This window comes from Tachypleus tridentatus, chromosome 13 (genome assembly GCF_004210375.1).
Source record: "Tachypleus tridentatus isolate NWPU-2018 chromosome 13, ASM421037v1, whole genome shotgun sequence".
Lineage (NCBI taxonomy): Eukaryota > Metazoa > Arthropoda > Merostomata > Xiphosura > Limulidae > Tachypleus > Tachypleus tridentatus.
The window spans coordinates 226,650,541-226,794,719 of NC_134837.1; the positions used below are offsets into that span (position 1 = coordinate 226,650,541).

The 144,179-nt window shown below is 33.6% G+C and overlaps 3 protein-coding genes and 2 long non-coding RNA genes across 9 annotated transcripts; 3 read left to right on the plus strand and 2 right to left on the minus strand.

Annotated features, from left to right (window-relative positions):
• Nucleotides 1–2,824: 2,824 nt before the first annotated feature.
• On the minus strand, nucleotides 2,825–12,984 carry LOC143241001 (calcipressin-2-like). The gene is made up of 4 exons (XM_076484396.1): nucleotides 12,571–12,984; nucleotides 5,816–5,989; nucleotides 4,992–5,166; nucleotides 2,825–4,507 (listed from the first exon to the last, which is right to left on the minus strand). The coding sequence occupies exons 1-4, from the start codon at nucleotides 12,814–12,816 to the stop codon at nucleotides 4,329–4,331; spliced, it is 774 nt and encodes a 257-aa protein (XP_076340511.1). The 5' UTR covers nucleotides 12,817–12,984; the 3' UTR covers nucleotides 2,825–4,328.
• A 7,914-nt stretch (nucleotides 12,985–20,898) lies between these two features.
• On the plus strand, nucleotides 20,899–74,343 carry Rsph3 (Radial spoke head protein 3). Of its 3 annotated transcripts, none has more exons than XM_076479960.1 (9): nucleotides 20,899–21,052; nucleotides 21,870–22,017; nucleotides 22,505–22,592; nucleotides 45,018–45,293; nucleotides 59,715–59,918; nucleotides 60,308–60,470; nucleotides 60,769–60,855; nucleotides 68,673–68,737; nucleotides 73,133–74,343. In XM_076479960.1, the coding sequence occupies exons 2-9, from the start codon at nucleotides 21,899–21,901 to the stop codon at nucleotides 73,295–73,297; spliced, it is 1,167 nt and encodes a 388-aa protein (XP_076336075.1). In that variant the 5' UTR covers nucleotides 20,899–21,052; nucleotides 21,870–21,898; the 3' UTR covers nucleotides 73,298–74,343. The 3 variants fall into 3 exon arrangements, with proteins under 3 accessions (XP_076336075.1, XP_076336076.1, XP_076336077.1); XM_076479961.1 differs by lacking the exon at nucleotides 20,899–21,052 and adding an exon at nucleotides 21,438–21,570 and having other exon boundaries at nucleotides 73,133–74,186; XM_076479962.1 differs by lacking the exon at nucleotides 20,899–21,052 and adding an exon at nucleotides 21,523–21,659 and having other exon boundaries at nucleotides 73,133–74,186.
• Nucleotides 74,344–85,464: 11,121 nt separating this feature from the next.
• Nucleotides 85,465–124,054, minus strand: LOC143237688 (uncharacterized). Of its 2 annotated transcripts, none has more exons than XR_013020194.1 (2): nucleotides 123,895–124,054; nucleotides 85,465–85,601 (listed from the first exon to the last, which is right to left on the minus strand). It is a non-coding gene; the product is annotated as an uncharacterized LOC143237688 (long non-coding RNA). The 2 variants fall into 2 exon arrangements; XR_013020193.1 differs by lacking the exon at nucleotides 123,895–124,054 and adding an exon at nucleotides 98,392–98,598.
• Nucleotides 86,560–104,527, plus strand: LOC143237686 (uncharacterized). Of its 2 annotated transcripts, XM_076477208.1 has the most exons (3): nucleotides 86,560–86,704; nucleotides 100,944–101,149; nucleotides 102,937–104,527. In XM_076477208.1, the coding sequence occupies exons 2-3, from the start codon at nucleotides 101,123–101,125 to the stop codon at nucleotides 104,308–104,310; spliced, it is 1,401 nt and encodes a 466-aa protein (XP_076333323.1). In that variant the 5' UTR covers nucleotides 86,560–86,704; nucleotides 100,944–101,122; the 3' UTR covers nucleotides 104,311–104,527. The 2 variants fall into 2 exon arrangements, with proteins under 2 accessions (XP_076333323.1, XP_076333324.1); XM_076477209.1 differs by lacking the exon at nucleotides 86,560–86,704 and having other exon boundaries at nucleotides 100,859–101,149.
• On the plus strand, nucleotides 119,903–126,474 carry LOC143237689 (uncharacterized). The gene is made up of 3 exons (XR_013020195.1): nucleotides 119,903–120,088; nucleotides 120,480–120,637; nucleotides 125,073–126,474. It is a non-coding gene; the product is annotated as an uncharacterized LOC143237689 (long non-coding RNA).
• The last annotated feature ends 17,705 nt before the right edge of the window (nucleotides 126,475–144,179 follow it).

Below are 144,179 nucleotides of genomic sequence, written 5' to 3' on the forward strand. Positions count from 1 at the left end.
TCCACATTTAATGCTGCCTAGAAATATAAATATTATATTATATTTCAAAACAAAACATCGAACGAACAAACTTTATCAACAGCATTCGCAATGGATAAAGAGGTCCTAATGTAGCTGACTCGCCCTGGTGTAAAAAAACCGAAATCTCAATAACGTAAAGAAGAAGCATTCACAAAATTACTTAAATTACGTAGAAACCTTACCAGAATATATCTTGTTGATAGCAATTCATCAGCTAACTCTTTAGTTTTAACATATGATTCAAAACCAACTTGGAGACGAAATAATTAAAAACAGAATTTTGGCACTGAGCAAACCATCTCAGAAAATTATCACTCAAAAACACAGGAACACCCACAGAAAACACTATTAACATTTATAAACAACATAGCCGACCAGTAATAGAATATACAATGCCCAGCATAACTAAATGTAGAGAAAATAAATCTCATGAAATTACAACACAAAATTCAATACCAATTACAGGTTTCACAATGCCAAAATCAATAAACTTAACATTTTTACATAATTACACAAACTTCCTTCCACTAAAAACTAAGAAGACTGATACATTGCTCGTTCCGTTACTTTAATAAAAATGATTTGCAACCGAAATAGATCGCTATACATACATGATGTTGGTATGCCTAAGTGGCTCTCTCCGTTAAATTTCTAGGTTAGAAATAAAACCATGTGTGCCATATGTTAAAATTACCATCAACATTTTGATACTATTGAAGTTTTTAAAAAGTATATAAATATGCGTTGATTTGTTTTTGTTTGTTTGTTTTGGAATTTCGCACAAAGCTACTCGAGAGCTATCTGTGCTAGCCGTCCCTAATTTAGCAGTGTAAGACTAGAGGGAAGGCAGCTAGTCATCACCACCCACCACCAACTCTCGGGCTACTCTTTTACCAACGAATAGTGGGATTGACCGTTACATTAAAGCTCCCACGGCTGGGAGGGCGATCATGTTTGGCGCACCGCGGGCGCGAACCCGCGACCCTCGGATTACGAGTCGCACGCTTTACGCGCTAGGCATATGCGTTGATAACAGGTGATTTAATATCGAAATTGTTTATGATTAAACGTGACCGAATGAAACGAAATACTATGGTACGAACGTTTGTTAGCGCGTGTGACCAAATTAAGAGAATAAATTAAAATTATAGAAAATGCTCCTAGCGTTCTATTCGAGGGCACAACCCTGAAAAGGTGAAGAAGATAAATTAGTGTTTTGTGTTACGGAATGTTATCAATAGCATTTGACAATTTTTTATCAATAGTTAAAGAGGATGAATGAGTTCGAAAATGTATTTGAAACCCAAGTCCTCAACAACCTAAAACCCGGAGCCGAACATACAGACGGCATAATGTAAACAAAATACTTTCTGTTAAGGTATTTGAAATTCGATTCATAGAAAACTGTGAAATTTGCTTGCTTGTTTGTTTAGAATTAAGCACAAAGCTATACAATGGGCTATTTGTGCCCTGCCCACAACTGGCATCAAAACTCGGATTTTAGCAGTATGAATCCGCAAACATACCGCTGTTCCAGTGGGGGTAACTTTGCCAAAAAAATCTTTAAAAATGCCTTGTTGTCTTGCTTTGTGCTGCAGCAATCGAACATAAAATGATGCTCACTTGTTTGGCTGTGCAAGATCTTGTAACAGATAAAAAAAATACTAAGTTTCACTCATTTTGTAGTGGAATAAAACGCAACAGCATCACGGAAAAATCCAGACTGGGGTGCTTCAATATCACCTAACTTGAATCGGAGGCTGACACAAGACACTTAACTTAGCCTAACGTCATGCTATGTCTATGATCATTAACGTCAACTTCAGACTACGATGTTCCATCTTGCTAATATTTAAAGCGAACATAATGTGATTAGAATACCATTATTACTCTTCTAATTTTTGAAAATCCTCAAAGGACAAGAATAACAATGTAGCGTTTAAATATATAATAAACCTAACACAATGGTATCACATTTATTTATATTGAACTATATGAGCTATTACCAAACAATATTAACTTTCAAACATAAATTTCACAAAATTTTGAAGGGACAAAAAGGATCTTATTAGCCCATCAGGGATGTTCTTTCCAGCTCCTGGATATAACCATTTCTTACTATTTATGTATTTATCCAATCTATTTTTGGACTCGGTTAAATTTTCTGCCTCCACCACCCAGGATGGCAGATTATTCCAAAAGACAACCACTCTCTTTTAAAAGCAATGTCTAAACTGTCAAATGACTCCTATGCAGCTAAAATTTGAATTCATGTTCCCTTGTCCTATTAAAACGTTTTCACTAATAAACACAAATGTTTGATGGATCTATATTATCAATACTATTAATAAACCTAATCACCTAAATCAAATCCCATCTAACCCTTCTCCTCTACAGATTAAACGAGAATTAGTCTCTCCTCAAAGAACAATCTCACCATCCCAGATGTCATTCTAATGGCTCTTCTCTGAACCTTCTCCAACAATTCAATGTCCTTGTTGAGGAAAGGAGCCCAAAACTGTACACAGCATTTTAAATGTGGTCTTACAAGTGATCTATACAGTGAAACATTTCAATGTATCAATATCTCTAAAGATGCCACTCAGAATCCTCTTAATGTCATCTGCAAACTTTAAAATTTCATTAGTCATTCCACGGTGTGAGTTAATGTACTACTTTATTGTTGTATATCAAGTAAGTAATTGAAATACTTTAAAATTCCCAATTTTGAAACATTTCAATTGTGATGCTTACCGTTTATTACCTATATCAGAAAATTTGATATAAAGAAGCAAACACAAAATAATATAACACAACACTTTATTAACATTCATACTTGTATAACATTTACATTTATTAAAATCTTCTCATATATTTATACACAGAACAAAAATACAGACTTGTAACCACTGCTTTTTCAGATGCTTACACTTTACCAACAATTCTTCCAAGCACTGTAGTTTAGTCACTCTATAATAAAAATCAAAATAAATGAGTGAGACATGCTGAGTAAACTTTTAACATTCCAAGATGGCAACAATACATAACTTGTATTACAGTAAACAACTCATCAACAAATAACAGATAAAACACATATATGGAGAAAAATAATTCATATCAATTCCCCTCCTTTTAGAATAACTTCATTCACTGACTTAAAGCAGCAATAAGCTTCAGTAGTCTAAAAATGAAACATATTTTGCTTTGTTTATGCATAACAATGATAATTAAAATTTATCTTTACTTACAAAATACAATTAAAGTTCAACTTTCATGATAAATCCATATTTCTGAAAAACTGGAACACATTTTAATCTTCTCTCTTGAAAATGAAGCATGAATGAAGGAATGAAACATTCCTCCTAATATCCAGATACGTTCTGATACTTGAAATCAATTTGATTTTAAGAGGTGTCAACTTATTAAACACACACACATATATATATACAGTTCTTGAAACAACTTTTAGTAGGAATGTTATATTTATTTAATTACAAGATGTCATCTGTACTGTATATGATTGTGTCTCACTTTCAGAGATGAAATGTTGTACTCAAAATGTATAATATACACACCAAGAGCTGTTTCAAGTGCCTTGTATATTTTCAAACATTCCATTTTGCATTTTCTTCTACATATAACAGAAGACACAACTTATTTCCTAACACAAATAAAACATCTTCAAAAGAAGTTGCAATAGATCTAATCACACTATACAATATATAAAGTGATATTTTACCAGAAACACTTTATAATACTACATGTTAAAAAAAAAGAACAACACATTTACCACTGTAAATTTCTTAGTAAATGTTAAATCTCTGTAAAAACAATGTGTCAAAGATAAACATCAGTTGTGATACCTTTTCAACATTTTCACATTATGCAGAAATACAGGTGTAATGCAAACTGTAGAAATATGGATGTATATATAATAAACAAACTGAAGAAATATTGCAATAACTGAAGGTTAGTAACAGTTCACTCAAGCTTTACATCTAAGGACTAATATCTCTACTTTAATAAATTCTCATATTTATAGTTGTGATTGTTTGGAATCTCAAATTACATGATATTAACACTTCATAAAATTTGAAAATTAAGCTTTAGGTAATTATTTACTTTAGTTTTCTTTTCCAAATAAGTACACTACTGCTTAATGATTATATTTATTCATTACACAAACTTTATCCAAGTAATATAACACATTTTGAAGTTTGATTGTATAATTGAGTGTTGGAATCTTGCTAACTTTGAAATAGTCACTGAACTATAATCTGGTCTAACACAAAATGTGTTTAAATTTCTTAATCAGCAGAGTTTGGAGGAGATGGGCTGTCAAACTCCTCAAGAGAAGGAACCCTTTCTGGACATCGTGTCTGAACAATCTTTAATTTGGGTTGGGTCTGGTCTTCCCTCTTTTCACAGACATGGACAACTATTCCTGGTTGAGAGCTAGATGGAGGATGGAGTTCATGAACACCTCCTGAAAGTATTGTGCAATTAAACAAGTTATTTAATTCAGACACTTCGAACAATCAAAACATAATTTGTTGACTTATTTGTTGTTTTGTATTACGAACAAAACTGAAAAACTATTAATCATAAAACATTTTTATAACTTGTGCAAATAAAGCCAGTAGGATTTCAAAATTGGTACACAAATGAGATTGAACTCATTATAATCCACTTCTACTGTATATCCAATGCTAAAATATTTAATTTCAAATTTTTTTATGACTTTAGAACCAATTTTAAATATAAATTTGTTCTTTGTACTGTTCTTGTGGTATTTTTATGAGTCACTTTACTTATATAAAGGTAAATATAACAATGTTTAAAAATTTATGTATATTATGTATTTCAAGTAATTTTTAATTCAGATTGTATCTGGTTTCAAGTTGAGCCTTGGGTTTCATATAAAAATACATTTGTAAAGAATTGAAGAGTTGAACTGGAGCTATTTATACCAGGTGTCAGATCAGCAATGGCAGAGAGTATATCATAGTTAATGGCAGGATGAGCTTCATCAACTGGTGCCCAACCAACAGGAGGTGATGCAGGTGGTGAAATAAGAAACTGTTTCTCTGGAGTTGGAGGTTGTAAATGTATATCTGATGGGTCAGTTTCCTTACTGCTACTTTGCTGGTGTAAAAAATTTAAATATTTATTAAATTGAAATGACAACAACACAGAAGACCTACAATAATAACACAAATGCAATGTGTATTGTAACATTTAAAATAAAGTTTTGTAGAAATTTGAATAAAACTAATACTTAGAGTAAGCTATGTCTGTATCATTTCAAAATAACCTTTATAAGTAGAGTATATATTTTTGGTTATTTACAATTATATAATTACAGCACATACTATTGGTTATTTATAGCTTACTAATTACAGCACAGTGTTGGTTGTTTACAACTTCATAATTACAGCACATAATATTGGCTTCTTTACAGCTGAAAGTAACAGAAGCAGTAAGGCTTAGTTATTATACCCTCTTCTTTAAGAAGTAATTTGAAAATGTAAATCAACTAACATTCATTTATGAGCTAATTTTACAATTTTATTTTCCAATTTCATTGGATATAGAAGTTCAGATACATAAAGATTTAATATATATATATATATATATATTTTTGAAATTATTTATTTGAGCACAATTTGTGATTGTATGTGGATCTTTACCAAGAATAAAAGTTCAAATTCTCTCTTACACGTTTGGATAAATTTGCATGTATTCACAAATAAAACATTAATATTCCTATACTAAGATTAGTATGGACAAATACCTGAGCAAAGTAGCAGTTAATACAGTTTTCTCCAATTTGATACTGATGACAGTGAATTCTTGCCTGTGCAGCCGATGCTGGGCTCTGAAAGTTAACTCTAGCTCTTTTAAAGCTCTTGAAATACTGGAATGTTGCATCCTCTTCATAATTTTTAAACAAATCTTCAAAATTTGCCTAAAATAGAAAATACAAATTGATCTAATTATGTTATGTTTTTTGTTGTTGTTTCAGAACTAAAACAAGGTACTTTTCACAATGATTACAGCTTTTTTGGGGGATTGCACACTTAAGAACTATTCTTAAGAACAGACAATAGCAAGATCAAGTTTTGAGAGCAGTAAAAGAGAGCTAGTTGGTTTGGTCCAACTTCAACCAGGGCACGCTGGACAAGTGGCATCGATTACAACCAGTCTCTCTCAAAATTACAGGAAAATGATCACTGCCCTGTGGATTACTGTCAACCCTTCATGAAATGTGAGAGAAAAGTGAAGGGGAGCAGACTGAGAGTTCAATAACAGTAAAAGTCTGACTAAGTACATGAAAATAAGTAAAAACACCAGTATTGAAGAGGGAAAGGTTGTTATCCGAGGGCATACGCTCTAAGGAGCAACCCCTCCTATCAATATTGGCATCTCCCAGAGGAGATTGTGTCCATTAAAGTCTCCCATGATTAAAAATGGAAATGGAGTTCCACATAATTTTTAAGTCTTGTGATTGCCAAAGAAGCCCCAAACCACTGCAGCAAAGCTGCCCCAAGCTTTTTTTTCCTTCTTACTGAGTTTTTTGGGGGTTCTGTGTACTATAGGATCTTTTCTATTTGTGGTCCAATAAAGACACCAGCTTTGACCTTTGCCTCAGACAGCTTATGGAAGAAGTCTTGAAGGCTGCAGACTCCTTTTCAAGAGCAGTGGCAAATTGTTTCATTACACCGATGTTTCTGTGCATTGGTGGATACAACACCTTCTGGAGGTCCATTAGTGGCTCATACTTGACATTGTGCCTCTCCACAGAGAACTTGTTCCATTGTGGCCAGTGCTTCCTGTTGTAGTGTGCTGCAGTGTCCCTGCTGTCCCAAAGGCAAAGATAACAGGGAAACTTGGCAAAGCCTCCTTGGAGACCCATCAGGAATGCCATCATTTTGAAGTCCCCAACAACCTCCCAGTCATACTCAATATACTTCAAGGCTTCTAGCAAGGTCTTGATGCTGTTGTATTCCTCTTTGAGGTGCACTGAATGAGCCATGGAAAGAGAAGGATACGTATTCCCATTATAGAACAGCACAGCTTTGAGGCTTCTACAATATTCTGGAAAATTTTTGTAAGATCGAGAAAATTCTCTATCAGCTCCTCAGCACTGAATCTACCTGGAATGCCCTGGAAAATGGGTAAATTTGAAAATTTCATTACCCAGGTCACAAAAGCAAAGTTTGAAGAGAAAAATAGGTCTTTTCCATTTACTTTAGGCATAAGCAATTGGGAAATAACATTTTCTGCCCAGGAACAAGAAAAAGTAAAAAAATTGTTACATAGTGTTATGGGTGAAATTCACCCAGATCAACCACAGAAGTATCATTGATTGTAACTATAGTATGATGTTTGGTGCTGTACACATGTTTACAAAATTTTGCAAGTTGTTGATAAACATTAGAAGACTTTCAAAAACAAAGTATGAGGTTTTTGAATTCAGAATTAAGATGTTTTAATTCAAAATGTTCTTATAAAACTTTTTCATTCACAATGTTGATTATCCAACATGCATAGCAGTTTTCATTTTAAAATGAGAATACTTCTATCCTTCATAAAATTTTTAAATTTTACATGTGAAATCTTTATAACCTGCAGATAATTACAAAATATTTTAAAGAAAAATCTTTATATTTTATCTGTTACTTTCACTACTGAATCAGAATCTCTGTATATGTATCTTACAACCTTGCAATTGTCAAAATACTGGGAAATATAAATTATTCTTTATTTCTAGAATTACTACAAATTATAACTTGAAAGCATATGTTTAGTCCAAACAATTTAAATATAACATTATACATTTATATATATTTATTATTTTTATTATGTTGACTTTTCAATCATTACTGACTAGCAAAAGATACAATGCTGCACTGCCCGTGCACTTGTGTTACCATATCTAAGAATATAAACGGACTTTTTCAAAGATACATCATGGCTGTATTTCAGTCAACTAATATTTTGTAAAGTGCAGTCATATTTCAGTTATGACACACTATACACGTATATACATCATTACTATTTACAAATAAGGTTTCAAATTTATTTTTCTTAGAATAGTAATTACAGAAGTAATGCAAACAACTACCTCTTCTAGTCTACTCAGTTTCTAAGCCCAAGAAATTTTGCTCTTAGAAGATGTGAAACAAAATAAACATATTTGAATAAACAAAAAATTCTAAATTACTACATAAATACCATAGAATTCCATAATACTTTAAAGTTTAGTAAAAAGGTTGTATTTGAGTCTGAAAAAGATTAAATTTTCAAAGAAACTAAAAACAACTTACCAACACAGAGATTTGTCTCAAAAGAATGGGATGATGTTATATTTCAAAATGACTCAAAAAATGACTAGAAAGACATTCATTTATTTGTTATTTATATGTCATATATAGAAGTGTATATAATGGACTGTTTCCAAAAACTGAAAGAGGTGAGTGGAGACACTGTTTGATTCAGTACATGAGCAATACCTCAGAAAATAGAAAAGATGGGAGAATCTTATTTTATTATAGCTTTTCAATATTGGTAATTCGAATTTCTAATTTGCACAAAACTATATACAAACAACTAATACAAACCTGTGCTGTATTCAACATATAATGTGATGCACAAAAATCAATGTTTAGGTTTTTTTTATATTTATTTTTGAATAAAGTAAATAACATATATGAAAATCTGAATCATAATCTACAGTTTTATATCAAAATTAATGGCATAAGTTCAATAAAATTTTAGATGTGAGACAACAAATGAGAAGATGTGGTCTATGACTTCTGACCCATCTGGAAAGAGTTAAGTCACCAGGTAAAATTCACATGAAGGAAGGCAATTAGAAGAAATCAAGGGAGATTCCTTTGGCTGTGCAACATCCACTGAAGGTAACACACAATAACCCCCTAGGTGTAAATATTTCTATGAAAGCCTAGGTGCCAAAAATACATAAAACCTCATATACAGGAAGAAAAGCAAAGAATTGGGCTTTGGAATCCACAAACTCCTTTGACCTTAAATGAAGAGATGAAGGTAAACCCAACTGAAAAAAAAATGCTGAAAACACCCCTAAAGGTATCAGATACCATGCTGGGATGATAAAGAACTTCTCTAACTTGTTCAGCCAAACCACTTGAGCAGCATCCTATAAAATGAAATGTGTGAGAGTGACACACTATTGTAGGGATGAAGCCAAAAGTAGCCAGTCGTTTATATACTGATGGATCTACAAACTGTGGTAGTGAATATGGTTGGCAGTGACTAACCACACATTAGAGTGCACGATTGGAAAATTTGACAGAAGACCAGAGAGATGGGGATGAGAAGATAAGTACACAAGATGTCTACCTTTATCATTCAAAGACCTGGAGTAAATGCCCACTAAAAAGTGAGAAAGATTCCATAGTGGAATAAGTTAGATTAATAAAATGTTGAGGTTAAAGAGATTTATGACAGGATGTTAATACTCATTCTTCTTGGAAACACTAAACAAGAATAAAAACTCTTTCCAACTATACAATGAAATTATAATCTCTTTAGACTTGCATTCAATATTTCTGTAGATACGGCCTAAAATCCTATTTGCCCTACCACTAGCAACAGCACACTTCTTGAATGGCTTGACCCTTTTGCAACAGGCTATGGGTCAAAGGCCATGTCATCATGTTTGTTCACTTGCATTCAAAATTTTATTGCACTGCTATTTTATAATTTATGTCAATAAGTGTGGAATCAAATTGTAGATTATAATTCAAATTTTAATACAATATACAAGTTAAATTCTTAAATTGAAAGTAAATATGAAAAGAACACATTTAAATATAAATTTAAGATGTTTGTGATGTCAAAATACTAAGTCTATAGTTTTGTACAAATCAGGAACTCAAATTAACAATATTAACAAGCTAAAATATAAAATAAGAACCTCATATCATATTTTAAGATATGGCTTATGTATTAAACTGAATAAAGTTGTCATGTTCACCTCTTTCCACTTTTAGAAATGGTCCCTTATATACACTTACATCAATATATGATATGAATAACCAGCCAACAGCTTTGAATGTCCCCAGAATGGTTTTCTGAGTTACTTTAATCTGTGAAAAGTCTAACATGTTCTTTTGATCCAAGATGTCAAGGAGGTAGGTTGTGTCTTTAGTCTGATCAAAGTTTCATTTAATTTAAATACATCTTAGCAACTAAGCTTAATATATTAGTGGAATTCTATAGTATCAGTGTAGTTATTTATGATTTTTCAGTTATGCAACTGTATGTATAAGTTCTAAAAACAATCTTTGATATCCTCTGTGTGCAAAGTTTAAAAGCCTTAGCAACCTATGTTCAGCAGCAACCGAGTACAAAGGTTGTAGTAAGAAGAGATAATTGTTTGCTTTACCTCTTGATTTATTGGTCTATATTTTAAGAATAAGTAATAATTTATTTCTAAAGAATAATAATTTATATACCTATATATGTAATGTATATTAATTGAAATGTGACTGTATATTACACAATATTAGTCCACTAAAATGCAGCTAACACAAAGACTAAAGATCAGTTTTATATTACTGGATACATAACATGAATGCATGTGCATCACATCAATGCAAGTTATGTAATGTTAGCTAGGCATGACTGGAAGGTCAATATAATAAAAAATAATAAATATATAATGTTATGAAACTTAAGCTACTTCGGCTAAACATTTGTATTTTCATATTATAATATGTAGTCATTATAGTATGAAAAAAAGCATAATTTATATTTATTTCCTAACTTTTCCATGATGGTTAAAATGTTAGTCAAGTAGCAGACTCCATATAGTTAAAGTATAAAAAATAAATATAAAGCCTTATAGAAAACAAACATTTGAAAGGTATTTATGAGGCTTTATAAATTGCCCAAATAACATTTCAACTTTTGGGATGAAGAAGTTTTTTAATAATAAAAAAATCACTTTGCACTTAGACTAGTAATGAAAGACTATTTTCACATACAAAAATGTCATAAAAAACTGATTTTTTAATACAAAATATTTGTAATATTTACTAAAAGTGTACCAAATATTGTAAAGATACACATGTTGTATCAAAAGTTATAGTGCAAATACTTAATGTGTAGATGAACTCGGGTATATTATACTGAACCCACACTGAAAAGATTGAGACTAATCCATCATTACATCAAGTTCCTTTTCTTTCATGATACTGTTAAAATTATTCCCAATTATGATAACTAACATGCATTATCCAGCATTTATCATAATGAAAATCCATCTGCCATTTATTTGTCCAACTCACTGAATGATCTAAATTCCTTTGTAAATCAGCAGTAGCCTCTTCACAGGCATACAACACCCATGTCTTATAACATCATCAGCAAATTTATGTAGTTTATTGACCATTCCTTCATTGATGCCATAGATGTAAATAAAAAAAGGTAAAGATTCTAAAACAGAGCCCTGAGGTACCCCACTTGTAACATTAATCCAGTTTAATTGATCTCCATTTATAATAAATCTCTGCTTTCTTCCATCTAGCCATTCTTCTATCCAAATGGCTAAATTATCCCCATACTCACAAATATATTTTTAGAAGCCTTTGTGTAATGTCTCATCAAATTCTTTCTGAAAATCCAGATACATCAAATATATACACTCATCTATATATAAGCAGTAACCTTTTCAATGAATGTTAAAAATGTGTAAGGCACAGTTTTCCCTGGTAAAACTATGTTGACTAGCCAACAAAATTATAAACTTTCTTAAATGGCTTGGCAAAGTATCTTTTATCTTATTTTCCAAACCTTTTGCCACAACTGATGTAAAATAAATAATTCCTATAAAACTGGGGCAAATATGACTACCTCCATCAAAAACAAGTGGCATTAGTTAACTTCCAATTCTCTTGTACCTGCCCACAATTCAAAGACTTGCAAAAAAAAAAAAAAAAGAGAGAGAAAGAGAGAGTAGCAAGTGGCTCACATATCCAATTCTTACTTTTCTTCAAAATGCTTGAAGAAATATTATCTGGGCCATGAGCCTTATCAGTCCTTAAAGTTCCCAATTTTCTTTGCATGGGTGCACATAAAAATTATATATATATACATCATCCAATATTCTAAATACTACACCAAAATTAAAATTCTTAAAGCCAGCCATTATCATTCAAAAATTTATCAAGCCTACCCAGGCTTAAACTAACTGCATCTCCTATATCTGAAAACAACCCATTCAAAAACCCAACCCACCTTGTTGGAAAAATAAAGCTGCCTTAACCAAAAATGACTCTTACACTGCTAAACTTTATATTAATGCCTTCTTTTCTTACCATTCTCACAACCAAGTACGAAAATCAACAATATCATGTTGTTACATTGTAATTATGCTAACCTGTTCTTAAGATGCAAGTTATCAAGCATCAAATTTATTATTCTGAATATTTAACGTTATAAGTTTTGATATAGAAATTATAATTGTGATTTAATTATGTATGTTTATTAAAATTATTATACCTTTAATTGTTGATCTGAGAACACCCTTTGATCAATATTAGTTATAATTAGTGATGTTGGTAAATCGGAAGTATCTTCTAAGCATAAACCTTCATCGTCTAAAAAATGTCCATTATCCTCGGTAGCACAATCTAGATCTCGTTCCATTGTCAATGCTTGGGTTGTATTTAAAATCGAAAGCGACGAAGAACAATTCTTAATAATAATGTCTTTGTCCCCCATCCATTTAAACTTAGATTTTACCATTCTTACCGAATTTTACATTGAAAATATTTATTTTCATTAAAAATCAATTTTTAATTTATATAAGCGCAAACAAAATAACTAAGAATAATTTTTCACTCAATGTTGATGCGATAACTTCCATATCTAAATTGCATTACCTCATCAGATACGTTATGTTGCCATCTACCAGAATTATCAAAATAACACTTAAATTTGAAATTAGATTTGCAGAAATAAATTATTATTATAGGTTAATAACGTTATAGAAATATATTTCGACAAATAAAGTTTTAATGATCATTTCATTGTATTATCTTTCACAGTGAAAATATACTGATTTGATTTCGAATAGTTGTAACTGGTCTAAGATATTCATGAACCCATTAACAAATAAAGAAAGATACAACAACTTTGAAACCAGAGTATTTTAAAACAGTAGACTTTCTTCCCGAAATTAAAATGAAGAATGAAATAGTAGAGTTATTGCGCGTCAAATATAAAAATAAACTGAAAAATAGCAGAAAAATATTTCACTCATCACTGAAAACATCTCACAGTTCAAATAATGGCCAATGTCACTTGGGTGATGCATCAATACCACACAAATACATCCGAGAGACTGTTGAAGTTACTGGTTCAAATGCTGTACGATAATCATTTACTTGCATTTCATTTACTGATTACAAGGCCCGGCATCGCCAAGCGTGTTAAGGCGTTTGACTCGTAATTCGAGGGTCGCGGGTTCGAATCCCGGTCACACCAAACATGCTCGCCCTTTCAGCCGTGGGGGCGTTATAATGTTACGATTAATCCCACTATTCGTTGGTAAAAGAGTAGCCCAAGAGTTGGCGGTGGGTGGTGATGACTAGCTGCCTTCCATCTAGTGTTACACTGCTAAATTAGGAACGGCTAGCGCAGATAGTCCTCGAGTAGCTTTGCGCGAAATTCAAAACAAACAAACTGATTACAAAAAATGCTAATGAGTTAAGACGTTTTGTGGTAAACAGTTGCATTTTTGATAAGAGAGTGGGGAGTAGATACGAATTTCCTAGTTCTAATGTAATGTGGAACGAAGAATAGGTGAATATGAAGAAGAGTAAAAGCATTAAAGAAGCTTTGTTATAAACGAACTATTTTACTACCCCAAAGCATTGTATGATGTTCGGTGTCTAGAAACTTCAGACTCTTTGAGGTACAAATGAAATCAACATGTGAAAAATATAAATAAAATCGATGTTCTGGGGATTTATGAATGTGTGTATGTATATATATTGGAATGGGTCAGTTCAAAATTGACAATATAATATATAACTAATTTTTAAGAGATACTGTAGATCCAACAATGCATTAACTGCACTGATTTCATTAATTATTTAAATCACTAAAACGTTCATCAGTAATGCAATACAGTGTTATGTTGAAGGACAAATCGTACAGCTTTTCAACAGTAGTTCGTCATCTTTACAATTGTTATTCAGAAAGAGAGAAGATGTACTAGGTTCTGTGGTAATTTTACACAAGTGGTTGTGGTAATGTGTGATCATACATTTCTTTCACCAGAAAGCGGTGAATGTCTGCACGCGTTAAAATTTTTCTCTGAGTTTAATGCTTTGTATCTGGTTTCTAGTAAAAGGCAAGTCAAACAGGAATAATTAATAATTAGCCTAAGATTTTGTTTAGCATTAAAGATGCAATTAGATGGAGTGAGAAATGTGAAATCATTTCGATTTTTAAATTTTGCTTTAACTGATAATCCAATTCAAATCAATTTATGACAATGTAGAGAGTTCTTGTTCAACACAAAAGTCGGTGACAAAGTATCAGAACAGTGTTATTACAACTGAATGAAAGAGCATAACACATAATCATATACACTAGTTAGATGCTCACACATAGTTCCTGAATGCAGGTACTGTATGATGGGAATAGTCTTTATAAAACAAAGACAGATTATGAAAGTGAATACGTTATTCAACAACATAATATTATGATTAAACAGCAAAATAATAGATGTTCTGGTGGTGATTGTGTCTGATTATAGCATGTGCAAGCAGCTTAAAAGCAACTTAGAGCAACATAGACTGTTCCATACCTCATTTTCTGACATATGAATTACAGTATATGCAAAGCAGTGAAAGAACGCTAAGAAACTGCATTTCAACATCACAAATGAATTTTTGATGCCATGTTTTAACCATGAGTTTGAAGATAACTCTGAGAACAAGGATCGTACATCAACTTATCCCAATTCATGCTATGAAGGAGAAAGAGCTGGAAAGACTTTTCTGTAGATCCATGAAAAATCAGATGACAAAATACTGATACCGGTTTCCTGATCGATATAGGTGAAACTGACTGACAATTAATAGTTAGATCAGTCTCTGAAATGCATGATTACTGACTAAAAGATTTGGTATACCTTGCTATCTGAGCTATCACATAGTATTTCATTTGTGATGTGAGCTCTACATTTTTGTGCTTAATACTCAATTGACTTATTAACATAGGATTATCATGTAATTGAAAAATCAACCATTAAAAAGACAATGTAACTCTTACTTTCTGAGCAACATGGAAAAGTTTCTGATGTACTAAATCACATGATAACTTGATTGTTTGTTTGTTTTGAATTTCGCCCAAAACTACATGAGTGCTGTCTCCGATATCCATCCCTAATTTAGCGGTGTAAGACAAGAGAAAAAGCAGCTATTCATCACCACCCACCGCCAACTCTTGGGCTACTCTCTTCCCAACGAATAGTGGGATTGACCGTAACATTATAACGCCTCTACGGCTGAAAGTGCGAGCATCTTTGGTGTGATCGGGATTCGAACCCGCGACCCTCAGATTACGAGTGAAACGCCTTAGCACGCTTGGCCATGCCGGGCTACAAGGGAAAACGTGTTTTCTCTGAGTGCTTCTTGAGATTCAGTTGTAAAAGAATGAATTTTAATCTTAAATATACTTTCAGTTAAGAAGTTTTAATTCATTGATATTTTACTAGTCAATACTTATTTCACGAAACATTTCTAGTACAACAAAAACTTCAATAGTTTCAATTGACTTTACTCTCTTTTTACTTTTGTTTTGTCTTACTTTTAAGAGTTAAGACTCCGTATACAATTAGTTTTGTCTTTCTGTATGCTTGCTATGTTAAATTTACGAAAATAGTGGTATTTCTCTTTCCTTTTCATTATGATTTGTAAGTAGTATATTAAATTCGCAAACACTGGCTTAGATATAGTAACAAGTACATACATTTTGCGAACCCAATGTTTTATGCAGTTGTGGTAGAAATGTTTTCAGGCCTGCTTACTGAAATTTTCTAATAAGCAAATAGCTTTACAGAATATTTTTAATACTGTTTCATTGCAAGATATAGTATTCAAGAATGAAGATTACAGGCTGTGTTTGTTAGAGTATGCAGAAAGTAACACTCAAGTGGTAAAACTTTGTAATACATAGCTTGTAAATAGACGAAAGTCTTTAAAGGTAAACAATGAAAGTGCTTGTACAAGCTAATACTAAATGGTGTTGATCAATATAAATCGACCTGGGTCAGCTTAGGAGTGCACCAGCATATTACAATCTTGACCCCTTTCCTTCCTTCTGCAACTGGACACTATCTATGTAAAAACCGCTTGATAAAATTACAATAAGGTAGGTTTGAAGAGTATGCATTTTGTTTTATTTTTCGGCAAGGATAACAGAGGGTAGGAAGACCACAGATATTCTATTAATTGGAGAACTTGCAGAAGACTGTGAATCAGTAAATTTTCGGGTTTTTATGATATATGTTTTATGGGCAAAAAGATGCATGAGTCAAAACAAAGCCCACAGAAATGTCATCTGAGCAACACCTGGAGGCAATATTGTAACTATATTTTATGACCTTCCTCTTAATCTCCAAATTTGGCTAAACTTTGAACCAGTTAAAACTTATCCAACTTTACATTTGAACCTGAAAGTTTATTTTAAATTAAAGTTTTGGCCATGGCTAGTCTATTTTTTTGACTAGCCAGTGGTTCTCTTGTATTTTACAGTGCTAATTAAAACTTTAACTTTTTAATTAATTAAGATGCCCAAGTTTATCAAGTTATTAAGCTACTGAATTCCTGACCTTACTTTCACCACTACTTTGATTTTGAATGAAGGTGCATTGTTCCATGGTTGTTAGCAGCACTCTTTACTATGACTGGTGCTTTGTGGATAAATCTAATTTCAAATGGGGATGTTCATTCTTGTGAGACTCCTCATCCAATACAAAAAGATTCAGTATTTTGATGCATAATCCAGAAATACAACTTCATTCATGGGTTGTACTGAACTGTAAGTCAAGCCAGTCTTAGAAACCTTTGGTCGATGCTGATCTACTGTTTCTTACCAAACAGAAAATACAGAGGGCAGTGTTGACCATCGTAGATACTTCTTTAGATGACAGTTTATACTGAAATGGCAACCAGAATACTTTAATAACAAGACAGTCAGAATGGTTTGAAGAGTATGCATTTTGGTCTAAAATCACAAAAGTTCAGATTTAAAACGTATAGACATGAATTCCACTTGGTCAGAAAGTCAGTCAGGTGTGTGGTTTGTAAGAAAAGTCATTACCATATCGTTACAGCTGTTCTATTCTTTAAAACTACCCTTAGAAACAGAACAGTTAATGGATTATCTTGGTCAAGCAACCTTTTTATAGACTTCATGTGTGCTCACATTATATTTAACTTTGGAAGATGTACCCGAAGCAAAATCCTGCCGGTTTTTTATCCTCAGGTTTCATTAGAATTCCACTTAACCAATACTAAAATTGTGCTGTTTTCTTTTCCCATTCCAGTGAAAATGGCGAACACAGCTTACTGTTCAATCCAGAAAAATTATCTTCACAACCACCTGGTTGCTAGACAAACATTTTCGGTTCTACTGGGAATGAAATGAGAATCAGACTGCTCTACTGGTTTCTACTCACTTGAGTGACATGAAATTTAATGGACACAAACGTATATCTTTGACCATTAGAATCTACTTATGTTTTTTCCATTTTTTTACAATAATTTTTCCAGATGTAAATTTAGTAATATCTAGGTCCGGTTTTAAAGTTTCAATACGATAATGTTGCTTTTCACACTCATTACAACCATCCATATACGCTCAGAGCTTGTGTTTTCATTTTTTAAATGAACCTTCTACATGGATAAGGTTAATAAAATATTTAGTTAGTTAGTTAGTTATCACCATTAGATTCCATCTAGGAACATAGGGCCGCAATCGCTTGCGGATTCTTCAACAAGTATTTAAGTGAGTAGGTTGTTAGCCCTAAGTAAGTAAGTAGTTTTTCTCATAACTTAAAATTATCATGATTAGGATAATGAAAGTATAGTATATTATAAATATTATACTAACACACATTTACATAAATTTTTATGTAAATTGAACAACAAATAAGCTGTTTATAAACAAATAACCAAACATAGGTGGGGCAGAAAGTGTTCGTGCTTCTAATTTAATAGCCAGTTGTGTAGCCTTTCAGGTGAATTACTTGGCGCAATCTCTCCTGATAGCCCTCCATAATCGTTTGACAGTACACGACTGGTATTTTCTTCCATTATTCTTTACAGAAGGCCTCCAACTCTTGCAAGATTTTCGGATGACGCTGATAAACCCTAGTCTTCAACTCATGCCAAACGTTGCCAATTGGGTTGAGACCGGGTGACTGCAATGGCCACACCAGAACGCTTATATGGTTCCTCTCCAACCAGGATTGCACATATTTCGATGTGTGCTTAGGATCATTGTTGTGCTGGAAGATCCAACGACATCCAAGTCGCAAGTTCCGAGCATCATTCTTGATATAAGTGCCTAATATATCAACATATTTCTTCTTTTTTCATGATTCTGTTGAGACGGTGAAGGCTGTCTGCACTAGAAGAGCTGAAGGAACCCCATAGCATGATCGAGCCACCACCGTGTTTAACTGTAAGGACGGTGTTCTTTGGAAGATTTCGTTCCCCCTTCTTACGGAAAATATAGTGAACATCATTGTGGCCGAAAGCTCGATTTTAGTGTCGTCTGACCAAAGAATACTTTTCAAATAGGTAAAGAGTTTATCTACATGCTTTCTTGAATACCTCAATAGTGCTTCTAAATGAATAGGCTTTGAATATGGAATTGTACAAGAACGGCATGCTTTGAACCCAGAAGAGTGTAACATGTTCGTAACTGTAGAGGTGCTCACTTTAACCCCAGTTTACCTTACCTGTTTCTATATGTCATTACGTGTTAAACGAGGGTTCCTACTAACTTCTCTGAGAACCTTCCTTTTGGTTCTCTCTGGATTTTTGGTGGGGTGTCCGAAACAAGGGAGGTTAGCAGTTGATCCTGTAAGCTTATACTTGGCAGTTATGCTTTGAACAGTAGATTTCGGCACATTAAGTTGTGTAGCAATACCAGAAAGAGACACACGAAATTTGTATTTTATAATAATTCAGTGTTTTAAATCACTGGGCAGTTGCTTCCTGTTCGCCATGATGACCAAGCAGATAATGACGGAGACGGCACTAAATTGTCGGAAGTACATTTTTTGTTGGCTAAATTCCAATAATTATGAACCCAGTGTCTAGTTCTGGAATGGTATAATGTAGTTTATTCGCCAAACCAAACAAAATATTTCCGGGAATATCAGTTTTTTCATACGTTCTGAAATGTACGAACACTTACTGTTCCTCCTATTTTTGGTTATTTATTTGTAAACAGTTTATTTGTCGTTTAATTTACATAAAAATATGTACTTATGTATTAGTATAATATTTATAATATATCGTACTTCTATTAGTCTAATCGTGATACTTTTTAAGTTATGAGCAAATAACCACTCGAGACGAGGGGTACGAACACTTTCTGTTGTAACTGTAGGTAGGAGCTAGAGGGAACTCAGCCCCAAAGCTTATTTTCTGAATAGGGGCCCATTGATAATTTTAGTATTTGTAAAATTGCATGGAATATAGGGCTTACAAAAAGTATTAGCCCCTGGTCCCACACAACCTAAAATCCGCTACTGGTCTGAGATGGGAATCAGTAGGAATATTTCAGTTCCTACACAAAAGTAACAAGAAAGAAGCCATTATTGAGAAATAATAATTTTAAATCCTCTCTAAATTTCCAAAGAAAGCATGAAAATAACGCTGGAGACATGGCAGAAGGTTTGATGGTCAGACGAGACAAAAATTGAGTCTTTTGGTCTAAATTAAAAGCGTTACATTTTGTGAAAGCCCAATACAGCAGGATCTTAAATGTTAAGCATTGTGGTAGCAACATCATGTTATGCAGATGTTTCTCATTCCCAGGGACTGGAAAGCTTGTCAGGATTAAGGGAAAAATGGATGGTGCAAACATATCATATAGTAATACACTTCCCGATCATGGTCATAGGGTGGCTGGTATCATCAAATCGAAGTGCCTTAAAATTAGTTGTAAGGAGGGGGAAAGGGAAGTAGTCAAATATGCTTTTAGCAAATACTGACTTAGAGAGTTGAATACATTTACAAGAGACTATATATGCAGTAGTCGCTGTTTTGTTTCGAAATATAATATAATATTGTATAATATTTATATTTCTAGGCAGCGTTAAATGTGGAAGTTGCAACACTAGGAATAAAATATATTTTATAACTAATTGGTCGAAACTATTTAAAATGTGTAGAAAAATAAAGTTTGTTTATTTGTTTTGAATTTCGTGTAAAGCTACTTGAGGGCTATCACCATCCACCGTCAACTGTTGGACTACTCTTTTACCAACGAATAGTGTGATTGACCATAACTTTATAACGCCCCCACGGCTGAAAGGGCGAGCATATTCGGTGCGACTAGGATTCGAACCCGCGACCCTCAGATTATGAGTCGAACGCCTTAACTCCCCTGGCCATGTTAGGCCAACAATAAAGTGATGTATATGGTTGATCGACATTATTTAAAATTTGTACCAAAATAGCAAACATAATATATCTTGCAACTGGTTACTAGGAATCGTTTGTAATTTTATCACCACTGCTTTATAAGTATTTTTTAATAATTTATATTTAATCTTTTGAGCGGCAAAAGGTGTTCACATGGTGTACGTTGCCCTAACAACCGTTTGTAAGCAATGATGCGTTCTCTTAAATCTAGAAGTTTCTATTTTGTGAGACTCGTTTGAAGAGTTGATATACTTAAAAACTAATAAAAGATCAACGCTGAATTTTTTATCTGCCTGGGCTGAACAGTAATAACATTTCCTTAAGTTATTTAAAACTACCAGTTATAAATTTCAAATGAAATTTGTTTTGTAAATAACTTTGTGTTAAATTATGACATTGTAATTGTAAATGGTAGGGAATGAAATATTACATTTATCATCATAATAAGGCCATTTTCGATGAAATCTGGTCTTTAAGGTTAAATATATTTGCCAAACTTTAGCTGCAGTAAAAGAGTGAATAGTTTTAGGAAAGTTCTATTTATAGAATTCTAGGAACTTGATTGACGAATATGTTTAAAGTCGCACAATTAGTATTGTACCTTTAGTATGGCATAATTTTCAGTTACAGTCAGTACACTACTACAAAAAGAGTATTTAAATACTGGAAAATTGAAGAACTAGAATAATACCTGGTTTAAATCATTTAAGCAATAAATATAACAGTTTGGAGCTGTTTATTTTATTCTCCAGGAGCTGAGAGGAATAAGAGGAGTTTTATTTTGATATGCAATATCTTTAGAGTTTTAGAAAGTCTTCTGTTGGTTTGTACATTTGAGTATTGAAATGAGAAGGCTGGAAATATAAAGTTAATTATTAACTTAAGGACTCATTTTAACTCTGGGAAGAACAGGTGCATATTTTGTAGATGAGGGATAACCTTAAATAGGCTGAAGAGCCTTAGTTTAGATTTGTTTACCATGTTTGTTCTGTTGTGAACCAAGGTTGAAACTGATGTGTATTTGAAACATGTTTTTGAGGGATACATTTTTTTCTATGTGTGTGTTTACTTCATTATTAATGTTCTTTCTCACTGTCTCTGTTTTATATTGTCACTTTGCAGAATTTCTATTTACCTACATCGAATTCAGTATGGAAACAATCATACCATCAACATTTGGTGGTACATACCAATTCTCAAGCCCACCCAGACCCATTTACAAGCCCTTTTACTCCCCTAAAAAACCTTATAAGGAAAAAAAACATGAAAAGTAAGTTTTGTAATATTTTACTTTGAATTGTTCTAAACAAACAAATTAAGTTATACTCTAATGGTTTTAAATGATTTTTTTTTTAAGTAATTATTTTCAATTTGAGGTTATTATGAGTATCATGATAAAAAGTAGAGATAAAATAAAAACACTATAATCTGAGTGCTTTTGAAAGGTGGACCTTTCTTTTTCAATTGAAGTTTAACCCTGATGAAGAAAAGTCCACTTCCAAAAGTACTTGGGTTACAGGGCTTTTATTTCATGTCTGTCATTCTTGAACCTACATGTTTTGTTCAACATCATGAACTGTAAAAAAGTGTAAAGTTACAATGTTATATAATCAAATAACTCATTTATTTCTAAACAGTTAATATTTATAAATATTGGCTATAGAGTGTTTTTCAATTTTATGCCTTAAAAGCTGTCTGTTGTGATTAATTTTGAACTGCAAAAGTATATTTCAAAGAACTTTTTAATTTTCTCACAGTGAAGATGGAAAAATTCAATATGGAAATCTTATGTTTGATAGACGAGTGGTGCGTGGAAATACCTATGCACTTCAAAGATTGGCAAAGGTAAGAGACTTTCTATCAAAATGTAATTGTAAAAGTTGCCTAATTTTATGTTAAAGATATCTTAAGCATCTAATTGTGTTTATTACTATGTAGAAAATTATAGAAAAAAATTTGTATGATGTAGTTGGTAAGGTGATAAATGCAGTATGATTAATCGCTACTCATACAGTCAAAACATTTTTACTCTCAAACTCAATTTAAATTTAGTTGCTCTTGGTGTGTTAGAACATTATACTTATTTAATGATGACAACTCTATGTTGCCATCAATTACGTAACTTTTCTGGAAAGTATATCCAAAGTTTGTTCTAAATACTAACAGTTATTAGGAAAATATCAACTGATATTTAGCAGGAAATAAAAGAAACACTAATATTCACATATTACACATTCCTATGACATGATTATCATAATGTATTAGCTTTCTATCAGTAGGAGGGCAACACAACTTTTGTGCACAGTAATCCTTGTAGCACTAGCATATGATCATAAATTCTTTCTTTCCCTGGCACTTTTCATGTGCAGATGTTTTTGTTTTTTCCTTTGTTTTTTTGTTACTCTGATGCACTACTTTTCACTATTAAATGCTACTTTACTTTTGTCTTAATTGCTCTTTGGTTCTATTCACCTGATTTTTGATTTTTCTAACTGCAACATTTCTTTGTGTTACTTCAAACAATGATTAAAAATAAAATATAAACAAATAAATAATATCAAAATATAATCAGAGTTCCAGTCATTCCTCTTAAGGTATTTTTTCCAATTATATCAAAAGCAACCAGAGGCATATTATCTGTTTATGGAGCAGATGTTCAGTAGTTATCTCTGTAGTTCATTTATTAGAGCAATACATAGCATGTGACAGGTCTCGGACTTCATTCTGTGTTTGGATGTTCAGATTATGGTGGACTTTATAAAATTACCATTATCCTGTAGGGTTGTGTTGAGCCATGGTTTGACAACATATTTACTTGTTATGTTTTCAAACATGATATTACCATTATCATGCATCAGGTGGTTGGAACCTTTATGCCTACTTCTTCCCCAGTTCAAATCCCCATGTCATTCTATTTCATTGCCTTCTGTAGAGTCTACCTCACCTATGGATGACTTTGGCCAGCTCTTTTACATCAAACCTTTATGTTTGGCTCTTCTTTATCAGGTGAAGAAAATGTACGTTATCCTTTTCTGTTTGCTCATTGCTCAATTATGTAATTTTCTGTCTGTTTTACCTGATATTGTAATGTCTGTTGGATTGCATTACTTTGTGTACCTTCTTCTGTCCTACTTTCACATTGGTTATCATCCTTCTTGCCCTCTTTCTCATTGTTATTCCTTTGCTATATCTTTTGGTATTTCACTTTTTCTGTTCTTTGAATCTGTTTGAGGCTTTCCTCTTTCTCTTTATTGTTTCTTTCTTTCCTGCAATCTTCTGATTTTTATGTTATTTTTTTTACTCTTTTGCTATATCTATACCCTTCACCTATTCACTGAGGTTTTTCAACATGACCCCAATTGTTTTGATGAGTCTACCCGTACTTATATTTTTGCTTTGCTGGTGATCCTTGGATCCTGCAAGTTCTTTCTTCCGATCTGTTCCCCTCGATGTGGATTCCTGTACATGGTGAGGGGACCTCCTAGAGAAGGTTCTGTTTTTACAGTTTACCTCCTCTGGGATCTAAACATTCACCTGTGTGTTTGCCGTGTGTGGTAACCCATGAAGGGGAGGAGAGAATCCTGCTGGTTGAGGGGTCCAACTCCAACACACCACTGAATTGCTGTAAATGGGCAGTCTTGGGGTGGCCCCCCAGGATCACTCGGCTAGTCCATTTGGGCAAGGGTCAACTGAGTATCAGCATAGGACGTCCACAATGGATGTTGTGGACATTGTGTCTGACACTGGTGTTCGGGTAGTGCTCATGAAACCCTGGCGTCGCTGCATTGCCCTTCAGGCACTGTAGTACATCCCCTTGTAGGGCTCCATGGTGGATGGGGTCAGTGGGCACCAAAAAAATTTTCTATTCATTATGGATACTCCTAAAACGAAAAAAATAACACAACATGAAACCATTGAGAAAAATCCGGCTACTGGAAAATGACCACGCACTGATGAATCTGTACAGCCTAACTCACCACTTGAATCTGTCCCGCAATTCCTAATTTTGCATTCCTTAAGTGACAAACCTCTAGGGCAGATCTCCCCATTTTTTATTCAGAAGGGCTTAGAAGGGCTTGCTGGCTCCCCTAAATTGGTAAAAAAGCTACATTTGGGAGAGATCTTAGTGGAAACATCTTCATCACAGCATTCCAAACTCCTCCTGGCATCAAAGGCCTTGGGGGACATACCCATTGAAGTTACTCTTCATTCCACTTTGAATACTTCCAGAGGAGTCATAGTTGAAAGAGATTTAAGGACTGTCCCAGAATTGGAGATTTTCGCAGGCCTCACCATTCAAGGTGTCACAGCAATACGCCAAATCTTCACTCAATAAGATGGAATTCTGGAACCAACAGATGTTCTAATACTGACATTTACGTCCTCCCACCACAATAAAAGCAGGATATCTGAATTGTAAGGTGCGACCTTACATTCCAAATTCTGTACGATGTTTCCATTGTCAACGATTTGGTCATTCAAAACAATCTTGCCATGGTTCCTTGACCTGTGCCTGTTGTGGTGGTAAAGACCATAATGCTATCGAATGCCAACTTGAACCGCATTGTATAAACTGTAATGGTCTGCATCCTTCTTATTTTACCCTTTGCCCTAAATAGGTAGAAGAAAAAGAAGTACAACGTCTCAAGACAGTTAACAATCTCACGTACACAGAGGCTTGAAAATTATTACCTATTTCATCCAGAATTTATGCTGCTGTAACCCATTCTACTACTACAGTAGGAGTTCAAACAGACCTTACCCTATCCTCTACACAATCTTCACCAGCAAACCTTAATGAAACACTTCCCAAAATCAACACAGTTCATGAATCAGTGTCTCCTTCCATCTCATTCCTGACCACACCTTTCAGTCATTGCCGAACTTCACCGTCTTCAAGTTAAGATATTTCCATGAGGTCTCCCTCTCTTGATACCCCAAAAATTAAACAAACAACTCATCTGCACCCTCAATCATTTGTACATGTACCGATAAATTCAGTCCTGACCATTAGAGCTAGAGCAGGATCCATAGAGGGCGATAGACCCACATCCAATAAAGATAAAAAACGTGGTCGTAAGCAGAAGGACTCTCTACCATCTTACCCTCTGAAATAATTATATGTGGCCACACTAATCCAATGGAACTGTCGAGGTTTCCAATCAAATGTGACTGACATCAAAGATCTGATTCACTTTTATCATCCCATGTGTCTTTCTTTGCAGGAAACATTTTTACAGCCAACAAATACAGATACTATCTGCCACTATTCATTATACGGGAATGACAGGCTATGTGTAGGATAGGGACATGGGGGAGTTGCATTGCTGGTTGATCAGCATATGCCCACCTGGTCCCTGTCATTGACCACACCCTTGGAGGCTGTAGCCATCCGTGTTTCCTTGGGTTGTACCATCACTATTTGCTCTCCATATCTTACACCTGAAATACATTATAATCAATCAGACCTCAATACCCTCATTGAGCAACTGCCTACCCCCTTTTTAATCTTGGGAGATTTCAATGGGCATAATTCCCTCTGGGGTGGCTCCCGTATTGATATGTGAAGGCGCGCCATAGAGCATATGCTCCTGAACCACAACCTGGCTTTATTCAATACTATATATGCAAAAGCGGCTTGTTTGGGTTGAGAAAATATTATACGTAGAAGAGTGAACAACGTTTCGACCTTTTTCAGTCAATGTCAGGTTCACAAAGAAAGAAAGAGGTAACTGACCAGAAGCTGACTACATGTTTGGAAGGGGTTGTGCAACTGAGTGTTGGAATATAGAGGGAGGTATTAGATGTTTGAATATATAATTTTATTTTATTATATTTAATATAGGTATAAAGGCATTCCTTTATATTGGTTTATTTTGGGTTTAAGTTGTTGTATAAGTAAGGCTTCTTTAATTTTGCATTTATGTTTGTTTCTTTATTTAGTATTTGAGTATTTTCTATGGTTATGTTGTGTTTATTTGACTTGCAGTGTTTGAAAACGTGTGAAGGTGACTTTTTATGTTCTTTGAATCTGGTTTCCATTTTTCTACTTGTTTCTCCAATATAGAAGTCGTGGCAGTTATCACATTATATTTTATAAATAATGTTGGTGTGGTGTTTGTCAGTGTAGTTTTTACATAGTATAGACCTCAGTTTTGTGCCTGATTTTTGAATAAATTTGGTATTAACTGGAATGTCATATTTTGTTACTAGTTTTTGCCAAATGTTGGTTATTTGTCTGCTGATGTCGGGAATATATGGTATGCAGCAGTATATGGTTTCCTGATTTTTTGATTCGTGAGATATATTTACTTTTGTTGTTTGATTTTGCTTTCTGTCTAGGTGTGTGCGTATAATGTTTTCTACGGTTTGTGGAGGAAACTTATTGATGCTGGTGAAGTATTGTTTTATTTTGTCTAATTCGTCGTTAATTTTATCTGATGAGCATAGTTTTATGGCTGTGTTTATTTGGTTTCTTAGTATGTTGAGTTTTTGTTTTGTTTCATGTGCTGAGTCCCAAGGAATGTATAGTCCAGTATGGGTGATTTTTCGGTGGATTTCTGTTTTGAATTGTGTGTCGGCTCTTGTAATTTTGAAGTTAAGAAATGATATTTGATTGCTTTCTTCCTGTTCACATGTGAAGCTAATGTTATGATGTATAGAGTTAATGTGATTGAAAAAATTAAGTGTCTGTTCTGTGGATTTGAATCCTGCTACTGTGGCATCTACATATCTGTACCAGTATAGTAGTGGATGTAATGCTGTGTTAATTGCTTGTGTTTCAACTTGTGTCATAAAAATATTGGCTAGAACTGGTGATACTGGGTTGCCCATGCTCAGGCCATTTGTAGTTGTAGTTGTTGAACATTATCGTGGTGAATTCTATGAGGGTTGCTAATTGGTTGCTGGGAATGTCTATAGTTGGGTTAGGGTCTCAGATATAGAGTTTGTAGGCTATCTTGCAGGCTTCAGTGGTTGGAACTTCTGTAAAGAGGGATATAACATCGAAACTGGCCATTAAGGCTTTATGATTAAGTTGATTTAGATTAGACTTGAAATTAAAAGAATCTTTGATGAATGAGCTGGCTGATGTTACATATTTGGAGAATGCCCATGCTATGTATTTACCATGATTGTAATTAAACGATTCATATGTGGACATTATTGGTCGTAATGGACAATCTGGTTTATGAGGTTTGGGGATGCCGTATATTTGTGGTGTGTGTGAGTCGGTTTTACGTAGGTAGGAATAAAGTGTTTGTGAAATTGTGTTGGTTTTTTTCATTTTTAGTAGTAATTTGTTTAGTTGCATCTCGTGTGTCTTTGTTGGATTTGTGTGTATTTAAATTTGTTCGTGTCTGATAGGATGTTCTTTAATTTTTGGATGTATTCATTTGTGTTCATTATGACTATAGCGTTACCTTTATTTGCTTTTAGAATTTTTATGTTTTTGTCTTGTTTTAGGTTTTTAATGGAATTTTTGTAAGATTGTTTTTTAGCTTTCTGTTTTGTGAAATTATGTTGATGGTTTTGTGAAAAAATTCTTTGAAAAAATCGTTTAAGATGTTGTTTTTAGGTGTTTCTGGAAAATATAAATTTTTAATTTTACCTGGGAAGTTTGGCTGTTGGATGTCAATAAAATTATCTAAGTTGTCTTTTTTCTGTTGATTGTTTTTTGGTTGTTTTCTTGTTTTTGTTTTCTGTAGAAAGTATCACAAGTCTCCTGGCTAGATCTTCTAAACATGTTTTGATTTCTATGGCTGGAATGTACCTAGGTGCTATTGCGAAGTTGAGTCCTTTGTTAAGTAGATGTATCTCATCTGTGTTTAATTGTCGGTTGGATATGTTAATTATGAGGTTATTCAACGGTTTGTCATGTTGGTGCCGTTTCTGTTGTTTGCATCTTAGTTTTTCTAGTTTTTTGTTGTGGCAGATCTACTTGTCTCTGTCGTTCTTAGTATCGATTTGGTTTATGTTTCGTTGTATAAGTCCGTAAATCTCTGGTTTAATGCAGCATGCCAGTTGATTGTCCAGGTTCATTTTTTGTTTTTGTAAGTCATGTAGTTCTTTGTATTTTGTGTTCAACATGGCTTTAAGTAGTTTTTCCTGTAAATTTTGGATAATGTTTGTGTATTTATTAGAATTTTTTGAAAGTTTTACCTTTACAACTAACCTCTTTCTTTCTTTCTGAACTTGATGATGACTGAAGAAGGTCGAAACGTTGTTCGCTCTTCTACGTAAAATATTTTCTCAACCAAAACAAGCCGTGTTTGCAGACATATTTCTCTACAAGTGGGTTTTCTCAACATCACTGATTATTTATTCAATACTGGCTCTTACACATATTTTCATGCATCTAGTCAGTCATTTACAGATATAGATCTTTCTGTCTGTCCCCCTTTGCTACTCACTCACTTTTCCTGGGAGGTTGACATTAATCCACAAGGTAGTAATAATTTTCCCATCATCTTACGAGAGATTGGCCATGATCAGTACCACCCAACCCATGTACTTTGGTGGAAGTTGGTCCAGGCCAACTGGCCGTCTTTCACTACTCTCTTGGAACTTGATCCTGCCATCTTATGTAAATCATCCATAGATGGTGGTATAGCAACAGTAACCAACAGTATTATACAAGCTGCTACTCGATGCATCCCTGAAACCTCGACATGTTCCCTACGCCATCCCTGCCCTTGGTGGAATTCTACCTGTTCTATAACACGGAAAACTCAGAAGCATGCTTGCGATAAATTTCAAAGATACTCCATGCTCTCAAACTGCATTGCATTTCAGCAAGCCCTTGTACACGCTCAGCAAGTTTGACGTCAAAGTCAGAAGGAATCTTGGATTAAATACACCTCCAGCATTTCTTCAATCACCAGCACAAAAGTTATATGGGATAAGGTGCAGAGGGTGAGTGGAAGATATATTTCTGCCCCCCCTCTCTATCTTAATATCTGATGGCCATGAAGTTGCAGATGCACAGAGCATTGCCAATAGTCTTGGGGACTTCTTCTCTTGTGTATCTAGCTCTTCAAACTTATCCCCTTCCTTTTTGGCCATTAAAACACAGGTGGAGCATCTGCCTTTTTCCTTTTCAACTGACCATTCCTATGACTACAATCACCCTCTTACACTGATGGAACTTAAACTTGCACTTCATCGGTCTGGCAATAAATCAGTTGGACCTGATGATATACATTATGAAATGCTACGCCTCCTTTCTCCTAGCTGTCTTTTATCGGATATGGCAGGAAAATGTCTATCCAGATGCTTGGCGACAAGCTATCATACTCCCTATTCTGATACCTGGGAAGGATTCAATGATTCCTTTGAATTACCATCCCATTGCTTTGACAAGTTGTCTCAGTAAGATCGTGGAGAGGATAATCAATGCCCACCTCGTTTGGTTTCTTGAATCAAACCTCCTCTCACCTACTAATTGTGGGTTCAGTGGACAACACTCTACGATGGACCACTTAATTTGCCTTGAAACATCAATCAGATAAGCCTTTTTAAGGCGACAACATCTTGTTAGTTCTTTTTTTATTTAGTAAAAGCTTATGATACAACATGGAGATATGGCATCTTATGAGACCTTCACTTGTATGGATTGCATGGAAACTTGCCCCTTTTCATCCAGCAATACTTAATGAAGAACTGATTCCAAGTCCGTGTGGGCTCAACACTTTCTCATTTTTTCCCACAGGATCTTGGAGTCCCCATGGCTGTATTCTGAGTGTCACACTTTTCATTATAAAGATTAATGCCATCACTGAACAGCTACCCCCTACAGTTGCAAACTGTCTTTTTGTTGATGACTTTCACATCACATGTCAGTCATCAAACATGAGGTTTATTGAACGGCAGCTACAATCTGCAATCAATCAAATACTGAAGTGGACCACGGTAAATGGTTTTAAACTTTTACTCTCTAAAACTGTTTTTATACATTTCTGCTGCAAACGGGGAATTCACCCAGATCCAGAACTTCGTCTTGATGATATTGTACTTCCTGTTGTCCCTGAGGCAAAGTTCTTAGGTCTCATATTTGATTGTAAATTAAATTTTATATTGCACATCAGGCAACTGCATATCAAATGTCTAAAAGCAGATTGATTGGGGAGCAGATTTATACTCCATGCTCAAAATTTATCGTGCCCTCGTCTGATCCAAACTTGACTATGGGTTTGTGGTCTATGGTTCTTCCAGAACCTCAGCACTGGAAATGTTGGATTATGTCCATCATCAGAGGCTTCGGCTTTGCATTGAAGCTTTTCGTACTTCTCCCATGCAAAGTCTGTATGTGGAATCTCATGAACCCCCTCAATATATTCACCGTTTGCAACTGTCTCTAATGTATGCTTCTAGACTTCAATCCTTACCACAGCATCCTACCCAGAGTTGTGTTTTCCAACCACAATGGACCACACTTTTTAATAACAGAAAATCTGCCATTGCTCCTTTTAGTCTCCATATCCAGGTGCAATTAGAAGATTTGGATTTATCCTTGAATAACATTGCAGTTTCTTCAAATCAGCCTATTCCACCATGGCAAATCACTGTCCCTAATTGTAACCTATCTTTGAGTCATCTGAGGAAAGCAGTTACACCCGATTGGAAATATCTCTCTTTCTTTGCTGAACATCTTTCATATGATCCATCCATTCCCATATATACAGATGGTTCCAAATCGGGTGACTCAGTGGGCTCAGCCATGGTTTGTGACAGTTTGATTGTGGCACACAGACTTCCCCCTATAGTTTCTGTTTTCACTGCTGAATTGTATGCCATCTCTCTTGCCCTAATTCATATTGAAGTAATGCAGTATACAAATTGTACAATATATACAGACTCACTCAGCTGTCTATTGGCCCTGGAATCATTCCATAATAATCACCACCCTCTTCTCATCAATATTGAAAACAAACTGGCCCATTTTTCTCTCTCATCTGCCTTCGTCCAATTCTTTTGGATACCAGGTCGTGTTGGTATTTGTGGGAATGAGCTGGCCAACAGAGCAGCAAAGTCTGTCTGTTCTAGATCTGTCATCCCAGTACCCATTCCATACATGGACTATGGTCCAGTTATCAAATCCAGACTGTACACCAGATGGCAGGCAACCTGGAATGAGCAACACAATAACAAGCTTTTTCAAATCAAACCTCCTCTAGGTTTTTGGCCCTCTTTCTTCTGTAAGGATCAAAGAAAGGAGGTTGTTTTGGCAAGGCTACACATTGGTCACAGTTTTTTAACCCACCACTTCCTTTTATCTGGAACTGCTGCACCAATGTGTTGTCTATGTGGCATTCAGATCACAATCATCCACATTTTATTATCATGGCATCGTTACAACCTAGAACGACGACACCATTTTAAAGATATTTGTAAGGCGGATTTGTCCTTTACTTTGGCCTATGTTATAGGTGATACTGCCCATCTCACTCATGTTTTTACATTTTTAAGAGGCATTGGTCTTTTACACTTAATTTAAGGTTTTTTTATTGGACTATATAGTGTTTTAGCATGATTTCTTTTACACATTTTAATGTTTTAACACAATTTTTTTTACACATTTCAATTTTTATTTTGACTTAAACCCAGGACTGGAAAGGCCAACTTTAGGTGACTGTCAGCAAGGGTGACAGATAGTCTTGTAGCTTTGTGCCAATAAACATTGAATACCTACCTACCTTTTGATCTGTTTCTAGTTTTTGTAGTCCACCTCTTTTTTTTTCTCCTCATCCTCTCACCTATCCTCTTCCTTCCAATCTTCTGCATCTTCAACATCTTTCTAATATTTTTTTAATTTGACTGTACAGGATGGGCTCAACTATCTCCTTTGCATCTCTATGCCATCTAGATAGTGGTATTGAAGGCTATTAACAGTCCTTCTCTTCCTCTATGTGTATTCAACCCTTCTCTCTCCTGTCCTTCTATTATCTTCTATACTCATTGGGAACTGAACAGACTTTTCTGCTGGTTTGTACTATGCATTACTACTTTGCTGTTACTTCTCACTTTTGGGGTTTCAATCTCCTACTTTACATTCCCTAGGATTTCCTTTTCTTCTGGAAAAACATTCCTTTGGATTTCATTAGTATGGTTTATTACATTCTTGATTTGGTCTTCTTTTTGTTGCTCACTGATGACCCATACTTCATTCCATCAGATTTATCTCCTCTTATATTCTTTTGCTGCTTGTTTCCATTTGCCACTGAACAAAACCATCTCAGCTGGCATGTGGACTACCTTGCATAACTTCATTTCTCACTATTTATAATGCAATTGTGTAGACTCCATGGGGTCAGTGCCTATTTCTGTTCAATATCTACACTCTCTTCACTGTCTTTAGATGGGTGTATATATTTTTCTTTGTTTCTGATATTTGCTTCTCATAACCTATCATGAAAAAACCAGCAGTAGGGATCCTCTGCCTGCTTTCTTGGCTTTTCAAAATAAGTTTAGGTAGTTACCCATTGCACTGTCTCAAATAAAATACCTATCTTGCAAGGGACTCACAGGGTCCAAATGTACCTCTGTGTCTTCATACTGTGAATTATCTTTCTTTGAGTGAAGCATGAAAGTCCTTTACTACTTGGCAGTTCCAAGCTGCTGGGGTGTTTTATGATGGAGAACCCTTACTAATTGGGACAGGATAGCTGGAGGCTGAACAGAAGGTGCCAATTCAGTGGGAAGTGGTTACACTTTCATTTAGCACAGGTTACCCCACATATACTTCTACTAATAACATGCCAGTGTTCTCATCTTACTACTGCTTAGATTTCAGTTCCCAAGTAATCTGGTGTTGGATAGGTGTAGTCATAGGAAAAATAGGATTATGGGTTGTATGTACAGAAGTAATAAATATAAATATAAAGAGGTTATAATTTCATTGTATAAATCACTGGTTAGATCACATTTAGAATATTGTGTTTAGACTTGGGCTCCTTTCCTTAGGAAGAACATTACATTGTTGAAAAGGGTTTAGAGAAGGGTTACTAGAATGTTGCTTGGGATGGAGAGGTCATTATATTAGGAGAGTTTGAAATCTTTCAAATTCTTTTCTCTTGAGGAAAGAAAAGTTAGATGAGATATGATTGGGTTATTTAAGGTTGTCAGAGAATTGATAGTGTTGAAGCATATTTTTCCATATTTAAGAGTGAAAATAGTAGTACTAAGGGATACAAATTTAAATTTTGGCAAAGAAGGAGTTGCCTACAGCTAAGACAATTTTATTTTTGTTACAAGGTGGTTGACTTCTGATGTTGTGAAGGCAATAAATTTAAGTGAGTTCAAGGGAGAGCTTGATAAGTATATTATTAATAAGATTTTTTGTAAATAGTTTTTTTTTTTAGTTTAGAGGATAGAAAGCTAAGATGGACAGTACATTTCATCTTGTTCTAAAACATTGTTATGGTATGTTTGTTATGTTAACTTAAACCCTCCCCCCTCTTATCACCACCCATTTGTTGGTTTGGTGTTGCATCAAAGTAGGATCTGCCAACAGAAGTCCTATGTCGTATTGCTACTTGGATATTGGTTCCCAGGTGGTCTGGTTTTAGATTGGTGTAGAACCAGCCAGCATAAGCCAACAATCCTACTACCACTTGGATGTAAGCTGCCAGGTGGTCTGGTGTTGGATCTGCATCAACCAACCTCTATAAGTTCTCACATGTGTGGTTGGTAGAGATGTTTTTTCTACCATGGACTAGATAACAAATTCTCGACACCACTTGATTTAGGACTGGAGAAAATCCAACACATTTCATTCCCCCTTCGTACTGTTGCCCAGATGTCTGGTTCCCAGGTGGCCTGTTGTTGGTTTAGTATTTGGTCTGCACATATGTTATGACTGGGCTGTGGGAACAGAAGTTACTTTCCCTTCTAGTTTTTAGTCATGAGGTGAAAATGGTTGGGATCCTCCTCCTACTGCAAACAAGAAGATACATTTCTGATGTTAAGAGGTTTAGGATTGGAATTGACCTATTGTTTACCTGTAGTTGCATACAGATTGTGCCTTCTTCATACAGCTGGTGTTGATTCAAGAGTCTGACAGTAGAGTTGTGGTAAGGCATATCAATAGTATGTATTCTGTGCAATTCTCCCACAGCTGGTGTTGGTTTAAGAAGGTAATGGTAGAGTTGAGATAAACATGTACTAACTGTGCTCTCCTTCTGTAGCCAGCATCAGTGAAGTAAGTCTAATGTTAGAATTGAGGTGAGCACTAGATATGGTCTGAACATATCCCAACAATGCTACACATTTGGCTCTCTGATATGTTGCGTGCGAGTTCTTGTGGGGTTCTAGTTTTCTGTGTTAAGAGGTGTGTATTGCTTTACAAATGAATATTTTCCATACCTGGTAGACTCGTACCTCTTCACACACACTCCCACCCTTTCTCCCCACTTCTGGTGCAATGTACCATTTCTTTCCTGATCATAGAATGAAGATCATGAGAGCATAAACATAGAGTGAGCCAGTGTGCAGGGAAGTTTTGTTGCCCTCATATTGATGGAGGACTTATGTCATTATGCAGTAGTGCAAGTCACAAGAAATAGCATGAGCTTGGTTAGAATTTGCCTAAAGGCTGGAGGCATACAATTCTCCAAGCAGACGTATGGGAAAGATAGCTATTTGTGTGAGAGGTGAGTATCTATCAGAGATGTATTTTCAGGTATGGAAAATATTAACACCAGACAGTTCCAGTTAGTTTCGTCAGCCAGATGGGTCTTGTCTTTGCCTTGAGATGCAGATATGAAATTATTCCTTTCTGCACCTACTTATTGTAGTAAGTACTTTTCACATACTGTTTGGCCTAATGCATTACCTTAGTGACAATATACATTCATGCATTTTTACTGCCCAAGGCTAAGCGATTTTTATATTTACTCACCTATGTGACACAATTCTTCACCACACTGGAGAAATGTTTCAGGTAGTACCTTTTGTATTGGCACTGTCTTCTACTGGACAAAGAGTGTTCCCTGCATGAGATGGATGCAATTTCCCACCTAGTGATGCCCCACTAGGTCCTCCCTATGTAAATGTTTGACATGCTCAATGATTGTTTTGTATTTGATGGTATATCATCAAATAGGAGCTCATATTTCATAATTTCTATACCTGCACTTGTTTTTCAGTTATCTTTTCAGTGTGGTGTTTTAGCTATCAGTTCTGTGAATAGATGAATAAAATTTCTGAAGTTATCATTTTTGTTACTTTAGAATGTATTTCAGATAAATACTTACCTATCCACAGAACCTACTCAATTTGATATGTTTTTTGTGCTTTGTCAAGAATGAGCTTTTGTTAAGGTGTAAGTATGTATGTGGCTTTCTGTTGGTGGAGAGCTAGTCTAATGTTGATTGCATCATAGACTATAGACTGGTGCAGTACATGCTAGTACATGCAGGGATGGGTGTTTCTATCAAGGACGACATATGTGTAAACATTTTTGGCAGTGGTGCAGGGTAATAGTTGTTAGTTTTATGGCAAAGTGCATATTTTATGTGAAATACATTTTCAAGTAAACAAAATGTTAACTTTAGATACTAGGATATACACTGATTAGCATATACTATTTGTGCCACTCTGTTGAATATTTTAAATACACTTGCATGCATACATACATACATACATATATATGGTACCAAATAATCTAATAACTCTAATGCAACCAGGAAAATTATTAAATAGCATTATTTAAGGTCTTGACCAAAAAATATATTTACCTAAAAACTTATGTAACTGAAATAGTATTTTTCTTTTTCTCTCAGTTATGCTGAATTCAGATTAGCAAGTGAAGCTAGTCTATAAAGAAAAGGGATATTAAATAATTATGTATAAAAACTGGTAAGTGTATTTGCATGACAAAATGATTTTAATTTTAGTTTGGGTCTGGATCCCCTCACTGTCTTCATCTTCAAAATATGTTTGCTTTCCAATTATATACACATATACTTACACACACACGTATGCACTGCAGTGTAAATATCATAGTTGAGTTAATGAAAAATTCCAATAGCAGAGTTTCAAGAGTTTTCTTCTTACTTCACTACATTGAAACATACCTCTTACATAAAAGGAAATTTTTTTAGTTTATATTTTTATAGGAGAAAAATGTTGCTGTTTGTGTTTATCCCTTAAACTGTTAAAATTAAGTAATTGAAGCAAAGGAAGTTAAAATTCCAAAATTTAGAAACTTACTATAAATACCAAAGTGTTGTGTTTTGTATGTAATTTTGATTAAATTGTGAAATATTATTCAATACTAATTGGTAATTCATATAAACAAGATTATTTTACTAACTAAATTTCACTTATGACATTAATAATCATTTTTTTATTCTACTAAGCTTTCATACTGTGCTTGTACAAAGGGGTTTTGATAGGAGTTCTACCTTAGCAGTTCAGGTATTGATCAGAAAACACAGTCCAGTACCCTGTGGCCCAGGGTTCAAAATTTTCATGTTGCATCCACAAATAATCAAACTAATACAGACATAAAATGATGAGAAACAAAATTATTGAAACTTGGTTACAGCCTGGACTTGTGAGTGCAACCAGAATAATGCATCTGGTCATGTCCAATGGAGCAGTGCTTATTACTTCTACTCTGCTTCTTGGCCAATGTACTCTTTTTTTGAATTTTTGCCACTGTCTTAGCCATTCCTAAATGAACAGTTAATAAATGATTAATAAAGTGAGTCAGAATGGTAGCCTTGAATTTTCCTAGGATATACAGTTCTTAATTTTCACCAACATTGTAAAATATACTGTTATTCTGCATAATGAACAATAGATTGTTTTTTGCTTTGCTTTAATTTTAACAGAAGTTTCTTTCCCTTATAAAGACCAATTTGCTGTACTTTTTAATATGGGATCTAAAACAGGATCTGCAGACTGGAAAGATCTCACATGGGCTGATTCATCTAACACTAAAGCAGACTGTGTTGGAATATTCTTTTATCAAGAACTACTTGAGAAGGAACATCTTTAACAAATACTCCAATTCCTGGTACTAAATCTTTTGTAACAAGGAATCTGGAACTGCATTAATTTTACTTGCTCAATGAATGATTTGAAAATCAAAATTATAGTCTTAATATTCTCAGCATTATTTATCTAGTTGCATTTATATAGAGAAGTAACCAAGTTAAAGGACTATGGTTTACAGTTACGACAGAAAGTGTTTGTACCCTTGCATCATGAATAGTTTTTTTCTCATAACTTAAAAATTATCATGATTAGGATAATGAAAGTATAGTATGTTATAAATATTATAACAACGCACATTTACATAAATTTTTATGTAAATTGAACAACAAATAAACTGTTTGTAAACAAATAACCAAACGTAGGAGGAGCAGAAAGTGTTCGTGCATCTACTTTAATGGTCAGTTGTGCAGCCTTTCAGGTGAATTACTTGTTGCAGTCTCTCCTCATAGCCCTCCATGATCGTTTGACAGTACTCGACTGGTATTTTCTTCCATTCTTCTTTACAGAAGGCCTCTAAATTTTGCAAGTTTTTCAGATGATGCTGATGAACCCTGGTTTTCAACTCATGGCAAATGTTGTCAATTGGGTTGAGATTGGGTGACTGTGTTGGCCACTCCAGAACACTTTATGGTTCCTCTCCAACCAGGATTGCACATATTTCAATGTGTGCTTAGGGTCATTGTTGTGCTGGAAGATCCAACGACACCCAAGCCACAAGTTCCGAGCATCATTCTTGATATAAGTGCCTAATATATAAACATACTCTTCTTTTTTCATGATTCTGTTGAGGCGGTGAAGGCTGCCTGCACCAGAAGAGCTGAAGGAACTCCATAGCATGATTGAGCCACCTCCATGTTTAACTGTAAGGACGGTGTTCTTTGGAAGATTTTGTTCCCCCTTCTTATGGAAAATATAGTGAACATCATTGTGGCCGAAAGCTCGATTTTAGTGTTGTCTGACTAAAGAATACTCTTCAAATAGGTGAAGGGTTTATCTACATGCTTTCTTGCACATCTCAATCGTGCTTCTAAATGAACAGGCTTTAAATATGGAATTGTACGAGGATGGCATGCTTTGAACCCAGAAGAGTGTAACATGTTCGTAACTGTAGAGGTGCTTACTTCAATCCCAGTTTCCCTTACCAGTTTCTGTATGTCATTATGTGTTAAATGGGGGTTCCTTCTAACTTCTCTGAGAACCTTCTTATTGGTTCTTTCTGGAATTTTGGTGGGGCATCTGGAACAAGGGAGGTTAGCAGTTGATTTTGTAAGCTTAAACTTGGCAATTATGCTTTGAACAGTAGATTTCGGCACATTAGGTTGTTTAGCAATAAGGGAAAGAGACACATAAGACTTGTATTTTACAATAATTCAGTTTTTTAAATCACTGGACAGTTGTTTCCTGTTTGCCATTATGACCAAGCAGATAATGACGGAGATGGCACTAAATTGCCGGAAGTAAATTTTTTGCTGGCTAAATTCCAATAATTATGAACCTAGTGTCTAGTTCTGGGATGGTATAATGTAGTTTATTCACCAAACTAAACAAAATTTTATGGGAATGTTAGTTTTTCACACGTTCTGAAATGTACAAACACTTTCTGTTCCTCCTATTTTTGGTTATTGTTTATAAACAGTTTATTTGTCGTTTAATTTAGATAAAAATTTATGTAGATGTGTGTCAGTGTAATATTTATAATATACCCTACTTCTATTAGCCTAATCGTGATACTTTTTAAGTTATGAGCAAAAAACCACTTGGGACGCATGGGTATGAACACTTTCTGTCGTAACTGTATATACATAGCAAAAGGATAACCATTACCAAAATCAAAACATTACATTATCTGCATAGTATCTAAATTATTGCCAGACATTCTTTCTTTAAGGCAGACTATTCTAAAACATACTTACCAACTTCTGACTTTATAGCTATTTTAAATTTACATGGTTTCCACTCTTTATGTATCTAAGCAATGAGAATGCTTGCTCCAGTCTTTTATACCTTAATCAAACCCCTTACACAAACTCTAATTTATACATTTCTCCACCAACTTCAATTTGTCCCACTAGGTACTGTATATTAAGCACCTATATCCAATAATGTTATGGTTTTTAATGTCAAAGCATTCAAAATGGGTTTCTATCAATAGGAGTGTTCTAATTACATACTATTTACATTGTGTATTTGAATGCTGTTGGCATTTCTATGGTTGTCTTTTCATTTATATTTATACATTACATAACCAAAACAAAATGAACAAAGTTACTTAAGTGTTTAAATTCCCAAGTTAATGTTTTTACAACAGAAATCAATGAGGTCATTTATCAGTGGAAATGGAATATTTATCATAAGTTGTGTATTAAGAGTAATTTAAGTCTTCATTCAAAAGAAATCTGTCAGATCCTATTTTTTAACCTGGGTATTTGATGGTCTTGCTATTTTTATGATGGCTTTATATAAGGAATCTTTATCCACTATTTTTGGGTATTCTAGATATCAGAAGGTTTTTAAACCCACAGTTCTGTCAGGTCTACTAAAATTATTTTATGTACTTTGGCCCAACTGACCTTTCCAATTACCAAATTGGGATTTTGCTGTTGTTTTACACGTGTTGTATCATCTTCGTTTTGAGCCCTTAGACCCTTCTTTGTTTCATCTTTCATTTAAATTATATTTTTTATTGATGTTAGCGTTATTTAAAACCTTGACCAAAAAATATATTAACCTAAAAACTGAAGCAACTGAAATAGTATTTTTCTTTTTCTCTCAGTTACACTGGAAATATATTTTTAGTTTAGGAAAATGTTAAATTTTGGTCCTGGACAGTTATTTTATTTAAAATTTGACATTCATAAAAAAAAAAACAAGTGTGTTTTTGTGTTGTTTTCATTTAAAATGAACAATACGGGGTTTACTGAAGGTTTTGTGCCATTTTATATCAACTATTGTGAAACTGTATTTTGCACACTTTATTCAGACAGTATGTAAAGAGAAAAAGAAATTGGCTTATTTGTAAATATCTTTATATTATTGTAAATTACAAGTTTTGTTGGTTTTATCAGCAGAGATTTTAATACCTTAGTGACAGTTGAGGGGCAGGATTACAAAATCTCATGACAACTGCACGAGCTGGTGAAATGTTGTATATAGGATTTTAAATAAATCTAAATTTATTCACTTAAAGCTTTTCAGTCTTCAATCACTTATTTACATATGTGTAATCCCCTGTTAAAAGTAACATTTATCCGACCTTTGATATTTCTATAAAATTCAGTACAATATATCATCATCATTTCTGGTCCCAAATTGGCTTAAGAAAATTTTTATGCATATTATTTCTCTGTAAAAATACTGCATTTCATATAGCTAAACCATAGAAAAGCCTTTTCAAGTAAATCATCTGGAATTTGTATTAACAAATCACATAATGAAAATCTATGTTTTTTTGTTATTACATCTATCTAATCACTGTCTTGAAATGGTATCACTACCATGAGAAATTTAAGGTTCATATTTATTGTTAACACATTTTTGAAATAATATTCCTGTGGTTCATTAGAAGAAAATAACTTTTTAAGACAATACTGAGAATTTAAGTTACATCTACATTGTCTACAGTAAAAGTGTCTTGCAGTCACACAGCTTACATTTTGGAATAATTTTTGCCTCATGTTTAAATAATTCATTTTGTTCACTTTATTTTCAAATATGACATGCTACAAGAGAATTTAATATCAAAAGATGAACTAACCAATAAATTGGTTGGCAGTTGTGATATTCCACAAGTTGTTCATGACCAGCTTACACCAGACTTACAACAGTAGACCACTCAGACAACTACAACCTTGACAATGAAATTACACTCATTGTTATACCTTACTGAAGTGTTAATACATAACTTCTCACCCTCAAGTTACATCACAGGCTTAACTTATTCCCACCTTCTAAGATATATTGGTTTAGAAACAAAATCTTGTGTACCTCCCATTCTTTTTAAAACCACTGCCTTACTCTCTAGTACATTAGGCTTGTGCCATACTAGAGAATGTGTGATAAGCTGATGAGTGTTATAGATAACTAACTCATGTAATTGATGGTGAAAGGTGTGTAAAATGTCAAATAATGTAAATAAATGAATAATGATGATGTTTGAGCATCCAAAGGAAACCAAAACTGTACATGATATTTGAAGTAAAGCCTGATTAGTTATTTGGATAGTTACCTCTTTGGATTTCTGTTGAATACTCCTAAAAATACATATTATAATTATAGTAACTTTAATACTAGCAAATAATTACTGCTTTAATGGCTTGAGGTATTTATATTCCATTATGCCAAGATTACCTTCTTCAGTCATGCCAATGAGTGGATTCCTACCTATATTAAACATGGGATCCAAATTATGATAACTCATGTGCAAGGTACTGCATCTGAGTTATCATAATTTGGATTCTGTGATTACACAAAATAAAAGGAAGACACAATTCTCAGGTGGATATTCAACTTCTTTACAGATTGAACATCAAGCATTAAAGTAAACAGCATCATTTCACAATCTTTCAGTGTCACAGCAGGAGTCCCACAAGGCTCCATCTTCTACACACTTCTACGTACTCTCTTTGTTAGTAACATCTCCTTCCTGAACTTAACATACACATTCTTCTCTGAATATGTAGATGATATATCTGTTTGGAGTACTTTGCAAAACCCCCTTATAGCTGCCAGTAGAGTTTAAAAATTTCTAGATTTTATTATTAGTTGGTGTTGTGATTGGATAGTAATTCTAAACTGAATTAAACAACAGGAATTATTTTTCAGTGTGGTCTCAACAAACAGTTAAAAAAGTCTCAAAAAATAAAAATCAAGTAAAGCAATAAAGAAATAAAAATATGCCCCTCAGCCAAGTTTCTGGGTATAACCTTTGACAGCTATCTTGTGTGGGCTGATCAGTAAATAAGTTGCACGTTTAAGTGTTATTACAGGAAGAAATAAAAGTTGCAAACCAAAAACACGTATACAGATCTATTCATCCTTTAATAGAATACGAGTGTCAAATAACCTTCAACATGTCAAGCAGAATTAAAAATAAGTTATAGTTACAACAGAACAGAGTTCTCCAATTAGCACTAATTCTTCCAAAATTTACCCTAACAAACTATTCACATAAAATGTGTAACATTGAAACAATAACTTAAATACTAACCTCCCTCACACTTAAATATTATAAGAAAGCAGAAAAAAGAAGTCTCATAACTGCCACTCTCCACACAATGATGAGTGCATCATACAAAACGCTATCCCTGTACAATGAATGACTTACCATGAAAGAAATCTGAATGTACTTAACAAACATTACTAACCCATTTATGTGTTTTCATTTTAAGCTCTGAGCATAGGACAGGTAGACTACTTGGCACTTTTCCTGTGAAAGTTGGTTTTTGGGGTGCACTCTAATTTTCTGGCACTCTTGGATCCTTTCATCCCAGCCAGGGCATTGGACTTATAAATCTCAGCTTCCAGGTGGCCCTGTTAAAAGGTCATTTGATGGGATATATTTTGTTCAAATACTATCATCTTGCTTCTTCTCATCTTCTCGTCAATGCCTCAACATTAAAGCCATCATCATCACCATTGACTCCACTAACCTTTGTGTTCTCTCTGCCTCTACATCCACTGGACATTTGTGAAATTCCTTGATTAACACACATTAACAATCACTGAAACTGTAATCACTAAATTCCTTGACCTTCTCACAACATCTACACATGTGGGGAGAATGAGGATAATATTATCCTCATACACCCCACTTTTGGAAAGTGAAAAACCGTTCCTCCAGAAACTAAGTACCTGCCATGAAATTTTGTTTTTGTTTTGTTCTTTTATAGTTAAAAGTCATTTGCAAAAAATATCTCCAACTCACTAACTGATCTGTGTAATTCTGAAATATCTTCATGTTCTGAATACAGCTAAAATACTTAGAAGTTTAATGTCATGATTAAACTTTAACTTTACTAATTTAATTATTATGCCCCTATAAATGTCACTAATGTAAATAAGATAAAGCAAAGACCCAAGGACTGACCCCTGAGATACTCCAGTAATGACAAGGATCCAGACTGACTGGACTCTAATAAAAACAATTGCTTTCTTTCATCCAATGATAACATTAACTAGCCTTTACTTTATTTCATTCTTATGTGATTTACTTATCTTTCATGTGATACGTTATCAAAATCTTTTTGAAAATTTAATTATGCTACATCCACACCATTTCTGTTGTCCAGGTAGCAATTAAAAATCCATAAAAAAAACAACTTTTTGGTGGGATGTTCACTTGGATTTGTGATGTCACAGCACATTAAATGTTTTTGTAAAGTTTCTTTTATGAAGTTCTCTAAAACTGACAGATCTCTTGTTGATCACTAATTTTTTTGTAAAACTTAACACAACCATAGGTAGTTAATATAAAGTTCTCAAACAGTGCAACCAAATTCCTCTTTGGTTAACTGCCTTTTTATGGAAAATAATTCATAATTGGAATGCTTTTCCTGAGTTAGTCTATTTATTTAGTCCATCTGTTAATCACTTTAAGTCACCCCTAAACAACATTTAGAAACCCTTTAATAGTAGTGATATTTTATTATGACTTTGTAACATATACAAAACAGATGGTTAACTTTTACTTGAAGTTCAAAAGAAGCTTACAACATGATTACATGCCTAGGTATGGTTTCAATGAAAATTGTTTTGTGATGTTGAGTCATTAGCATTTTAAAATTAATACAAATTTGTAAAAAATATATATAAGAATATACCTTTAGTTGCTATATACATAATTATGAAAAACACTAAAAAAGGTAAATTTTGAACACTTAAAATGTTCACAGCTTCAGTGCAGTGCAGCTAAAACCTTAGACTATCAAAAAGTGAAGAAAACCTGTTTGACTGATTAACTTATTTAGTATAGTCAGTATTTGCAATGATGAAAAACACAAACCTGGTAATATCTTTTTAATGGGATGATAAATACAGATTTCTTAACTAGTATATTGTGTTCATATATATTACTATTAACTTGTGGTTAGAGCAACTTGCCTACATAGAGGGAAACTAAAAATCAATCTGGTGATGAGTATATTTCATTAAATATACTTGTTTGCATTCTTACTTGTAAAGTTGAGAATAAATTGTTCCATTAGTTGAATATTCAAACTGTTAGTAATGTTTTGGGCCATAATTGGTTCCATGTTCCTCTGATACTTGTAGGCCTGTGAAGATAGTAAACTGGTCATGAAAAGTGAAAAACGATCTGCTAGAAGCCAAAGAGTGAGAAAAGAAAGTGAAGTGAGAACTCCTCCACCTGTGGAAGGACGTGAACATATTCCAGTTCAAACAGAACTCTATCTTGAAGAACTGAGACACTGTGTCGAGGAAAAGAATGTCGAATGCCAAACTGACTCATTGTTAGACAGGCCTACATCTCCTCTCTTTGTTCCTGCCAAGTCTGGTGTAGATGTGGAAACCCAGATATATGAAGGAGAGGTAGTTATTTTATTTATGACTCATCTGTCTAGGAAGGCTTAAATCCATTGATAATTGAAAGTCTTATAATTTTGCTTCTAAGCTGAGAAATCTTAAGTTAGAATGAGTGCTAGCTGTATTGATGATCCATAAAAGTATTTTGACTTATATGAATGTATTGAAAAATTTATATCAACTTGCTTCCTTCACAATTACACACACACACACAAAATTACTACTTTAATAACCAACAGTATGTTTGGCTGCACATTTTTTGTGTTTAAGCTACTGTTGGTTTTTTCTTAAACAGTTTATTCTGTTGCTCTATAAAAATGCCTTGATCAAATTAGTTGATCATTTTTCAAATTTTCCCTTTTACAGAAATATAATATTTAATTATGCATACAAGATTTAGTGTAATATCATGCTATATATATCCCACAATATGTACAGTATCAGAAGTTAACATTCTTCCACACTGCAAATGCATATTCAATAGATGCCTCCTTTTACACTTTATCACCATCCTCCCCCTTTCTGGTGTATCTTTTTTGTTTAATTTCAAAGTGAGTATACAGGGAGTTAACTGCACTAGGAAGATGTGTATAACTTTTACTGTTGGAGGATTTTTGCAAAGCCATTTGCATTTTACAGCTACACCACATGAAATCATGTGAAGGTAGGTGGGAGTATCAAAGTGTAGTGGCAAGGTGTAAATATTTTCAAATAGAGGGCAGCAAAAGTTGAGAAAAACTATTATTTGAGGAAAGGTAAGCATCGATTTGCAACATATTTTCAACATAGAAAAATAATTTTAGAACAATTTACCAATCTTTTTTTATCTTATATGCTTTTTACTATCATTACAAATGTTAAAAGTATCAATTACCTTTATATATGTATGTGTGACATTTACTGATGATTAACATGCACAATTTCATAACCAGATCTGGAGCAGAATTCTAAAATGTTTATCTGATCTGTCAGTTGAAGGACATCAGAATTATTATTTTAATTAGGGGGTTAACTATGGTCTACTATTTTCAAGTTATAGTTTAGTGATACATATTGTAAAACATAGTTGTGCCATATTTTATGCATGCTACAGCAGAAAATATTCACTTTGACTATCTTCTTATTAATTGCAAAGCAATCACTAACATCAGCTTACTTTTTGTAAAATCCCTTCAAGTTTACATAATTTATAAGAACCATTTCCTGACAATCCATGACTTTCTACATTACAACACAATAAGTGTTGTACTTATTGTACTTGTGCACAAGTACTATGCACAAACCAAAACCTCATGCACTTTCTTTATTGAGAATAAGAGAATTTTTAACTTTTATTTCACATTTGATTTGCTGTTTTTTGTAATTTCATTTTTTTAGATTTTAACAAAATAAAAAAAATGTTTTTTGAATTTTTCACATTTCTAAATAATGTATCTACACTTCTGAAACCTCCCAAGTCCCAGACACTTGTAACACGAAGTCAACTGTTGCTTGAATTGCAGTTGGAAGTATTGTGTTTCAAATAGATGCTTTCCTTCTAGCCTTCTTCTAAGGTCCAGAAATCATGGTCTCCTATTTCTGTAGTTTCTGTTAAGCTAGCTATGTTTTTGGTTCATTTTGACCAGCTCTTCCCACTGCTTGCCTTTATTTCTAGCTCTTCTTTCCTTGAGGAAGATCTGGTAACCCCACCTTATTTTTAACTATTGATCCATCAGAAATGTGACATACCATTTTTTACCTTAGTAGTTTTTCTAGTTCACAAACTACTCTATGGCAATAGTGTTATTTTTCAAACTTTCTTTTTATCCCCCTTATCACCTGATATTTACATTCATGTTGATAACCTTTCTGTCTCAACTTCTTATTGACTCCCAGTTACCATGTCCTTCCTAAACAGACTCCTGTTTTATTTCAAACCGTTAACTCCCTTCTAGCATAGGAATCTTCTCTTCTTTTACTTTGTCACTCTTTGTTTTCTTGTATCTGCTTAACTAAATAGCTCATCTATTTAGCTACCTGTTCTCTATTCACTTTCCCAAGGCTCTGCATCATGATCTTGACAGCTAACATTGGGAAGGTCACACTTACCTGTTCTTTCATGCTGAACTAAATTTCTTCTTCAGCTGTTTTTTGGCTAACTTTGCTTTTTGGATTGGCTTAACAGGTATGTCTTACTTTCTGGAATTCAACTCTCTCAGTCTTATCTCAGGGAATTTTGTTTAGCACCCCTTCTTTGAAGTTAGATTTTTAGGAGAATTTCTAAAACTTTAGCTGAAATAGATCATTAGTAATATTCTTTCTTCACTCTGTTTTCTTGTTTATCTCAGGCTGGGGTAACCTAGCAGACTTCTCATCCTAGGGAGCCTCATATGGTTACCTACTATCATACTCCACATCATAAATCTCTTTCCCTAATATCTAACTGCTTAAAGGCTTGGAGGTGTTTTGTTTGGAGGTAACCTTCAGTTCCAGTCTTGTGAGAGCTAGTCTCTTCCACTTATCACCCTCATTTTACAGGACTCTGGAGTTGCACAGATACTCTCAGGGTCTTTCCTTTCTTTCCACTCTTAACCTGCTCATTTTCCTTCTCCAGAGTTCTATCCATTCCACCCCTATCCTCAGATCCCTTGAGTCTTTAGTGCTTAGAGGAGGCTGTGTCTGTACTTCAGGATATAAATGCAATGGAACAGATTTCTTGCCTTCCATTTTTGTAGTTTTATTTCCTTTTTTCCTTGTAGTTTGCCAGAAGACCATGAATTTATGGCCTATTATAAATATATTACCCTGGAACCTATTTTATCTTATTACTTGGTTCACTATGCAAGATCTTGTTGATATGAGGTGGTTTTTTTTCTTCTGAGTTGTAGATGAATAAGTCAAATTTTGTGTGTGTTTTCTTTTTATTATGAATCATCCAACTCTTTGCTGCTTCCTTGGCTTTGTTCAAAATGGTCGTATATTTCTGTTCTCAGACTATCACTTTAGGTGAGCTTTAACCTAAAATGTTTACAGCTAGATTCTGAGGCTTTTCACATGGAGGATGCTGGGTTTGCATTTACCCTACAGTATGGGCAATTGGCTTCTTACCTAATATTTAAATACAAAATTTACTATGATCTCTATTATTCTTTAGGAGTCATCCCATTTGGGTTGGCTGGTCAACCTTTCAAGTCATTATTGACCCCCACTCAGTATATAACTCACTTATGGATTTTTCTTAACTTGTTTGAGGGATGTACTCAGCGTTTTTGTTTTAATAGATGGAATTTTTGATAACCAAAGCTTTCATACCTCTTGTTCTTTTTTCACAAGAGGTTATGTTTCTTCAGTTTCTCATGAGTCTCTTATCCCGCTCAGATGTGCCCATTCAATAGACACTGTCATATCAGAGGAATAGTCCAAAGGTTCACTGACTTCTCTTATATCTCTCCCTCATTCACTTCACTTTTCCTGTTGTGACTTGATCACTTTAAATAACACTGGACATCCTTTCCCTTCACCTCTTTTGGACTTTACCTATTTCCATATTTGAACTCCAGAGGAGCAGCTTTTCCAAATCAACATCTTTATTAAGATTTAACAGTTCAATGGACCTACCAGTTACCATTTTCTGTGACATCTATCTAGTCATCTTGTAATATCCATATATCGATTGTTAGATCATGCATCAATAAACATGGAAGTATAATTTATCTCAGTTCCTTGGTGTTTTTTTTTTTTTGCTTTACAACTTTTCTTTTGGATCCATGGTCATCACGTGGTTATAGGCCTGCTATTTTCTAAGAGTATTGACTTTAGTAGTGGATCAGTTTGATCTGATAAGATTCTTTCCATAGAGTGATTCATTCACACTCTAGTGCTTCTTGTTCCAACTAATGCTAGATGCTCAGAGTCAAGGTTGGTTCAACTTCTTTCTGTATGCCTTTCTTCCATTTTGATTTGCTGTTCCTCATTCTCAGTATCCCTTGTTAATTTTTATCAACTCTTCTCTTAAAGTGGCTAGTTCAGCTATGGTTTCCATTCTTTGCATGTTGGTATTTCTGGGGCTTCTAACTCTTCCATCTTGGAAGTACAACTTTCACCATAACATGTCACATTTTCATTTTCACAGGAACAGATTTTTTTTCTTCCCAGATCACTCTTACATTTCCAAGATTTGAACTACCCAGGGAATAATACACATTTTCTTCACTTATCTTTCCTTTATTTTCTTCTCTGTACAACATTCAGACCCCAATTGTCTCCTTGGTCCTGTGCATTTAGTGTGTTGTTACCTACTAACAAACCTTCTTTTATTTTCTGCCATTGGGTTATTTTTCTTGTAATTTATCTCCTTCCACTTTGAATAGATTAACTCTCACTACAGGTTTAGTTTCAGAGATCAACTTTGCAACAATTTTGTGCTTGTTATAGTTTCATACTATAAAATTTAATACAGTATGCATATCTTCATGAAATTTTACAGATTGTCAGTAAATATTACAAGGTTTTTGTAAAAAGCTATCAGATTTTTTAAGTAATGATTTTCTTGTGCGTTTTTTCCTTTTCAAATGTTGACTATCCAACATGCAGAGTAATTTTGATATTAAGATTAAAATCACTTTTATGCACAAAAGTATTTATATCAAATATAGAATATTTATAAACTCCTGACATCCTCTGGATAATTATTAAACATTTTTGTTAAGATAAAAACTTTATATTTTATCTGTTATTTTCACTATTGTATCTCCTTATGGATTTGGTCAATTTGATCAACTTCCAAACCATCATAAAAAATTTGGAAATAGATGTAAATTATGTTTTTAATTCTGGAATAACTATGAATTATAACAAGAAAATGCAAGTGTTTAGCCTAAATTGCTTAAATATCATAAATTATATATCTCTATATATTTATTTGTTTTATTTTATTGAACTTTCAACTATGGTTGATTAACATTGCAGAAGTTGCAATAATGTGGTTCATGTGCACTCATGTTATCATATTCAGTAGTATAAAACTAGTCTTTATGAAGTGACCTGTCTTGGCTTTGTTCCAGTGGACCAGTATTTTTTGTAAAATACAGTCACATTTCAGTCATAATACATTTAGTGTATGTGTGTGTATATATTATTATTATTTACAAACAAATTCTTAAAGTTCAGTTAATTTTCTTAAAATATAGAAAAGTAAATAAAGAAATATAGGAAACAATTTCTCTACTACTTATGATTGTAAAGAAGTTTGTACTTGTTTGCTATACCTGGCATGCTGTACCTTTCATGCTAAGCCTTGCAGGATTTCACACATGGAGAATGTAAAACAAAATAATAAGTCTGAGAAAATCATGTTGGAGAAATTCAGATCTTTTGACTGGTTACAAATCCATAACAGAGCAAAGCAGGTGTATGGAAGGAAGTATTAAAAAATATAAGAAGTGGGTGGGACCATTGTATTTGATTTACTAAATATAACAATATTTCAGCAAATAGAAGCAATGGGAGGTTTTTATTTTAGATTCTAGTTTGTCAGTATTGGTAATTTGAGTTTTTAATATGTTAGAAACTTTTGAGTTTGTATTTGGATGTCACAAATATTTAATATGAACTAAAGCTGCATTCAGTATACCTTGTGACATGTAAAATTGATATTTAAGAATTTTTTAAATATATATTTTAAAATTAGGAAGTAACTATTGTATAATATTAAGTTCAGTTTATAATTTAAATTTGATACCACATGTATTTACATACACATAAAATAGTAGTTGAAAAAAATTTTGAATATAAGTCGACAAAGATGATGAAATCTCTTTTGACCCCTGACTATAGGAAAACTGGTAGCATCACATTCATCGTCTCATGCTTTCTCTTCTTTGTGGCCAGGCCCAGCATTTTCAGGTGGTTAGAGTGCTTGCCTTGGAATCTGGGAGTGACAAGTTCAAATCCCTGCCCCACCAAAAGAGTAGCCCAAGAGTTTGTAGTTGGTAATGGTCACTAGTTGCCTTCACTCTAGCTTTTCACTGTTAAATTATGAATGGTTAGCTTTGGGAAAAATTAAACCATACTTAGGTCCATTGCTAATCCTTAAACAAAATCTGGTGGATGACTCCAAACACCTTGTCATATTGCATACTTTGCATTATGGTTTAATTAAGATTATAGGTTTTGTTTCCCTCCATTGGCCACTCTACAATATTTTCAGTGTTATAAGGAGATGAAATGTTGAAAAATTCTTTATAGCTTAACTTTTTATCAATAAGAACAAACATACAAACAAAACCAATACAAATACACAAACAGACTAAAAACAATAGAACCCACCAAATGACTAATGCCACTCCACAGAGAATACTTCTCTATCATAAAATCAGTATCAAATATGGAATAATGGAAAGTGTTCCACCCATTTGTCCCTATTAAATACTTACTGTTGAAATTTTTCCAAGACTACTTCAGCTGTGTGTATATTTGTATTACTTTCCAAACATGACTGTCATGTCATAAAGAAACCAAACAAAAACAAATAAACAAAACTGAATGGTTATATAGTCACTTTAGTAGATGGTTGTTGCTGTCTGTCTTCATGGTAATCCATTTTAGTTTCTCAATGAAGGATCTTATGCAGATGAGTAAAATCCTAATAAGTTCATGAATCTTTTATGTGTTCTCCATTACATGAAGTCTTTTTTTCATATCTTTTCAAGCAGAGTGTGAGAACTCTTGCCTCCCCATTATCAAGCTTGTGAGAGGGGCTACTGATATGAAGAGTTCTATTTTGGGTTAGCATAATCCCACCGGTATGAGGTTGATTGGAATTAAGGTGAATATATGTCAACATGGAATAGTTGTGCAGGCCATTCTAATACTAAGATCTGGACCATTTTCAGTGATTGTGACCAACAAGATGGGTCTTGAGTTCTCAGGATGTAGTTCTGGGATGATTCACTCATGTAGCTGAATATACTTTTAAGTATTTCTTACATACTTTGTAGCTAGACCATACTTGACTTATATGGTCTTTTATACCCTTGGAATATAGTGGGGCAATTTATAAGCCTTTACATTCTGGCCATTTTTGCAACTGTTTAGCAATGAGTAGAAGCTCATTCTTTGTTGGAACTGTTTTAAATAACCAGTTGCATTAATCAAAGAGTATTTCCTGCTTGAGATGGAAGCAGTCTCTTAATGAATGATGCTTCCTCTGGGTCTACACCTCTAATAAGAGACTCACTCCATGAGTTTTTTCATATGTTGCTATATTGTCAGAAAAAAGTTCATTTTGATCAATATGCTCTACAATTAATATTTTATTTATTCAAAGAATATTTTAAAGATAGATATTCACATATGCACTGAACCACCCACCCTACCTCCTCATTTCTATTGTATTTATTTTTTCTTATCAAGAATAAGATTGTGTTTATAAATATTCACAAGTTGAGTAACTTGCAGGGTGAAATTTTCACCCTACTATTTAGTCTGATGCTTATTGCCTTAAAAGTTACTGTGGTTTCACATCATTAAGTGCAGGGGAAAGAGCTTGTTCAAAGGCACATGCCCAAAACTTTTAATCTGGAAACAAGGTATTAGCTATTTGATTTGTGGAGAGGTGAATATGTATCTAAAATGCTATTTTTTAAAAGGCTTAGATTGCCCCCCTTAATTTTTTTTCAGTAAAAGTATCCCCTGCTATGGATATTTTTTAAAAATAAATAGAGTTTGCAGTTAAATCAACCTTTAAATACAATGGTCATAATAATAATTTTCTGAAAAGATTTTTTTTGTTGTTGCTGTAATTGTTTGTATTGCTAAAGTAATATGAAACCTAGTCTGTTCAGTTGGTTTGTCAGAGTTTACTGAGTTAGAATTGGTTTGGAGGATTATAAGTCTTGCTGCATATAAAAGATAATGTGTTACATATTATGTTTTAAAATAGCTCGAAATTTTAACTTGAGTTTAGAAGTTAATTGAATATTAATATGTATAAAATTTATGACATTTGTCAACAAGTTTGATTACCACAATTTTCTTTCTCAATACAAATAGATTTGAATGTACAAACAATAACACAATTTGTAATAATGGTTATTACAAATAGTTATTACTACAAAAATGATTTATATAAAAACATTTTACAAACTTACAAACAATACTGAGTCTTCTATCTGGTCTGGAACTGAATATTTTATTGAGGTTTCACAATGAACAAATTAATTCTGAGTTGATATTGTTACACTTTGCTTAATGGCTAGCTTCACGCTGTTAACAAGCTGAGTTTTCTCTGATTTAGATATCTAATGTCCTTGTAAAATTACTGATGTCCAAAGTTAATTCACTGAAGTTAAATGGTTTGTAATATTTGAAATCTATAAATGTTCCTGGTCAACTGTCTGTAATTTTATGACTGATAAGTGTTTATCACAGTTATAGCTTCCAAGATGTATATTAACTGTAGCAAACCAACAACAATATTATATTGTCTTTCCATGTGTTGAAATGGCTACCTTCCATAATTATTAGGTGAGGTTTTTGAAAGCTCAGTTGTTAATAATGTAAAACCTATATTGTTGATTCTTACACTCAAGAATTTTTTGCAAATATTGAGAATAGGCAGGACTTTTGCAACACATTTTACAATGTAAGTTGCATGCATTTCTAAATATATATTAAAGTGAAACAAACATTGATAACAATACATTAAATATAATATGTTCACAAAGAATTATACAACTTCAAAATTCATTGACAGTATATATCACAATCAATACAAATAACCTTATGATCATAAAATTATACTGTATGTGAAAGTGCATCAACACAGATGTTATCAATCATTTTGACATGGACTATCTTCAAATCATATTCTTGTAGTGTTAAACTTCAATTTAACAGCCTTCTGCTTTTGCCCTTCATTTGGTTCAAAAACATCAATGGGTTACGATTAGTTCATATGGCAATAGGTTGTTGTGATGCAGATACATACACATTGAAATGTTCTGAAGCTAACACTAAAGCCAATGTTTCTTTATCCATAGTTGAATAGTTCTTTTGCTGGCAAGTAAACATTTTTAGTAAGATAACAAACAGGATATTTAATATCTTTGTCTATCTGATTGTAGTAGAATAATACTAATGCCAAAATTACTGGCATCAACAGCTAATACTAAAGGCTTATCAAATTGAAGTGTTCTCAATGCAGGGTAAGTGCACAATAAAGATTTGACTTTTTGAAAAGCAGATTGACATGTTTCAGACAAACTGAACTTTTAATTTTTCATCAGTAGTTTTTTTAATGGTATAGTGATGTCAACAAAATTTTTATAAAACTTCCTGTAATAAACAGTTATTCCCAGAAACCTCATCAAACCTTTGTTGTTTGTGGGAGTGGGATAATTTACAATGCAATCAACTTTGGCTTAAATTGGAAAAATTTGACCATGGCCTACTACATGACCCAAGTAAACAACTTTGGCTTTACAAAAGTCACTTTTTGCCAAATTTACAGTAAGATTGGCTCTCTTAAGCCTCTCAGAAACACAAGTAAGTGTTCTTCCCTGATGTTACTATAAATTACAATATCATCAACATAAATTTCAACATCTAACAGATTGTTGAGACATTGATTCAGCATTTACTGAAAAATAGCCTGAGAATTTTTCATCTCGAATGGCATTACATGACATTATAATCCATTAGAAGTAACAAAATTATAACTTTACTTTTACTCTGTCTGTTAGAGGAACAGCCCAGGATCCCTTCAGCAGGTTACATCTTGTAATATATCTGGCTTTTCCAATTTTATTGAAACAGTCCTCCACTCTTGGAATGGGATGGGAATCTGTCTTTGTTAAATCATATATTTTGCAAAAGTCTGTACAGAATCTAACTGCAAACAATCAGATTTAGGAACCAGTACACAAGGCAAAGACCTGTCACTTTTACTAGATTTTATAAGATATTTTTTTACTCGTTTTATCAGCTTTGAGTGGATTCTCATAATAGGAATGTTGTTTCACAGGAGAAACATCACCTATAAGTATGTCATGAAAAGTAATGTTGGTTTGATTAGGAATGTCTGGAAATATACATTCATATTCAGTCAATAAACTACCAAGGTATTTTTCTCTTCAGGAGGCAAGTTATCATGTTTTTAATCAAGATTGACCAGAATATCAGAATTACACAGTTTGATGTTGCATTCATCTCCAATATTTTCAAATTTATGAGTGTCTGAGTCAAATAGACTGTCAACTGTATTAGTAGAACACTTAATAGTTAAAATATTTTCAGATGTATCTCAGATGTGATAATGCCTCAATATATTGATATGACACAGCTGGGTAGCCTTTCAACAGTCAGGTGTTTTTACGACATAATCTGTCTTATTGACTTTCCGAACAACTTTGTAGGGATTGTAGTACTTAGCTTTGAGTGGATGAATCATAGTGGATAACAATACTAAGACTTGAGGCAACTTATAAGCACCTAATAATCTGAAATGAACATGGAAATGTAATTCAGTAGGGCATTTCTTTCAGCTCATCTTCTAACCATTTTTTCTTCAGCAGCTTGAAAGGACCAAACACTGAAGGGCCAAACACCAATTCGAACAAGCTAAATCCCAACAACTCCTGAATTGACTCATGAATGAATACCAAATAATAATAGATTAACTTTTTCATCCTAGTTCTTCTCATTATTGAGACAGTAAGTCTGTATCATATTTTTCAAGGTAGAATGCAATCTTTCAAGAACACGTTGTGATTTGGGAGGGTACTTACTAGATTTGATCTATTCAGCACCAAATAGTAAACAATCTGTTGAAATACACCAGACATAAAATTTAATCCCTGATCAGACTTAATTTTTATGGGCAAGACAACAAAAGTAAAGACTTAATCAACACCTTAGAAATTTTTCAACTGAAATGTTTTATAAGGGGATAGCTTTGGTGAAGTGAGTAGATGAACATGTGATAGTCAACAAATACTGGTTCCCAGATCAAGGTTTTGGTGAAGGCCCAACAAAGTCGATCATAACATGACTGAATGGTTCTTCAAAGGCTGGGATAGGTTTCAAAAGGATTTTCTAGTTAAGTTTTCCAACCAATTGACATCTTTGACAAGTTTTACAAAACTGGAAAAAACATCTTGTCTAATTTTTTGCCAGAAAAAATATCTCATCATTTTGTCTTGTCTTGTTGACTCGTAAAAGACCTCCCATGGAAAGTTCATGGGCAATTTTCAATATTTCAGAACAACATGTTTTTTAAACAACTATTTGATAAACTACAGCCAAATCCTCTGAATCTGATACATCTTGTATTTTCCTTTTCCTCATAAGCTCACCATTTTTGAAAAAGTAACCATTTGGAACTTTTTACAATTCATTCTTTGGGAGTGCATATTTAAAAGGTGAAGAAATCTGTGGATCATTTTCTTGCTCAGTGATCAGTTCATTTCTAGTAAATGAAACTTCACCAGGAGAAGTAGATCACTCACATCCATCACTGTCACTCACCAAGGAATTGACAGTCAGACCCCAAAAAATATCAGAGACAAATCTATAATGTCATTTTCTGAACGTGTGTCTCTTATCTCTTTTTGGCTTAATTTCTTAGCCTGAGCTTGAGCCATAGCACACAATGGAATATGTCTGGGGTCTTCTCAATTGCAACATCATTCTTAGATGAAACAGTGATCATCTTGCTAACCAGTTTGTATTCAGCAATAACTTTTGCCCCAACCATATTGTCTCCTAACAATAGTGATGTATTCTTAATTGGCAGAGTAAGTCTTATTCCATCCACCACTTGTCCTGAAACTAGGTCTGATGCTATATAAATGTTTTGAAGAGTAACATTAACAAAGCCACCATCAATGCCCTCAGCAGTAACAGACTCACTAGTGACAGAACTGAATTCTAAAAACAGTATACCTTCTAATAACAATGATTAAGGCACCCCAGTATCACATAGACAGTCTATTAGTATGGGATTAGCAGTGCCATTTGTCAAAGACACAGATCCAACAGGCACAAAAGGAATAAATTCCTCTGTTGCTGCATCAGCCTTTTTATCAGTGGCCAACTTAACAACATTGGGTGATCTGGTAAAACTTTGTTCATATATGGACATGAACACACTAGATGCTGCCTCCTCCTTTTTTTTCAAACATCAACAATTGAATATAACATGACCAGGTTTTTTACAAAAATGGTATATAGGTCTTGATGGTTTTGATAAAGTTTTATCCAGACAGCCTAAAGATTTTAAACTAAGTGGAGCCTGATTTCTTAGAAGAATTCTGAACTTTAGTGGATTGAACAGTTCCAGGATTTTGCTGAGATGGCAGGAAATTGTTTTATGAATAGTAGTTTATGTGTTAAAGCATAATTATTGTAAAGAGCAATTGTTTCCTGTAGTGTTTCAAATTTCTTTAAAATCTGTAATTAGACATAATCTTACTAAGTGAATATTATTGCTAATACACATAGCATTACACAGTTGATTAAAATAAACCTTTTTCTCGTTGATGAATTTAATGTAAGTTTGACAACCTTGCTTGTGATAACCTCAAAACGTTTGGTGATAATCCTGTAGTACTAACTCATATGCTTTGATAATGGCTGTTATAACATTATTATAATCTGTTCAGTCTTCTAGACAGAGATTGGCATATGCTTTTTTTACTTTACTAGTTAAAACACTTTGTAATTGTAATGACTATTTTTTAATGAACCATTCCATGGTTTGTGCAAGCTTCTCAAAATGTTAGAAATATTTATCAACTTCCTTTTTATTAAACAGTGGTACATTAATAAATCAGTTGAGTTCAAAGTTATCATTTTGCCTTGATTAATATGGGTTGAGTCTAATTTACATTTCTTTTATCCAAATTTCTTTCTCAGCTTCAATATGAACTTGTTTTTTCCCTTTTTCAGTACAAACTTGCTTTTTCGATCTTCAGTACAGATTTGCTCTTTCTAGGCTTCAATACAGGCTTGTTCAAGCTTGATTAGTTTCAGTTTTGGTTTAATTTCTAACATCATTATTACTCAACTCTGACTAGCTGGTGGAGACACTAGAGTATTCTTCTAATGCTTCTTCAGATAACAAATCATCACCAACTAGTATTTTTACAATATAATTTTTAGTTCATTTTTTCTCATTGATTTCCTAACCACTAACCAGTTTCCAGCAATTTACTTTTGTGATATTTTTCTAGTTCTTCAAAGGAAAAGTGATTCAAGAAAACCTTGATAATAAGACATAATGCAATCTTTTAGCACTGATGAATATGAATTGAATGAAGATTTGTATATTAATTTGGATCAAATTTTGTCTGTCATTCAGATTTCAGACATGAACTTCCAATTTATTATTGTTACATATTATAATTAATTTGGATCAAATTTTGTCTGTCATTCAGATCTCAGACATAAGCTTCCAATTTATTATTGTTACATATTATAATTAATTTGGATCAAATTTTGTCTGTCATTCAGATCTCAGACATGAGCCCCAATTTATTATTGTTACATATTATAACTTATCTTACACAAATATCTGATTTATTATGTAATACATTATGATTTCAAATAGCTGGAAATTTTAATTTTAATATTGAACTGACATGAATGTTATGTATCATATTTATGATATTTGCCAACAAGATTGATACAATTCTTTTTTCTCAACACAAATATATTTGAATATACAAGAAATAATACAATTTATAATAACAATTATTAGAAATAATGATTTCTGTATAAAGGTTTTATAAACTTACAAACAATACTGAGTCTTCTGTTTGGTCAGGAACTGAATATTATATTGACTGTCACAATGGACAAATTAATTCTGAGTTGATATTTTTACAATTTGCTTTTTGGCTGGCCTCATGTTGTTTACAAGCTACCTTTTCTCTGATGAAGATATTTAATGTCTTCATAGAAATGCTAATGTCTCAAGTTAAATAGTTTGTAATGTCTGAAATCTATAAATGTACTTGGTCAAATACCTGTAGTTTTCCAATTCATAAGCATTTATAACAGTTATAGCTTTCAGGAATTATAGTAAACTAACTGTAGCAAACCAACAATAATATTATACTCTCTTTCCACATGTTGAGATTGCTACCTTTTATAATCATCAGATGAAGCTCTTGAAAGTTTAGTTGGTGACAATGTCAAGCTTGTAATGTTGATTCTTAATCTCGAGAATTTCTACAAATTTAGAGAACAAGTGGGACTTTACCATACACATTTAACAATAGAAGTTACATGCATTTCTAAATGTATAGTAAATTGAAACAAACATAGATATTAAATAAATATTAAATCCATAAGAACTGGAGAACTATACACACCTTTTTGTTTGTGTTGTCACCTGTTGCACAGAATAATACCAGAAATTTCTCTAATGAAGTGGGATAATTTCAGTTATTTGATTTTGATATGGAAGTACAACCTGTGCTGGAAGTTCTTGTGGGCCAAACAATTCAACAAGCACTGTTAGAGGTACTAGAGGAAGAAGAGTTGGCTCAACTTCAAGATCAACAGCAGAAGTATGAAGAAAATTGTTATGCTGAGCTGGCTAAACAGAAGAGACTTGAAGAACAAGACAGAAGTAAATCGGAAGAACAGGTACTGACAAAATTTTATTATTGTTTTGTTGGTAGTAACTTACCATATGGTTGTTTGTTTGAGGTTAAGCACAAAGCAATACCTTAGGCTGTCTCTACTCTGCCCACCATGGGTATTGAAACCTGGGTTCTAGCATTGTAAGTCTGCAGACATATCACTGTGCTACTATAAAGCTATGTCATATGGAATTCACAAAATGAGATGTTTGATAATATTTTCATTTATTAGTTTTACCTGTGCACATATAAAAAACACTGTTGCTTAGAAATCTAACAAGAAAAGTAATTGGAAAACATGAATATTAAAGTTATTTTTGATTAAACCTCTACTCTCAAAGTATAACATTATAAGCATTTGGTACTAAGCAGATTGTATTTTCATTGTTTTAGAAACATTGTATACAAGAACAGAAAGCAGCTGTAAGACTGGAAAAAGAAACAACTGAAAAAGCTACTGCTTGCCTGTATTCACAAAATTATCTGATAGATCTCGTTCCATCTGTCTGTGCAAAGTTGGAAGATCATGGATATTTTGTTGATTCTACTGAAACAGGTAAAAAAATCTTGTTTTTAGAGGTAGTTACTATCCAATATTGATAAGAAGTTAATCTGCTTGAAATTTTACTTGTTCTTGTTGGATTATAACTTCGAATTATTTTGTGTTTTTTCAGTTGACACAGTCAGTTAAGTGAAGGAATTATCTGTTTACATTTTCACATTATTGTAAAGAAAAACTGTTGTAGCTTAAGAATGAATGTAATGTTATTATAGACTTACAATGCAGAACGATTAAACTTGGTTTAGTTAGGTTGAGTGTGAAATCAAATCCCTGGTTTTTGTTGTTTTATCAGAGGTGGAAGACACTTTTTTACCATGGCTGATGGATGAAATGGAGAAAGAACTGGCTAACATAAAGACAACTTATGCATTGCTTGATGGTAAGTGATAATCAAAAACTTTCCTTTTTATTATTGAATCATTTTTATTGAAATTTTAAGGTAAATAACTTATTCTTAGTTTTGATAAATCTACTTTCTGACCATACTTTTTTCATGAAGAAATGAAGTTTGTGAGCACCAACCAAGAGTAAAATTTTTATGTAGTTATTGTTTATAACATTACTGAAATATTTACACTTATATCTTCTTTTTCTGCAAATGTTTATATTCTCAGTTAAATTTTCCCAATACTATAGTAAAATACTTAATTCTGATTGAATGTATATTGTGAATCTAAATCAGCATTTCATGTAACTGTATATTTATCTTAACCCTTAAACTAAGGTTGGATCCTTTAGAACTTCTTTGGGTTGTTATCAATCCATATGGTATTGATTGAAAGTCAAAGCATGGAGGATGTAAGGAACCTCCCCAAAGAAAATTTTTCTAATTCATTAATTGAAGCCATTTTCTTTATATATTTAAGATAGTAAAAGTGGAAAGTAAAATACAACTTTCGGATCAATAATAAATGCAAAATTCCAGTTTACTTTTATGCTTTATTATAGTTTTGTTTTACATTATGTTGGCCAATGATCGTATGCAAATTCCTTTATTTTTTGTATGTTGTTATTAGGATAGAAATTATCAAAAATACTGTGGTTTATTTAACAAAAAGTTATTGCATACTTTTGTTTTCCCCATACATCTGTCTACACTTACAGGTTTAACATCTTATCAGACTGATATATTACTCTCCATCTCCTTTTAGGAATTTTTTTCAGGTGATGTTGCATCAAATATGGCACCTCACCTACTCTTACTAACATCTCATCTCTGTTGTCCATTGGAGGAAATTATGTGGACAGGCATGTGGATGACACCTCACATGTTCATTTCCCACTTTCTTTGTTGAGTGGATGTTTTTTTCCTCATTGAGGTACTCCCTGTTGCTATGTTTCAAACATTGGTTAAGCTGTGACTTGTTAAATTTACTTTTCATATATGTTGCTTCCATTTACAGAGGCATGTTACTTTTAAGTAATGAATCTCACTCAGTGGCAATTGTTGCCTGTCTTGGTATTCTGCTTATTATCTCTAATCTCATAAATTTCCACACTGTACAGCTGACCTATCGTCATACTTGGGTATGTTATCAGTTGTGTAATGCCTCTGATGCTCCATCTTCATGTACTGTCTCATAGGTTCATGTTACATGATTTGCCCTGTAGGTTGCTTGGGATATCAGCTTATGGGACATGCACTGTAACTTCTGTATGGTCCTGTCCAGGAGACAATTTTACACAGATTGCACATTGCCAATTTAAGCACTCCACCTTGGTGGAGTTGAGCCCAAGAGGATAATGTTGCATGGGGTAATATGGTGAAGGTTGTATCACACCAAAGCTTGCTTCAAATGGAAGCTTATCCCACCAATCTCAGTGTTTTATTATGGTGAATATAACACATTGTTTAGAAGGGGTGTTCCACAAGACTGCTATTAAGTTTTCTGCATGGTATTTTGCTTCAGAAAAATGGCAGTCCCAGACCATACTATCCCATGTAATATCATAAATAAAGCAGTCTCTTTGATTAAATAAATCATGGCAATCAAATTTTCAAAATAGGGATTTTGTGGTCACCTTTTGCTCTGTCTCCTGTGTCTATGTTCCTCTAGACTGTCCATCAAGTTAACTCCTTTTTTGTGGAGAATGGGGGTTTTTGCTACTTACCATTTTTTAGCCCCTGGGGTGATAGTCCATGGAAGTAGCTTTATGGATGTGCACAATTCCATTCAGTAGAGAGTATGTTAGCAGTGTTTTGCAAGTGACAATGGTACAGATATTCTACATGCAACAAAGATGTATCATAAAAATATAAGAGTAGATTCCTACTTTGCATTTCACCCCTCTGATTTGAACCCTAATTCAACCATTGACTTGATGTCAGTTTCTAGTGAGTGGTTTTTGATTAGAGCAGGACCAGCCTAAACAAGTCTTCACGCATGTGTTGAGTTGTGATTCCTCATCCTGCCATGGTTGTGGGTTTTGCCATATGTGCTCATTCTCTGGGCAGTATGTCCTGGAGGTTGATGTTGTGCAGATCCAACTTGATGCTTCCCAAAACTATGGTAGCTTGGTGAGTCAGGCACCACAGCTTCTGTGCAGTCCTATCTAGAAGATGATATTGCACAAGGCACATATTAGTGCTCCACTTTTCTGAGGTTCATGCCTGGAGACTGATATGCTAAGAGGATCCAGCCCAAGTGTTTTTGGTATTAGAATGAATTGCCTCACTAACATGTCTCTTTCTACTATTTCTGGGATGTTGGTTTTAGTTAGAGATTTGCACACATGTGACCCATTTAATTGAATGGCATGGAATTTTCTCCTCCCGTTGTACCTATCTTGAGGTGAAGACAGTATGGACCTTTTGACTACCATGGATTGGAAGTTGTATGCTTGACAATGCCTGAATTTGGACATAAGATGACCTTCCAAGTATGGTTTGTCATGTTCTAGCCATTTGTCATCAAAGGGCACATCCACTTTGGCTTTCCTCACCACTCTTTCTGTTGCATTATTTTCCTGGACTATGATTTCAGAGTTTTCAGTGGGATGTGGGGACAGACCATTCAAATTTTTCATTTCTTAGATGCACTCCTCACAATTTCCACCAGTTTAGCATCACTTACACACAACAGAAAGAGTATACAAAGTACAGAAATGGCATGGTTTTCTATCTCTGTTCCTCTCCTAACAGAGAGTTCAAATACTAAAGGTGTTCTTTGGATAGTTTTGAAGGATGTTTATCTATATTTCTTGTGTCAATCTCTCCACATTTCATTCTAAGATTCTAAATACTATGGGAGAAGAGATAAGGTACTATATCAGGAGTTATTTTTTTCCTACATTGAAAACATATTTCTGATATGTTCTTATTTTCTCACATTCCCTACCCTTCCTTCCCACTACCAGTACTTAATTTCTGTCTGATTTCAAAGTGATAAATGGGATCAAATAAAGGGAGTAATTTGCATTAGGAGGGTGTGCACATTCCTATTGATGGAAGGTTATAGCATGAAAATTTATATCCAAAGACAGTGTGAACTACACTGATCATGGGGTAGATGAAAGTTTATGGCAAATTGCATTTTAAAAAATGGAGTATAGAGGGCAGCAGTGACTGAGAAAAGCTGTAATGGGAGAAGAGGTGAGCACCTATCAGAAATATATTTTCAGTGTAAGAAAAAATAACTTCACCCATATTTCCATGCTTTGTGGATCTTAGTCCTTCTGTAACACTGGTATATCCAATATAGTTACTTGTCTTTTGAACTATACTAGTTTCTTAGTATGTACTCGTGTATGAAGACTGTTTAGGAAACATATGGGCATTGCATAAGTGAATAAATTAATTTTATATATGCATACTTATGGTATTTTAAATAAACCATAACTACTAGTGACAGAAATAGTACAGCTGAATTAATTCTTCATCTTTTCTACAACATTATTAGTGTTATCCTGCTCAACAAATAGGTTCAAACATAAAAAAGATCCTTCTGTGTTGAAAAAGTTTTTAAGAGCCACTACCTAATTTGGAGGATAACTTATGAGAATATAGAAAGATTATCTTGTATTAAAAGTCTTAAATATATATATATATATATATATATATGTATGTTTGTTTTTTAATTTCCTTTTGCTCTAGCTGTCCCTAATTGAGCAGTGTAAGACTAGAGGGAAGGCAACTAGCCATCACAACTTTCCACCAATTCTTGGGCTACTTTTTTACCAATGAATAGTAGGACTGATCATCACATTATAGCACATTCATAGCTGAAAGGGTGAACAAGTTTAGTGTGACCTGCAACTGTCAGATTATGAGTTGTGTGCCCTAACCACCTGGCCATGCTGAGCCATGGGTTTGTAAAATATCTATAAAAACCAGTGTGTGTCACGTCATGTCACTCTTGATTTCTTGAAATAAGAGTCATAAAACCAAAATGCATTTATTCAGATAGAATAGTTTGAGTATTATCTGCCTATTATTATTTTAGTGATGGGAATGCAAGGAGGTTATGAAACTTTATAACCTAGTATTTGTTGGTCATAAGATGAGATCTTCCAGGTAGCCATGTGGATGACTCTCTACACATTTATCTCTTTCTCTATGTCTTCGTATTGTCATATCTCCTGATAGATTTTGGATTCCAATGGGTGTAATTCTTCAATAACTCCACTATCTTTATATGAAATAAAGAATATGCAATTTTTTTTTCAGAGCCTCTTTTTTATTTCATAGAATCCTACCAGATAGCTGGTGTTGCTTCCCTGTACACTTACTACAAATCTGCATCAAGTCAGGTTTCAAGAAAATGCTTATACCATCCACACAGGCTCTACCTGTACCAACTGTGAGATGGGGTGTTCTGCATTGTGGTTTGTGTATGTGCATTTATTCTTTTGTTCAATTCAAACCATGCCATTTCTATTGAATACCATGGAAAATTCCAGCATCAGGGAAGTGTTTTGCCTACTTCATTGCCTTGTGCATGCTTGTTATTAAAAATAGGGTTTTGCAGTCGTCCATTGTACTGTGTTGAGTAGAAGACCTTTCCAGCTGGAGGTCTGATGATCATCCAGGCACTTCTCTCGGTATCCCCAACATGAATTTTCCCATTCCCTTCATTGAGTGGAGAATGGGAGACCATGCTAATTACTGCTTTCTAGTTGTTGTATTGGATGTACCATGAAGAGACATTAACAGTTGGACTCAACCTCTGAGGCTATTCACAGGAGTTCCAGTACAGTTACAAGTGGGGTAATGGTAATATATCTCTAACACATAACTCAAACCACTTGTGCCTTCTTCATATAGCTTATGTGTGTTCAGTAGAGTTGAGGTGAACACATACTATAATATTGTGCCCTCCTACTGCAGTCAGAGTCTGTTAAGTAGAGATGAAGTCAGGACACAATAAATATGACACCATATTGCATAATATAGTGCACTCTTTGCAGCAGGGATTTGTTTTATAAAGTATGTTCAATAGAGTTGAGGTGAGCACTCTCTCTACAATACCATAATATATATTTTATATGCTCTCCTATTGCAGCCTGTGACTGTTCAACAGAATTGAGGTGAACATACTATGAATCCATAATACATAACTATGGTACACTCCTCCTGAAGTTGGAGCATGTCCTGTTGAATCTAACAGTAGAGATGTGGCTAGCACATCCACTATAGGAAACTACACTGAATCACTAACTTTCCTTCTTTCTGCCTCTGAAATCTATGTCATATAGAGTCTGATGGTAGAGTTGAGATGTGCAGATGAATCAATAATATATAACTGGTGTGTCCTCCTACTGCAGCTAGTATCTGTCAGTGGCTACCAAATTGCTTATTTGCAATACTTGGTTGGTTACTTTCACAATCTACATGTCCCTGTAACACATGAAGTGCATTTATCTCTTCCCTCTTCTTTCTGGGCAGAGAGTATGCCCTGGTCAAGACAAGATGCAGTCTCCTACAGGTAAGCCCCAGTGAAATCACTGTTATTAGGTGATACACTCCATGAATTCCCTTTGGACATTTTTTACTAAAGCAATGTCTGAATTTATGGTGTGACTCAGATTTTGAACAGTCTGATTGAAGGGTGATTTTTATTTTAAGATTAATAATATTCTTTAAAGCTTTCTGTTTTCAAGACATCCATAAGCCTGTGGACATACCAGGGTTCAATTCCCTGCAGTAGGTACATCAGATAGCTGATTATAGTTTTATTCTAAAACAAACATCCTGTAGAATTTTATGATTTATCTGTTATTTTTTCTGCCCTAACACTGTATACAGGCTCAGTCCATTTAACAGACTTTGTAACAATCTCTAAAAGCATGAAATATATCTAAATTACCTTCTTTCTAGAATGATTCTATATTATTAAAGATAATTATACTAGTTTGTTGTAACATTAAAACTAGCTGAAACAAAAATAAATTAAAATATAATAAACAAAAAACAGTGCACTAATTGAAAAGATCCCAGGGTACAAGCTCTAATGGGATACAAAATGTACCTTAGGTTTTGGAGGTGACTGTGGAAGTAGAACCCACATTGCAGTGGGGATACATCATTTATCAGTCTTAACATCCATTTGCCAACCTCACATAAAGAAATAAAATAAAACAAAGAAACTAGGAAAGCGAGATGTGGGTGCTCAAGTCTAAAATGTCCCACATCTATATCAGCCTTGAGCACCCATATTTTGCTCTCCTAATTTCTATTTCTGAATATACTGCTACTCCTTTATTTTATTTTTATTTCTTTATGTGAGACTAGCAAATGTATGTTAAGACTAATAGATGATGTATCCCCACCAAAATGTGGGTTCTACTTCCACAGTGATCTCCAAAACCTAGGGTACATTTTATATCCTTCATTATAGCCTGTACCCTGTGGATTTTTGTAATTGTGCAGTGTTTTTGATTTTTAAGCTTGGTTTTGTTTATTAGAAGATATCTATCTACTTACAGATTTTTTCAATTAGTGTAGTGTTTTATGTTTATTATTTATTTTTGTTTCAGCTTGATTACAGGTTATAACATGTAATTAGTCAGTGTTTTGGATTTGTTGTTTTTAATACAGTCCTTCCTTTTGATTTTGTTTAATGAACTTTATTAGCATTAATTTTCTCTAAAATTATTGAAGATAATTATACACCAGTTATTTTTGCTCTCAAAGCTGATTCACATCTCCAATTCATTTAAACTTATTGCTTTATTACAACTTAAATTGGTAGCAAAGCAAATTATCACAGTGTGGAAGCCTTATGTGATACATCTTCGAGTTTCAGCATGCTCAGTCAAATTACAACATGTTGCACATGCAAGATGCACTCGTGCCATCCAGTATTTTATTTTTTCATATAATTTTTATGTCTAATCTAATAAGTTTCTAGTTTTTATGTTTTAGTTACTTTTATAACAATAAGTAAATAATATTTTTAAAGAATTAAGAAATTTAGTACTAACATGTGAGCTTTGTACTTCTTGTGCTGTGAAGTTGTAATGAAAGTTAGCCTATCTTTTTATAGGTGTTTGTTAGTACTCTAATTAATTTTCCTTTACTTTAATATACAATTAAAAATAGAAAATAATAACATGGAACATAAAAATTGACTTTCTAACTAAGATATATGTGTTTAAATATTTTCTTTACCTGGATGATGTGATCTTCAACATAAGAAAAGCAGTGAATCAAAATTTCACTTTCCAGGTGCTTAAAATATTCCAGTAATAAATGTAAGAGAGAATTGTTTAAATTTTTTAAAAACACAATTTATAGGAGGGACACAGCAGGCAAGTTTTAATTTGTGGCAGATAACTGATTTAAGTAAGAAGACTAAACACTAATTTTCATCTTAACTTGAAGATATTTTAATTGTAAGTGTGTAAATCTTCAAGAGTCTAGAAATAATATAGGGGTGAAAAGAAATCCTAAAATGCTCAGTATGGAGTAAACAAGTGTCATATGATAAATAAAAGTGAAAATTATGGATTTATTAAAATATTGTTTTTACAATTAAAGCCTAAAATTTATATAATATTAAAATATGAAGTATAAATTACATTTTGATGACAACTTTGTTGATCTGGATTGATTATAAAGTAGCTTAATTAAATTTTGAACATAACTAAAATTGTTATGAAGTTGACACTGACCTACTTATGTCTAGAAGAATAAAGATCAATAAAATGATATTCTGTACTATTCTGTAGTTTACTATAATAATTCTATAATTTCAGACCTGATTGAAGAGGTTGTTTATTCTAAACATGAAGAATATTCATCTCTGCAAAACCAAATGCTAGTAAGTGTCTGTAATGTGTTTGTCAAACATTATCTATGATCTTAATTAAATTTCTGTGTGTGTAAGAAATTCTTCAGGCAGTGATTGCTCTAGGCATTTGATTTTTTCAACATTTTATTACATTTATGTTTTTGCTAATTTTTCTAAATTGTCTCAACAGTAATGAAATTGGAAGATTGTTTTAATAAATGAGTGAGTGTATGCTTTACTCTGTAATAAGTTAACAAGAAATATAACTTTCATGTTTGTTTTGATAGTGTAGCTGATACTACATTATATTTAAATAATATGCACAAGTTTATAATAAGTCTTTAGCAAAGTGTGTGGAAAAATTCTCAAAATTTCAGGATGTCTTCTGATATAGTGAATAAGTTATTATAGCTCATAGCTGTTTGTGTTCAGTGTTTTGAAACATAATGTACAAATAAAGTCAACAATAGCTTTATAGTATTATGTTTACAACTTCAGGATTTTGTCAAATTTCATAAATCATTATTTTTAGTAAAAATAATTCTGTACTGTGTTATAAAATTATGTTACTTTTAAAATAAATGGAACTGTCAAAGACTTGCATTTTGTGACTAACATCAGTTAGTTGGATGTGTTAACATGTGACATGTTAAGCTAAAGTAAACTGTTTGAAATAGAGCAGTTAACACATTTTTTGTAAGACATAACATATCTTGTGATAATAAATGCAAATAAAATGAACATTTATCTTGGTAAAAACTAAAAATGATAAATAAATACATTTACAAAATAGAAAGTAAATATTTTCATGATTGTGTAAATTGTCTTTTTCAAGCAGCCATTTGTATTATATGATGGTATGTTTAAAAATTTTATGCCAGATGTCTTTTTGTCAATATCCAAATGTTTCTACCAGAAGTAAAAGAAATGTTGGAAACTTTACTTTTGAGGAATTCTTAATTCAAACCAATATTTATGTGCATTCCCTCAAACCAATTACTTATTTGATCCTGTAAGCAACATACATTTTATTCAGACTTTTATATTGTATTTTTTTATATTGTCTGTAGGAAATTTTAAAATAAGAACTTAAATAAATGTTAAAACTATAATTCTCTGAAGGCAAAGGAATAGAAGTTAATATGTTACATCAGAGGTGGTTGGTGTGTTTAATTTTTGTTACATAATCCATAACATTTAATTTTAATGAAAAAATTCTGTTTGCATAATGATAACAATCATAGAATTGTAAAAGAGTTTCATATGCAAAGACTCACTTGGTAACTTTTTTTTAATTTTCAAGTACTAGGTAATTAATTACACAACCTATGTTAGTTTTTAAATTTTATGTGCATGTAAGTATACTTTATTAACAAATATTTGTTTTTTGGTATGTTTTGTTTGAGCTTTTGAAGTAGGATTAGAATATAGATGCTCTTCACAGTATTAATTTAACTAAATATAGGTTTTTCATAATACATTTTTATGTATCATACTTATGAATGTGTAAAAAATAGAAAAAAAATTAATGTTAATTTTATATCAATATCACATTTTGGTAATTTGAATTTTTTTCAGTTTTTGCAAGTCTAAAAATTACATTTTAACTTTATTAATGTAAGACATTTGTCATTTATAAAACTTCTTTTGGGTTAGAAACTGGTAATATAAAAAACAGAAAATTGTGTTAAAAATCAATTTATAAAAAATATTTTTATTGAGGAACTTGCCACCTGGAAAACCTGCTTATTGTTAGGAATTAATTAGATGTAAAATTCTCTTTGATTTATATATTTTTTTTATCTGGAAGAATTATTTGCTGAAATATTGAGAACACTTATCAGCTGTTATAAAAGTTTCCTGTGAATCATGATGAATTTGATAGTGAGGAAAACTTTTTAACTATGTTAACTAAGTTAGAGAATAGAGCTAAAAACTTTTCTCTGAGTCAGTGGTGTAGTGGCCTTTAAGGTTGTTGAGTAATCTTGCCATATTGTTTTAATTATAATAAAACCCAGGGTGTCAGTCACTTGTGTGCCATATGTAATAAAAAATACACACCAAGAAGGCTGTAGATATAGTGCTCAAATAGCTTGATGAACCATCACTTCTGTGTATAAGTGTTTTTTTCTAAAGGTTTAATCGGATATCCTTTTTATGTTACCCAAGTGCATACTACTAGAATTGTTTCGTTGCTTTATATATATTTAATTATAATTAAACTTCCTATTATAGTTCTGAGATAATACTCAATTCTACACAGAGAATAGCTTCATTCTTAGTGTATTTGCATATTAGACTTGCATGCCACTAGCCTTGAGCTAACTCCTATTTACAAATCATGTGTTAAACATGAACTGTGCTAGTGCAGGATGACATCATCATGCAATGATAGCCCTCAACCACTAGGAGGGTGATACAACTTACTTGTGCAGTAACTCCTCTTAAAGCACTTGCACTCAATTTAATTCCAAGTTGAGACAGAAAGAAAATACAACAGAAGTGAGGAGAATAGGTTAGAAGATGTGTAGAGGTGAGTATTTATTGGAATTATATTTTCAGATTAGGAAAATGTTAACTTCTGAGAGGATACCTCTTCACACGGAATAACTAGATTTCCACTTTTAAGTGATGGACGGTCCAGTATAAAAAATTAAGCCTAACTGAGTTCACTTCAGATAGTGCTTGAAGTGAAAGTCTGTGGAGTGTGACACCTGATTGCAGGGGCTTCATAGGGGCCTACCTCTGAAAGACTACATCTCATCTCAACCAGAGTATAATCTTTGCTAGAAGGAAACAGAGGAAAAGACAAATTAACCCAGAGAGTTAAAAGGGTGGATGGAATCAGGTGATGACCAACCAAGCATGTGCACATAAATAGTGAGCTAGCTAAGTAGTGCAGTTTGGTTAGGGTATGGTCATACTATACAATGTCTGCTTACCTTGATAACTGGACAACCTTACTGTAAGAGGATTGCGCTGGATAGATAGCATCTCTACCATAGTACTTTCTAATGATGCTTTGCACAACAATGAGGAACTCTCCAGGATTTACCATTCCAGGAAGTGTACGAGGCAAGGTTCTCCTTTGCTCTGCTTTAAGAAATGGAAGAGAATTCATATTGCGGAGACATACAGATGTACCTGAATTTCCAATAGATGCCTGTCAGGAAGTTATTTTACTGGTGACATTGCAGTGGAGACACACACACATATTAGTGGAAGAGTACTTTGGCTGACACAATAAGAATAAACATTTTAAGATAACACTCCTTAAAAGAAAACATACAGTGTAGAAAAATTCTGTTCAGCAGCATTCTAACCTTTATGTTTAATTGGCAGATAAAGATAGAATATAAAAAACAAAAAGAGAAAATAACTTCTGATGTGAAAATGAATGCCAAGTCCATTTGGGACATGGATTACCAAATTAGGTAAAAGAAACCTAAAGGCAAATGTCAAAGATGTGTCAGAAAACCAGTAATGCTGCAACATTTTTTAAAACTTTCACTAACTCATGTAATGTTCAGTAGTGTATTTTCCAAGAATATGTATAAAAATTACATACACATAACCATGATAAATATGTAGACACATCATAACTTCACATTGCCTTACTAAAGGGACTTTAAATAGTGCATAAGACAAACGTCAGAAAAATGGGTGAAGTTAATGATTTGTTAGTGCTTCAACAAAATAGTATAAAAAACAAATATACATCCACTTAAATTTATAACATGGAAAAATGGTATGTTAGAATAATAACTAAAAGTTATTTAAGTTTCCCATCAGAAGTATCAAAAATTTGCTAAAACTTATGATTTATCAGAAGGTCATCTCAAGTGACAAAGAGAGAGAGAAAGAGATTGTTTGAGTAAATTTTAACCTTCATCTAATCATCTTAATACTGTAAATCACCTATTAACATTGCCTTAAAAAGTTATAGATCTAGGAGTATCTGAACAACCATTACAGGATTTTTATTTTAAGTATTAGTATTATTATCGATCTCAGGTCATGTCAAGAAACTGTTTTACATGACATACAGTAATATTTTTTTATGTGCTTCTAGCAAAATCTATGAACATGTTAACATACTCTTGTCAAAACAAAACTTTTAATAGCACTTGTAATTAGAGTTTTATTTATAGTCTACATAATACACTTGTACTGTTTATTAGAGTTTAAACTTGCTTATTGTGCCTTAGGTTTTTGTGTGGAAAATAAAATAACCAGCCACTTAATGTTGAAAAGTTTTAATGTACAAAGCACCTTACATAAGTCCATAGTCGCAACCAATTGTTTAGAAATTGTATTTTTTGAGATTTTTAGTTTGAAGTTCTGGAGAAAACACAACAATTCTTTCAGGACCACAGTTTCATAAATTATTTTTCTGGTTTCATTCTTACTAGTGTTATTTTACAGGCTGATCAACATACATCCCCTACTACTTATGAAGAACAAAGTCCTGTCTTAGTATCCAATACAGATCATGAAATCTCAGTTAGAGAACAAACAGCCAAGTTGTCAACAGAAGAAGAATCAGAATATGACAATGGGAGAGAAGATGATGAGGAAATTACAGAATAGCTAAGTTTTCATATCAAATATTTCAAAGCAACAAAACTGCTTTTAAGATTTACATTGTAACTAGCTGCAAAAGAAACTGTAACTCCCACACAAAATAGTGGATAATTTTTTTGTAAACTATCATTTCTGACTATTCGTCTAATTTTATATGTTAAATCAAATGAAAAATTGATCTGTGGAATGCTAGTACGTGTATGTTTTCATAATAAGTATGAGTAACTAGAAATAATCTAATGATATTATAATTCATATTTTATTTATTTTTACCTTATTTATAAGGGAAAATTTAAACTATTTTTGTGGCTGTTAATAAATTAAGAATTAATAAAAATGAGTGTGCAGACGTAACTCCTTCTAGCACTAAATGTACAATAAATCACTTGAACAAAATATTATCTAAACATAGCTTGTAACTGCAAGTATGATTGAATTGCATTTATGTCAAACTAAAATAAATCAAATTGTGCTTGATTAGATACATTTCTTTCACAAACTGTGCATTGTACTATACTGGATGTGTGCATTACACCCAAAGATTTTCAGTATTTCTGCTGTCTTTGGTCTTCAAACCCACCAATCACCTGTAAACCACCCAAAAGTAACACCAATCTCAACATAATCTTTCTCAGAAATGACCACCCATCCTTCACCACAGATGAAATTCATAAGTTACACCAACTCAACAATCCATACTGTTCTCTGTATAACATCCAGAAGAAGAATTTTAACCTCTCGCTTCACCAAAGTTGTCATGACCTTTCAACTGACTGCAGACTTCTTCCTCACCCATGGCTGCTCTCTTGACTGCTATCACTTCAAAGCTGAAAAACCATACCAGAAGCCTTTCATACATCCCACCATTACCAATACTCACCTCAAGCTTATTTTTCACAACATTGGATCAATGCCCACTACTTACCATAACTTCAAAACCCACAGTGAAAAACAATCGAATACAAGAGATCAAGAAACCAAAACTATGCCCACACCAGAAAAAGAATTACAAGACCAGACAACTCAAACAACCACAAGAAGAAAAAAAAACCTAGACCCAGCCCCCAACTCAACCTGTAACTGTTGAGACTTCACAAAGATCAGTAACTTCTTTTCACCTCCTCTTCATTGATCTCACCCAGTGCTCTTATTATTGACACCACTGCTGATCATGACGTACATGAAGAATTCTTCTTTTTATGCCCACATACCAAATAAATTCCTGTTAAATACATGAAGAATCAGGGTCTTCACGAAGCCCGAATTAACCCCAATCATGGACATTCACTTCGCTTTTCCTGTTTACTTCTCAATATCTAGGCACTGATAATGGATTGGCAGCTTACCAGTAAAAGTGGATTTTCTTGGTGCACTCTCGTTTCTCCCCTACATCACCTCTTGGCATAGTATTTATAGATCCCCACTGCCTTGAAGAACCTTATGTCCAACATTGGCCATTTATTCATATAAATATCTTCTTCACTAAACTGCTCATTAATATTATCAAGCCACCATCTCATTCAGTTTATCTACATTCTGTCCCATTACAAACCTTCACAAATCAGGCAATCTTTTTTTTACTATAAGCAGGGAGAAAGAGGATTGCGTAATCTTTGAGTGCTCTTGGTGAGTGGTTCTAAAATAACTATCAGAGAGAGAATTTTATCACTTTTTCTCGAGAAAATGTTCACTGATGTGTTTCTCTGTATTACAACTGTTGAAGATACTTTGAGTGTTCTTCATTTTACAGTGTTGAATTTCATGAGAAAAAAATAAGAAAAAATACTTGTTCAGTTTTGCAAGTCAATATATGACATAAATGCACAGATTATTGTTTCTGGAACAGAGACACATAGGTCTCTCCTATTCTCTAATATACAGTTACGACAGAAAGTGTTTGTATGCCTGGGTCATGAGTAGTTTTTTTCTCATAACATACAAATTATCATGATTAGGATAATGAAAGTATAGTATAGTATATTATAAATATTAGACTAACACATATCTACATAAAGTTTTATGTAAATTGAACGACAAATAAACTATTTATAAACAAATAACCAAACATAGGAGGGACAGAAAGTGTTTGTGCACCTATTTTAATGGTCAGTTGTGTTTTTGGTTCTCTCTGGAATTTTGGAGGTTAGCAGTTGATCCTGTAAGCTTAAACAATTATGCTTTGAACAGTAGATTTCGGCACCTTAAGTTGTGTAGCAATACCGGAAAGAGACACACGAGACTTGTATTTTACGATAATTCGGTTTTTTATATCACTGGACAGTTGTTTCCTGTTCGCCACGATGACCAAGCAGATAATGACGGAGATGGCGCTGAATTGTCAGAAGTAAATTTTTTTCTTGCTAAATTCCAATAATTATGAACCCAGTGTCTAGTTCTGGAATGGTATAATGTAGTTTATTCGCCAAACTAAACAAAATTTGTACGGGAATATCAGTTTTTTTACCTGTTCTGAAATGTACAAACACTTTTTGCTTCTTCTATTTTTGGTTATTTGTTTATAAACAGTTTATTTGTCGTTTAATTTACATAAAAATTTATGTCGATGTGTGTTAGTATAATATTTATAATACATTTTTTAAATCACTGGATAGTTGTTTCCTGTTTCCCATGATGACCAAGCAGATAATGACAGAGACCTTGCTAAATTGTCAGAAATAAATTTTTTTCTTGCTAAATTTCAATAACTATGAACCCAGTGTCTAGTTCTGGAATGGTATAATGAACACTTACTGCTTCTCCTATTTTTGGTTATTTGTTTATAAACAGTTTGTCGTTCCATTTACATAAAAAAGTTATGTAGATGTGTGTTAGTATAATAGTTATAATGCAACATACTTCTATTAGCCTAATAGTGATACTTTTTAAGTTATGAGCAAAAAACCACTCGGGATGCAGGGGTATGAACACTTTTTGTCGTAACTGTACAGGGGGGAAGGTATCATAATGTTTTGGTGGGGACATGTGTGTTCTTATTTGTAGTAAGATGGGGACATTCAGTCTGGTAGTGTTTCTCTAGGAGACCCCAGGGCTGCATTTGAGAATGAACCTGGGCATTCTGGAGAGAATTTAGATTCACTTTATTCTGTTGGCTTCTTAGAAGTCCACTTTGGGATCAGTCATCTCCATCTTCTTTTTCTTAAATGGGTCTATTAATTGTGTGATATTTTGGGTCTTACCCCAATAGATTTTGAGCCTGCACCTTTCTTGATTGCTAAAGGGCTTGGAATGAATACATAATTTTCCCACTTTCCACTTACATTGCAGTCTGACAAGGAAGGCCAGGTTGTTAAGGTGTTCGACTTGTAATCTGAGTGTAGCAGGTTTGAATCCCAGTCATGCCAAACATGCTCACCCTTTCAGCCATTGGGGGAATTATAAAGTGATGGTCAATCCTACTATTCATTGGTAGAAGAGTAATCCAAGAGTTGGCGATGGGTTGTGATGACTAGCTGCCTTCCTTCTAGTCTTACACTGCTAAATTTGGGACAACTAGTGCAGTTAGTCCTCGTGTAGCTTTGCTCAAAATTTAGAAATAAACAAACAAATCTTACAAGAAGCTTTACTGCTCAGTTACATGAAAAGCAAGCTATGTCTTGTCTGCCACAGTTGTTGAAACTACGTAATTTGGCCTACTGCCACTAGGTGGATGGATGTGTATTCAAGTTCTAAAAGAATACACTTGCTCCTGGAAATGTTCTTTTCTAGGAGAGTACATTGTCATCATGAATAGATCAAAAACTTTTTTGTATTCGCATCACTCTATATATGGTGCTAAGATACTTATTAATCCTCCAATATTTTGTTGGAAGATTCTCAGGATCACACGTCAGTTTGACAAGTTGGGACTATTTTCACCATGTACAATGGTTCTGTTATCAGCTTCTGCATTAATCCCAGTTGTTATTGATGTCTTTACCTTTCTTGGCTCCTATAGGGAGTCATAGATCCACCACTGTTCAAGGATCTTGATCCCCAGTGTCAGCCCTTTGGTCCATTGGTACTCAGAATGGATTCTGTACATATACGTAAGATTTTTCTATTTGGTAGGAACACCACCAGTGGTGGCAGTGACTATTGTATGCCTTTCCAGTCTGTGGTGACTTGACTCCAAGAATTTCTGGACGTGTTCAAACCTTAAACACAAATTCTTGGGCATTACAGTCATTGAGCCAGAATTAATAATTCATTTTACGTTTTCACCACCATTATACAACCAAAGTATAGGATTTCTGTCTCTTGCAGATACTTGGGTTTGGGAACTTTATTCCAGGGCTATCAGAGTTTCGTTGTTCTAGAAGGGTGATGGAGAAAGGCATTCCAATTCTTCTAGCATTTTATTCCCGTCTGTTTCTTGTGCCCAAGTAAAACAGGAAATTGGCGTCCAGTCATTGAATTTTCTCGTCTATATCGATTCCTAGGTCCTTCAAGGCTTACTATGGAGTTATTCCTTATTCTGTATTGGTATTTTTTAGTAGGACTGTGGATGTCCAAGTTCAATGGCAATGCTTCATGATTCCTGTTGATAACTGAATAAACCAGAGGGAGAATACTTAGCATTCGTTAGAATTTCCATATACTTGTATGGACATGTTATAAGGATTCCACTTGAATTAACACACTAATCAAGTTTAAGGTCTGAAATAACTGTCATAGTACCTCTTAACTGTGTAGAAAAAAGCTAGCATATTGTTCTGGTGTATGCTATAATATATCAATTTAATAGTAATCCACAAATAAACCTTGAGAAAAACAATACTTAATACTATATATTAAGCTTGTTGTCATGCCATGGCGCTAAAGGCGTATAGAGAATTGTCAGTAGAGTAGAGAGTTAGCAAAAACGTTTTAGGTGATACTAGTTGGAGTCTCCAAAAAACTGCTGCAAACTTCAAATTATCCCCATATACTTTCAAGTATATTTTAAGTCTTGAAAACAGGAAAGATGTAGAACACCTAAACTCAATGATATTGATGTACAAAGTACAAAACCTAGTCTGTTGACGATTGGGAAAGGGTGCTATGGACGGATGATTCCAAGTTTGAAATATTTGGTTCAAAGTGTAAGTTGTATGTCCAGCAGAAGAAAGGTGAAAGATACTTTCTTTAATGCATGAAGCATGGGAGAGGCAGTGTGATGGTTGGGATGTTTTATTACTGAGGTGAAAAGAGATTTTTGCCAAATAGGTGGAATAATGGACCAGTGCAAGAATCATCAGATATTGATCCGTCATGGTATACCCAGTGGTTTGCCTATTGTTGGTAGAGGATTCTACAACCAAGAAGATGACCCTAGACACTCATCAAACCTATTAGGAAATTACTTTGCTTAGGATGAAGCTCCTGAAGTCATTCAAATGATGCAGTATTCTCCACAGAGCTCCGACCCCAACCCAGTTGGGCAGATCTGGGATTTGATAGATCAAAAACTTGACAAATCCAAAGATACTTCCAAAAATCTTTATGGGGGAGTATTAGACATAGATAATTCCTCTTTGGTAATAATAAAGACGAGAATAAAGATAAATAAGCAAAAAAACAACAACAAAGAGAATTACAGAAACAGGTAAAAGAGTAAAAAAATAAGTCCATTATTTTAGGAATGATATAAAATGAGAAATTCTGAAATAAGCGTTTTTCTTTTTTATTATGACTCACATGTGTAAACTCTTTAAGACAAAGAAAATTGCACAAAAAGAAAGAGAAAGCTGATAATGTGAAGCCATTAATTATAAAATGATATTAATAATAAGTTAATTATTACCTCAGTTGGTTTATATGGTTTCAATAATTTGGTTAGGCTAATAATCAGTAATACTTTGCAAAAGAAAGAGAAAGTCGATTATTTGAAGCCATTAACTAGAAAACAATATTAATAATAAATTAATTATTAACTCAGTTGGTTTACATGATTTTAACAATTGGCTTAGGCTAATTAATAATATTTTTCAAAATACTTTTGACTTTTTTCCCCGTTTGTATAACTGTCATTACTGTTGTCTTTATTACTAAGAATAATAATTACTATCTATTATCGTATATAGACATTTACCACTTACAAACAGCTTTACCGTTTACAGGTCTTCAACTCATCATGAGGCTTGACAGGGCTAGGTGGGTAGGGCGCTTGACTTGTAATCTGAGAGTCTCGGATTTTAATCTCTGCCACACCAAACTTGCTTCCTTTCAGCCGTGGAGGCGTCATAATGTGCAGTCAGTCTCACTATTCCTTGTATGTTTTGCATGCTACTCCAAAGAGTAGTCCAAGAGTGGGCGATGAGTGGTGATTTTTAACTGCCTTCTCTGTACACTTCTCTTATTCTGCTAAATTAGGGACAGCTAGTTCAAGCTTATTTAGTTAGGTAATTGCCGACTACTAGATTTATTTTTTTGTAGACATTTACACTCTAATGTTGTAGGTAAACAACATATTCAAGATCTTATTATTTATGGATGTAATGACCACATAATAGAATCAGCGTATGTAGGTGATTGCCATGTATGGCAATCGTGAGTTTCTCCTGTTTATGGAGTGATATCTGTGTAGCAATAAACAGCTAGTTATTTTCAAGTGACAATATGTTTTTATATTTGCTTCTAAAGACTGCATTCCTGAACTTATTGATAAAGAAAAAGTGAAGAGCACAACTAAGTTACGGTACTGATTGCAGTGCACAACGTTGAAGTCAACTGTGCTAAGACTGTGTGTTTGGGCTTGAGTTGTTGTATAAGCAAGGCTTCTTTAATTTTGCGTTTTTTATGTTTGTTTCTTTATTTAGTATTTTGGTGTTTTCAAGCCCAAAATAAACCAATACAAAGGAACACCTTTATACCTGTATTAATAAATATAATCCAACATCTAAGCATGCCCTCTACACAATTACACAACAGTCTTTAAACATGTGGCCAGCTATCGGTCAGTTACCTCTTTCTTTCTTTGTGAACCTGACGATATCTGAAGAAGGTCGAAAAGTTGTTCGCTCCTCTACTTAGAGTTTTTTCTACTCATACCAGCCGTTTTTACATAGAATGATATTGTAACAGCTATACGTGTATGTAAAATATGTTTTTAATTAGATATGTGAATTGAGGAAGCTTGATGTTGATTATTTTAACGTCTTATTATAAGTGTTCATTTTATTGCTCATAGATGGTGTCCCAAATTGATAATTACGTCTTCCAACCATTTACCTGCTAATATTTTCTGGTATTGAAACGTTATTCTTAGTTAGATAGTTTATATTATTAAAAAATGTCCACTTCATATAATAAGATGTTTATTGAGCTTATGATTTATTAGTTTTTTTCTTATTACTCAAAATATTTATTCAATAAAAGTTATTTGAACTTACAGTTACGACAGAAAGTGTTCGTACCCCTACGTCGTGAGTCGTTTTTTCCACATAACTTAAAAAGTAACATGATTAGGATAATGAAAGTATGTTATATTATAAATATTATACTAACATACATCTACAGCTGGAGATGACTGATCCCAAAGTGGACTTCTAAGAAGCCAACAGAATAAAGTGAATCTAAATTCTCTCCAGAATGCCCAGGTTCATTCTCAAATGCAGCCCTGGGGTCTCCTAGAGAAACACTACCAGACTGAATGTCCCCATCTTACTACAAGTAAGAACACCCATGTCCCCACCAAGAAATGATTCTACCTTCTCCCCTATATGGGCCTGGCATGGCCTAGCGCGTTAAGGCGTGCGCTTCGTAATCTGAGGGTCGCGGGTTCGCGCCAAACATGCTCGCCCTTTCAGCCGTGGGGGCGTTATAATGTGACGGTCAATCCCACTATTCGTTGGTAAAAGAGTAGCCCAAGAGTTGGCGGTGGGTGGTGATGACTAGCTGCCTTCCCTCTAGTCTTACACTGCTAAATTAGGGACGGCTAGCACAGATAGCCCTCGAGTAGCTTTGTGCGAAATTCCAAAACAAACAAACAAATCCCCCCTATACAGTTACGACAGAAAGTGTTCGTACCCCTGCGTCCCGAGTGGTTTTTACTCATAACTTAAAAATCACGATTAGGCTAATAGAAGTATATTGTATTATAAATATTATTCTAACACACATGTACATAAATTTTTATGTAAATTAAACGACAAATAAACTGTTTATAAACAAATAACCAAACAGAAAGTGTTCGTGAGTCTACATTAATGTTTAGTTGTATAGCCTTTTAGGTAAATCACTTGGCGCAATCTCTTTTCATAGCCATCTATGATCATTTAACAATACTCGACTGGTATTTTCTTCCATTCTTCTTTACAGAAGGCCTCCAACTCTTGCAAGTTTTTTCGGATGGCGCTGATGAATCCTGGTCTTCAACTCATGCCAAACGTTATCAATTGGGTTGAGATCGGGTGACTGCGATGGCCACTTCAGAACGCTTATATGGTTCCTCTGCAACCAGGATTGCACATATTTCGATGTGTGTTTAGGGTCATTGTCGTGCTGAAAGATCCAACGACACCCAAACCGCAATTTCCGAGCATCATTCTTGATATAAGTGCCTAATATATCAACGTACTCTTCTTTTTTCATGATTCCGTTGACGCGGTGAAGGCTGCCTACACCAGAAGAGCTGAAGGAACCCCATAGCATGATCGAGCCACTTCCGTGTTTAACTGTACGGACGATGTTCTTTGGAAGATTTCGTTCCCCCCTTCTTACGGAAAATATTGCGAATATCATTGTGGTCGAAAAGCTCGATTTTAGTCTCGTCTGACCAAAGAATACTCTTCCAATAGGTAAAGAGTTTATCTACATGCTTTCTTGCATACCTCAATCGTGCTTCTAAATGAACAGGCTTTAAATATGGAATTGTACCAGGACGGCATGCTTTGAACCCAGAAGAGCGAAACATGTTCGTAACTGTAGAGGTGCTTACTTCAACCCCAGTTTCCCTTACCAGTTTCTGTATGTCATTACGTGTTAAACGTGGTTTCCTACTATCTTCTCTGAGAACCTTCCTCTTGGTTCTCTCTGGAATTTTGGAGGTTAGCAGTTGATCCTGTAAGCTTAAACAATTATGCTTTGAACAGTAGATTTCGACACATTAAGTTGTGTAGCAATACCGGAAAGAGACACACGAGACTTGTAATTTACGATAATTCGGTTTTGTATATCATTGGACAGTTGTTTCCTGTTCGCCATGATGACCAAGCAGATAATGACGGAGACAGCGTTAAATTGCCGGAAGTAAATTTTCTGCTTGCTAAATTCAAATAATTATGAACACAGTGTTCAGTTCTGGAATGGTATAATGTAGTTTATTCACCAAACTAAGAATTCTCACGGGAATATCAGTTTTTTCACACGTTCTGAAGTGTACGAACACTTTCTGCTTCTCCTATTTTTGGTTATTTGTTTATAAACAGTTTATTATTTGTCGTTTAATTTACATAAAAATTAATGTAGATGTGTGTTAGTATAATATTTATAATATTTTATACGGCTATTAGCCTAATCGTCATACTTTTTAATTTATGAGGAAAAACTACTTGGGACGCAGGGGTACGAACACTTTCTGTCGTGACTCTATGTGATTGGTTTAATGTTAAGTCATTTGTTGTTAGTACAAGAGATTGTTGGTGTATTAATGCATCATTTACCACATGGTGATTATGGTTATCGTAATTAATTATTAGAATAAATACTACATCATTCAGTGTCCACGAATAATGTAAATACCTGGTATTGCATGATGTAATAATTTGCTGTTCTAGTTTGTTTGTTTGTCATCGTACTGTTGTATTTATATATGTATAATATCCTTTCTCTTCCTACCTATTTTAGTGATATAAATATTTTAAACATTTATCGTTTATTTAGTTTCGTGGTGTAATGGTGTCCAGAAAGTTATCAAAATTTCATTTGCATTCAAGAGTGCTTTCTTTCATGAGCTATAGATTTCATGGTAAAAACCTAACTCAAGATAATCGTCTTTTTTGAGATAGAGAAAGCTGTGGCACTTAAAACAGCCTATAACAAGCGACTTCTTTTTTTGTTTTTGTCTCTACAGTTATGTATACCGTGTTTTCTTTTTGTCAGTTTTATAACAAAGATTGTTTTCATTTTTACCAATTTTGTGCAATATCGTTATTTCACACACATTAGGAAGATTCGTTTAAATTATCTGACCACTTATTTCCTGAACGAATCTTTAGCTCTTTGATCTATCTTATTCTTGTCAGTTTTTACCTGAAAATAACACAGTCAGCATATGGTTACTGTATCAATTGTTGCTCCCATTAATTCTGTGATTTTAAATACTAAAAGCTGGTTTTGATATTTGTGATTGGCGTAACTTAAATAGCTCATTTTGGCAGCTTTATGCCAATATCTGGAGCTCGAATATCCATGGTGGATACAGTAAGAGAAAGACATAACAAACAAAAGACAAGCTTTGTGGTAAAACATAAACAGCTTTTTCGTTTTAAAATTCACTAAAAATCTAATATTGATTGTATAAAAGTATGTCGATCAATAATCAAATATTTTTATTAGTAATCTTCAAAACACATTATTTGCAAAGAAGTCTGTTTAATCAGTACGACTCAGTGTGGATGATGATGTAGAATAGTTTTACTTATTTGAAGTCCGGGAAATAGCCTATTTACATTAATTTCATAAAAGTGTTTTAATCAGGGCATGGGCTTTTGTGACTAAAATATTTTAATCAAGACATGAAGATAGAATATGTGTCTAAAGTATCTTAATCATTGCATAAACTTAGGATACGTACCTAAAGTATCTGAAACAGGGCATGAACTTTTTGAGTACAATTTAGAAACTTAATATTTTCAAATTAGTTTAAAAATAATAAATTACGTCTCCACTCTAAATTTTACATGTCTGTTATGAAAATACGTAGTTCAGTATCGCTGAGCTTATGAAATGAATAAAAGGCACAACCAGTTAATACCTATTTCAAGCTACATATTTGAGTTTAGTTTCTTTTATTTGAAGGGGAAATAAATCCTATTCACATTCAGAATGTATTTAGTTTTTATAATGATGGAAAAGATGTCTCTATTGTTTTAAAATTGGATTCCTCCAGGTTTCTAAAATAGACTATTCCGCAAGAAGAACTCAATTAGATGCTACATGTAATAGGCTCATGCATTTCCAATACATATAAGGTTTAAAACATTGATATCTATGTTTGCGATAGTTATATATACTCTGCGTACATTTATCCTGTAAAAAGCAAAACATAAACAATTTTATACCAACCGATTGAAAACGGTACCCATATGAATAGCGACACATCCAGATCCTTAAAAAATACCCTTGCCTTCTCTACTACATAATATAAAAACACTTAACCAAACATAAAAATACAATAATTTCACCATAAGCTGTGGTCAATGGCCAAACAAAATACATTTTGGAGCATGATATTCAAATTATTTTTTATCGTAAGACACAACATTCGTGCAAACTCGTGAATCTTGTGGTTTCAAACCGATTTTTTTGAGCAGTCAGAAGCACCAGTGCATTCTAGATCAGTTTTTGTGCATCTGCAATGACAGTTACGACATTGTTCACCATCTTTCAAACAATTTCACATCCAAGTTGCCTGTTGGCAATGGATATCTGGCAACAACTTTGAAGTATACTGGTTGTTTTTCAGGTTTCAACCACACAGTTGTAAATTTATCATTCCGTCTGTTATATTTGTTCTATTGGTATATCCAGTTAATAGCAGACAGCGATAAAATGATTTATGTTCTGTTAGCCTCTCAAGCCAAGAAACCATTAATCAGGTACCATTATATACTTGTTCTATTCATCATTCTCTAGCTAACATCGTGTATGATCCCTACTTATCTTGATAAACAATATAATTTTGATTGTTTTATAGAAACTGGTAGTTGAATTACGGCAATTAATTTATTTATAGAACTTTTAACGTTTCTTCATCTCATTAAGTTACTGTATTAAGATTGTTTTTTTAAATCTTTGTATGAATTAAAAAATGTAAATTTCTAAGTTATCTATGGAATGTTCTCCATACCCCAATTTATAAATCTTAATACAAGAAATAAATGACCTTATAACACCAAAATGCTATCTTTTATTAAATTAGACCCTTAATGTACATTTAGTTAATAAATAATTGAGACTTTCTACAAAAAAAGGAAAAGAAGAACAAAATTGACTTTATTAATAAATAAGCTCATTACTAGTACAGTGGTAAGTTTCCAGATTTGCAACGCTAAAATCAGCGGTTCGATTCCCCCTCGGTTGACTCAGTAGTTAGCTCGATGTGGCTTTGCTATAAGAAAAACACACACATTAATACATAAATGAATGTAATTTCTTATTTTAATTTATTGACTTCTTTGAAAAGCATGATGATGGATGCAGTGCTTCTTAGTTCTGTATTAATGGGCAAACAAGGTTCCGTTTTTATGTTCTGAGGGAAGCAAAATGTAAGTATTAAGCAATCGTATAAATACGATCTCGAGGTTTGTTTTAATAATCCAAATTTCGATTTATCAGTCAGTATTACAGGGACCCGACATGGCCAGGTGGTTAAGGCATTCGACTCGTAATTCGAAAGGTGCGGGTTCGAATCCCCGTCACACCAAACATGCTCGCCCTTTCAGCCTTGGGGGAGTTATAACGTTACGGTTAATCCCACTACTCATTGGTAAAAAAGTAGCCCAAGAATGGCGGTGGGTGGTGATGTTCAGCTGCCTTCCCTCTAGTCTTACACTGCTAAATTAGGGACGGCTAGCACAGATAGCCCTCGAGTAGCTTTGTGCGAAATTCCAAAAAACAAAAAACAAACAAACTCTAGCCTTACATTGCTAAATTAGGGACGGCTAGCGCACATAGTTTTCGTGTAGCTTTGCGCAAAATTCAAAACAAAGCAAACCAGCACTACAGTATCAAGAAAAGTAATTACTGCTATAATAATACGAATTACTTTAAAAGCAATTTCATATATTGTATTGAATATTTAGCATACAATAATTATATGGTAATATTTGAAACAATGTGTTATTCGATAATTAGTAGTATTTATTTACACTTTGCTATTACAACGAAGGTAATTTTCTTAATGAGCTTGAAATTATTAATAACCGTCTTCCTCTTCCATAAATACGCTCTAGTTTTGCTTGAGTAGAAACTTTTTACTTCATGATAGGCTTTGACTGTTACCGAATGAGATTGTTGTTTCACATGATCGCCTGCTACAGAGAGGTAAATAACAGGGTATGTCTGGTACGTATTCGTGCTACCGTTGATAGTTGGTACCGGTCTAAGTTAGAATATAATATACACAATAAGAAAAGGCAGAGACTTACATTAATCACGAAGGAAAAATATTTTGCAGTCAAAGACTTGTGGAAATGGAGTTGGTGGTTACAGGTATAGTTTAGTCTTAGGCTAAATTAAACATAAAACTTTTTTTAAATTTTGTTTAATGGCGTAAATATGCCCAAATTTGGGACGAAACGTATTAAACAGAATTAGAGCTATCATAAATCGTCGTTCATTGGTTGTTTATTCCATAAGATATGGTTTTAAAGATTGTAGTTTGTTTGTTATAGCTCAAATAAGTACAAGAAGCTATCTGCACTCAATCTACTACGTGGAATCAGACCTTGGAATTTAGTGTTGTAAGTCCGAAAACTGATTGCTGACCAACTGGGGGACAAATATTATAATGAATTTCAGACTTGAGAAGGTGCCTGTTGTGTTAAGTGTTAGATTTACTTAAATGTAAAAAGTCACGAATATGATCTACTGATGACATTGCTGATAAATGGAAAGTGGAGAAAATTTGTTAATTATATGACTATTATACTTTTATAAACTCGTTAACTATTTTAAATAATCTGTAAGCTAAGATTATATTTTAATTTAAGGTGATGACTATTATACTTTTATAAACTCATTAACTATTTTAAATAATCTGTAAGCTGAGATTATATTTTAAGTTAAGGTGAAAACCCTTATTTTAGCATCGAAGAGAAAATTTATTATTATAAGTATAAAAACAGACTTGAATAGCGTAAGCCATCACAACTTTCTGAGTCTAGAAAGCCCTAAAAGTATCGACCTGAGGGCGTTCCTTGGATCAATTTGTAAAATAAATAGCTTACATACAAATAATAAAACTGATTAAAATGTATTTTACTTTAAATGAAATTTCGTTTTACCAAGTAAATGATTTAATCAAACACAAAAACTGTAATGCATTACTCCTGGTGATCTATATAACTTTTTGCAGTGGATGTTTTTCACCTTTTATTTATAGCATGGAACGATTCATATCATACAATCCTTGACAGCGAATAAGGGATTTTATTAAAATATCTCAATAGATGCTTGAATTCCCATTTCTGTCATAGAAAGACTGATCTCACATTGTCCTCGCAGTGAATATATTTGACCTCATGGGGAATCTTAGGGAACGTTCGCATACACACACACACACACATTATAAAATAATGTGTAGGGACAATAAGAGATCTATTGGTCCATATAGGCTATTCCTTCCTCTAAACTAAACAAAGACTATTAGATAAAAACAAAACCTCAAAGCCAGTCCTTCTTATTCATACAGTTATAAAACTCTCTTTTAAACTGTTATAAAAATAAAACACTCTAAGCTGAAGATAACTCCTACCTTGCCTAAATTTATATTTGTATCCTCTGATGCTTCTGTTCTAGCTGTTAAGTATGAAAAAATATAATGCATGAACAGTATCAGTTCCCTGAACAATCTTAAACACCGCGATTAGATTCGCTCTAATTTTTTTTTTTTTTGCTTCAAAAGAAAACAGCTTCAGATACTTTAACCTCTCTTCGTTTGGCAACCACTTCTTCCCAGGAACCATTCTAGTAGCCCTCCTCTGAACCCTTTCCAGCACTTCCGTGCCCTTTCCAAGAACGAACACAGTATTCCAAATGTGGCCTAACCAGTTACATGTACAATGAAATTATAACATCTTTAAATTTGTATTTAGTATTTCTGTAGATACAACCCAAAATTTCTATTTCCCCTATCACTAGCAAAACACACTTCATGGATGGCTTAAGAGAATGATCAATTATTAGAATGAACAAAAGCAAATATCAAAGTAATGTTAATAATTCTGTATACATTTTATCATGTATTATTATTTGAATTCAGTATAAAATGTTCAGGAAAGGGTGTTGTACCCTTATATGGTATAATCAAACGTAGGAAGGTACCTATTTGCAAAGTATACTGAATGTATATGTTTATAATTTACTGCACAAAGTCGTTCATAAGCTGACAAATCTAACCTGTATATATCAGTAAAGTTGAAGTGAAGCATCGTTTAACACGTGTACCACATGCTATTTATCACGTATTCAAACTTACACTTTTAGAGACATTAATTCTGGATGAACAGGACAGCTTTCAATCATGATAAAAAATTTACAACACGTACTACATTATAAAATGTAATACTTCTCACTACAAAGATGCACCTCTTCTAAAATTACGTCACCACTTAGCTTGAGCCAAGGCCGGATTTGGCTCTTTTAGTTTCCCCATGCAATACTGCGATACTGGAGGCCTTTTTCCTAGGATGATACAGAATTGAAACCATCTTCTTTAGGAATTCGAAGCATCTTGATGCTAGAGGTCCCCATGTAATTGTGGGTTGCACTTCCTCTAAATCCGGTACTGCCTTAAGAACATAATGAGGGGAATCTGTAGTGCTAAGTTTAATCCAAATATCACTTTGTTTAGAGTTAGCTTATAATATGTTATATATCAGGTCATCCCACAAGTAATGTCGGAAATGTTAATACAGAAAGTGCATCATCATTTCTGTCTTTGTAGAAGGCTTTAATGACTAAAATATGCAGTAATACATGTATACAAATGTACAGACAAATAAAAGGAACTAACCTAATTACACGTTTTCAGATCATTAATCGGATAAATCCTTACAAAGACGGATGTGTATAATGAGCACATTAGGCATATAATGCTTTATGAGTTTAAAAAAGGCAATAGTGCAGCGGAAACTACATGAAACATTCAAGGTGTTTATAGTATGGAGTCTCTCAATGAAAGAAAATGTCGAAGGTGGTTTCAGAAGTTCAGATCAGGTGACTACAGCTTAAATGATGCGCCACGTTCAGGTTGTCCTGTTGAGTTTAATGATTACTTGCTGCTGGCTGCATTTAATGAAGATTGTGCTGTAACAGTTGAAGAACTAGCACAGAAGCTTAATTCAACCCATTCAACTATTCGCCGTTATCTGCAACAGCTTGGAAAGGTGTCAAAACTTGGAAAATGGGTTATCCCTATGATTTGACAGAACCCAACCTTAGAACAAGAGTGGACATTTGCACTTCTCTGCACTCTCTTGAACGTAACTCAGGTTAGTGATTGGAAAAGAAAAATAGATATTTTATAAAAATGTTAAGGGCTGCAGACAATGGTTCAGTGCAGGTAAACTGGCTAAAGCACAGCCCAAAGTGGACCTCCATCCTTGGAAAGTCTTGTTAAGCGTTTGGTGGCATATTGTTCGTGTGATCCACTTTGAGTTGCTGCCACTCAATGTACCGATTACATCAGACTTCTATTGTTAACAGTTAGAGCGCTTGAATGTTGCACTAAAATAAAAGAGGTTTGCTTTGATCAATCGCAAAGGTGTTGTGTTACACCAGGATAATGCACGGCCTCATACAGCAAGGATCACATCTGCAAAGGTTGAAGAATTAGATTGGGAATAACTTCCACATCCTTCTTATTCTCTAGACCTTACCCCATCTGATTATCATCTATTCCGAAGTTTGTAGAATTATCTTGATGAAAAAGAGCTTGGAACATATGAAGATGTCAAAACTACCCTCTCTACATTTTTTTTTCTCCAAACCACAATAATTTTATAGATTTGGCATTCAGAAGCTTGTGAATCGTTGGCAGGAAGTAGTTAATAATAATGGAACATACATTATTGATTAAATAACATTAAAAGCTTTTGAACTCCTTTCTCTTTTTCTGAACCTAAAATCGGACATTACTTAAGAGATGACCTGATAGTATAAGTTGAAGTAGTAGCCAATGTATTGTTAACCCAAATGTCCATTAGACTAATGTTATGGACAAAGTATAGACAGTATATTGGGAAAGGAGCTGTTTTCACCTGTATTTGGTTGTTTCTAATATGACTTACTGCTATAAACAGACAATGTAACAAATTTAGTGACTGTACATATAAAAATAACAGACGGTGGCGTAAAGTGAAATTAGTCTGAGCTCTGTTTTTTGGTTTTGATAAGCCCCCCGCTAGTACAGCGGTATGTCTCTGGATTTACAACGCTAAAATCAGGGGTTCAATTTCCCTCTGTGGGCTGAGCAGATAGCCCTTTGTGGCTTTGCTGTACGAAAAAACACACACACTGGTTTTGATAAAATACACCAAAAACTCTCACTTTAAGGCTAGGTAAGTATTGATTAAAATCACATTCTTCCTATACGTAGGAAAATTTAGTATGTTTACAAATAAAGTTTCAAAGAGAAAATACATTTTGTGTACAATATTTTCACTCACAGCTTCAATCTTATTGATAATATAGCTTCTAACTCTTCCATATGGTCAGTTATTAGTGAAACATTTAGTGTTAAAATTTGAAGTTTATAAAATTTTCAGTTATGATTTTATGGTTAAGAGAAAAAAGTTGTTGTAATTCTGATTTTGCATCAGCACATCTTGGCTGGTAGTACATGGTACCTTGAAACAAGCAGAGCCACAGAAAACACTGAAACCATATTTTGATTTTATAACATATGTATAAATGTTCAGGAGGGTTTTATATAACAGAAAATTAAGTTAGGCATTTTCCTTAAAGTTGGTCGAATGAATGTTGGAAGATAAAAATATCCTAGATTAAGTTAGTGAAATTTTATTTTTGGTGTTATATTACTTTAAAACGTGATATGATTATCTTGATCCAGGTTATTTGATAGCATGCAGTGATAGAATTAAAATATTTTTCAAAACGATTTTGCAATATTAATATATATATAATTTATGTAATATATATTTATTTATCAGTGTTTATTTTGTCTGTTTTTGTGCCAGTTAGGCATACTTTTTGGCTGTTATATGTTTAACTGATATCTAATACAAATATAATTCTGTTACTAACTACAAAGAATTGTGTTTTTAATTATACCCTTCTACTATAACATTCACTAAAAACAAAAACAAAGACGATGGCTACATTTCATTTAAGCTTAAAAATTGGCACAACTTTCTTTTTTGCTCTCATTGTTTAAGTTCCAGAAACAATTATTCTTTATCACGTGACATCTGTAAGTATGTAAAGGCTCCACCTTTAACGTCACGAATCATATATATGTTAGTAAACAGACACGTACACGAAGAGGCACACATGCAGTATTCGGGTAGAAATCGCGATTAGAAATAGGTGTGGTGTTACTTGTGTTCTGAGTTCCAAGGATAGAAACGCCTATCTAATTCTAACATAACACATTAGACTGAAGTTAGAAAAAACAACACTAAAAACATTTCATTTTATTGTGAAAAACGTGTATAATCTGTGACTATAATATTTTTAAATTTTAACCTATAAACTAAATTGAAAAGTTAAATGATTATCAGAAAATTAAAGAGGCACTGTTTCGTTTCGTATACGTTTGTTTGTTTGTTTTTGAATTTCGCACAAAGCTACTCGAGGGCTATCTGTGCTAGCAGTCCCTAATTTAGCAGTGTAAGACTAGAGGGAAGGCAGCTAGTCATCACCACCCACCGCCAAAGCTACTCGAGGGCTATCTGTGCTAGCCGTCCCTAATTTAGCAGTGTAAGACTAGAGGGAAGGCAGCTAGTCATCACTACCCACCGCCAACTCTTTGGCTACTCTTTTACCAACGAATAGTGGGATTGACCGTCACATTATAACGCCCCCACGGCTGGGAGGGCGAGCATGTTTAGCGCGACGCGGGCGCGAACCCGCGACCCTCGGATTACGAGTCGCACGCCTTACGCGCTAGGCCATGCCGGGCCCATTTTGTATACATTTACACATTATCAGATAGTGAATATGCTTCCTCTAAATGTTTATTAAATCTTTTACAGGTCAAATTATTTCCTTTCCTGGATTATTTTTTTTAATAGAAAGGCAATCCATGCGTTCAGGTTTTTATACCAGTTTTTTTATCAATTAAAATCAAGTCCGAATCCAGACCGTTACTACAATAAGAACAATCTTTTTGAGTAATCAATCAATCAGCATATTAGCAGACGATAAGTAGAATTCAAACTAGTGAGTAATTAGTGTTTAACAGTAAAAATAGTAATTAATTAGTTGAAGTATTAGGTGAACCATTTAGGCAAAAGTGACAAAGAACGATTAACCTGTGTTGTTGTTGTTTTGAATTAAGCACAAAGCTACTCAATGGGCTATCTGTGCTCTGCCCATCACGGGTATAGAAAGCCGGTTTTTAGCTTTGTAAGTCCGCAGACATACCGCTGAGCCACTGGGGGGCTATTAACCTGTGAGCCACTAGTACTGTCTGCACTTTAGCATTTTAAATGTGTACTGAGATTGGTCGAAACTCGACCTGAGACCCAGCTCATTTCAGCTTTTGCGTCTCAAACGCTACTTTTATCAATTTTCAATTTATTGATTAGGAAGACTGAAATTACAACAAATAATTAGGCAGAATTTAGAATAACGTGTTCTACATTTAAACTATCAGTACTTAGTATTTATACTAACTAGTTTTAAATGTAAACCATTGGGTATATTTTTCAAACAATGCAGTCTCGTGTTCTTCTATAGGCGAAAGTTTGATGTAAATTATGAAGTGTGAGAAGCATGAATCATTGGCGTATAATGTATCTTAAGAGTACATCAAAGAAAGTATGAAGTTATTGGCCTTTAAATGTAATTTTATTGTGATATTTTGGAAAGAAAAATTGAAGTTATTTAAGAATAGTATATATTTTATGCTTGAAAAATTATATACAATTGAATTGAAAGGAAGGGCGTATAAAATTTCCACAAAAGCAACAAACTTTAATTGGAGTCGTCCACGTGTCGTTAAATAAGAACTTTTAAAGTACAGTTCATATCCATAAGAATATTCAAAACAAGTGTAAAGTTCAGATAATATCGTTATACGTTACTGTAGTGTTAAAATAATGTTATGGGGTGACATTAGTAACACTAGTATAATTCTATTAATATACAATAGTGTCCATAAAAGGTTGCCATAACGTTATTAACACTGTCTACTGCTACTAAAAGCTTTACAGTAATGGTACTAACAGTCCACTGCAGCAGTGCCACTATCTTATTATTCTGGTATTCAAGGGCATACAGTGATGTGTGATAGTCGTGCACAAATAAAGATAAAATAAATTAGTGGAGGTGAAGTTGAACACATAGAACTAACAGTAATTTAAATAACTTGTAAAAACTGAACTAGATGAATGGTAAAAAGTTAATTCGGAGTTCAAATTGTACTTAAAATTAAAAAAAATAAATCGCATGATCCAGCAGTAGCTCATTCTATACTTTTAAATCTAACATACAAAAGTCAGTGAAATAGCACGTTACTGCTACTCTTAACTTTTCAGAGTTGAAACTAATCCTGAATCCTTCTTAAAAAACTGCTTTCACAATTCACATTCGCTTTGTAGTTGGCTTATGTCTTGACGGAGTTCTAGGAATTTGAGGGAAATACATTTGTGAGAAAATTTCTGGATACTTTCAATAAAAACGACACCAAATGTTGTCGCAAATGTATTTCCTTCAAATTCCTAGAACTCCGTCAATACATAAGCCAAACTACAAAGCGAATGTGAATTGTGAAAGCAGTTTTTTAAGAAGGATTCAGGATTATTTTCAACTGAAAAGTTAAGAGTAGCAGTAACGTGCTATTTCACTGTACATGATAGATCATGATAGCACTGAACGTGAAAACAAACAAACCATTACTGCGTCGTATGTTAACCTTGATTCCTGTAGTGATGGGTGTGCATGCTTATAGATGACAGGATGGAAGGTTGACACTACTTTGCCATATTAGCAAAAAAACACGCTATACATATTTCGATAGATAGTGGACCATGTTGTCCACCAAAACGTGTAAAGCGTGTTTTTTGGCTAGTATGGCAAAATAGTGTCAACCTTCTATCCTGTCATCTATGAGCATGCACATCCATCACTACAGGAATGAAAGTTAACATATGACGCAGTAATGGTTTGTTTGTTTTCACGTTCAATGCTACATTATGAGCTATCACGTACTTTGCCCATCACGCGTATCGAAACTCAATTTTTAATTTTCAAGTTTATAGAATTACGGATAGGCAACTGGCAGGGATCAGTTTTTTCGTGTTGTTTTCCTATAACATAAAGCTACACAATAGACTATTAACATTTCGTCCATATTGAGGAATCAAACCTCAAAATTTAGCATCTTTAAGAGACTTTACTGTCTACGTATAAATTTTGCACATCAACCAACATCTATCTCAGCTGCTCCACAAACTTTTGTAGTTGCTCAGAGATATTCAGAGTATTTGTAAAAATGCCGTTATAATTCCGAGTATTAGGTTTGAGCTCACAAGCGCGGTTAGCATATGCTATAAAGCGAGGACTGCTTTTTCGCTAAAATATTAGATGGACGAAGAGAAAGTGAATTACGAATCTTCACTACACTCAATATATAACAAAACTCGGTAATCATTAGACTGTTAAAGGTCATTCCTTAATCAGTATGAATTTGTGTTGGTACTCCAAAGCAAGATACTCACTGTTAATTGAATTTGTAAATATTTTAATTAATGACCCGACAGGTGGACAAAGTTCAACTGCTTTTGTAAACTAGCCAATTACAACCACGATTTATTGGTTACAATTATTCGTTTCTTGGCGGAATTTGACAGTACGAAGGTTTGTTGTACGCGGCCAGTTCTTAGTCTAAGTTACATATGCAGTGCAGTGTGTGCACCACCTCTCCACACAATTAGAGGAATGTATCCATAAAAAAACATTTCTATAGGTTATCTGTAAGGGAAAGTTATCTTCTCGTAATTCCAATTTTCACACAGAAGAATCTCATTTCTCAGAAACTTCAGAACTATTCTGAATCACTGTTCGAGATCTGCGTTTGTGCATATCGTATTAATGGTAAAGTGAAACCCTCTGTTCCATACTCTACTCACTTATCTCTGAAAGTCATATTTCAGTCTGTTGGACAGCGGGTACTGCTTATCTAAATTTTGAACCTTCAGCTGATCCTTCATCATTGTTATAATCAACATCTAAAAATCGTTGAAAGTATCATTAATTGCAAAGTCTGCCTTCATGAATGTAACTTATATAGCATCTTTAGTTTACACAGAAAGTTTGAGAAACATACAAAAACTCACCTACTGGTGAGGAACCTTATATGCATGGCCACGTTACTGATCCAGTCGATGTTGTGTAATGAAATTATTGTTTTGTAACGTCCTTATCCAATGAGCGATTATTATATTTGGTTCTAGCTAATAAGTAATTTCAACAACGCACGATCTATTCTGACAACACATCTTCTGATATGCAAATATAAGAGAATGGTAGGTACTTTAAGGTAGTTTTTCTATGTTCACTAGTTATTACATTTTGCGGAATATTTTATTGTTTTAAACTTTCTACAAAAAGCTGCACAAGGCTACTTGCTGTTAACTGTTCCTAGTTTTGAAACGAAAGACTAAAACTAGTCAAGAATTTCGTCATCATTTCTCGACAACTTTAGTCTGATTGAATACTGGAATCTGGCCACTACTTTTATAGTATTTTAATGACTCCAAAGTGCGGAATATGTTTTGGAGACATTGGGATGCAAGTTATGAACCCTCAATTTTGCAACTGGGGTACGCTAATCACAAGCTACGTCCAGCCCCAGCAGAAGTTGGTTTAAATTGTATATACTACAATATGCTTATAGTAAATTCAATGAGTTTTCACAGCCTCCGTTCTTCTTATATGTTTCAATTTCAGTAAACACAGAAAAAGTTATGAATATCTTAGAAAATATGGCTACAAAGAATGTAAAGTATGACAAAAATCCAAAATGTTTGTTTTTATTAGTTGTAGGCTGTAGTCAATTAAATATATGTCTTGTAAAGTTTACATGCCTTTACATTAGAGTAGATTTTTTACTGTTGTATGTGCAGTAGCCTAAATTATAGAATAAAGCACGAAGACTAATTGATTTAGGATTAAGCACAAATTTACACAAAAAGGGGACTTTGTAGCTTGCCCACCACAGTTATCGAAACCCAGCTTCTAGCGGTGTGAGTCCGTAGACATCGCATTGTGCAACTTGCAACACAAAGATATCATCTACACACATATACAAAATTTCCATAGCAGGCCTTGTAGTATGGATTCTTTGGGACACTTCAAAGTAGTTGAGGTATTACGTGGGTAAAGTTGCATGGTGCAAAATCCGTGAATGTTTTTTCCAAGTGCTGAGAGGATCCTTGTTTCCTTTTCTTTCATTTTCTAATCCAACTCCTCCCGATCTTGTGTATAAGACCAGTAACTATTTATGTTGAAAACTTGACAGCTGTTGTTTTTCAATGGTTACAAAGCAACTAGTGATGATGCCTAAGAATGTTTGCTGAGGATGACAAAATATTACTTGTGTATTGCACAAAAATGAAATTCATCATCAATATTATATATATTGTCGTATTTTTGTTTGAATTTTTATGATTGGGGATACAGGTTACTTAGCACATAGTAACAGAATATCTAAATATAAAGTTCCAGTGCTAGAGACAAGATGTGCAACTGATGGTAAACAATAGTGACTCAAATTTGATTTTTCTTTCACTGCAGTTCTGCCACTATTGACAAAGATAAAATCCACTTTTAGTTTTCAGATTGGTGTTCTCCTTTATAAATTACTGATATACCACGAGATCTAGTAGTATCTCTAAGAGTAAAAATATTAAATCACAACTCCATTCAACGTCACGTATTTGAACGGCAATGTACTAAATTGTTCAACTAATGACCATCCCTTGAAAGAAAACAGACACGTGCATGCTCTGTTTCAGAGGCCAAACCTGATGTTGGATATAAATAATTAAGCTAATGGACTGAGCAAAGTTTACACTTTCATCTTGCCTTCCTCTATTTGCCTGTTGTTAACCATCCGACTGCTATTAATGGTGTGGTAATATCATAATACAAAACTTGTACTGATATTAATACTGCTAAAATGGAATGTCGATGAATGGCAAGAATTAACACAAGGCTTAACAAAAATGTCAACCTTGTGGTAGGGTGTATCTTTTAAATCCATAACCCATCTTAGCTATTTGCTCTTTTATTTCATTGATATGGCTAGTGTATAGATTCATGTGTATTCACAGGGAAGATAGCCTGCACCACCAGTGACTAGTTTCTCTACAACTGTAAAACCATCTCTTCCTTTTCTCTCTTAGGCCCGGCATGGCCAGGTGGGTTAAGGCGTTCGACTCGTAATCCGTGGGTCGCGGGTTTGAATCTCCGTCGCACCAAACATGCTCGCCCTTTCAGTTGTGGGGGCGTTATAATGTGACGGTCAATCTCACTATTCGTCGGTAAAAGAGTATCCTAAGAGTTGGCGGTGGGTGGTGATGACTAGCTGCCTTCCCTCTAGTCTTACACTGCTAAATTAGGGACGGCTAGCGCAGATAACCCTCGAGTACCTTTGCGCGAAATTCAAACAAACAAACAAACAATAGAAAATATAATAAATAAATGCTTAAATATTTACGGAATAAATGTTGTTATAGAAATTGTAAGGCAAAACTTATAAAATAATGTAAAAGTCTATCTCAGTTTAATGTTATAATTATCAAATATTTGATAATTAACCAGGGGATCTGAATTGTAAATGCATGTTATACACATTCTACTGTATATTTTGGCCTTAATAAATCGTGTTTCAGTTCGTGAATGTAAAATCAATAACAGAGTTCAACGAATCTAAAACTGCCCACGAGTCACACTTAGGCATCCAAAAAGAATCTGGATTTTTTACTCACATGAAGAGCCACCAGATAAATGGAAGCCAACCAATCACAATAGATTTTTGCAAATAGGCTTCGAGTGTCAGAAAAAGTCAAGAGGAATGAGGAAGAGTTTCCGAATTTCCGGTAAGTTGATCAGATATCTGAACAGGGCAGATCGCTGTCCATCACATAAACAGACGACCATTATCCGACAGTTCTGACTCTCCCCAGTCATAGGATACAGTCTCTGAAAATGAATCATATGTTCATAAACAACTTAAACATTGCGTCAGTGCAAAGACAGTTAAAACCAGTCTCAACAAGCCTAACCTGTATTCTAGCTGCCGAAGGAGTAGCATTCCAGTCATAGTAAAGTATATAAAAAATGACCATGAGCGACTGGAAGAAGACATCTATTGTGCAACATGTACAGAAATATTCTTTGTTCATAGGGGCTCCACTTCACACATTTAAACAAAACCTGGAAACATATTTCTCATATTTTCAAAGAGGAATGTGGTAGTAGTAGAAAAGTGCTATGAGCAAGTATAAGAAATGAGAATTGATGACCACGTTGAATTTACAACTATACGTTATAGTGGTCACGTTCTTTTTTGTTACCATATGCAGATATACTTGGTCCTGACTTTAGTCTTATGGGTGATAATAATGTCCATCCAGACAATGTTAAATTGATCAATATATTTCTGAAAGATAAAGAAAATGTTCGAATGAGGTGGCCATCTTGTTTACTGGACTTCAATGCTGTCAAAACATCTGAAGTGGAATGTTCTTGGGAGACGCATCACTTTTCATATCTTGATTTTAAACAGAATGATGCTCTAAAGAGAGCTTTTCTGTAGGAAGAGTAGAAGAGAACTGAAGACTTTATCAACATTTTGATTTGTTCTGTAATATTGGTGCTTGACTGTCTGTGCTTTTTTGTGATTACTATATTCCAGATCTGTAAAGATGTAAAACTAAATTTACTGGTTATTTATTTTTGAGCATAGGCTGAATGACAATAATTTAAAGTTCAGACTGTATGACTGATTGTCAGGTATTTGATTTGCATAAAATTAAACGCAAAAGCGAATGATATTATTTCTAAATACTGGATTTGGCCTATCATAGTTATAATATTACAAATTTTGACGATTTTTAAGTTTTTCGAGCAGCATGTTAGTTTGATTCAGGCATTAGAACATTAAGTCTCTTTTCAGTCTTTAACTCCTTTTTCAGGTATAATCATGAGAAATAAATAGCAAGCATTTGCAGTTAAAGTAATTAATTATGTATATCCATAAGATAAGAAATTAATATATTAATAGAATAAACAATACAATTTTCTATCGGTCTTGCTGTTGAAATTAAATTTCCCCACGAAATAACAATAAAATCTTCTAAATATAAATGATTTATATTAAACTATAAATAATACAAATAATTAGCACAGAATAAAAAATGTATATTCTAGAAGTAATGCATTGAGTTAATTGAAATGTGAAAATGAAATTGTCATTAATACATTTCTCGCTGCTTTAGTGTTACAAGCCCATAACTCTATTTCCACAAATACGCTAATCATTTGGACAATATGAGCATATGCATGTAAATTCATTGTTGAAAATGTCATAAACATGTAAATGCGGTCTGTACTAATTTTGATATAAAAGTATGAACATGTCACTATAATCACTACCAGTGTTGACATAAATTAGAGAATATATGTAGACAGTAATTTATAATGGTAGTACAAACAAGTTGAACACAATATGTAACTATTATTAATGAAGACATAAATACACTCTGCTCTTTCAGTTATAGGACATTATAATTTTGACGGATAATCTAGGCATCAGTGCTGCTTAGTGGGTCTTCTCCTTCGGTTAGCAGTTTTAAATAGGCATGAGTGTACCTGAACCATGGAGATCTCTGCACACTTAACCCATTTGTGAAGTTACGTTTATGTTGTTTGAACACTAAAATCAGGGGTTCGATTTCCCTCGGCGGACTCAGCAGATAGCCCGACGTGGCTTTGCTCTAAGAAAACACACACACGTTTAGGTTCAAATTATCAAATACTAGTTGCTCATTTATAACAACATGAACGATTGAAATAACTAAATATATTTTAACGTTAAAATTGCTTTAATAGTTATAAAGAGATTTATTTTTGAAATATTTTAGTTTATTTATAACTTGCTTGTTTGTTTAGAATTAAGCACAAAGCTACACAGTGGGCTATCTGTGCTCTGCCTACCAAGGGGATCGAAACCTGGTTTTTGCGGTGTGAGTCCGCGTCATACTGTATAACTTGAATAGCATGTTAATACTAGCCTAGAAATTATAAAAATAGTTTGTACGAATTCTTTATGGAAATGGTCACATCCAACTGACTTGAATCAATGATAATACATTAATTTAAAAAAAAATACAGTTCGTATTAGTTTAGTTAGCAATAATACACCCCCAATAACGTGTCACCACAATCCTTTGGTTGCTTAGGGACATGTTAGTAGCGATACCCAGGTGTTTAGGATTGTATGTTGGTAATAGGAACAAACCGTGATTTATCGTTACAGTTAATTCTTGTTGCACTATGCAAGGTCAATAGACGTTCGGCTCTGACGACCAACCGACCTTCAGTTTTTGGTCACAAACTTCAACATTATATAAAGGTGGAGAACGCCTCGATATTCGGTCTTAAAACATACCTGTTCTTTCTCGGTATAACAGAAGGAGTGTTTTATCTGTTAACGAGATGTGGAAACAACAAGTATCAGCTAAAGTAAGTAGTAGCTTTGTCTTGCAAATAATCTTGTTTCTCACAAATCTGTAATGCACATGCACGTGTATTTAGATTGACCAATAACTATACCTTTGAACTTATGACACATTGGTATTCATCAGAGAATCTCATAATTTTTGGCGGATTCATATACATGCATACAAAAAGCTAATAGGTGTTTAAGTATTGTAAAGATTCTTGAATATAGAAGTATACTATGATAACGTAATATTAAAGTGGCAAACGACGATTTATAATCATAATGAAGTGAGTTAATTTTAGGAGAACATAGTACATGTTTGCTAACTTATTATTCAGTTACGATAAGCTAAAAACATTAAAATGGGGGTTGGGACCTTCAAAATATACTGAATGCAAGGTGTTTGTCGAGGACTATCAGGTGACTGAGCTGCTGTTCTTTTCTTCTGCTTTTGTAAAAGAGAATGTTAGCACTATTTTTGAGACAATCATTCTACCTGTAAGAAGTATTGAAATTTACACGAGTCATGTAGGTGTCAACCCTTCAATAATAAGTAAAAAGGCTGAGAGATTAGAAACAAAGTTTCAGAACTAGGCGATATTTTCTCCAAGGTTTTAATGAAGATAAAAAAATATTAAATATGCGGTTGTGTCTCTTTCATTTTTGATAAGTCAGTAGAGAGCAGGCAAGATGCTTTAAGGAACGCAATATTTTTACTATTTTCAAAGGGAGTGATACGAGTTTCCGTAAAATTATAAGTCGGCTATTTTACAGTTGTAGCAGAAAAAAATATAAAATTTGAAAACAGGAGCTTTAGTAGTCACCAAAAGGAAATTTTGTCTTATTAAGTTTGGAAGGATAGGATTTTAGTATTCATGTGGATGATAAAAAAAAAACCCTGCAGGTTTGGTGTCCTCAGATTTTCAAAAGAATATTTGATAAGATGTTACACAAAAAATAAGCTAAGGAAGTGACGTCGGCGAACGTTAGCAAAAAGCAAGTTAATTCTGTTAAAGGGTAGCTGGGATTCCAGCAAAACTGGAAATGTGTGTTTAAGGAAAGAGATCACGTTATTTATGTCAATGACGTTAATAGAGACAATAGTCGAGTTAAGAAAGAATATTTTTTACAAATCAAGCAAATGGTTTAGTTGCAATATTGAGGGTAACACAGAAAAATTTGGTTTCTATAAAATGAAATCAGTTGTACACAGTTTGCTTAAAATTTAAGAGATGCTCATTAAAAAGTGAGAAAAAGTCACATGAATCTCAGAAATGAAGAATAAGGTGCTTTTGTTAAAATTAGATCAACATTCTTGTGGATGGTTATGTGTTCTGGCAAATACGGTTGATTTGATTGTTGTTAAGCTCAAAGCTATGCAATGGGTTATCTGTGCTCTGCACACTATGGGCATCGAAACTGGGATTTTAGCAGTGTCGTAAGCCTGTTTGGGGGTAAATATGACAGTGAGAACATGAATTGTAATTGCGTGAATCCCTTCGTACAATATACCTATTCAATTAAATGACAAAGCAACTCATTTTGCCTTTTTTAATAATTTTTATTTATAAACAGAACTTATGAGTACTTGATTTAAACATGGAATATTGATTTTGATGTGCGTGAAATTTTTATATTAATTCCTGTTAGGCCACTTAACGCTTTTGTTACTTTCTGTTTGGGTGTAGAACCATCAAGCTCTAATAAAAGCAAAATAATATTTTACTTTTATAGATATTAGGTTTCTACTTAAGAATGTGATATTTATAATGTTTCTTACATCTGTATTTGCTTGTGTGTTGTTTAGACTTCTTTTCTCGTCATCGTTTTTCTGGTGTGTGTAAGAGCCGCTGCAACTGAAGATACTATACCTGTCCCCGTCTTTCCACGAAGATTATCTTTACATTCTGGTAAATTGGATATTCTCCAGGCAGAAGAGAGCCAGGCTCCGAGATTACGTTTAGACGTCAATAGTGGAAAAAATCAGGATGGGTCGTTTCGGGAAGAGCGCCGCCAATCAGATGGAGGAACATTAGGGACATACGGGTACTATGATGACAATGGTAAACTTGTGTTACGTCACTATGTGAACGACAAATTTGGATACCGTGTTTTAAGTGAATATAGGCCTTATGAACCTTTAGTGAAAGCACAGCCAACAAATAAACCTGCACAAGAAAGCAGTGTTCATGATGAATTTGAAGAGGAAGAAGATCCCCCTACACCACTGCCACCTCTTGACGATAAAGAGTTCGCCAAAAATCTGGATGTAAAGAAAGATGATAAAGGAAATTTTGAAAGCAACAAAAATAAATTTGGACACGATATTTCTCCTTATAATCCATTTCAACTCTTGTTCAAAAATAAGGTGGATCCATTATACACTTCAGCTACTGAAAACAACAAAACGGAAACTAGTTCCAACACTAAAAATCTAACATTTTCCTCTCCGATCGTCTCAGAATCAAACAATTCTTTTAATACTCCCCCCTTTGTTCATCCTCCCCGCTTTTACTTTCAAGAACATTTAGCCAATAAGGCATATGATTCTGATTTTTACAATCCTTATGAAGGTAAAAATGTGCCCCTGTTTGAGCATGGCCACAATCGTCTATACCTCCATGGTAGAAAACCCTATAGATACAATCCTTATGATTATCACCATAATCATTTCTTTGAGTACCCCTACTCCTTTCATCACCGAAAACCATTACACTTTGAAACACAAATGTCAGATTATGGGTCATTCAATGCTGTAAAACCAGTACATAAAAACAAAATCAAAGGAGTTCGTCTGGTTAAAGGACAGATAGTATTAATCAATGATGATTTTCCATTCCAGGTGGATCAAGGTGATGGTCACTTTAAATCGAAGGAAGAGTCCTCAGTAAATCAGACGAACACCGAATTTTCAAAGACAATCCCTCTTTCCCCCTTACATTCACAGACTAAATCCAGTAACCGTACAGATACTTCCAAACAAAAGAAAAAACAAGCTCTTAAAAGCAAGCAAGAATTTGTTTTTCCAAACTTTTACTCGCCTGAATATTTCGAACCTTTCAGCAGTTCCATTCGTCCTTTTGGCTTCGATAACTTTAGGTATAACCGTCCGTCATTCGGTTTCGCTTCACTTCACCATCCATATCTTACACGATCACGATATGAAAATACTAACAAGTAATCACTTACTTCCCATATGCAGATTTATTTAGCAAATAAGCATCAGCTTTGGGAAAATATATCTTTTCTTCTTTTCTGTTTTATACCTGGAATTATTATTGTTTTCACCATTCTTTCTTCTTATCATTTCAATTACCAAAATGAAATACGGTTTCTTATATTTTTGATTGGTGTAACGTTTATGTTGAATTTATCTATTAAAATAGCATGAAGCTTTATTTCTAGGTTCACGTTTTTACTAATTCACTAATTTCTGTGGAATATTATTATTCATTATAATTTTAATCACGTGTTAATTGATTTAGTAAAAAAATGTTTTAGACAAGTAAATTTAAAATTTGTAAACAATTAAAATGCCTATTTCATATTTTATCTATTTTTAGAAGCCAAAGCAACACAGTAAGAATTAAAAACAATAATAGCACATGTAAAACCTGTATATTTTAAAGAAAATGGTATAATATAGGTTAAATTCAGATTGATAAAGACATTTCTTCCCACATATACAGTAAACATGCTTTAAATTACCAGCCATATTATTCATTGCTTTGTAGTGTCATCTAGCGGAGGCTTTTTAACTGTAACATTTTATACGCCATGACGATTAGTTCATAAGCAGAGTGATACTCACGTTGAGAAAACGTAGTGGAATGAAATTCAAATTCTTTATAATGAGAATATACAAGCTAAATTTTTTTTTATTTTTAATATTTTTTCATGCTTAGTTTGATTTAAAGAAAATCGAACTATCACTTGATATTTTTACTAACATTATTAATACACTTGAAGATTATTTAATATAAAAACGCATTCTTTATGCGACACACCTAAATACGTTTATTTGAAAGTACTTAAATACAAAGATTGTATCAATAGTTCTATACTAATGGCAATGAATGGAAAATAAAGTTGGATTTTGCTGAGGAATAGATAGATAGAATAGTTCATCCAGTAAAACCTCTGACTAATAGGTGGTACTAGTATCGTCGTGAAGTACTGAATTACCCATCTATATTGTTTTGATTTTTGTCTCTCATTACAATGATTATATAGTTATATAAGAGCTGAAAAGTGTGGTATATTGAAGCTACTGCTTTATTTTTGGAAATTATTATGTGGAAAAGATAAATAACTCATACATGGGTGCCCGCAGGAAGATGCAAGCGGTGGCTTTGCTGTCCTTACATTTCACAAAGAAGTTACACGTATTATGATGTAAACTTAAAATCGTAGCTAAAACAATTATTTTTCATAATTTTATTGAAACTGTAAATTTGTGTTTGCGTTTACACAGATATTCTTTTGTCTGTTGACATACACTATAAAAGTTGAGCTCATATGTTTATGGTTTGCCCCACCTCTGAAATATTTATATGGATGTCCATACTTATATTAATATAGAATCACTGTGGTAAGAAAAACATATCTAAACAGTACATCATCCATTGTCATATCAAGCTTAGCCTTATTCTTTCGATGAGATTGGAGTTATTCTGGATTGTCTTTTTCACCTTGCACTATTACTATTGGTACATTATTGAACTTTATTAAATTGTGTTGCATTTATTATTGCTTTAGTTTTATTTCTTGCACTATTCTATATCTTGTGTTACTGGTGTGTTAGATGGATTTCAGTTTACCTATTAGGACGGACCGCTGATACTTGGTTGATCAGTCCTAAGTCTTATTCTCACTCTGGTGATGATTCAAAGAAATCCAAGTTACATGTTTCACATAGGTCTGGCATGGCCAAGCGCGTAAGGCGTGCGACTCGTAATTCGCGGGTTCGCGCCCGCGTCGCGCTAAACATGCTCGCCCTCCCAGCCGTGGGGGCGTTATAATGTGGCGGTTAATCCCACTATTCGTTAATTAAAGAGTAGCCCAAGAGTTGGCGGTGGGTGGTGATGACTAGCTGCCTTCCCTCTAGTCTTACACTGCTAAATTAGGGACGGCTAGCACAGATAGCCCTCGAGTAGCTTTGTGCGAAATTCCAAAACAAACATGTTTCACAGTAATTCTGCTTCATGGACTGGTTTATCATACTCTGTTCATTACCACATCTTCTTCCTACAGCCTACATATACCAATGTTGCATCTACTTATACTCCTGACGACCACGTTCTGTTTTTCCTGTTATAGGCCCTTTCATTGTTGTCCTCATGTCTACTGTCTCGCCATTCCTACAATTTTCTTGTTCTTTCCGATCTATGAATATCAGCTCTTTACTTGCTCCCACTCTTTCAATTTGTCTGTTTGGAATTTCGTGCAAAGCTACACGAGGGTTATCTGTGATAGCCAGTCCCTAATTTAGCAGTGTAAGACTAGACGGAAGGCAGCTAGTCATCACCATCCACCGCCAACTCTTTACCAATGAATACTGGGATTGACCGTACCAGCATAACAACCCCACGGCTGAAAGGGCGAGCATGTTTGGTGTGATTGGGATTCGAAACCGTGATCCTCAGATAACTAGTTAAGATCCGTAACCACCTGGCCATGTTGGTTCTGACTTTCTCGAATGAGTCCTTAATTCTTTTCTTTCAAACCCCTTTCACCAAATCTTTAAATATTGTCTTCAAACTGATATCTAGTAGGTTGCACTCACCTGTAACAACACGACTCTTAACGCCGGTAACCCAAATTTGTTTGGTGTTCTTAATACCAAAATAGATCTATTTAATCTTGGATGTAACACTACTCTTCAGAAACTTGATCCTCCTTATTTATACAGCAGATCTTGCCAAGTTGACAACTTCTTTTCTCCTGTGTTATCCGTTGTGTGGGTCTGATCATCTCGGAGGGAAAAAAGTAATTTCAGAACTGCTTATAGAAGAGGTTTCAACCACACAGGTAATGCTCTTTAAAATGCTAATGGTCACACCTATGTGGTTCGAGTAATAGCAGAGAACAGTAACGTGATCAATTATTTACTTTCTCATGGTGCTTCTATCTATCGGAAGTGTTATCTAATAGAAATCTCCCATTCATCTGCATCTCACACACTATTATGAAAAGTTGTTTGGGCTACAATATTCATCCCACTGCAAAATATCCAAAATCAACCTATTTGTTCACAGTGTCGAAGTTCTGGTCTTCTTTATCAGCACACCCAATTAAATGTATCTCCAATTTACGACATCTGTCAATTATATCTTCCCACCTATTCCTACAGTTGTCATGGAAAGCCTTCCCCAAATTCTAATAATTATTCGTTTGTGGCGCAAGTTCTCTCGACTGATATCATTACGCCTCCTGCTAATTTCATATTTACCATTGACAACATTATTTATTTTTGTTACTGCTGTCCTCCAAGATACTTCTCCATTTTAACGTGTTTTTTGTACTTAATAGTGTAACAAATATTGTAAAAAACTCTCTTTTGCCTCAACATGCAGGCCATTTATTTGGGACTTAACTCTCCTTTTAGTTTTTAATGCCTATGAGAACTAGTGAAGACAACATTTTAAATTTCTCATTTGTTAACATTTCTTCCTTTCTTATCAATCATCCAATTATAGAAATATTGTTGATTCAACGATTTCATTGTTCTTAATGAAACCTTGTTTAGGCCCACAAAAAGTGTAATATTATCTGACTATAATTTAAATCGTGGTTATCACTTGATAGGAGCTTACAGAGAATTTTGATATATTCTTGTTTCAGTCTTCATTTTCTGAGAACAGAATTATCACTATTTATTTCCTTTATCGAATCATAATTTTTTCCTCGAGATATTTTTACCAATTTGGTCAAAAACATTCACAGCTATCTTCAGGTTTGTTATCAACTATCATACAAGAACGTTTTTAGTTCCAGTCTCACTTATGCAGATTTTCGGAGTCACTGTTAACCTTCCCTTCTCATAACCGTCCAGTATTATATTCTTTCCCTGATATCAATTTTGCTTTTGCTAATTTCATCTCTCTCATATTTCTCAGCATGTGTTCTCCAATTGTAAGTGACTATATCGATATTCAGTCAGACACTACAAAAGGACTACCTCTTTTTGTCCTACCAACAAACAGGAATTTCTAGACTATATTGAGATTCCTATATCTTTCACGTTGGTGGTGCTTTAAATTATGCGATCATGCCTCTTTTTTTTTTTCTTACTACCATTTAAAATTTATTTGCTGTCATTCTTGCCAATACCATTTCTTCTGCCAGCTGTCTCCATATATTAACGTTTATATACAGTTCACATAACCCTCATTCTTACAGAACTATGGACGTTTTACGTCATTCTTCATCTCCACTGCACGAATACCAATATTCTCATGATTCACTATAGCAGGGACGTTACAGAAGTTTCCAACAAACTGAACGTAACTACATTAATGTTGTCAAGAGACATAGATAATGTCAAGCTTGCTCCATTCTCAGACCTTCGTCGACTTATATTCTGTCTGAAATCGTTTAAAATTACTCAAATCATGTCTAGCTATGGTAGATGATTCGGTGCTTACTTATCATTAAAAAAACTAATCTTTTGTCTCCTTCCATAAAAATAGTTTCAAAACTGTGGCATCATCGTCTTGATTACACCGGTTCTGACATTGTTGTTTGAATCACTGACTCGCTCTGCTCTCACTCCAAGTTACATTCATTTTTTCGGCAACTAGTATTTGCATGCTCTCACTACTGTAATGTGTGTAACAGATGCTGTAGAACAGATGAAGATCTGCTTATGGTTCAGATGGGATGTCTTAATGCCATCTCTGATATGTTCAGTTACAGTTTATTGCATCATTTTACACTTCTTTTTCTTTCTTCTTGATTTTTTTCTGAGTTTTGGAAGTTTTCTTTTCCTGAAATCTAGAAAGTCTGCATTTGATGTGGGTTCGTATTATTATGTTCCCAGAAAATATCTTGAACATACTAGGGTTTCCAGCCTCCACATCTGTATTGATGACCAATGCTTGTTTTCAAGTGCTGAAGCTGGACTACATCCTCGCCCCATGGATTATCTTCTGAAACTACCTGACTCTATTGCCAATCATTATAACAGCAGTAAGCTCGACTGCGTATTGCTATTTAATTTTCAATGTGCGTTTGATCACCGTAGTTTACTCTACAAGTTTCGTTTGTTAAGTCTTTCAGTTACTTACATTCTTTATCTAATTTTGTACATTTTTTTAATGTTGCCGATTTGCCTCAATTTAAATATAACAAATATATCAGTATGCTGACGATACTGCTTTGTTCGCCTACTGTAAAGATCAAGTCCACACTGAATAAGATATTTCAGTCAGCTGTCAATAGATTTTTAGCTTGGCCACATAGCTGACATCTTACTCTCAATGCATCCAAAACATCTTGTATTCATTTTGGTCCAGAGGCTCGGCATAGCCAGGTGGATTAAGGCGTTGGACTCGTAATTTGAAGGCCGCGGCTGCGAAACGCCGTTTTATTACTGTTTAACTGTAATATACAGACAGTGGCCACTTAGAAGAATTTAGGCATGTTTACATGGAAATGTCTTCTTTTTAGTGTTATCGTTTTGGCCCAGAATGGCCAAGCGTATTAAGGCGTGCGACTCCTAATCTGAGGGTCGCGGGTTCGCATCCCCTTCACGCCAAACATGCTCACCCTTTCAGCCGTGGGAGCGTTATAATGTGACGGTCAATCCCACTATTAGTTGGTAAAAGAGTAGCCCGAGAAGTGGTGGTGGGTGGTGATGACTAGCTGCCTTCCCTCTAGTTTTACACTGCAAAATTAGGGACGGCTAGCGCAGATAGCCCTCGAGTAGCTTTGCGAGAAATTCAAAACAAACAAACATTTTGGTCCGACAGTAATTATGGATTAGTAAATAACAAAATTTTTAATTTTTTATTGATTTATTTCATTTTCTCTGTATACGCACAGAATAAAAACAATATAGTTTAAAGTTTTCAATGATTTGTTCTCAAACGTTTCTTAAGGATATTGACCAGAATGTTTAAAAATTTATATTGTCAAATAACCGTTTGAATGTTTAAGAGAACACAGTTATTTCGTGATATATAATGAATTACGAATCTAAAAAGAAGCTAAATTAATAGTTCTTGGTGTGATATTTAACATAAGCGAATTATCTTTCAAAATTTACAAAATTATAAATGACTACAAACGGAGTTTGACAAGGAGCTTAAAAACAAGTTAAAACATTTCGTGCAGATGAAGAGATAAAACATACCAAGAAAATTTGGGTTGGTGGAAATTCACTGCTGAAAGAAAACATTCTGCACTGCGGAATATAGAATAAAGAAATATTATTGGCAATAAACAAAAATATTATGTTACACAATATTAAACAGTAAAGATATAACTGAAAATTTAAATATTATGTTTACTAGAAAAAGAACACCGTGCTGTAGAAAGCAAAACAAAACTAATGCGAAATGTCAGCTGAAAGGGTATTTTTGCTGAAAGAAAAACTCTTCGTTGCCGAATGTAAGTTGGAGAAACATAACTGCTGAATGGAAAACATTCCTCTGTATAATGTTATGTGGAAGAACTTTAATAAACAAGAGACACTTCACTGCGGATTATGGATTCTAAAGATAAGAAACATTATTGTTGAAGGAATAGATCGTACTACAAAATCTAAACTAAATAAACAAGACCGGTGAAGGAAAACGTTACATTGTAGATTGTAAGCTTGAAGAACGTTATTTCTGAACGGAAAACACTGCATTGTTTAATGTAAAATTGATGTACGTTGATACTGAAAGGAAAACACAACATTGTGGATTGTAAACTTAAAGGAAAGAAGTACATACATGATAATGGGATTACGAACAACTAAGAAGTAATTAAAAACACACAAAGATACAAGGACAGATTGGAAGGGAACAGGTGATTGAAAAAGACGAATGAAATATTGCAAAAAAAAAAACTTATTTAGAAAAGCAGTTAAGTAGATTCAGGACAGGTCATAGTCAGTTTAAAATGTATATGGTGGACATTGTGGTGTAATAAGCAATTGTAGTGCAGCAGTGAAAGAAAGTTTCAACGAAAACCATAAACATCTTTATGTAAAACGGAATTCATTGAGAGTTACCAAATAATTTTCAATTTCCGAAATTTGTGCAGAAATGGCACCCAGAAGAGGGTTCAAGAGCTTCAGCGGGTTTTTAACTTATGTGGTAAGAAAAATAGTATAAAAAATACAAAAATCGGTTTCATCAGTGAATGATTAATATAATTCTAACCTGTTTGAAACTCCACACTGGATTAAAGTAAGAAATCAACTCGTGTTAGGTAATGAAATATGTGAAAAAGTAATTGAATCGACTTGTCAGCTCAAACAAGTTAGACTTCTGAACCAAAGTGTCTACGTAGTGTGGTTGAAAGCTGTCAGATTGGGAAGTATTGAGAAGTGTTAGATTGATTGTTTGCAATTAAGCACAAAGTTACATAATGGTCTATTTGTTATCTTCCCTCCACGGGTGTCGAAACCTTGGTTTTTAGCAGTGCCAATCCGCAGGCATACCCCTGTGTCACTGTGTGGCAAGAAATGTTAGACTAGTGGATTTGACAAAGTATTCTAAATATGTAAATAATGGTTAAAAGTTAGGTAAAATATAGTGTAATTAGAGGGTAATAGAATATTTAATTTTACTGGATTCTCGTTTTGAGCTTGGTACTGGACGAGAGAAATGTGCTGAAAATGTCAGGCAAGCAGCTTGTCACATGGTTGTTCTGCTTGTAGATGGAAAAATTCAAAGGCTAAAGGTTATATAAAGTCTAAATGTTAAGAGTTTATACTAGGAAATTAAACAACTTAATATCTTACACCAGTTTTTAAAATAATTTATATGGAAAAAAGGCAACACATTTTACACTTAGAATTGAAATAGTTGAAGGCTATACTTCCTTAATTAAAATATCTAGAAAACTAGACAAGAGCAAATAAATGTACACTCTAAAATTATTGAACTACTCTAGATATTCAATTCTGACTATGTAGATTCTCGAATCCTAAAAATGAAATCATTATACTGATAACAAACATTTATTACATATTCGCAGGAAAGCACAATAAGACATGTAATCTCCCTCTCTTCACTTGGACCGCCATGGCCACGTGGATAAGGCACTCGATTCGTGATCTGAGGGTCGCGGGTTCGAATCCCTGTCATACCAAACAGCCGTGGGGGGCGTTATAATGTGACGGTCATCTCACTTTTCGTTGAAAATAGAGTAGCCCAAGAGTTAGCGGTGGGTGGTGATAACTAGTTGCCTTCCCTTTAATCTTACACTGCTAAATTAGGGGCGGCTAGCGCAGATAGCCCTGGAGTAGCTTTGCGCGAAATTCAAAACAAACCCTCTTTCAACTAAGTCCCCCGCTAGTACAACAGTAAGTCTACGGATTTATAACGCTAAAATCAGGGATTTGATTCCTCTCGGTGGGCTCAGCAGATAGCCTGATGTGGCTTTGCTATAAGAAAAATACACACTATTTACCAAACATATTTTCTCTAATGAGGAATATCTAATGCTATATGTAAATTTGAAAAGTAATGCCCTTGTATCATAATTTCAGTGGTGGTATGTTTATGATGGCTTAGCTATTTTAGTGAGAGTCACAAAAAATCAACATCCTTCGTGATCTCTTCGAAAACAAACATTTCAATTTTAAGTGGCGATCCTTCAAAGAGTCAAGACTTCACAATAAAGTCACGAGAATGAGCCAAGTATATACATTTGATACAAGATGTTTCTTTATTTTCATTTTGAAAGCGAGCTAGAGCTGGGAATGGTATGTCACGATAATCTTGCGAGAAAGCAAGGTTGATCACGGCAGTTTTATGTCCTGTATTAAACTTTGTCCGTTCGTGTCTTAGATATTTCAAGACACGCAATCTCGTTTAACAGGCAACGTCCTACATGGATCCCATTACGAGGATACATAATAAACTCAGAACACACTAATTTGAGGGAAAATAGTCCATCCCTAAATACTGTTCTAGTATAAAAACAAGTGTACAGTTTGATAATCATGGCTTTCAATAAAATATTTTCATAAATTCGGTGAAAGAAAACGAGATTCAAACATAATCGATAAGAAACTGTTGAAAGAGATTAAGGGTATTTTGTTTGTTCCATTATTACTCAAGTAGGCATTCTTCATCTCCAAAGATCTAAAATTTCTAAAAGCAAGACTGTGTTTATTTCATAATGAACTTACACGACTAAATGAGTTTCCTACGGTAGCAGGCTCGGTGGTTAAGGCACTCGATACATAATCTGAGGGTCGCGGGTTCGAATCCCCGCCACACCAAACATACTTGCCCTTTCAGCTGTGGGGTCGTTATACCGTGACGGTCAATCCCACTATTCGTTGGTAAAAAGTGTAGCCTAAGAGTTGGCGGAGGATAGTGATGACTAGCTGCTTTCCCTCTAGTCTTACATTGCAAAATTAGGGACGGCTAGCGCAAAGAGCCCTCATGTAGCTTTGCGCGAAATACAAAACAAGTCAAACAATCCTAAATCCTATGGTAACATATCCAACTTTCTTTAGAAAAATTAATGACTAATTCTCATTCTCATTCTCATTACTAATTTAGAAAACATCACCAGGTTGGGTTTTCGCATGTTTCGTGTATGGAGTAAATGGAGCGTTTGATTGGCTCTGATGCGAAGCGCAATTTATTTTCTTTGTAACAAAAGTAAAACGAAAGTGAAAATATTAGACTATCATTATTATTTTTCTTTACTTTACTATTTACAGGTCTGCGTGTTATATTTTTCAGATTTAGCTTTTTTAGTTTACTTAATTGACAGTTTTGGTTTTCCGTCCAGTAAACAACAATAATTCAAGACATTACATCATGTGATATTTTACGACCAAAGATATTTTTAAACTTTGCAGTATCTATCAAAGATTTTATTCTATCTACTAGTACATAATTTCTAGCTCTTCACTGTTTCAACTCAATATCACTCATTACTTTTATCACATTTTTAGAAACGTTTTTAGAGGAATACGAGTTTAAAAAAGTTTGTTATAATTTTTTACTAGTGTAGGTTTCGATAGTTCAAAAGATCATTTAGGAACCTCTTGTGTTATATTGTAACTGCCTGTTCTATACTGATGTTGTCAGAAAAACGTTTTAGTAGTGTATACAGTAACGTATAAATACAGGTACAGGTATCTGTGTTGAGCTAAGGTGTCTTCTATAATAGGTGTAAACGTCAACAACCGCTTACTTTCAACTTTCCTAATATAAAAACTGAACAATCATGACGTATTAATTAATTTATTTTGTGACTTAATACATACTAATTCTTTAGTTCCTAAAAATGGCTTGAATACAGAAGCTGAAATGTTTCCTTTTATTTCTATAGGCAATTGCCATTCATTAAAGCTATCAAATCTGTTATGTCTAATCTGCTTAAGGTTCCACTGAAACAGCATCCTTTGCTGTAGTATATTTTTGTTCTAAGACATGCATAGTTTGTAGTAAACTTCCAATATCAGGAAATCCTTTGTCATTATAATTATAATTGGTGTCTCAAGAAACTCCCTTATTTTAGAAAGTGTTCACGGAAATATTTATTGCCCTTTCGTGAAACTCTGGAATTGAGTAGGTACTTCGAAACCCTTATTCATTTTTCAAAGTATAGGGGTGGTATTAAGGTACACACTGATGTCCAAAACAAAGTTATAAGTAAATTCAGGAAATAAAAAGCAGAAAATAATTTTAAACATTGACAGCAAATGTAAAAACAAATCGAAATAATCAAAATATTTGTTCACGCTGATGATACTATACTGAACTATCAGTCTTTATATTCGTTATTGTGAATTTTCCGAGTGTCTGAGTTGAGGAGCAAAAATCTATCTGATGTAAAGACGGGAGTCGCAACAATGATGACGATACCACACTTTATGTGGCACTCAAAAGTTACCTACGTCAATGATTATTTCATTTATGAAAATTAAAAGGAGTTAAAACTACAGCTCATATTATATTGTACAAGTGTTTGAATGAATTATGACTTTACTTCAAACTAAAACAAAAGGTGTATGTGTTCTTTTTATAGCAAAGCCACGTCAGGCTATGTGCTGTGTCCACTGAGGAGAATCGAACCCTTGAGTTAAGAGTTGTAAATCCGTATACTTACTGCTGTCCCAGCTTGGAACGAAAAGAATAGTAAATCACGAAACTAAATACTGAAGAAAATCAGCCTAAACACAAAATTATAATTTACTAAAAATACAATACACATTCCAGCCAGTTATTAAACAAAGTAATAACATGAAATAATCTCTTCAAATTCAAAACAAATGAAAATAATTGGAAAACGCAATTTGCAAAATAACCACGAAGTGTAACTTTGAGATTATAAACAATGTATAATGTATAGAAATAAAACTGTAAAATTGAATAATATTCAAAATAAAACTGAGATACAACAGACGAAATTAGTAAACTTATTAAAAGAAAATAATAAACCAAACAAGAAAAAATAAACTTGAAGGATACGAAATTATACAAAACAAGTAAAAAAACTTTGAAATGATTATAAAAGTAAAAATTTCAAAATAAATAAAATTCAACACGATTAGGTTTAAACTGAAATAATCAGAATTAAATGAGAAAAATAAAATAAACATAAAGGTATATATATATATATATAATGTCCGTTTATGAAATCGGATATGAGAAACAACTTATTTCGAGAGGGCTATAAAGATCCTTCACTGGTTTTTAACTCTCAGAATATATTTTCTAAAAGGCTTGTTTCGCTTTATACAAGTCCATTTGAAGTTTTATAACGCATAAGATTTTGTCTTGACCTGATAATGGTAGTGCCATCATTCAATAGCGAATAGACCCCAAAACACCAAAACCATTCATAGAGCCATTTATGGCACCGCAGTGAAGTTAGGAGTCATGGCAACAGTAATCCGATTCTTCTGCAGCTGATCTGGAGCCATTGTCTTACATCACTATTTTGCAAGTGACTGCAGCTTTGATAAGATTAGCTGGAATAGTGATTTTGTACATTTGTTTGAGATATGAATACACTTTTTTCTTTCTAATTTAATGGTTTTGCACCTCTTTACTAGACAGTAAATTTCAAGTAAATCCAATCTGTGATAGGTCAGAAGTTCAGCCAGTAACCTAAACATCACAGCCTGTCAGGCAATTAGCTGACCTTTCTGGAAAGTGAAAAAATATATACTTACCCAAATTACTAATGAATAGGATAGTTCACGTGCAATTACCTTAGTGAGGCACGTTGGCATAAACTTACTGGTGAGGGTGGACAGCCATCTCACCTACACGTGAATTATTCCATCATTATATGGTCCTGGATTGAGAAATTTGTGGTTTTTGCGAGTTTTTTTTGTATCCGCTAGGTTGATTTTTCTAAAATGGCCCTATAACTTTCAAGCTTGTTTGTGCTTTGTTTATTACCTAAAGGTGTTTCTCAAACACTTTTGAATGTTTATTATTTGGTTTGTAAAGATATTTATGAGTATATATTTTTTGTGTTACATGTATTGTGTACTATAAATACTACCATACTTACGACTTATAATATTTAAATAGCACAAAAACAAAATAACTTATAATTTGATGAAAACCAACTAAATGTATTAGATGATATTGAACTTAGTTGAAAGTGTTGTTTGCAAAAATCATGGTATTTAACTTGCTATTTTGAAAGTTTTTTTCGTTTGTGATAATTATAGTCACAAGACGAGGTTGCTTCAATTGTCAATATAAAGTAGAGAAAGAAATTTTTAGTGAATATCATGAGGGTTGAATCTGGCTATCTTTTCTTTATCTGTATATATATTATATATATAATGAAATTTCTAATGAATTAAAACAACTGAGATTAATATATGTACTTTAACATTTTTAACATGTTGTATTATAAAAAGTGTTAGGGCCCGGCAAGGCGAAGCGTGTTAAGGCGTTCGACTTGTAATCCGAGGGTCGCGGGTTCGAATACCGGTCGCACCAAACATGCTCGTCCTTTCAGCCGTGGGGGCGTTATAATTTGACGGTCAATCCCACTATTCGTTGGTAAAAAGAGTAGCCCAAGAGTTGGCGGTGGGTGGTGATGACTAGCTGCCTTCCTCTAGTCTTACATTGCTAAATTAGGGACTGCTAGCGCAGATAGCCCTTGAGTAGCTTTGCGCGAAATTCAAAACAAACAAACAAACAAACAAACAAAGAATGTTGAAAATGTATATACGTTGTCAGATTTATCATGTAATTTTGTTAAATTTTCTTACATTGAGAAAAGCGATATCACCTCCAGTTCAGAAAGGAGTAAATACCAGCATGTTAACCCTCAACATCACCATTGTAAACAGTGATGTAGAGAGTTACCTATTACTATCAATATTCAAAGCAGACCACCTTTCTCCTCCAACAATCACACACATGCTTGTCCTGATTAATGTTAGGTTCTGTGGTAAAGTTTGGAAAAGAAGTTGGAACATATGGATATAAGTATTGTTATCACACTCACGCAGTTTCATAGTGTTGCTAGTGTGCCTTATATTTTGGGAAGGTTCTTGACTACCTTACAGAACTGCAAGGTTATGATGAAATGCTACTTGCTCCACCTGGAGGCATTGCAGCTTTTCACCATGAATTTTTTTCTACCACACAAATCTTACTTTTTTCTCTTCTGTAACTAATGAATAAAAACACTAAGATCCCATTAAAGCTTCCTTAGAAAGTTTCGGGACTTATTGTTACTGTTATGACTCATCTTCACTTCTGTTTCATCCTGCACGTAAGATGTAATTGTTTTTGGTTGACCCTTACGACTCGGATTTTCTCGTATCTGCCTCTCAGTCTCAAGGATAAATCAGGATCATAGAGGTTACTTGCTCCATGTTTGTTAAAGCTTCTTGGTCCGTTATAAGATATTTCGTAATCTACTCTACTCTCAGACAGTGTTCTCACCACAGCTTTCATTCCTCTCCACCATAACCATATATCTCAGAAAGTGTCTTTACATGGTTCTTATTTAGAGACCTTATAGAACGAGAGAGGTGAAGAAAAATCATGTTTAACATAACTTATACAATAACAAACCTTTTAGTATTGTACCAACATGCGACTTAATAATTAGTCTGTGATATCCAGTACACTGATGTCCAAGATAAAATTATGACTATCAATAATATAAAACAGATTTAAGAAGTGTTAAGTGGAGAATAATTTTGAAAACAGGGAGAAACGGAACAAAAGTAGACAAAAAAGAAAAGAATTAATGAACAAAATCTTTGTTTAGAATGATGTATTATTTAACACTTGAATGGTCTGTCTCTATGCTCCTTATTATGAATTATTTGACTGCTGGTATAGGAGAACAAAATGTCCAGAACAAATTAAAAATATATCTGAATAATATTGAGACCATATGATTAAATCAGACTAAATTAATAGTGTGATACCAGTCTTTCCAGTTTTACAGAATTCACAGTGTGGAATTTTACAATCCCAAATTTTCTGCGACAGTAATTATTCCCATTATACATGTTCAAAGGAAACAAATCTTGACTCTATCATCCTTCTAAAGCAGTGGTTCCCAACCTTTTTTTATGCCCCGCACCCCTAAAAAATTTTAATATGTTCTCGCACCCCTCACAGTAATTATTTATTTAAGAATAAAGGTGAAGGTGGCCAAAACAAATGTTATCTCGCACCCCCTGGAATGCTATCTCGCACCCCTGGCTGGGAACCACTGTTCTAAAGGAACAAGGAAAAGGAGCTTCAACAAAACAACAGTTGCGACATGCAAACTTTATCTAAACCAGAAGATTAGTCCAAGTTCATGACTTTTTTACTTTCTGTTTACAATTTACAATGATATCAACAGAGTACGTGTAAAAAACCTGCACAAAAATTTCGAAATTTGCTCTTAGATATATCATAATAATAATACAATACTTTTAATTGTGGAAAGATAAAGTTAACAGTTACTTAAACAGTTATCGAAACCTTAAACTGTGAAATTGCAGTATTTACTGGAATATCTATTGCTTGTGTAGTAAATCTGCACTATTGAGAAGTATTAAATGGAATACTTAGGAAATTCTCGGTATTAAGAAGTTGTTCAGTGTAATACGTTTGCTCGTGTAGATCGTTCCTGTTATCGAAATGATATTTTTTGTATTATTCAATACTATCTTAGAGTCTTCTGGTGAGACAGTGCTAAGTCTATGAAATTACAACGCTTAGATTCTAAATTTAATTCTGCTCGATAGACGTAGAACATATCCCAATGTGGCTGTGCTCTAACGCAAATAAAAATACCATGTTATAAAACACCTAATAAGACATTAATTGTTATATACAAAATAAAATTATTCATGTAATTTAATCAATACAAGAAAATACGAAGTAATAAAAAATGCTCATTTATGAGCTATGTCACAGGAGGGATCTGAAAGGCCCCTGGGATAAAATTATCTTATAGTGAAAGGGTTTTCAGTCTTTATCACTTCTCCCTCAGTCACATACATAGAATTACTTTCAGTTTTTCTATTCCGTAACTCATCCTGTGTTACCTAATCAACTACCATAAAAATATCCTGTAATCTAGTCTAATTTATTATCATGTCACACTTTCTTTGCATAACTTCTTTGATAGTGACTCGTCTTGTCTATTGTTGTCCGAAGAACAGAGTTCCCATTCCTCTAGTTCCTTAAGTGATCATTACATGAGTGTAATTGTCAAAAGGTGGATTAATAATTGATTCAACATATATTCGCAGCTCGAAAACTCGATGATAACAGTATGTTTTAACATGAGTAAGTGAACTTGATGTTAAACTAGTTGGTCATTTCTTTCTTTCGTCTTGGCAAGTCTTCCGATTTAAATCTATGACATGAGTAAACTAATTATAACCAATAATTATATCTCATTAAGTTTTTATTTTTAACGTCAACGTTTGCTGGGCAGTTTTTCAACTCTCTTTTCAAAATTGACTAATCCCTTATCCTTTATAAGTATGTTACTGGAAGAAGATACGTTTTAAATCTTTATCATTTGGTGATATTGTACAATACGTTTCTGTGTTATAATATTTCTCATGTCTGCGATACAGCGTATTTGAGAACTGTTATTATTCTTGTTTATTGTTATGTTGCTGTTTCTTCATAATTACTTTTCTTTTAATACAAAATTTTGTATTTTTTGAAGGATTGTTGGATGTTAAGAGCATAATGGACCGTATGCATTACGTTCATTACGGGGAATCGATCACCATATTCTGAGATTATAAGGCACAATTTTGAATAATACTAAAGGAAGTGCCCCTCTAATTCCACAAGTTTGTACACCATTAGTTGTCATTTTTGGTAGGTTTATGACAATAACATTTTTTAATTTGTCCACTATCTCTTTATTTTTAACACTCCTACGAAAAGTGGGGCCTAATAGGCCCCAGAGCAACTTGAAAGGTTATTAATATTAGGCTAATAATTTTGTATTTAAATGAAATTGCCATTTAAATCCATTAATGAATGGATTAACGAGATTCCCACTGTCCCTATCTACTATCTAGCGAAACCACAGCCAGGGGAACGGGCTTGGAGAAATCAGGACTAGAAACGTCTTTTCGTAGGAGTGTTAATTGATAAAGAATTAGATTAAGTATTATTAAACTATCGAAAACTCAATTTTTTGGCAGTGTTGTAAATTAACTTTTATGAAAACTGTGATTTTGAAGCTTATAACTGAAGTTATTTATTGTTTTTTTTTATTATTTACGAGTTCATGGAACATATGAATTCAAGTCAAGAAAATTGGGTTGTGCCGACTGATGTATCGTCACCTCGATCAATTTGCTTATTTACGACACCTTCACCCGGAAATACAGATTTTCCGTTGTGAAATACACGTAGTGCAAATAATGCAAGTAAGATAATAATATTACATTAGTAAATGCATGCTTGTCTAAATGACGTCATTCATACGTGACTTAATCTTTCGTTCTTTTAGTTGTTACTGGAATTTGGGCCAGTTGAAAGGCGTGGGTTTTGTAAGAAATGGGAGAGAAAGGTTTATCATTATTACTCACACTTTGGTAAGTGTGATTTTAAGATTCTTGAAAAAGTGTTTTCTCTTCGCTATTGATGATTTACTGCAACAGGGTTCTAAATAATGTATACCTGAGAAATTTATGAGCAGTTGTTTAACAAACAGTGTTCAACCAAATTAAATTGTAATAAACGTACATGTTTTAATAAAATAATATTTTCATTTATTACCATGCTGTTATAGTACCATAACTTATTCGAAATATTTTACAACAGTTACTTTAAATATACATTATTATATTAAATATATTGAGATGTTATTTGATAAAATAATTATTGTAATTTTCAGCGCGTGGTAACTAGTGGTATTAAGAATAAATATGAATACGTGGAAGGAAATGATAGAAAGGCCAAATGTTTTGAGAATGCAAAAAACAAACTACACTAGTATACAATCACTTGTTAATAGTTTATACTATTGTAATCCAACCAATCAGAAAGTGTCACTCAACTGTAAAACCGATAAAACAAAAGCAGTCATACAATGCCCAGTAGTAGTAATGTGATCAAGTTATGATTTTAAGGATTAAAAAACATAAGTCAAACGGGTAAAAGTCATAATTAGACCAGACAAGGAAAACTGTGAAAATACTCGGTGTTTCGGCATAAACGTTATTAAAGATTCTAAGGAGGGTACTTGAAACTGGCACTGTTAATAATAACAATTGTTGAAGTAAAAACAAAAAATCTCCAAAAGTTCTATTTTAGGGCTAATTTCTATGAGACAAACAACGGTTGTTTACAGATTTTGCCAGTAAAACCATGCTGTAAATACAGTTGCGTAAATATTTTTCTTAAAGAAAGTCACATCGGGCTATCTGCTGTGTCCACCGAAGGGAATTGAACCCCTGATTTTAGCATTTTAACTCCGTAGACTTACCGTTGTCCCAGCGGGGATAAATACAATTGTGGATATTATTTACAGAACATAAAAAGACATGTTAGCAGAAATTTGTTTCAGTAAACACGTAGTTACTAAAAAGCCGTTGCTAAGAAGAAGTAACGAAACCAAAAGATTGGTTTGTTTTGAATTTCGCGCAAAGCTACTCGAGGGCTATCTGCGCTAGCCGTCCCTAATTTAGCAGTGTAAGAATAGAGAGAAGGCAGCTAGTCATCACCACTCACCTCCAACTCTTGGGCTACTCTTTTACCAAAGAATGGTGGGAATGACCGTCCTTTATAACGCCCCCTTGGCTGAAAGGGCGAACATGTTCGGTGTGATAGGGATTCGAACCCACAACCCTCGGATTGCGATTCGCGTGCCTTAACCACCTATCCATGCCGGGCCTCATGTTTGAACGCAACAAAAAAAAATATTGACTCAACACTAGCTAAGAAAACAGCAAATACCCTCCGAGGAAAGTAAGACGTCAGATGCGAGGGTTTGAATTATAAGTGGTTATTAAATTTACCTTATTTACCCAGAGTTTTAGTGCTCTACCATATGAAGGTAGTCTATGTTTTAATACTTCCATTACGTGTTTTTTTTACCTCGAGGTTTAACTTTTTTCTATCATCTGTATCATGTATCTAGGTGTTTTTCTACTTGTTCATTTTAAAATGTCTTCTAATTCTTTCTGTCCTTGTATTATCCCAATTTCTTTTATTTTTAAAGTCTACACATGTTTTATCTCCTGATACTTCTTTTTGTCCAAAAAGTTTTCCCATGCCTTGAATTCCAGGATTTCTGGCAATTTATGATTCCATAATGCCAGATGTAATCGATATTTGAGTTTATTTCTACGTATTATATTCTTTGGTTAATATTTCAAGCTTTGCTGTTTAATTCATATATTTTATACGAGGTGGAGTGCAGGTATGTTTTTGTTTATATGGAAAGACGATGTTGTTTTTGAATTTTGTGCAAAGCTACTCTAGGGCTATCTGCGCTAGCCGTCCCTAATTTAGCAGTGTAAGACCAGAGGGAAGGCAATTAGTCATTACCACCCACCGCCAACTCTTGGGCTACTCTTTACCAACGAATAGTGAGATTGACCGTCACGTTATAACGCCCCCACGGCTGGGAGGGTAAGCATGTTTGGTGCGACTGGGATTCGAACCTGCGACCCGGATTACGCATCGAACACCTTAACACGCTTGGCCATGCCGGGCCCCGTGGAAAGATGAAGTAAGAACAACTTGAATTTTTTCATTGTGATAGACAGGACTACAGTGTAGCAGATGTTGTACATTTTGGTAATGTAATGGTTGTAGTTGTAATTTTAGTAATGATTGGTGATATAAAAAGAAACACTCCGAAATATGAACATTCATATTCAAAAGAATAATCATATTTATATTTTTCTATCAGATATATAATATTTACAGAGGTTCGAGGAAAGCACTAAATGTGCAACAGAACATTCAGTTCTTCGTTTAATCTTCACATTTTGACTTAATTTTATGGAAGAGGAGAAATTTAATATTGCGTTTTATTTGCTTAAAATTGCAATACAAAAACAAAAATAACAACACTATAGTGAAGTGGCAATAATTAATTTAACATATAAACTTACCGTATTTTCCGGTTAATAAGCCGAGGCCAATTTTCAGCTCTGAAAATGAGAGTTTTTGCTTATTACCGCCCAATAAGCCGAAGCCATTTTTAAGAAGTGACAAGTTTCTTCAAAATGATTTCTTAGTCTCGTTTCAGCGTCAGCATGCATGTTGTGTGTGACCATTGGCGTTCTGTAGTAAAGCAGAACGTGTCGTATTGAGACAGAGATGGAATCAATATGTCATTCGTTATTGGCTCCACTCACTGTAATTAAGTAACCAATGAAATTCCAGAAACAACGTTTCACTGTAGTCTTAACGTGCTTTGCTGATAGGACAAAATTACCACCTATGGTAATTTTCAAAAGTAAAACATTTCCTAAGAAGAAGAAATTTCCGAAAGGAGTGATCGGCCAATAAACCGACCCCCAAAAATCAGGTCCAAAATTTAGGGCCAGAAATTCGGCTTATTAGGCGGAAAATACGGTAGTAGTTAAGATGAATTATTATTTTGCATCATGCGGAATATGTAAGTTAAAGAAACGGTGAAATGTTAAATATACCGTATAAATATTTTTTAACTGCTCTCACATTTACGATGGTCAGAAACGTCGAATATGTTTTGTAGCAATGCAAGAAGAAAATTACACGTCACAGTTAATGAAGTATCTATCAGATTATTTTATCCACTGTTCAATAAAACATGATAGTCGAAATTTCAAATAATCTAATAACTTGAACCATATTCTGCTAAAGAAATGTATAACTGTAATTTTTGACAAACTATGCATTTAATAATTAATAAATGTTTTGCTTACGTTTCATTTAGTCACGTGTGTGGTGGTATTTTTATAAAAAACTGTCATTTTTTGTTCAAGAAAGAATGCTATTTATAAACATATTGTTATGCTTGATAATGCATCTTTATTATAATATTTAAAACATATATTATTTCATGTTCAGTAAAGACTATTAGTTATAAACATTAGCACGATATGCTAGATAAGGCATGCCCGTTATAACTTACCGACACATATTATCTGCTCAATGCAGCACGTTCATTATAATTTACGACTGTTTCCCCATTATAACTGAAACTTTAAGAACTATATACTAATATGTATAAATATATTTTGTGAAAGCTTTGAAATTTTTACTATTAATTCTAGATGATTATCAGTTCTTTTATCCTTCACAGGCAGATGTAGGTAGCCTTCATATTTTAACCTTTATGAACCAGAAGCAGAAAGAAGTTTAGTAAAAATAAAAAAACAACAAAGTAAACAAAACTCGTCATTGCAGAAACTAGAATTTTTATCTATTAGATCCTTTGGATTACTGAACAGCGAGTTTACATATAAAAGACAGGAATGACACGGATATGTGAAAAGTTCACCTAAGGAAATTTGAGACTGAAAAAGATTGACCCCTGATCTCTGATAAAGTTGAACAATCCTCGTTGAGAACTTTTTAACCACACTCGACCTCATGATGTCATCTTGAGAAAATGAAGGCCAAATAGAAGCTTGAAAGAAGAAGGAAAAAAAAACCACTACAAATACTAGGAGAAAGAATTTCATAGTGTAGGTTAAATATTTAAGTTTTCTTATTGGTAGGGTTTTTCCTATATCGCTAATATATTTTATTTTGTTTTTCTATTAAAGTTAATTAAAAGCGTGATAAACCACCTAATGAATTATTAACTATTGTTTATTGATGTAAAGTTGTTTTTAATGCCATTTTCAGAAACGTAACTTAATATTGTTAATAAATTCACAAGTGTAAAACAACACTTACCATACAAAATGCGATATTACTTGAGTTTAGAACTTCTTACTGGAAACCCATACAGAGTGAGTATCTAAAAGTATTGTCAATTGTTTTGTTTTCACATTTATTGTTCCATTAGAGATCATTGTTTTGATTTAGTCATTGTACACCTAATCGATGCTGTTTGCCCTAATCATTATTGTTTGAATCCAGTCATTACTGATTTCGCCTAATTTACTAATGATTTACCTAATTATCATTTCTTGTACCAAGTCATTGATGTCTACATGTAGTTAGATTTATCTAAGCAGGGTAAGAGTTCTCTAAATTTTGTTAAATTTCGGTCATTTCTGTGTACGTATAGAAACTTTATTTTACATTAGTCGTGATTATCTGTTCTTTATACGTTTGTCTCACAACTATTTTCTAAATTTAATCAATGTTATGTGTATATATGACCAAAACAAATCTATCTATAGCTATTGTGATTTATTGTTGAAGTCAAAATGAAAGTGTTTCTAAAAGACTAAATAAATTTCATTTTGATCCTTTCTGAACTTATTAGCAGCACTCGTCAAATTTACATCATAGAACATCCATAAGCAGCCGGGTGCAACTTGAATTAAACAGAGTTGCATACGTCAATAATACATTGTTTCTTACTTGACTTACTGAAATAGAAAATACGTTAGAATTACGTATGTATATAAAGTAGTAACACATCATTCTCATTGTTAACTGTGGACCAAGTGTTCAGTGCTGTTGTTGTTACTTTTATTATGTACTGTGTATTATCAAAATGAATATATGCAACATCTAATAAAAATATACCATCGCAACCAAATATTACTTTTATTCAATTAAAGTTTCCCTTTACAAGGTGTTCATCACATTATTTTGCTTATATCACAGGCATATCGATATATATCAGCACACAGTAGTGATACAGCAATAAGTTTAAACATTTCACAAAAACGTTCACGCTAGTGACAAAAGTCATTATTAAACCTTCAGCATCGGGAGTTGTTCACACTTGCTCTTATCAAATTCTCAGCAGGTTTCCTGATAAGTCGGAGCAGCTGATTATTTAGCACAGTTATAGATGTATATTCGAAAATCACAAACGCCCTTGCCCTATAAATTTTCAATCCTAACAACTCTAAATACTATCCAGTTCTAAGATCATGCAAATTGTTACTCCTCGCACAGCTGCAAAACGTGTAAAAGGGTTGACGGCTTCAGTAATGCGACCAGTTCGTGAGAAGAAACACCTTCATAATTACTCATTGGAACCCGTTTCTGTACCTCGACGTAAGGTGAGCTCGCTATCAGTCGAGCAGCTGATGGGAAGTTCTCTTTAATAATCGTACACAAAGTATCAAAATTTAGTAAGATAATCATACCACATCGACCCAAGACAAGATGTATATCCGCTTGAAGAAGTAGTACCCCATGAAACATGTTTCAAACGTGTGTCAAGATCATTTGTTTTCCATCCATTGTATACACTTCAGTTTTGGAATTATACAATCACAAAACGTTATAAGCTTTCTGAGGGGGTCATAATTAACCTATAAATGATCGTTAGCTGATTCATTTAATACAAACTTTGCACTTTTTCTCTCTCTTTCATTGTAAATATGGTTCGTGACTTATAACGCCTTTATTCATATGCTCAACTCTAGAATATTTGTGTACGTAAGAAGGTTAAGAATTGTTGGAGAATAGTCATTTTAAGTATGTTTGACACTCAAAGGATTATATGGAACGTAAAAAAAATTCTGTAAGCTTTTGGATAAAGAATCAATTTTCTTATAAAATTACAAATATGAACACAAAACATTTTGGACTTTGCAAATCTAGTTGCCAGGGTGTTTCAATTAAACCGTATATAATGTTGTAAGCTATGCTTTTAATGCTGTGATTTGTTTGTTAGCTAGAAGGAGCTACGAGTAGTAAATGATGACTTTAAAATAGGCCTAGAAAGTTCTAAATATTCAGTGTCAAGTGTTTCAGATCATTCAAAGGTAGGTTATAAATATGAGCCTGTTGTTGATATAACAATCATAATAATAATAATATATTTATAGACTTACATGCCGGTGGAGTGACATAACAATCATAATAATAATAATATATCTATAGACTTACAGGCTGGTGGAGTGACATAACAATCATTATAATAATATACCTATAGACTTACATGCTGGTGGAGTAATATAACAATCATTATAATAATATATCCATAGACTTACAGGTTGGTGGAGTGATATAACAATCATTATAATAATATATCCATAGACTTACAGGTTGGTGGAGTGACATAACAATCATTATAATAATTTATCCATAGACTTACAGGTTGGTGGAGTGACATAACAATCATTATATTAACAATATATCTATAGACTTACAGGCTTGTGGAGAGATATAACAATCATTAAAGTAATAATATATCTATAGATTTACAGGCTACGGGAGTGATATAACAATCATTATAATAATAATGTATCTATAGACTTATAGGTTGGTGGGGTGATATAACACTAGATATTTATATAGCAATTTATATATACAGATAGAGAGATAAACAAATGCAAATGGTCAAAAAATAGAGAAAGTGTATTAATTATGTCACACTGAAAGACATTTAACTCCTGCCATACATTTTACACTTTTAACAGATGATAGATAGATAGGGAAAGTATTTTACCAAATTACACTAAAAGGAGTTACCTAATGTTAAGAATTCACGATCTCAAACGTGACGAGCCAATTTCTTTAACAAGTTAGAAGATAATATTGACCTTGTCTTGCAAACTACAAGAAATAAACAATGTTAAATAAGAATTAATAGCAGTCTTTGTCTTTAACCCACAGAAATGGGTAATTCGTAACGTGATTTAATTTCCAAGGCAGCATGTTAAATAATATTTCGTTTGTAGTTTTGTGCGTGGGGAAATTTCATCACGTGACTTAGAGAATTTACATGGATTATACATTGTGTTTACAATCACACAAAGCATCTTTCTTTCACTACCAGAATTCATACCTAATATTGCACAAAATTTCTATTAAATGGTAAATACCGCAAACTACGATGTTCTTTATAACTATAATTTATGTTGTTTATAAACAATTAATATAAAAGGTGTTTCAACGAGACTATTTAAGCTGTAATCCATTCGATCAAATAAGGCTTAGTATTAAGATAAAAACTTTGTCATCTGCGATATACAATGAAGAGTAAAGTTGAAATGCTGTCAAGAATTCTTTTTACTGGAACACAGTACTGGGCCAGTAAAGAGTAATAAGATTTAAAATATTATCTGTTATATTTTTAACGAAACATCACACTCATACTAAAATCATTTGACATGATATCGAGGCTAAGGTGTTCTAATCCCAAACCAAATATACTGTTGAAACCTATTTTTAAGTTTAAAATCGAAGACAAGTCAATGTTACCAAATATAAAAATAATAAAAAGCTAAAAGTAAAAAGCGATTTTGTTCGAACCATGTTTTTAGTATTGAATCTGTGCTTTTTAATGCTACTGCAAAAAAAAGTGCTATTACTTTTGGATATATTCTAATATTAAAATGAAATGGAATAAAGGCGATGAGACACCATTCAGACTTGGTTGAAAATCTCTGATTAATTAAATAGCCTTCTTTATCCCAAATGATCGTTTGTTCTCTGTTGAGTGGTGAATGTTGAATTATTTATTTAAGGTGTCTAGCTAATATCTTGTTTAGTGTAAGTACATATACTGCTGGCTAAAATCTTAAGGCCACTGAACATAAAAAAAAAATATGCATTTTGCATTGTTAGACTCAACCACTTATTTGAGTAGAGCTTCGAAAGATGAAAATAAGAAAAGAGAAAATAAAAATAGAAAACTTTTTTAGAATTTAATAGGGAAAACATAAACACTATGAAATTAGCCTAAATACTAGCTGGTCAAAAGTTTAAGACCATACTGAAACGAAACGTTAATCGGTAAACACGTAACGAAATTTAGTCATTTGTGTTCAAACATTAGCTTTGTCAACATCTCCCACTGAGATCTCCTGTGTTACATTGGGTAAAAACATGGCAAAGGCTAAAACGTTGACAGAGTTTGAACGTGGCAGAATTGTCGAGCTGCAAAAACGAGGTCTCTCTCATCGTGCCATCGCTGGTGAGATTGAGCGTAGTGAAACTACTGTTGCAAATTTCTTAAAAGACCCTGAGGGGATACAGAACAAGAATTTCAAATGGTCGGCTCAAAAAAATTTCACCATCGTTGAGCAGGAAGATTCGACGGGTTGCACGGCACGACACCAGCCAATTTTCGAAAGAGATTAAGGCCCTTACGGAAGCAAAATGCAGCTCAAAAACAATAAGACGGCATCTACGAGAGAAAGGTTTAAAACCGAAAACGTCTTTAAAGGCCACACCTCCTTCCACACCACGAAACAGCTCGGTTAAACTTTGCTGAGAAACACCAAACATGGGATGTAGAAAAGTGGACGAAGGTTTTGTTCTCTGATGAGAAAAATTTAACCTGGATGGTCCAGATGGCTTTCAACGTTACTGGCACGATAAGGATATCTCACCGGAGACATTTTTTACACGATACAGTGGAGGAGGTTCCATCATGATCTGGAGTGCTTTCTCCTTCCATGGAACAATGGGGCTTCAGGTTATACAGGGGCGTCAAAGAGCAGCTGACTACATTGACATGTTGGAGAGAGTATTCTTATTGACTGAAGGCTCTCGCTTGTATGGAAATGACTGGGTCTTTCAGCGGGACAACGCTGCAATACACAGTGCCCGCAGTACAAAGGACTTTTTCATGGCGAATAATGTGATTCCTTTGGACCATCCAGCGTGTTCGCCCGAACTGAACCCAATTGAAAATGTTTGAGGGTGGATGGGAAGGGTAGTCTATAGAAATGAACGTCAATTCCATACAGTGCATGATCTTCCTGAAGCCATCTTAACCACTTGGAATACCATTCCAGCCAGCCTTCTGCAAACGCTTATATCGACCATGCCAAAGCGAATGTTTGAAGTTATTCATAATGACAGCTGTGCAACATTTCCTACCATATTTAGGACGTTTTTTTGGTATGGTTTTAAACTTTTGAACAGCTAGTATTTAGGCTAATTTCATAGTGTTCACATTTTCCCTATTAAATGCTAAAAAAGATTTTTAATTTTTATTTTCCCTTTTCTTATTTTCATCTTTCGAAGCTCTACTCAAGTAAGAAGGTTGAGTCTAACAACGCAAAATGCATATTTTTTGATGTTCATTGGCCTTAAGATTTTGGCCAGCAGTGTATCTGAATGATTTTCCTCGATTCACTAGGTAGCGTACCCTGGAACTGAACTGATATAAACCTGTTAACTAAAAGCACATGTAAATATGTTTTGGTTTACTTAATTTCGCGAAAGCTAGTCGTCCTTAATTTAACACCGAAAGACTAGAGGGAAGTCATCATTACCCACCGCCAACTCTTGGACTACTCTTTTATCAACGAATAGTGGGACTGACTGTTACATTATAACGCCCCCACGGCTGAAAGGCAATGATGTTTAGTGAGATGGGGATTTTAATCCAATAGACCCTCAGATTACAAGTAAAACGCCTTAACCACGTGGCCATGTTGGGTCTCTAAATATGTGAACAGCATATTACCGCTGTAGTTTTGGAATCGAATATTTTCCCCTTTAAAAACGTAATTGAGGTTCAAAGATGACTTTCAGCGAAATTTTTGGATATGAAAATTGTAAAATATTTTTATTTCAAAACTTAAAAGATCACGTGAGGTTAAAACTATTATTAGAGGTGATTTGCGTACTTTATTGGAATATAGTATGAACACAAACTTAACACTAGTGTTTGACGTACATTATTTTTTCTTTATTTTGAAACTTTGATTGTAGTAGAGTAAAGCCCCACTTGACTATCTGTTGTGTCTACTACAAAGAATCGAGCCCCTGATTTAAGCATTGTGATTTATTTAAGTTTTTCTAACTACTTCATGGTTTTAATTGTGAATCTTTTCACATCAAGTTACTTTGAATTTTACGGTTTGGAATCATAAACTACATTTTCCAGTCATGTTTTTTAATATACATAGATGATAAAGTTCGGGTCACTACTATGTTTACTGTGTCCCAGTCAATGTAATAAGCTGTGTATTGAGTGAAACGCATTGTCAGCAATCGATATGATAGGCATACTGTTGTTAAAATACTATTAGTATATGCTCTTCTTCTTCACAAAAAAACACCTACGAGAATGAGTAAAGAATGTAGTGCCAAAGATGTAACAGACCTAATATTAATGCCTTATTAGTAATATAATCAGTTATGACCAAGCATTGTCAACTTAAAAAACGTTCACATCATAAATACGGCAGGCATTAGTTTATCAGTATTTTTGTTGTGAGAAAGCAATATAAAGAAAGGCCAGAAGTATAAATAAAAATCACTGCATCTTTAAAACATTGAATAAAGTAAGAAAACTAGAAACAATTAGATTAATGACAAGAGAGACCAGTTGATGTTATTATTTTGTGTGGGGTAGTCGTTTGAAATGAAAAGGCTTTCTTTAATAATAAGTTCGTATTCTGTTGTTAAAGTTTTCAAGAAGAATGGTGTGGTTCATAGTATCATTGTGCAATCAGGTACAAGACTCATCTATATTAGTTTAAATCCGTTGTAATCTGACATTCCATGTGCTCATGTGCACATATTTGTAGGTAGCGATTAGTTTCACCAATATAGGTTTTTACAGCAGTTACTAGTATATTTCCTTATGAGCCACAATCGCGTAAAAATAGGTAGTGTATAGTTTTCAATAAGTTTTAGATCAAAACGTTGACTTAACTAGCTCGGCCAATCTCGGAGTAATAGGTTTCAATTATATTATAAACTTTGGATTTGAGTTTAAAACTTTGTTTGTTCATGAAAGGAAGTAACAATAATAACCAACAGATATTTTGAGACAATGTATGGTTTCATGGTTGATCCTACATTATTTGTTAAAAGTGTTCTGTGATAAGTGTAATAAATTAAACCGTTACAGTTTAAATCTGTGCTATTTCTAAACTTCTAAATGAATCAGAACTTTATTGCTTAATAAATGATGTTGTTTTTTGTAGTTAAAATGTCGTGAATCAAAAATATAAGGTTTTAGTTTTGAAAATGAAATCTGAAACAATATTGAAACTTTTGAAACTATTGTTTGAAGTTAATCACAAAGTTACATCACGGGTTATCTGTGCTCTGCCCACCATGGATATCGAAAACTGGTTTCCACCATTGTTAGTCCGCAGACATATCATTACTCCACTGGGAGGAGTTAAGGTTTGGTTTATTGGTATTGCCGTGTTGTTAATGTTTACTAAAACCTAACATGAAGCTTGAAAACAATTTTTAAAGCGACAAGTAAGTCAAAAATATTGTTAATATATTACTACAGCTACTGCTCATTGAAGATACAAACACTCAGTTAACAGTTTCAACCATTGTCATGAGAAAACTATTTAATTAGCAGGAGTAACTGATTTATCATTGGAAACAGATTCAACCAAGAGAAAAAACTCATTTAACAAAGGAACAGTAACTGATTTATCATTGGAAAAAGTCTCAATTACTAAGAAAGACTAACTTATAATTAGAAACGAACTTAATTAATGATAGTAAATAGTTTATTAGAGGGAAAAGGTTAAACCACTGGTAAGAATAAATCTGTCGTTATAAAAATGATTAATACGACGAGTAAAATTTCGAACAGACTTTGTCTGTGGAAGCTGCCAGTTTATAATTTAAAATATATTTAGCAACCGAAAAATATTAGTTATTAACTGCAAAGAAACTCAACAACAGTCAACAACTAGTCTGTTATTACTAACATATCCAACCACAGTCACCAATTAGTCTGTTATTACTAACATATTCAGCCACAGTCACCAACTAGTCTATCATTACTAACAAATTCATCCACGGTCAGCAACTACTCTATCATTACTAACAAATTCAACCATAGTCACCAACTAGTCTATTGTTAGAAACAATTTCATCCACAGTCAGCAACTAGTCTGTTATTACTAACAAATTCATCCACAATCGGAAACTAGTTTGTTATTGAAAATAAATACAACCAGAGTCCCCAACTAGTCTATTATTACTAACAAATTCAATCACAGTCAACAACTGGTCTATCATTACCAACGAATCCAACCACAGTCACCAAGTAGTCTATTATTATTAACAAATTCAATCGCAGTAACCAACTAGTCCCTTGTTACGAACAAATTCAACCACAGTCACAACTACTCTATCATTACTAACAAATTCAACCACAGTCACCAACTAGTCTGTTATTACAAACAAATTCAACCACAGTCACTAACTAATCTGTTATTACTAATAAATTCAACCACACTCACTAACTAGTCTATCATTACTAACAAATTCAACCACATTCAACAACTAGTCTATCGTTACTAACCAATTCAACCACAGTCACCAACTAGTCTATCATTACTAACAAATTCAACCACAGTCAACAACTAGTCTATCATTACTAACAAATTCAATCATTGTTAGCAACTAGTCCATTACTACAAACAAATTCAACTACATCAGCAACTAGTCCATTATTACAAAGAAATACAACCACAGTCACCAACTAGTCTGTTATTACTAATAAATTCATCCACAATCGGAAGTTAGTTTTTTGTTAAAAAGAAATTCAACCACAGCCAGCAACTAGTTTATTGTTACAAAGAAATTCAACCACAGTCACCAACTAGTCTGTTATTACTAACAAATTCATCCACAATAGGAAACTAGTTTGTTATTAAAAAGAAATTCAACCACAGTCAGCAATTATTTTTTATTACTAACAAATTCAACCACAGTCACTAACTAATCTGTTATTACTAATAAATTCAACCACACTCACTAACTAGTCTATCATTACTAACAAATTTAACCACATTCAACAACTAGTCTATCGTTACTAACCAATTCAACCACAGTCACCAACTAGTCTATCATTACTAACAAATTCAACCACAGTCAACAACTAGTCTATCATTACTAACAAATTCAATCATTGTTAGCAACTAGTCCATTACTACAAACAAATTCAACTACATCAGCAACTAGTCTATTGTTGCAAAGAAATTCAACCACAGTCAGCAACTAGTCCATTATTACAAAGAAATACAACCACAGTCACCAACTAGTCTGTTATTACTAATAAATTCATCCACAATCAGAAGTTAGTTTTTTGTTAAAAAGAAATTCAACCACAGCCAGCAACTAGTTTATTGTTACAAAGAAATTCAACCACAGTCAGCAACTAGTCCATTATTACAAAAAAATTCAACCACAGTCACCAACTAGTCTGTTATTACTAACAAACTGAACCACAGTCAACAACTAGTCTATTTTTAGAAACAATTTCATCCACAGTCAGCAACTAGTCTGTTATTACTAACAAATTCATCCACAATAGGAAACTAGTTTGTTATTAAAAAGAAATTCAACCACAGTCAGCAATTATTTTTTATTACTAACAAATTCAACCACAGTCAGGAACTAGTCTATTATGACAAATAAATTCAACCACAGTAAGCAACTAGTCCTTTACTACAAACAAATTCAACTACAGTCAGCAACTAGTCTATTGTTGCAAAGAAATTCAACCACAGTCACTAACTAGTCTATTACTACTAACAAATTCAAACACAGTCAGCAACTAGTCTGTTATTACAAACAAATTCAATCACAGTCAATAACTAGTCTATTATTATTAACAAATTCAATCACAGTCAGCTACTAGGCGGTTTTTACAAATAAATTCAATCACAGTCAACAAGTAGTCTGTTATTATTAATAAATTCAACAACATTTAACAACTAGCCTATTATTGCTAACAAATTCAATCACAGTCAATAACTAGTCTATTATTATTAACAAATTCAATCACAGTCAGCTACTAGGCGGATTTTACAAATAAATTCAATCACAGTCAACAACTAGTCTGTTATTACTAATAAATTCATTCACAATCGGAAGTTAGTTTTTATTAAAAAGAAATTCAACCACAGTCAGCAACTAGTCTATTGTTACAAAGAAATTCAACCACAGTCAGCAACTAGTCCATTATTACAAAAAAATTCAACCACAATCAGCAACTAGTCTGTTATTACAAACAAATTCAATCACAGTCAATAACTAGTCTATTATTATTAACAAATTCAATCACAGTCAGCTACTAGGCGGTTTTTACAAATAAATTCAATCACAGTCAACAAGTAGTCTGTTATTATTAATAAATTCAACAACATTTAACAACTAGCCTATTATTGCTAACAAATTCAATCACAGTCAATAACTAGTCTATTATTATTAACAAATTCAATCACAGTCAACAACTAGTCTGTTATTACTAATAAATTCATTCACAATCGGAAGTTAGTTTTTATTAAAAAGAAATTCAACCACAGTCAGCAACTATTCTATTGTTACAAAGAAATTCAACCACAGTCAGCAACTAGTCCATTATTACAAAAAAATTCAACCACAATCAGCAACTAGTGTGTTATTACAAACAAATTCAACCACAGTCACGAACTAGTCTGTTATTACAAACAAATTCAACCACTGTGTACAAATAGTCTATTATTAGAAATTCAACGAATGCAGTAGCTTGTCTATCATACCTAAACAAGTTCATCGACAAGCAATTTTAACGAGAGGCATGAGCTGATGTATCATTAGAAAGTCAACGACAGGTAGTAGTTAGTGTGTCATCACGAACAAATTCAACTATAGACAATAACTATTCTACTACCAAAGACAGGTTGTTTCACTGGAAGTTACTGATTCATACACTTGAAGTAGTTTGTTTACCTTTAGAAACCAACCAACCAGTGGATGTAACATTTTAATCATTGCAAACAGATTAACACCTAGAGACAGACCTCTTAAAACATATTGAACAAGTAGAAGCAACTCACTAAGACCTACTCAACAAATTAGAATAACGAAGCTGTTACTGAAGATGGGATGAATCACTGGGAATATCTATTCTATGAAATAAAATGAAACAGTTTGAAACGTGTTTTGTATCTTAGACATTACAAATATTTCGGGTATTTTAATAATTGATACTGACACAGTTAGTTTGCACATTTGTAAATATTACATCTTCAGGGATACTTTGTTGTTAAGCAAACTATTTTACAATGGGCTACCTATGCTATGTGCACTGCAGCTATCGATCTTTGAGTTTTAGCATTGTATTCTCTGTAGATTACAGCTGAGGATTTCAGATAGAAAATTAAAGCTAATGATATATGTTTGTAATTTGCGTTTTCTTTATTTAATTTGAAACTGTATTTTGATGTGTTCTACAATTATATATGTTATTATTGTTCCATATAAGGTTTTCGTGTATTCAACACAGGAACAAGCCTATAAATACGTTTTTTGTTTGTTTTTGAATTTCGCGAAAGCTACACGCGGGCTATCTCCGCTAACCGTCCCTAATTTAGCAGTGTAAGAATGGAGGAAAGGCAACTATTTATAAATATGACAAATATTGCTCCATATAATATGAAGTTTTATATAGCATATAAAGTCAAGTTAACGAATTTTAATTGACTTATACTTCAAAGTCTTATGGACGAGGCAAAAAGAATGCATGTGTGTGTATTTTCTTATAGTAAAGCCCCATCGGGCTATCTGCTGAGCCCACCGAGGGGAATCGAACGCCTGATTTTTGCATTGTAAATCCTTAGACATACCGCTGTACTAGCGGGGAGCACAAGACAAAAAAAGTCACAAAGTAATTTTTTTGAACTTTACAGATTTCTTGACAAAAATTAAGAATTTTGCTTTGCTTTCGCCATAAAACATTTTTTATGTATTTATAAAAAAGCAATTAAAATGTTTCAGTGAGAAAAATGTTATTTAGATAATTTTGCTTTTAATCTTTCCTTTTATCTTATATTATAAGTCTGACTTGGGATTCCATTTGGGAAATATCACTGATTTTTCTTCCAACTGATAAATAAAAAGGATCAGATTAAAACTATTTTTATATGTTGTTGTGTCGTATTTTGACCACAGGGGTGGAGTAAAATGAAGTTTGTAGATATTAACAGGTGAAGTAACAACAATATCTGCAACATCTGATCCATTAACAGATTATTAGGACAAGGCCGATATTCGTGGTCTCTCCATCCGTCCACTAGTTTGATAAGAATATAGAGTGCGTGGGAAGGCGTAAAGCACAGGGATAAAGCATGTATATTGGTAAACGAATAAGAGTAGTCTAACTTCCTTTATAAAACACCACTTTGAGAACATTTGGTCTTCAAGTACTTTAACGTAGTTTTGACATGAGTAATCATAAGCATGGGTATTTTTTATGCTCTTTTGAAACATTTACAATTCTAGAGTTACAATATTTGCTTTCCCTCCGTGGATTAACGATAAGTTTACGACCTTATGTACTAATATCCAGAATTCTATTCCTTGTGGTGGATAAAGTGAAGGTGTCCAGTTTTAAAACTTTGCGCTGATAACATAAAAATTGTACTCTATTTACGATAACCGTCACCATTACTATGTTTCGCTGTAACGTTCTGTAATTTTGCTATGATTTTATATAACTTAATTATTCTTAACTAATATTAGGAAATATGTGTTTAGGATTACGATTATTAAACCAAGATGTATTTTATCCACTTATTCCAATTCTAATACTATATACAGTAATTTCAACCTACCACAGTATATATATGTAGTTTTGAAACTTGCAATGATTGTCTAGAATCTGAAATACAATTTAAAATACTTCAGATTATATTAATCTGAGAACTTACCAATTTTTATTGACTTCCACTATAAATAGTATGTTACAGTAATACAAATATCTGTTTTAGTTAATAAACCTCCCGTTATATTTTCATTATTATCTATTAGAGGAAGATGAATTACAAAAGAAGTAGTAAGTTACTTTACTGTAATAATTCATTAATTATTAATTATATGTGAACTTCACGACAGGTTGTCTGTTATATTTTTGTACTTCTCCGTCAGTATTGAACATAATTATAGTCTTCTATGTCATATTATTGAGAGCGCCTCAGTGGCTGAGCAGTAAGTTTTCAAGCTTACAACGCTGAAAAGCAAGTGTATGATGCTCGCCGTGGATGGACAGAGCATAAATAGTCCATTGTGTAGCTTTTGTAAATAACAACAATCAGCCTGTTACTAAATGTATTAGACTTTGTTTACCTTCTCGATAAATAATTGTACTTTAACTATGTTTCAATTGTTTAAAGTTCTCACGTTATGTTACAATATCTACCAATGTTAGGCCAACTTTATGACAATTTCTATGAGTTACTACTGCATGTCTCTACTAACTCTTAATAGCCTTCATAAAGAGTACTATGTACAATTACTATAATATCTGTATACATTGCTTTAGGAAACTTCACAACAAATAACTTGTTATATTACTGTAATTTTCTGACATTTCTATAGGAATTTAAGGCAACTGAATTGTATGTTATGGTACGCTTATGTAAATCCTTATTGATTTCACGAAAACTATATTATTGTATGTATCAGTCCTATATGAACTTCACGATAAGTTATTTGTTATATGTCTCTGCTTATCTCTCAAGTTGTCAAATAGTATGTTATAGCACTATCTGTACCAGTTCTATGTGATATATTAGAGAGAATGATCAGTTATGTTAAAAATTACTATATATAAGTAATATAGTATACAATATTTAAGGAACAGAAAAACACTAGCTGTTGGCTTGAACTAATGTCGTAAAAGTAAATTTCTTTGAAAAACTAAACTTTAATGTATCATGCCCATTTCTCTATAACTTTTGTAACACATCTTTTGTTAAAAAATGATTAAATCACTCTTAACGGGTAGTTGTTGAACCAAGTGACATCTGTGATGATTTGGGAAACATTTTATTGTTTAAACTGTGTTGAGCTAAAAGTAGTAAGTTTCCTATAGTTCAAACAGAATTAACATTTATGAAGATAAAAATTTATGTATTTATATAAAGCACACATACAAACTATGTGTATGTCTGTTTGTCCGTTATCTAACTACTCTTATGTCGCTGGGCCAATCTCAACCAAACTTTGTGAGAAGGTAGTTGGGTACTAGAGGTATGCCATTGGAGTTAACAACCTCCTCTACCTCTATTGCTGATGTCATTGAGCTTTTATTACCTTTCAGGTAAGTTAATGTTAATTACATTCATAGATGGTGCTACGTTCTCACGCACACAAGAAAAGCATTATTAGATTTTCAATAACACAACACTCAAACAGTGTGAAGGGAGGGCACACGAATGTCTCATATATTTTAGACAGTGCTCTAGCACTCTCTATTAAAGAATACAATGAAAAAATGGCGACCACTACTGTAATAATACATAAACTCAGCTGAAGTTTCTACCCCAACAACAACCATGAGGTTGACATGAAGAATCGTTTCTTGAGCAATACCCACTCCTTACTTCGCCTTGTAAGACATTTTTGCGACCAACGACCATCAATTAATTAACCAAGTAAAACGCTGTTGAAGGATATTAAGACTTGAGTATTGAAAGGGGAAAAGAGAAAACATACCTACTGCAACAACAATTATTGCTACCTCTTCCTACAAAGTCACCCTGATCATCGCGCAGTGTATATCATGTGTTAAGTGTATACATAATGAATTCTTAAACTTTATACAAATCTTTTGGTGAAGTAACAATGCTGTAATAATATGTTCTTTTGTAAATAACTTGTGTGCAACTCACATTTTTTAAAGTTCATAACAAGTACAAACGACGGGTACTTCAGTTTGTAGATAATGAAATTAAATCACGTTTTAGCTGTTCATGATAAAGACAAGATATTAAACGTAATATAATGTAATTCTAAAATATTAAACCAGACTTTAACTATTATTTTACGTCTCTATCATTTCTATATGAATTTGAAGCAACTTTCTCGTTATGTAACTACGTTTCCACTAATTCTTGGTCCGGCATGGCCAGGTGGGTTAAGGCGTTCGACTCGTAATCTGAGGATCGCGGGTTCGAATCCCAGTCGCACCAAACATGCTCGTCTTTGCAACCGTGGGGTGTTATAATGTGACGGTCAATCCCACTATTCGTTGGTAAAAGAGTGGTGATGACTAACTGCCTTCCTTCTGCTAAATTAGGGACAGCTAGCACAAATAGCCCTTGAGTCACTTTGTGCGAAATTAAAAAAAAAACGAACCATCAATTCTTATTATACGGTTGCATCTCTCTATCGTTTGTAAATGAACTTTGCGATAACTAATTATTCTATATTTCTCCAATTTCTGATAACCTTCACAACAATAAATTATCTTGAGATTCTACTTGCCCATGATGATTCTCAATTTAAATGGTGTGTTATATTACGGTAGTCATCTAACGATTCTTTATGAATTAATATTTCTCTCTCTTCCTGTCGTTAACGACTGACATCAAATATAGTATGTTATATATATCAAGGTTTGTCGTGAGACCAAAACAGCCTGAAGAACACACTTTGTGTTATTAACAAGAGCGATAGCTTAGCAACATTTCATTTCCTGTGGTTCGGACTGTGGTAGTTCAAAATATCACATACTTTCTGTGGATGTGCAAGATTGTACCTTTACTTTACAAACAAAATCTCAATTCATTCAGAAGTACATGAGATATAAAATTTCCAAATTTGATTACATTTCTTCTTTTGTTTTCGCACAGAAATTAAGGAAAATGTATTTGATAGAAAACATACATACATTGCAAGGATTTTTTTTCAAATTCGGTACACTGATAGACCTTTACTGACTAGAATTAGATGTCAAATTTGGTTTAAATATAAACAACATGTGTAAAGTTATTTAACAAATCCCGCTAGTTTTGACTAAAGATTTTGCACACGCCTACGCAAAACGTGCCATGAGCTATCGCTCTGATATTTTTACTGCGGCTTCACCTAAAACAAAATATAGACCATTTTAAGTTTTTGTCATTCGGATTAAAGACGGCTAATTTAGAGCAGCAAATTATAGGGTGAAAACACGTGCACATACATAAATAGTGAATAGGCCAAGCAAACTAGTTTAGCAGCTCAAATTTTCAAAAGAACCATAAGGGTGGACGATTATTATTCATTACTCATTGCCAAGTTTTAATCGCAACTTCGCTAAATTTTATAAAATTATTTTAATTAGTGAACGTTTTCCATGACATAGTATTAGCTTAAGTAATCAACGTAATAATGATACTTGATATTGCTGTATTCAGTTCATGCGGGTGATGTCAAGAAACCGTTTCCATGGCGTTAGAATGAAACTATTAACATTGTTTTAGAGAGGATAACTGCGTCATTAAAGTTTAAAGACTCTGGTTTGTTCTGTAAATACATGTCTGTTCTGAATAATAGGATTGCGATCCCAAAGCTAATTTTGATTACTATCAACTGTCAGTTTATTAGTCGTTGTGATTTGAAGGTGTGTATGTTGATAAAAAGTCATGATACCAAAAATACATTAGGCGTGAAAAGAAGGCTCGACCCAAATAGGATTCAGCATGCAACTTAAAAAATAAAACCAGAACTGGACGCCAAACTGGTAGCTACACTTATATCAATGCTATAAATGGCTCTCAGTTTCAACACCGGTTTTATTTTTATTCCTTTAAGTCGCATGCTCAATTCATTTTTTGACCACACCTTTTAACAATGAATTGAACCATATTTTACCTAAATAACGGCCAGATTAAGACGTGTTATGATATTTATGAGGTGTTAAAAGGTGTCTTGAATTTTTTTACCCTACTTAGGCCTGTATATGTAAGCAATTCATGGAGCGAGATATGAAGTGGATAATGATGCACAGTGTATATTTGAAGTTCATTCTACAGGTGAACAAACGTATTGGAATACAGAGATTGTGGAGACCACGGAATATGCCTAATGTTCCTTCATCTTTCTCAAACCATACCTGCACAATTTGAATTTTATAGATGAAACATTTTCATTTTCGAAATAGATGTCCCTATCAGGGTACACATGTAATATTACTGGATGCAATTAATGATAAATTGTGTTTAGGTGAATATTGTGGCATTCATTCTGTCTTTAAAAGGGATCAAGGCACCAAAGATATGCCAAGTAAACATGCCACAAATCATGACTCTTCCACAAGACGCCTATCATGTCGGGACCACACAAAAAGTGAGATATTTTTTAATTTTTCCAGGTCCATCCTCTCCCACTTAGATTAGGATAATGTCTATGGTCTTTACGCCACCAAGGCGTTTTTCCCTTTGGATTATGTAATGGTATTTTATTGCAATAGACCATTTGTTGCAACATTCTTTGCAAGACATGGCTGATGGGCAAAGGTTGCTCTTAATGAATATCTGCCAGCTATTGTATTGTTTGATTGTGGTTGAGCTACCACCATTCTGTCAAACCATTTTTCACTTTTTTATGCCAGTATGTATTTGTAGTTACAATTCCACTCTCCACAGAAACTTCATTCAACTTTTTATGTTGCTAATAAATCAAATGACCAATGTTTAGATGCTTCTTGCTACTGAAACTGTCTTGCCCACTGCAGCATTAGATAGACGTTCACATACTATCATGCCTTTTTTGCCTACTATAATAACTTTACCTTTCCCACATCTTTTAGATTGATTGAAGATATGTTTGTTCAAGTCATTTATGGTGCTGTTTGGTTCAGCTAACACATTACGTGATCAACCTAACTTCCATCTGGATTTCAGTGGAGGCCCATGTTTGAAAGGGTACATCATTCCTAACAAAGTGGCATGTTCCTGTATTTAGCTGTCTCTTTCCATTTTTGCATCGTATTGCTACTACAGTAATGTGAGATTCTGTTCCTGCCTGCTTCTACATTTTTCTAGGTTGGACATAAAAATTGAGTAAAATTAATCTAGACATTTCTGAGCAGAGCCATATCAGACAGGATGTCCACTTTCTTTATTAAGTGTTTTAGTTTGTCACTGGAATGAAGTCTTCATTGTTTCAACTGAGCCAAATGATACTTCACATTTTACAATTGACATGCATTGTTGGTCGAATATTAGGACTGTTTTGTTTCTGTGCATTCACAAACATGTTTAAAGAATGATATATTTATATAGATTGTGTGTCTGTTTACTATTAACAGTGATTAAGTATACATTTCACATTTGTTAGTTTTGTTACTTTTTAACTATTGTACGAGTACAAAATGATCCACTGTTGTTCCAACTTGATATGTTTGCTTTTTAATTAATGTTACTTTTCACTGTTAGACCCTTCAGTTGGAACTTTTAATCATTACTTGTTGAGACTCCACAGGATTATTCTAATTTTCCTTTGAAACATAACTTCAGCAAGTGATTTTCATGTTGTGTAATGTAGAAAGGCTCAGTAATTTCGTACAGTCATACAG

What these genes read in the sequence shown, in the direction of transcription:
- LOC143241001 (XM_076484396.1), bottom strand. Translation starts at nt 12,816, where the DNA reads ATGGTAAAATCTAAGTTTAAATGGATGGGGGACAAAGACATTATTATT. An exon ending in TCTCAGATCAACAATTAAAG is followed by an intron (nt 5,990 to 12,570) that starts GTATAATAATTT and finishes TTTCTATTTTAG; the next exon opens with GCAAATTTTGAAGATTTGTT. An exon ending in CATTGCTGATCTGACACCTG is followed by an intron (nt 4,508 to 4,991) that starts GTATAAATAGCT and finishes CAATACTTTCAG; the next exon opens with GAGGTGTTCATGAACTCCAT.
- Rsph3 (XM_076479960.1), top strand. Translation starts at nt 21,899, where the DNA reads ATGGAAACAATCATACCATCAACATTTGGTGGTACATACCAATTCTCA. An exon ending in CACTTCAAAGATTGGCAAAG is followed by an intron (nt 22,593 to 45,017) that starts GTAAGAGACTTT and finishes TGATACTTGTAG; the next exon opens with GCCTGTGAAGATAGTAAACT. An exon ending in AACTTATGCATTGCTTGATG is followed by an intron (nt 60,856 to 68,672) that starts GTAAGTGATAAT and finishes CTATAATTTCAG; the next exon opens with ACCTGATTGAAGAGGTTGTT.
- LOC143237686 (XM_076477208.1), top strand. Translation starts at nt 101,123, where the DNA reads ATGTGGAAACAACAAGTATCAGCTAAA. An exon ending in AACAACAAGTATCAGCTAAA is followed by an intron (nt 101,150 to 102,936) that starts GTAAGTAGTAGC and finishes TGTGTTGTTTAG; the next exon opens with ACTTCTTTTCTCGTCATCGT.